At 36.9% G+C, this 124,225-nt stretch overlaps 1 protein-coding gene across 2 annotated transcripts; it reads right to left on the reverse strand.

Annotated features, from left to right (window-relative positions):
* Positions 1-51,295: 51,295 nt before the first annotated feature.
* CNOT6L (CCR4-NOT transcription complex, subunit 6-like) lies at positions 51,296-112,309 on the reverse strand. 2 transcript variants are annotated; one of them, XM_011966220.1, is made up of 13 exons: positions 112,290-112,309; positions 110,221-110,342; positions 108,476-108,662; positions 107,034-107,119; positions 93,539-93,634; positions 92,826-92,834; positions 85,244-85,312; positions 81,717-81,874; positions 79,163-79,317; positions 69,206-69,368; positions 66,669-66,888; positions 63,998-64,200; positions 51,296-58,505 (listed from the first exon to the last, which is right to left on the reverse strand). In XM_011966220.1, exons 2-13 carry the CDS (start codon positions 110,330-110,332, stop codon positions 58,293-58,295), a joined length of 1,671 nt encoding a protein of 556 aa, XP_011821610.1. In that variant the 5' UTR covers positions 110,333-110,342; positions 112,290-112,309; the 3' UTR covers positions 51,296-58,292. The 2 variants fall into 2 exon arrangements, with proteins under 2 accessions (XP_011821610.1, XP_011821609.1); XM_011966219.1 differs by lacking the exons at positions 92,826-92,834; positions 112,290-112,309 and having other exon boundaries at positions 66,669-66,896; positions 69,217-69,368; positions 93,545-93,634; positions 110,221-110,344.
* Between the last annotated feature and the right edge of the window lie 11,916 nt (positions 112,310-124,225).

A 124,225-nucleotide genomic window follows, 5' to 3' on the forward strand; every position in this document is an offset into this window, starting at 1 on the left:
AGCAAAAGAAAGTATCATCAGAGTGAACAGGCAACCTACAGAATGGGAGAAAATTTTTGCAATCTATGCATCTGACAAAGGGCTGATATCCAGTATCTACAAGGAACTTAAACAAATTTACAAGAAAAAATCAACCCCATCAAAAAGTGGGCAAAGGATATGAACAGACACTTTTCAAAAGAAGACATTTATGCAGCCAACAAACTTATGAAAAAAAAAAAAGCTCATCATCACTGGTCATTAGAGAAATGCAAATCAAAACCACAATGAGATACTATCTCACACCAGTTAGAATGGCGATCATTAAAAAGTCAGGAAACAACAGATGCTGGAGAGATGTGGAGAAATAGAAACGCTTTTACGCTGTTGGTGGGAGTGTAAATTAGTTCAACCATTGTGGAAGACAGTGTGGCAATTCCTCAAGGATCTAGAACTAGAAATACCATTTGAGCCAGTGATCCCATTACTGGGTATATACCCAAAGGATTATGAATCATGCTACTATAAAGACACATGCACACGTATGTTTATTGCAGCACTATTCACAATAGCAAAGACTTAGAACCAACCCAAATGTCCATCAATGATAGACTGGATTAAGAAAATGTGGCACGTATACACCATGGAATTCTATGCAGCCATAAAAAAGGATGAGTTCATGTCTTTTGCAGGGACATGGATGAAGCTGGAACCATCATTCTCAGCAAACTAACACAGGAACAGAAAACCAAACACCACTTGTTCTCACTCATAAGTGGGAGTTGAACAATGAGAACACATGGACACAGGGAGGGGAACATCACACATCAGGGCCTGTCCAGGGGTGGGGGTCTAGGGGAGGGGTAGCATTAGGAGGAATACCTAATGTAGATGACGGGTTGATGGGTACAGTAAACTACCATGGCACGTGTATACCTATGTAACCTGCACATTCTGCACAGGTATCCCAGAACTTAAAGTATAATAAAATTTCAAAACAAAAATTAGAGACAATATAGAGCAAGTTAAATATTTCAGACACTACAATGAGTGCACTCATTGCTAGGAGGCAGGGAAGTTAAGCAATTTTTTTTGCATCCCATTTCACAGATTAGAATTAAGTCTCTAAAAAGTTAAACCCCACAGAATATTCTTGGCACAGTCAAAAGAAAGACCCCAGCCCTCTGACTACAAGTTATGCCATCTTAGGCAAGTCTCTTAACCTCTCTGTACCTCAGCTTTCCAATCTGTAAAATGAGTGTGATAAGATACTACCTCATAAAAACTAAAAGAGTGGATCATGCATCCAAAAATAGGTGGGGCATGGTGGTTCACATCTGTCATCCTAACACTTTGGGGAGCTGAGGCAGGAGGATCACTTGAGGCCAGGAGTTTGAGTCCAGCCTGGAAAATAAAGCAACACTCCATCTCTAAAAGATTAAAAAAAAAAAAAAAAGGAAGTCACTGTCAGAATAGAAATGAGGATTGAGAGAATAGTATTTCCTTGGTGCTCATTATTTCAGTAAAAAAAAAAAAAAAAAAAAAAAAAAAAGCCAGACAAGTGTGTGTCTGTAGTTCCATCTACTTGGGAGGCTAAGGCAGGAGGATCACTCCAGGAATCGGAGGCTACAGTGAGCTATGATCATGCCACTGGACTCCTGCCTGAGTAACCAAGTGAGACCTTGTCTCAAAAAACAAAAACAGCGTGTGGCCCACAGTGAGATTAAATAGTTGTTTGCTCTCTTCTTGTTAATGTGTCCAAAAAGGTCTCATCGAACTTTATTTGGGGAATGAAAGCATGAAGGGGAAGTTTGAATTACTAGCTAGATGGAATTAGGAAAAAAATTTCCCCTGTGGTACAGAATTGCACAATTGAGTGAGTCTGAGAGTAGAAAGCAGTTAAGGGGGAAAGAATGGAGTGTGGTTGCAGAGAGGTTGAGGACACAAACTTTGTCTCCCTAGATCACCCATCCCAGACACTAATACTTCCAATTGTGACACTACCACCATTTGTCACAATGTTGGTCAAGCTGCAACTGAAATTCCTGGGGCCATTTCCATAGAGGGTAAATGAATATATTGAGCAAGATGCAATATGAAGTCTCCTTCTTATCTGAATTCTGTGTAACTCTGAGACTTGACTGAGGCCACACAGCGGATTAGTGACAGAATCAGGGTTAAAACTCATGTTTCCTGACTCTTGGTCTCCTTTTCACATCTTCCCCATTCTTGCTCCTATTACACAACTGTTTTTCATTTCTACTGGGTCACTCTTTGCTCTTTTTAAAATTGCATTTTATTAGATTGGATCATTGTTTTAGACTAGTTAAAAAAAAACCCATGCATTCAATTTCAGTCATTTACCTCATCAGTATTTGAGAGGCAACAGGCACTGAATTAAGGGTTAGACCTAGTTCAAATTCTAGTTCTGTCATTTAAGAGCCAAGTGACCTTGGGCCAGCCACTTACCTTGCCAATCCGGGTTCTTCATCTAGAAAATGGAATAAATAATACCTACTTCTGGGATTTGGAGGTCTCAGATACAATTTTTAGTGGACCTGACACTGCATCTTTTCCCTTGTGCTAGTTAATACTCTTAGTTATAAGTAATAAAACTTTCTTTGCTTAAAGAGGGAATTTTATTTGTGTCATGTAACTTAAGAGTGGAAGGCAAAAGGTGTGTGGTACAAGTGGAAACAAGGCACTGCGAGATGGCTCCTATGTGAGGTCAGTTGGAGGTCTAGCAGAACCAGAACCAAGCAGACAGGTGAGATTGAGAGGCTCTGAAGTGGTGCTTAAGAGGTGTGTGATCCAGGTGGTTCCCCAGACAGAGAGATGTTGTATAAACAACATGTGTTCACTCTTTCCTTATTGCAGACAGGCATCATGAGCTCTGAGCTGACTTGCGTCACAGGCAGCTTATTGTTAATATTTATCTTAGATCAGGCATGCAGTATCCAGACTAATCCCAGTTCACTAAAGTAATGTATATTCCCAATATTCTGCTATACAACATCGATGGTTATCATCCTAGACTTCTTCTTGACTAGATATAGGCTGCTTCACTCATCTCCAACTGTTTTTCCCTTGTTCAGTCTTTTCTGTGTTTCTTCATTGATATGGAGTTCCATTTTGGCGATATAAACTATTTGATCTTGCCTCCAAAGTTTCATTGGCATAGAAAATGTAATTTATCAGAGTTTTCACACATATATTTTTCACATACAGTTTTCACAGTTATATTTATACATAAACCTTTCAGTAAGTAAATATTAATACATGCTCAGAAACACATCGCATCAGTTGACTGAAGCACATAAAAGTAGTTACAAAAGATGTATTGTTTCTGAGCACCTATTTACTTAAAGCTCAGGGTAGAAGGCACATGTCCCATTTAAGACCTGCCTGGTAGCCAAACCTCAGGCAACACACTTGAACCTAGCTCCACCTGCTCTCTGCTTCTGACTCACTTTACTCTTCCCTTTATTCTTAGAACAATTTAAAAAAAAATCTCGCCTGGTCCTGCACTGGGAAGCTGTGCTTGCACTTGAGCCTTCTTCAAATCTGTTTCTATCCCAAGTGGCTTATCAAAAAAAAAACTTCTGACCCAAATAAAGTGCTCTTGATGAAAGATTCTGTGTAATTTGTTCCACTTCATTCCAAAGCACTTTCAAATTAACAGAAAAATATCAAGTGTAAAGTTTTATCTTCCAGGTATGAATATTAGTATTTTATTATTAGATAAAAATCTAAAATTTTAGGCCTTGGTAAAAGGTGTAGGAAAGCTTTTTGGGGGTCTCTGAAAGTCACACCACTGAGTAAGTAAACTGTGCCTTGATGCAATTACTATTCGTCCAGAAGTTCCTCTTTATTAGTCTTTTCCTCAATGCAATGACTTAGCTTTATCTTGAGTTTCAGATGATGACATTGTTAGAAAGTAAAATATATCTAATACTGAAGAGGTATAATAATATATAACTATATAAATTTAATTTTATAAGTTTATAAAATATAAACTCTTTTAGGGTTTCATAGTTCCACCAGGGCCAGGATTGAAAATTGCGGAATTTGATATAATAGGGATGTATGGTTTAAGAAGCCTTAGCTTCTCCTCTACTTCTTCCAGCCTTCAACATCTGCTTCCTCCAAGATTTTGAAGGCATTATGCCCATGTGTTTGAAGGTACCCAGCCCATTTTTTCTGCCATCTTTCCCCATTAAGGTATAGGGAGAAAATCTGACTCACCTATATTGAGGCAGCTGAGAGCACATCCATGGGAGATTGAGAAAGACAGCAAGTCACACTCAGGTATAACTCAGAGTTTCCTCAGCACAATCATAGTTTCATCTGAAATCAACGACCTTGGAAATCATATCCAAGCATTACTGAGCTCCTACTTAAAGAACCATAGGGAAGCCATAAATTAATAAAAACACAGTCCCTATTCTTAAGTTGATTATCATCTCACTGGGAAGTAACTACAATGCCAGGCAAAATGTAATAAGAACTGTGACAGTAGGATCAAGAGAGGAGGGGTGGATGTAGGGAGACCCCCTGAAACTATTGCTATGGACCACGATAGGTGGACAGGGGAAAACCTGCTGTGATTTAAAGATTACGTAATGCCCATACCTGCAAATATAAGGGAAAATAACATTTCAAATAGAGGAAAGAACTTGAGGAAAAGCTTGGAGACATGAAAGTGTGTTGTGTAGAGATAAAGCACAGAGATGAGAAAAGCTTGGGATAGAATGGCAACTCTCACTCATAACATGTGTATTGCAGAGTCACAAAATAGGCTTGGTCCCTGTTCATTTCTTCCCTGCACCTATTACAATTGGTAACAACATATTTATTTATTTGTTATCTAATTCTGTAGAAGTTTATGGATTTCTAACATAATTTAAGTATGTTCTTATGGAAATACATACATACATAAACACAAGAACAAACTGTGTGCTGTTGCCATCCCAGCTATCTGCTGTTCACATTGTCATTTCTAGAAAGCATCCTTATGTTCAGTATCATAGGAGACAAGTACTTTAACTGTCATTACTAAATTTTAGTTGCACATTATCTTTCCAATTTTTCTATTTTAATACTTGAAACGATTGTCTTGAATATCATTGTTCCTGTTGAATCACTTCCCTCCAGCTCCCATCTTATACCTCTCAGAGTTTTTCAGCTAGTGAGCAGAAGACCTCTTTTCATTGATTTCACTTGTGCCGGGCGAATATGGAGGCCACTCTTATCTTTGCTCATAAGAAACAGGAAGCTGTACTTTTTTTTTTTTTTTTTTATCTCTGTCACCCAGGCTGGAGTACAGTAGCACTATCCCTGCTAACTGCAACCTCCAACTCCCAGGTTCAAGTGATTCTCATGCCTCAGCCATCCAAGTAGCTGGGATTACAAGTGTGTGCCACCACGCCTGGCAAATGTTTTGTATTTTTAGTAGAGACAGGGTTTTGCCATATTGGCCAAGCTGGCCTCAAACTCCTGACTTAGGCTATCCACCCAACTTGGCCTCCCAAAGTGCTGGGATTACAGGTGTGAGCCATCACGCCCAGTCAAAGTTGTGTTTTTGCTGTGAATTCCTTAGAGGTGAAGTGACAGAGCAGGAATGATTCAATCTAGGACCATATGAGGCATTTAGAAATTTAGATAAAAAGAAATTTCTTTCAAGTTCTTTTTAAAATTTCAAAAGAATTTTTTTTATTTTTTTTGTCCTCAGAGGCGTATGACTCTGGTTTAGTGACTGTACAATAACATTGCATTTGGCCTTTTCTGCCTTGATTTAAACCTCTAAAATCGGAGTCTTTTGTCCCTGTCTCTTTATCTGTGAGATGAGGGCCATAATGTTGACCTCACGGAAAAATGGTTTAATGACTTGACTGAAATAGTGGCACAGAGAAAACATTTTGTACTCTGTCTCCTGAACTGAAGAAATATACTAACCATAGTAAAAATAGGAAATTCTCTAAAAGACCACTTTCCTAAGAAAACATAGAATTATCACCACAGGTGCCTATTATTCATCTGTCCTGAACTATTTTGAACTTCCCAGTATTTGGAAAATCATATCATCTTTGAATAACGTATGCATATTGAATAAATGTGTGATTAATTATGTAATACAAACAATCATTTTTGTATTGCTTCTAAGTATTCAGTTAAGAGTAAAGTTCTTCATCATACACTGGGGCCTGTTGGGTGGGAGGGTAGGGGGCCGGGGGAGGGATAGCATTAGGAGAAATACCTAACGTAAATGACGAGTTGATGGGTGCAGCAAACCACCATGGCACATGTTTACCTATGTAACAAACCTGCACATTGTGCACATGTACCCTAGAACTTAAAGTATAATAAAATAAATAATAAAATATAAATAAATAATAAAATAATAAAATATAAATAAATAATAAAATAAGAAAATATAAATAATGAAAATAAATGTTTTTAGAAAGAATCAAGTTCTTTAAGGAAAGAACTGATCGTGCCTATCCGTGTGTGGCTTTTCAAAGTTGGGTAGAGGTATGCAAGACCTGAAAGCGTCCACTTTTAAGAGAAAGAATGAACAAATAAGTTGTATCATGAAAACATTTTCTACAATGTTAAGTAGGACGGGGGTAGTTACTTAGTATCGAGAAAGTCTGATATTTCCAGATTTGAGCAGCAAATAGCCCAGGCAGTCTGAAGGAAATGCAGATGAAGAATTCAGGCTAGTGGACCCCTCTGGCTAAGAGGATAAAAAGCCACATCTGGAGAGGTGAGCTCATGCAGAGAGTTGACAGGCAGAGAGGCAAGACAAGATCAGCAGAGGCCCAGGGATCCAGACCAGGAAACTCAGAACAAAGAGATCCAGGCCCAAACAAAGGGTCTTAGTTACTAGGAGTCAAGAGTCAGCCCAAGGTTTGGGTTAATAGGCATAGAGTCCTGCCAACTGGATACTGAAATATCTTGTCAACTATAGTGCCAGTTCTCCAGCTTTGCCTAAAACTTGACATCTTCCAAGTTTTCTTGGTCAAACAGCAAACCCCTAACTGTATGTAGTATCGATATTCCAGTAAGTGCCTTTCTTGCTTTAACTATGGGATGTGATGTAGAAAATCCTTCCAGTCTCCACTCCTGCAGCCATGGATCATGAGCACTGAATTCAGTATTAGGCAACTGGATACTCTGCCGAGGACTATGAATCTGATGAAAGACATAAAGATGAAGAGATGTTGACAACTGAGTGTTGGCATAGTCCTGTAGCAGCAATGGTGACCTCCTGGGCAGTCTTCTTAATACAATATCTCATACTTCCTACTTCCTGTACCTCTACAGTTTCTTTGGCTGCTGCCTGTCCTCCAACTCTTGTTCCCCACCCTCCTATAGATTCTGCAAACCACCAAGGTTATTTTAGTAAATTCCTTATTGGTTTAAGAAAGACCCTGCATCTACCGCTTACAGCAAAGAACTCTATCTGTTATTCCTGGTCAAAGCCTATTCCAGATCTCAGAGTCTTGCACTGACTTTTCAGAGCCAATTAGTCCTCAGGTCTTATAGGATCCACTTCCCAGTTTCTCATATCTGTACCTGTTCTTCCATTTCTACCACAACTGCCATATCACTTCTCACTGAAATGACTGCAAGATGACAGGAGACAAATGACACATCCATAATCTCTTCCAGACAAGCTCTTCTCTACATTGGGCTTCTGCTGAGAAGGCTGTGGAAGACAACATTCCAAACTTTCCTGAGGCCATATTATTTGAGATCTGTGAAATGCATCCTTCCTCTCTTTAAAGGGCTCTTTGTAGACTAAATAATCTTCTAGTCCTCTGATCTTTCTGAGGTCTTAACAAAATGTTGTGCAATAGCATCCTTGGCTTTTTTCTAGACCACCTATTCTTTTTTTTTTTTTTTTTTTTTTTTTTTTTTCAGGGTCTCCTCACTCTGTCACCCAGGCTAGAGTGCAGTGTCACGACCTCGGCTCACTGCAACCTCCACCCCCTGAGTTCAAGCAATTCTCCTGCCTCAACCCCCCGAGTAGTTGGGACCACAGGCACCTGCCACCACACCCTGCTAATTTTTGTATTTTTAGTAGAGACAGCATTTCACCATGTTGACCAGGCTAGTCTCGAACTTCTGGCCTCAAGTGATCCACCCACCTCAGCCTCCCAAAGTGCTGGGATCATAGGCATGAGCCGCCACGCCCGGCCTGGATCTCCTATTCTTGAAAGTACATGAAAACCATTTCTTTAGCATTTTTTTTGCTGTCTGGAGAGGATAAGAATTTTACAACTATCAAGTTCTGGCTCCTTTTTGTTTAACAATTATTCCTTCAATTCATGTCTATTGTGTTTTTATAAGAAGGAAAAATAATCTAGGCAGCTCCTTCAACACTCTTCTTAGAGATCATCTTAGCTAGATTGCCAGATTCATTAGGCACATTTTTCTGCTTTCCACACAGGTGCAGATGACAGTAGTCTGTTGATACATAACAAGGATTCCCTTTTCCTCCCATTTTCAGTAACATATTTTTTCACTTCCTTTGTCTAAAAATTGTGGTGAAATACACATAGCATGTATCATCTTAATCATTTTTTGGTATTAAATACATTTTTTTTTTTTTTTTGAGATGGAGTCTCACTCTGTCACACAGGCTGGAGTGCAGTGACGTGATCTCAGCTCACTGCAACCTCTACCTCCCAGGTTCAAGCCATTCTCCTGCCTCAGCCTCTTGAGTAGCTGGGCCTATAAGGGCATGCCACCACGCCCGGCTAATATTTTATATTTTTAGTAGAGATGGGGTTTCACCATGTTAGCCAGGATGGTCTTGATCTCCTTGACCTCGTGATCCACCTGCCTCGCCTCCCAAAGTACTGGGATCACAGACATGAGCCACCCCACCCGGCCCAATACATTCTTAATGTTGTGCAACCATTATCACCATCCATCTCCATAACACTTTTCATCTTGTAAAACTAGAACTCTGTATCAGTTTATAAATAATAACTCCTCACTGTCCCCATCCCCAACCCGTGGTATCCATTATGCTACTTTCCATCTCTGATTTTGACAATTCTAAGTACCTCATATAGATGGAATCATATAGTATTTGTCTTTTTGTGACCAACTTACTTCCCTTAGCATTATGTCTTCAAGGTTTATCCATGTTTTAGCATATGTCAAAATTGCCTTTCTTTTTATGGCTGAATAACATTTCATTGTATGCATCTGTTTTGCTTATCTATTCATCTCTTGATGGACACTGGGTTGCTTCCATGTTTTAGCTATTGTGAATAATGCTGCTATGAATGTGGGTGTACAAATATTTCTTTAAGACCCCGCTTTTAGTTATTTTGCACATATACCCAGTCTCACTTCCTTTTGAGCTCTCAGAGGCAGCATTCTCAAGGTCCAGAATTATACTAACAGTTTGTTTGTTTGTTTGTTTGTTTGAGACGGAGTCTCGCTCTGTTGCCCAGGCTGGATGGACTGCAGTGGCATGATCTTGGCTTGCTGCAAGCTCCGCCTCCCGGGTTCACGCCATTCTCCTGCCTCAGCCTTCCGAGTAGCTGGGACTACAGGCGCCCACCACCATGGCCAGCTAATTTTTTGTATTTTTAGTAGAGACGGGGTTTCACCATCTTAGCCAGGATGGTCTCAATCTTCTGACCTCGTGATCCGCCCGCCTTGGCCTCCCAAAGTGCTGGGATTACAGGCGTGAGCCACCATGCCCAGCCTGTACTAACAGTTTTTTGAGGCAATTTAGGCTTGCTTTATCATGCTCCTTAAATTTTTTACAGCCTTATTCCATGTCCTAAAGGAGCTCCAACATTTTTAGGTATTTTTAACAATAGCACTCAACCACTGGCACCAAAATATGTATTAGTTATATATTACTGCGTAACAAATTTTTCAAAATGTAGTCAATTAAAATAACAAACATGTCACAGTTTCTGTGGAGCAGAAATCCACATGTGACTTAGCTGGATTCTCTGGCTTAGGGGCTCTCACAAGCTCTAATTAAGGTGTCAGAAGGGGCTGCAATCATCTCAGTGCTTGAAAGGGAAAGTCCTCTTTCAAGCTCACTTACATGATTGTTGGCAGGGTTCCATTACTTGCAGGCTGTTGGACTGGAGGCACAGACTGGAGGCCAGAGAACACCCATTGTTTCTTGCCATTGATAACAGGAGATAGAAAGTATTCAGGCAGACAGTAAGAGCAACAGAGTCATTGGCAAAAATTTCTCTCATAATAAAAAGCAGCCCCCAAATCATTTCTTTTCTAACAAAGATGAGCCTGAAAAATTGAGCTGCAAACATAGATAAGCAAGTTGGAAGCTTTCATGGGTGAATGCCAACATCTGTGTCAATAGAAAAGGGCTACCTGGGAGCCAGGCGTGTTCAACGTGAAGGCTCCATCTTCCCTTTTCTTTGTCACCACGAATACAGTAAAGAAGTAGGCAACATGGCGCCAGCCAGGTAGATAAACTATTTGCATAATAAAAATAGGGTGGAGCCACCTACGTTTTTGCACGTTATGCAAATTGGACACCTGGTCCGACCAATCTCTTATGCCCTATGTAAATCAAACACTGCCTCCTCAAGCTAACCTATAAAATCTTCTGCATTTTACTGGGGAAGTGGCAAATCATTTCTCTGGGACCCCTCTGTGTAGCAAAAGAGCTTTCTCTTCCTTTTGCCTATTAAACCTCTGCTCTTAACCTCACTCTGGTGTGTCCACATCCTAGTTTTTCCATGGCTATGAGACAACGAATCTCGGGTATTTACCCAGACAACAACACTGCCTCACCATGGCAAGGAACCCTCTCCAGGGGGCCCTCTTCATGGCAGCTCACAATATGGCAGGTTGATTTATCAGACAGCAAGAAAAAAGAGAGAGTACAAGCAAGATGGAAGTCGCCATTTTTCATAACCCAATCTCAGAAGTGACATCCTATCATTTTTTGCATAAGCTATTAATTATAAGCAAGTGTAGGTCCAGCTTACACTAAGGAAACAGGATTAGACAAAGATGTGCATACAAAAAGGAGGAATCACTGGGTCCCATTTTAGAAGCTGCTTACCCCAGTAAGTAATCACTAGAATTTCATGAAGATGCATGAGTGTGCACCTATTCTTTTCAAGTTAATGTTTATTCAAAGCTTAACAACGTGCCACTCTATTCTAAGTGCTTTGCATACATCAACTCGTTTGATTTCCATAACAATGCAAAGAGGAAAGTACTATTATCACCCGTATTTTACATATGAGTAAGATTACAGGTGTGAGCCACTGCACCCGGCCTAGAGCCTGAACTCTTTATCCAAATATATACCTTCTTATAAAAAGATAGAATGCTAGAAAGTGTGGTGGCATCTGGACATTCTGGAGTGCCCATTAAGTAAAAAATTGTATAGCAGCTTTCTTCCTTCTGAACTTTTCATGATGATGTTATAAAAGAGGATAAATATCTCTATTCTAACTTTAAATTTTCATAGACATTCTTTTTCATGGGAAAAGTTATGACTGAAGAGATTTAAGAGACTTGACCCTAGACTGTATGCTACTTTTTTCATATTATATCATAAATATTTTCTCATATCATTCATCATTCTTTAAAAATAAAATTAATGTCTGTACTTGAGCACTAATTCAATACTCACATCACATTGCTTCATTGACTGAGGTACTTTAAAAGCTAATTATTTTTATTTTTTCAAGATCAGAAGGCCACAGAGCCATTCTGAGTACTTGAAACATCAGGGTTATATCCACTAAAGTAACAGCGTGTTGCTATGTGGAATTAGAAATTCTGGAAGAAAAATAACATTTTAAAGCACACTGTCAGGCAATATGGCAGCTAGACACTCTTCTCTCCCACTTTCTTTGAAATCTCCACTGAAATGGAAGAAGGACTTCCTATAAAATTAGAGGAACATAGCAAAAGCTCTGCAACTACTGTTGACATATGAATCTTTGAAGAATTGTTATTAGATACAATAAGATTAAAGTGGATTTTTATAGCATTGATTATCTTTTTAAAATAATTATGCAATAACATCGAAAGCTTACCAGAAAAAGTACTTACTACCAGAATAATCTTTTAAAGATTTACCCGTATTTTGGCATAGATTCATAGTTCATTTTTTGTTGACTACTATTTAATGTATGAATCACAATTTGTTTAGGCACACTGTAGATAGACATGTGTTTCTAGTTCTTGGCTATTAGAAATAATGCTGCTATGAACATGAGTATATAAATCATTTTGTGGACATAGTTTTTATTGCTGCTGGATTAATAGAAACCCAGGAATGGATTCCTAGGTCATATGGTAAATGTATATTCAATATTATAGGACACTGCCAAGTTGTTTTTTCAGTTTTTATACCATTTACATTTCAACCAGGCATATTTTGAGAGTTCCAATTGTTCCACATGCCAAATCCCTGCCCTCACTCCTTGCTTTACCAGTCTTCTTAGGTTTAGCCATTCGAGTGAGTTTGAAATAGTATCCCAATGTGGTTTTAACTTGCATTTCTCTGACAAATAATACTAAGTGGTTTTTTTACATGAAAATTAGCCATTGTACATCTTTTTTTGTGAAGTGTCTTTTTGAGAACTTTCTAAATAATGTGAAGACATCAGTACACTTTCTACTAAATACTTAGCATGCATAAAATTGAGCTATTATTTAACTTTTTTCATTTGTTTTGGGTATTGATAGATGCTTGATATGTGGTAAAGCAAGTATAGTCAAATATTAACAGTAGCATATACATGGTGAGTATACACATATATATTCACTGAAAATTTATTTAACTTCTTAGATGTCCAGAGAGAGACAGTCACTGCTTATGTAACAGCTTAATGTTAATCAAAGATTCAGGCTCCTTCCAGTTTCTTCTTTGCCATTTCTAAGCTATTGCTCTCATTCTCATATTCAGATATAGGGACAAATCTGCAGCCAATATATCCATGTTTCCAACATGAGGAAGGACGAAGGGCAAAAAAGCATTTGAACACCTTCTGGTGACTTACCAGAAATTCCATACAACATTTGCATATATATATATATATATATCATTGGCCAGATTTTAGTCGTTTCATCACACCTAGCTACAGATGAATGTTTCAGGTAAGTGGCTAGGTGATCAACTAAAAGTTGGGGCTCTATTGAGAAGGAAGGGTGAATGTATATGGGAAGTACTTAGTAGTCTCCTTGATGATACACAACACTGTGCTACTTTTGGAAAAGTGTCCTAACGCATCATATCATTTCAACCAGAAATACTTCAATATATGCCACCAACAAATAAGGGTATCTTTAACATAACCACAAGACCCAAAAGATCACACCAAATGAAATTAACAACTCCATAATATACATACAGGTCATGTTCAGTTTTCCTAGATTGTCTCCTAAAATGTTTTCTTACATTTTTTTTACATTTTACATTTGTAAAAATCGATATCCAACAAAAATTCAAACATTGTATTTAGTTGATAGGCCTAAGAGCACTTTCAGTGACAGAGCAATCAACCCTCACACACTGGAGATTGCCATTCCCAGTGTGTTCCTTAATAAATTAATCAAAATATGTTCCTATTGGAAGAGTAGACTAAGACAAAGGAGACATAACAACCGAAGTGTGAACATAGTTTAGTTCCGAGTCCCAATAGAGCAGATGTAAAAAGACGTTTTTGAGACAATTATGGAAATTTGAGTAGGGTCTAAATACCAAAGACTTGTTCATTTTGTTGAGTGTGATGGTGATGATGCTGCTGGGGCATCATCCTGTAAGACGTCCCCACTGTTTAGAACTATAGAGTGAAATAGAGTACAATGACTTGATGACTGGGATTTGTTTAAAAATACTTCAGCGAAGGAAAAAGAAAAATAGATGAAACAAATGTGACAAAATATTGGTAACTGTTAAATCTGGGTGATAACTTTTGGGAGGTTTGTTTCGGGGAGGTTTAAACCTTTTTAAAAAATGTTTAAAATTTTTTACAATAAAACTTTTGTATTAGAAGAAGTGCCCAACTTCATTTTGTGTTGTTTTTGTTTTTAAGGCAGAGTTTAGCTCTTGTTGCCCAGGCTGGAGTGCAATGGCACAATCTTGGCTGACTGCAACCTCTACCTCCTGGGTTCAAGCAATTCTCCTGCCTCAGCCTCCCGAGTAGCTGGGATTACAGATATGTGCTACCATGCCTGGCTAATTTCGTATTTTTAGTAGAGATGGGGTTTCTCTATGTTGGTCAGGCTGGGTTCGAACTCTCGACCTCAGGTGATCCACCTGCCTCGGCCTCCCAAAGTGCTGGGATTACAGGTGTGAGCCACCATGCCCGGCCAGAAGTGCCTAACTATAAATGAAACCACCCATAAACTTTTCTTCCTGGAAAAGAAATCACATTTGTTTTTCTTTAATTTTCAATTAATATTTTCTACTATGTAAAGTCAATTAGAACAAAAGCTCATTTTCCTTATTTGGACATTACTTCTGTCTTTCCTCAGCCAATTAGAAGAAGCTTTAGAAAAAGTCTGACAACTAAACAGCCCTGTGTGGTGAGATGCTATTTATTTAACACACAAAAAGAAATGACCCCAGTAAGAACTGCATCTAGGAAAGAAGGCATCTGAGATCATTTCCTATTCTCAATTTTCCCTAAAACAGCTTCACAAAATCTTGGAGGGATTAGTACCCTGAAGCTACATCATACTCTAAAGAACCTTGTGATATATAAATATTCCTTGTGTCACTTTGTTGGTTTTTTTTTTTCCTTGGACCCTTGAAAACTCTTTTAGAATCTTAGCTGCTACTTAAATCTGTTGTCAAAAATGATCATAAAAACAGCCTGTGGCAGGCCAGGTGCAGTGGCTCATGCCTGTAATCCCAGCACTTTGGGAGGCTGAGGCGAGTGGATGGCCTGCTCAGGAGTTCGAGACCAGCCTCTGAGCAACATGGCGAAACCCCATCTCTACTAAAATACAAAAAAATTAGCCAGGCATGGTGGTGGGCGCTTGTACTCCCAGTTACTCAGGAGGCTGAGGCAGGAGAATCGCTTGAACCTGGGAGGCAGAAGTTGCAATGAGCCAAGGTCGTATCACTGCACTCCAGCCTGGGAGACAGAGCAAGACTCTGTCTCCAAAAAGAAACAACAACAACAACAAAACACTTGTGTCAGAGACAGTAGTGCTTAATAAATAATACATTTGCTCCTTCCATGCTGAGTCCTCTAGTTCTTGGTTCATTCCATGCTTGGCCTCAAGCCTATTCACTCCCTCTGTGCTTAGTCCCTTGCAGTTAGAGAGGGACAAAGCCTGGTTTGGACCAACAGCCTGTGAAGAAAGTAAATGTGTGTTATTTCTAGGATACGGCATTGAAAGCCCATGTGAATTTTATAGCCCTTTTCCCCTACCTCTGTGATTATAGAGGAGATGGCTTATTCAGAGAAAAAAAAACAAATACACAGGATCAGAGCAGCCTAGATAGCTGAGCCATTGCAGAGAGGACAGGTGCCCTGCAGAGTCATACAGATCTACAGATGACTTTGCACAAGCAGGAAATAAACCTTTGTCTCCTTAGCAACTTATATTTTGCAATTGTTTGTTGCTGCAGCATAACTAAGCCTATCCTAACACATGACTGAATAGAACAATATGAATAATAACAGGGGAATGATGAATTATTACAAAAACTATGTAACTACATAGGAATGATTATAATATACTATCAGTTGAAAACAAGTAGAAAATGAAAATATGATTAGAAAGCTAGGTGATAATTAAAGGCAGGGCTTCCTCACTAAAATTTACATAGTGGATAAAATTGAATGCAAAAGTCTCAAAATGTCTTTGGAAAAAAAAAAATCAGCCAATCAGAATTTCATATTTACTAGACTCTCAGCTGCTAAGATTGAGATGGGGAGTGGAGCTCAGTGGAGCTTAGACCCATGTTCAGGTTTATTCAGATATAAAAAATGTTATTACAAATTAGTAGTATCCTGGAGACTCTCAGAAGGCAGGGCAAGAGATTTGCAATATGTCAGAGAGATTGCTGAGGAGGGCAAGATATATAAACATTGGGGACCAAGGAAACATTGTTTATTGCTGTTGTGACTCCCATTCTCTCCCCAGACTGTGCAGGTTAGGACATGTATTTTTCCAGAATGATGGATGATTTAACAGAAAAAAAAAAGGGATCAACCTAGAAACAGACAAATGAAAATCAGGAAGGTCCAATTCCCAGAGCTTATTCCTCCAACGCTGCCCACAGGAGATAAACTGAATCTGGGGGAGAGATAGCTTTAGGTCACTGGAGAAGTGTTAATAAGGCCTCTGTGAAACCTGCCTCTACAAAGCTTCCCTTTGCTCTGACTCTGAACTCAACAAGCAACCCTCTGATGCCCATTTAGATATCCTAGATTCCTTAATATTTGAAAGATGCTGTTCAAGATAGTAAACATGACTATTTCTCTCTCTGTAAACTAATCCACTGATATGAGGAATGAATGGTCAATGATAGTACATAGTACGTGGTCTCCTTCACAATTATCAGAAAATAGATATTCTGGTTATTAGGTCAGTCTCTTGTTTAGAAAGGACCTGTCATGAAGAGGCTGATTGCTCTTGGGTGACATTAAATCATTTTTGGACCTACAAAGCTAAGGATCATAGTCTGGACTCTGGTGATGCCAAAGTATTGACACCATGAGAAATCTGATCACAGCTGCTGACTACATTACTGACATCATACTGGTATACCTGCCACCTGCAACAAAAATTATATAAAGCAGGCAAAATTGTCAAAATATTACTGAGTTATTAAAACTCTTATAATAAAATTTAAATCCACAAATATATATACAAATATATGACAACAAAGGAAAACAAGGACAAGAAGTATGCTGGATATTCTCTAATCTTCACCCTTCACCGCCCTGTTTAATGCCCTTGGTGGATGACTTCCACTGATGACATCAGCCATGCTCCCTAGTCCCCAGCTTCTGGTTGGGCACAGTCAGTAAGGGGCAATCCAGAAGATGGGAGGACAGGAGGAGAGAAAGATCAAGACATCCTATCCTGTCACTCTCCCTTTGCTGGGCCATGGTTGGGCTCCACGTATATTCCCCAACTATGGTAGCAAACCCTGTCAGCCATTTCTCTTCCCTAGCTACAAGCTTTCACAGGGTTTTCATAATAGCTCCACCACTTTTCTGCTTTAGGCCCAGAGGAACAACAGCTTGGCTTTCTGCTGTCAATGGTCCCTTTATTACACCCTCTTTAATTACACCTTTGAAAATGCCATCTGTTTCCAACCAGAACCCTGTCTTGTACAAGAAGAGAGGATAACAATAAGGTTACTTTGCCCATATTATTTCAAGTATAAGGAATTCAGATATCACAATTATCAGTTTTAGGGGAGTACATCTAGGAGACAATGAAAGCAACACAAGAGTTGAGCTTCTGAGAGCAAGCCTGTGCCTTGTTTCTTTCCATTCCCAAGAGTCAGCAGAGAGTAAAGTCAATAGCATAGATTCTGGAACCAAGTAGATCAGGTTCAAGTCTTGGCTCTGCCACTGACCTTAGGCATGTTATTTAACCTAGTTTCCATGTCTGTAAAATGGAGATAATAATAGAATTGAAAGAGTTAATACATAATGCACTTTGAATAATGCTGTGGGTATGTTTGCTGTTGTTTTCCCTAGTACCAATACAGTATCTAGTTATAGGTGCTCCACAAATTCTTAGTTATTACTAAATTCTATTGGACATAAGGCACATTAAATAAAGATAATTAATTTCTTTTTTATGCTTATCCCCAGAAACTCCCGAAAATAGTAAATATAGGAATAAAAGAAGCAATTGCTCTTTGGTTAGGACCAGTAGACTTTTGGACTTGCAGAATGCAAGTCACATTGGTATTAGAAGAAAAATTTTTAAAGGAGAAAGTATGTCTTGCCATGAAAAATCTCTGTTTAATAGGAGTCTCTGGAGCATCTTAGCCGATTATGAGTTTTATACTGAAAAAACAGACGTTTCCTTCCTTCCTGATCTATCTCCATAGCCCTACTGTGTCTTTGTTTTAGTTCACAGAAGTTAAAAGGAATTATCATCAGTTGTCATTGTGTTTTTTAAAACTCGTGCAAATAGACTCCAGTCTTCTCCCCCTCTATGCCCTTATCTTCTCAGCTTTCCCCATCTGTGTAGGCTAAGGTAACTCTAATTTCCAGTTTATCTTTCCCAGGGGAATTGAACATAGCACCTTTATAATTCTAATATCAAACAGAAAAAAACCGTAATATTATCTATATGGAACCCCAATTCCATGTGAATCAAATATTTGCTTCAATTTATAACACAGAAATACTATATGAAAATATTGGGGGAGGAGGGGTTTTAAAGCAAGTACAGAATGTCAGTTTATTTTTGGAATGGAAAAATGTACCTGAAATTCTATTAAAAATGGTCATCAAGTTTTAAAGCTTTACTTTTCTTTATTCGAGTACTCAAAATAATGAGAAAGATATAGGGGGTTCTTAAGTGGAAATCATATACAAATAAAAATTACATAGAATTTGGCAGTGTAGGATATTTGTGTTGTATATAATCTCTATACACAAACTCTATAATCAAACTATTTATTCTTTATTCTTTTGTACTCCATGAAGTGAATCCTTCTCCAGGTAAAGTACAGTCATCCAAGTGTGGACAATATCCAGGCTGTAACTCTGCTAACAACCTTTCATGAAAATTGGCAAGATTTATACCCATCTAGTTCAGTATTATCATTGACCTAATTCTTGCAGCCAGTAACAATCATTCTTTAAATGTCGTAATCTTATTTATATATATGTATATATATATATGTGTGTGTGTGTGTGTGTATGTATCCATAGAGCAACTTTTATTCCATTTGCTGTTTGTCTATTAGTGCTATTTACATGGTTTTATCAGTCATTTCCACTGTAGCTGCTGCTTATTATAATAACTTTGATCTTTTTTGGATCTCAGTGCACAGTTGAGTGATTATACTTCTGAGTCATGGTACGCAATCGTTATGATTCCCTGAAAGGAGTGTCTCTTGTTTTATTTTATAGATCATTTTTCTCCTTGAAAACAAAAAATTTGCCCCATTCCAATTTTTTTCCTCATAAGCACACTCTCTATTTTTAAAATATATCTTATAATGAGACATTTGTATAAAAGAACATATGCTGATATTCTGTATGTTTATGTGTTTTAAACTTGCATAAATGGTGTTGGATTATAGGTCTCACTCAGCTACATTCTTTGTTTTTCCCTCCTTTGAGACAGAGTCTTGCTGTGTTGCCCAGACTGGAGTGCAGGGGCATGACCACAGCTCACTGCAGCCTCAACCTCCCAGGCTCAAGTGATCTTCCCACTTCAGCCTCCCGAACAGATGGGACCACAGGTGTGTGCCACCATGCCTGATTAATTTTTTAATTTTTTTGTAGAGATGGGGTCCTACTATGTTGTTGGGGCTAGTCTTGAACTCCTGGGCTCAAGCAGTCCTCCCACCTCAGCCTCCCAAAGTGCTGGGATTATGGGTGTGAGCCACCATACCTGGCCCTTCTGTTCTTTTTTCACTCAATTTGGTTTTTAAGATCTACCTATGTAGCTATATATATATATTATCATTTTTAACTGCTACCTCATATTTTTAGTATACATCCACCCTATTTTACCTCTCCATTCTTCATCCATTCTACAAAATGGAAATGTACGTTGACTCTATTTCGCTGTATCATGGACAATTTTGTAATAAACATTCTATATATATCCCCTTATGTACCTATGCAAGAGTTTCTCTTGGGTATATCCAAGACCAGAATTTAGGATCACTATGCATATTTAATCTCACCAAGAAGTGCCAGAATGTTCTGTACTACTTTATATTCTCACAGGGAGTGAGTACCTGAAAGTTTCTGTTTCTCCACATTCTCATTAACATTTGATGTTATCCTGCTTTCTACTTTTTGCAAATTTAATGAGTATAAAGTGATATCTCATTGTTTAATTTGCATTTCTCTGATCACTAGTGAGGTTGTCTCTTCATTTACTTTTAGGGGACTTCAGAAAAGGAAAAAAACCAAATGATTATTCAAACCCTTTTCCTATTTTCTCTTTGGGTTTCTTGTCTCTGTTTTGTTAATTTTCAGTTCTTATATGTTTAGATATTAACTCCTTGAGAGTTTTGGATATTACAAATATCTTCACCCAGTCAGTTGTCTATTAACTTTGTGATATCCTTCATGGAACAGTTGATAAGTTCAATTCTATCAACATTTACCCTACAGTTTGTTTTTGAGCTCTTGTTTTAAAAGACTTATATTCCAAAAAATGCAAAAATATTATCCTATGCTTTCAACTATTAGCTCTGTACCAGGACTCAGCTACCTTTATTATTCTATCTCAATTTCTCAGCTTCATTGACTTCCCTTCTACTTCTGTGGCTTTTCAGGGGATAGATTTAAGTAAGGAGGCAACTCTTCCAGTTATTTTGCTATCTTTATTGAAATGGAAAGGGGAAATCTTTTGTAAGTTTAAATGCAGAATAAAAGCTATTTTATAGATTGGAATCTAGTAAAATTTTGTCTGCATTCCTTGAGAATGAGCTGGTTATCAGACACAAGTTCAGCCACAAAGAATCCTGTTAATACTATTTGCAAAAATAAAGCTACCTTCAGGGACATTCAGTATAATTAGGAATGCTGCCATTAATAGATATAGCAAACCCATTATTAAAAATGCCCTACTATAAAGTCTCGTAAGAAAACCTTTGAGAATAAACATGAGAAGAGGCTCCCCCTATAACCCTCCGTGAAGAGCAAGAGAAACAAGGGAACTGGAGCTCCTGGGTTACACAGTTTTCCCACATGGTGTAGTGTAGGTAGCAGGTGGGAGCTGAATTCTTGTTAGTCATTAGCTGGAAGGTGGGTCAAAAAAGAGTGAGAGTGAAGAAGAAATTGAACAGACCCCACCAGCAAGATGGTGAGCAAAACATGGATATAAAATAGAGCAGGAGAGAGATTTTAGTGGCTGTGCAGATGTAGACTTTCAGAGAATGGAAAGAATATTTAGAGAGGCAAACTAAGAAGGCGTGTATTTGGTATGCTGCTTTAAATCCCACATTCAAGGCCTATATTATTCTTCAAGACACCTGGAGTCCTATTTGTGTTTTCATTTCCTATGACTCTGTGCAGAGGCTAGGCCACCGGGCCTTGGCTTTTATTCAGAACATGGGTAAATAAATCCTCTGTCCAGGTGCAAATGAGTTTTATTCTCTCTGCTTTTCTTACTCATTGAGTCCTGAGTATCTCATGTGTATCCTTTAACATAGCATTTGTCAAAGTGGGGTTAGCAATTGTAAGGGTGTTCTATAGTCAAATAAGTTTGGGATATGCAGGATTGTACAGTTTTAACATGAGTTCTTTGCAGGATTTCTCGGAGCCTTTAATATGCAAATATGTGCTATGATTCCTCAAGAGACAGACATGGTATTGTCACCAGTGTCAAATCTGAATGGGCTGCAACAACTGGATTCTTGCCTCCTTGAAGGAAAGAATTTGGCCGAGGGGCAGAAGTTGGTTTAAGGCAGAGGGAGAGACTGAGGCAAGTTTTAGAGCAGGAGTCAATGTTTATTAAGTTTTAGAACAGGAATGAAAGGAAATAAAGTACACTTGGAAGAAGACCAAGTGGGCAACTTGAGAGATCCATGTGCCCTGTTCAGCCCTTGACTTGGGTTTTTTTTATACATTGGCATGGTTTCCAGGTTTCCGTTTCTTCTCCCTTGATTTTTCCCTTGGGGAGGGTTGTGTTCATGTGCAGTGGCCTGCCAGCGCTTGGGAGGGGCCGCATGCACAGTGTGTTTACTGAAGCTGTGCACCTGCTCACTTGAGGCATTCTTCCCTTACCAGCGGGGCATTCCTAGAGGAAAGTCATATACTGGTTAAACTCGCCATTTTGCCTCTTAGTGCGCATGCTTGAACCTGCTCGCGCAACTCCTGAGAACTGATTATGAAGCTGCTGATCACCAGCTTCAGGTGTTTTCTATCTGTTGGAAGACTGCCTTTCCCTAGAGCCGGCTGCAACCAATTATTATTTTAGAGAGACTGTTAACCGCCTGACCATCACCTGACGATGGCCTGACATTCCTGATGGGGGCCCTCTTCTGCTCTGCTCTTGTCTGCCTAGCTACCTACTCTGACAGTATGCTACACTTCTCAAATTTGACCACAAAATTCTTTTACTTGGGGCATCTCAGGATACTAATGTTCCATGGAGCAAATTCTAGGAAATATCCTGATGGATTGCCTAGCTTTGTTTGAGTTAGAATGGGGACTTAACAAATATGGTCAAGGACAATATTTTTTGCAGTTTTTCTGAAACAGCATCTTGCAACACACATTCTTTATACTATAACAGCAGTTGCTTTAACCATGATTGTGTTATCTGTGTCATTTCTGTCAATATGCATGAGTAAATCCAACTAAGTAGTTTATTCTAAAGCCTCTTGTATTGTTTGTTCTCCCTTTGTGACACTTCATGTGATTAGTCTTGTTTTCCTAAGAGCATGTATCCTCCATAGGGTAAGAATCATGTCTATACCTTTCCTGAATAATGCCACAACACATGGTACAGATCCAATAAGTGCCACTTGATTGGAAACACACAGCAGAAGCAGACTTTTATAAACTTTCCTTTGTATTTGATAACATGACATCTAAGTATTTTTATGCTTTAATTATCACCCTTTATTCCTTTTTTCTCTTTCCTTTTTTAGCACTAATTATTCCCTAAAAGGAAAATGGAGCAAATAAATCCAAGCAAAGCAGCCCTGAAAACTCACTTTTATTTATTCCAATTTTAAGGATATATCATTGACTAATGACTAAAAGCTATGTCAACTGGTCTTTTGCTTGATTTTCACCCAGTTTATTCATTAGTTGACCAACATTTTGACTCTACTCTTTCATGGCTGTGTTTTTCTTAAATGCAAAACGCAGTATTTTTTTGGAACTTTTCTTTGCTTTTCAAGTCAGGAAAAATTTCCCTACCATGTCATTCCAAGAGCACTTGGCAGGTAAACTCTGTTATATCCTTATGTATGAAGGTCCTTAGCTTAGTATAATGGTATTTTGCCAAGTAAACAATTTACAGTCTATTATTTCTACTGGAAAGCCCCTTTTCAAATTGAAGAATTTCACAATTTAAAAAAAAGGCCACTGGTCAGAGAACCCCCAAGTTGTTCTTAGCACTGGTATTTGGGGTTTACAACTTAATGGGGTGGCATTCATATGGTCAGGTTGATACCAACACATCAAATTTACAATAGAAACTTTAGGGCAAAGTAGTTCTGTCAACAGTGCCATTGTTCTCCCTTCCCTTGTCTGCCTGCTCCCTCCCCATCTCCTTCATCTTTAAAATTATTGGCCCCTCTGCATGGACCTCTCCAGACTCCACCCTTGCTATCCTCTGGGCTTTATCCACACCCCTGAACTTTTCTTTTATCATTGCTTCTTCTTATCAACACAGCTTGCTGGCTTCTTTCAAGATTTCTTTCCAAACTCCATTAACTGCCACATACTTCTTCTTTCTTCTCAAATGTCTCCATTAGTGGATTTCCCTTCTCGCACTGCAACCTAAAACCAAGCCAAGAGATGTGGTTGGCATACTTTTCACTGAAGCTTCCAGACCTTAGCTCCAATACATCTTATCAAGAATTCCATTTTCTCTGCCCATACAGGATTCTCTCAACATTCCTACAGTTGCCATCCATTAGCCTCCAGGGCTGTTCCTCTCCCTCCTAAGTGTCAAGCTCACTGTTTTCATTTCTAACACATTCCCTTCCATCCTGTTGATAGAGCACAATATCAAAGCTGGCCATCCATCTAACATCCTGGCTTCCCAGCTTAAGACCTTCCCTCTTCTCTGACTTTCTAATGCACTTCCCCTGGATGTCTTCCCGCCACACACACACACACACAAACATACACATACATACTCTGTCTCACACAGTCATGCCGTACAAGATCTTAGACTTATTCAACACTCAGTATAAAGCAGTATGTTTGTGTTTTTGATTTGCCTTACCCTCAATGATATTTATGTTGAGCATATTGAATGCTTATCCTATATTGAGTGTTGACTAGGTCTAAGATCTTGTAATGATCAAACAAACTGGAGTGAGTAGGAGTGACACTATAAACTGGCTTAATGTTTAATTTCATACAACTGCCTTTGATACCATTGAACTTGTTCAGTCTTCCCCATCCATGAATGAAATTTCAGGCAGTTCTCATGGTTTTTCTAATTACTCTCAGGTGTTAATAAGTATTTAACTTTGATTTTGTAAACAGTTCACTTACATTGAATCAAAACTTTACTATCTCAGTCCATTCAAGCATTCCCTCCCCCCACAGTTTGGGCTACTTCTCTCTACCTCCTCCTCCTGCTCCTGGCTAATTAGTCACTCATTCTGGCCCCCAGAGAAGGTGAAGGGGGTTGAAAGGAGAAGATTAACTGAAAAGTAGAAGTCTCATAACACTAGTGCCAGTGAAATCTCTTTGTTGGGTGCCCAAATTCTGGCTTTTCTTCTCTTTAGTGCTTCTGTGGGTTTGTAGGGGTTCTGTCAACATTCCTTTTGTGACGTCTCCTTCTGATGGCTATGAATGACACAGCTCTCAGTCCCTGGCATCTGGTGGTCTCTGTCTGACCTTCTAACCCTTCCCAGCAGACCTGTTTTGCAAAGTCCCTTTAAGACAACAAAGAACAGCTACTATAAGTCAATAATAAAAAGATAACCCAATTTAAAAACAAAGGGATTTGAATAAATTTCTCCAAAGAATATATACAAATGGCCAATAAGCACATGAAAGGATGTTCAACATAAATATCATTGGGGTAATGCAAATCAAAAACACAGACACCACTTTATATCCACTAGGATGGCTATCATTAAAAAAAGGCAGTAACAAGTGTTGTCAAAGATATGGAGAACTTAGAACTTAGCTGCAATCCATTGTTGGTGGAAGTGTGTAATAGTATGGCAGCTTTGGAAACCATCTGGCAGTTCCTCAAAAGGATAGAGTTAGATATGACTATGTTTCATTCATCCCCAGCAATTTCACTCCCAGGTATATGCCCAAGAGAAATGAAACAGATGTTCAAACAAAAATTTGTGACACATATGTTCATAGCAGCATTATTGATAATAGCCAGAAAGTAGAAACAACCCAAATGTCCCCCAGCTGGGTAAACAAAATGTGGTATAGGCAAGCAATGGTATATCCAATACAATGGAATGTTATTCAGCTACAAAAAGTAGAGACACTGATTTGTAACATGCACAAACTTTGGAAACATTATGCTGTGTGAAAGAAGCCAGACCAAAAAAGGCAATATATTTTCTAATTCCATTTATATGAAATGCTCAGAATAGGCAAATCTGTTGAGATAGAAAGTAGATTAGTGGTTACATAGGGTTGAGGAGTAAAAGAAGCAGGAAATGACTAATGGATACAGGGTCCCTTTGGAGGAGATGGAAAGCTCTACAATTAGATAATGGTGATAGTCACACAACTCTGAGTCTACTAAAATCCACTGAGGTATACATTTCAAAGGGTGAATATCATGGCACATAAGTTATATCCCAATAAGTCTGTGAAGAATGAGGAGAGGAAGGAAGGCAAGGAGGAAAAGAACAGTTACTACATCAGGTCCATGTCACTGCTACTAGTGGCCCTCTTTTCCTACTCTAACCAGCCACCACTAATGAGGCTTTATTTTTTTCAGGAACCAGTTCTTGTGTTATCCAAATTTCAGTAAAGCATGCAATATAAACTCAAAGTGATTCTTTTCAAGTCTTCCTCACTTGACTTCAGTTTGGGGATGGAGAATACATCTCCCCACATTCCCCCATGGAGATGTACCACACTAATTCTACAAAGGAATCCTTACTGTGTCTGAGAAATCATTTATTCTTAGCCTCCTCTTAAAAAGCTGATGAATTAGTGGAAGAACTGGATTGGAACCACCCTCTTTACAAATCCTTCATAGATGGTGTAAAGCTTGGCTAACCCAGGGCTCAGTAAACTTTTTGTATAAAAAAGCAGATGGTAAAGATTTTAGTCTTTGTAGTCTATATAGTATCTGCTGCAACTACTCAATTCTGCCATTGTAGTATGAAAGCAATCAGAAAAACAAATGAATAAGCTCAGCTGTAATCCAATAAAAGTTTAATTACTAAAATATGATAACTGAATTGGGTCCACGGGCCTCTTTAGTTTGCTCTAGAGTCACGTGGAGGAGTTTAGGCAGTGAAGGGGAGGGCACTTGACACTTTTTATTTTAACTGGAAGAGCCCCTTTTAACATTCTATTAGAGTATCAGGTAATGAAAATCCTCTTTCCAATCAAAGTCTCCCGTCCAGCATTCCCAAAGTTCTCAACAACCCTGAGCTGCTCCTTACTCTCATTATACCCTCCTGTTCACCTGATTAAGTAACTGCTTTAATTTCAGTCATTTCCTCACACCTTGGACCACAGCTCAGCTTGGCCATGCCTTTTTCCTAGATTCACTTACCTCCTGACCCTCTCCAGGCTTCCCAACAATCAGAAAATCTAGGTATGTGGGACTTTTTCTGCTCCTGGACTGCCAGGAGGTACCATGGCAATCTCACAACCATAGTAAGTTGTTTGACCACACAGTTAACCCTCAGCAGGCTTTACTCATCCAGCATTGACTTCTTAGCCAACTTTGGCCAATTGAAAGCTTTTCATATCCAATCAAACCTCTAATTATTTTTCTGTAACTCTCAACCGGTACTCTTAACCTCTGTTTTGCAGAGATGGTAGAGACCACTTGTACAAACTCTCCAACTTAAAAGTGCTCTACATCTTAATCTATACTTGTACCATCATTACAGTAGCCACCAGCTACACGTGGCTATTAAGAACTTACAAAATGTCTAGTGTTAACTGAGGAACTAAATTTTTACAATTTTACTTAATTTTAGTTCATTTAAATGTAAAAACTTAAGCAGAATAAAACACTTTCTGCTAAACACAACTTTTTTGTTTTTATTCAACTGCTTCAGCTTAATCATTAAAAATTTAGTATCCAAATTAAGATATGCTTTAGATATAAAATATGCACTGAATTTCAAAGACTTAGAGAAAAATAAAATATTTCATTAGTATTTTTATATTGATTACCTGTCAAAATAATATTTTCAATATATTAACTTATACATATTAAAATTAGTTTCACCTGTTTCCTCTTTTTCATGTGGCTACTAGAAAATTTAAAATTAAGTATATGGCTCACATCATATTTCTGTTGGATAGTACTGGTCTATACTCTCCTCAATTCTTCCTGTATCAGAATAAGGAACCACATTTTTTTTTTCTTCTGTGCCATCTCATACAGAATTTATGAATCCCAAGTTCATTTATCCTTTAGAATGCCAGATAACATTTCTTTCTTTCCCCAATTATCCCAAACCATTCTCTTTCTAGTTCATTTTTATTAACCAAATATCAGGGAAGAACAAAGGATGTATGGTAGCAAGTCCTCCTAAGACTTCCAGGAGGCATGAAGAAAATGACTCAAAGTCAGTTTAGGTATCTCAAATCTAAGGGGTGAAACCTCAAAAGGAATTTCTTCCTTACCCAGGCAATTAGAGACCAAGAATAGAATAGCCCATTCCCAGAGAAAAAATAGAGGAGACTCAATAGATTTGCATTAGCACCACTGATAGTTATATAAGTAATATAAGGAGTTTGATCTGAAATTTAATACAGACTAGGTTCCTAAAAACAGACTAAGAAAGTCTGCTAAGTTGGAATTTTGGAAATGAGGCTATATGAAATTTCAGTGAAGACAAACAACCATTCATGTTTTGGAGAGGAGGGGATTTTGCTTTTAGTTGTTGTTAATACTATTTTTTTGATTCTGCATAATTGCTAACAATAAAAAGGAAAGGAGGAATTATAAGTATGTCTCCTCCTTTAAAGAGTTAGGGTGAAAGGAAATTATGTTTCTCTCTTCCTGAGCCTCACTGGGAGCTAAAGCCAGCTTCCAAGTGGAAGTAGAGGCCAACAGTTCAAATCCCCGGAACTTCCAGGAAAAACAAAAACAAAAAAACGCCAACCATTTCAGAGGCCCAGCTTGCTAACTGCAAGTTCTTTATTCCTTGACAAAGAAAGAATAGGCATGAGGAATCCATATTTTATGATCATTGTCTCCATGTTTTTTCAAAGCAAGCACCAGCAACTTATTTCACCTCTGAGTTTCATCTTTGAGTTTCATCTTTGAATATACTTGAGTGGGGAAAAGTTCTTGTTTGGATCTATGGTTTCAACCTATAGTTACTGATAAACTTTTGGTATGGAGAAAGCTTGTTGGTAGCCTGTGTTTCAAATTTGAGATCTCTCTGTGTAGACCTTTTTTGGTATTTCTGAGTAGAGATGAGGGAGAAAGAAAGAGTTTGTGTGTGAACACTTGTGTATGTGTGCATACCTCTGTATGACTGGTGCAGAAAGTAATGTCGGAATAAAATTAAAATGAAACTGGAATTTCAGAGTAATTTGAGTTCCTCTCCAAAATGGGTGAATCTGACTTTCTTCCAGTATGGAAAAGGAGGAAAAGGGTAACTTTACAGTGGAAAAATCTGATAAGAACTATTTGAGGCAGGTAGTCAAGGTCAATATCAATAGTGGTAACTCATGTTCAGTTATGTACCCATGATGTGATGTGATGAAAACTGCCCTTTTCTTGTGTGATCTTCCTTCCCAAAACCCATAATCCCAGGATAATGATGAGAAAACCCCCAAATGAGGCACATTCTAAACATGCCTAATTTTATTCCTCAAAACCGTAAAGATCAAAAACAAAGCTTAATAAATTGTCCCAGCCAAAAGGAGCCTAAGCAGATATGACAACTACATATAATGTGGTGTCATGAATGGGATCCTAGACCAGAAAAAAAGGCTTAGGGTTTTTTTTGTTTTTTGTTTTTTGGTTTTTTTTAAGGAAAGCTGAATACATTATGGATTTCAGCTAATAATAATGTGTCAATTTTGGTTTATTAATTATAATGAATATATCATGCTAATATAAGATGTTTATAATAGGGAAACTGGTTATGGGGTATATGGGAACTCTCTGTACTAACATTTTCCTAAAATAAAAGTTTACAAAAAATAAGAATATTGCCTGCTGCTCTAGTGCAGGCTCTTAATATTTTATTAGATAAAATGAGGATAAAGGACTTGTTATTAACCTTGTAATAATATCCTTGAGTCCATGCCATGGAAGTACCTTATAAGTAAGATCATTTTAGGATAAGTTTCTCTTAGTGCATTACATTTCTCTTAGTAAGTAAAGGCCCCAGATAGTATCCCTTTCCCCAGGGTTTCACAATTAAGTGTGAAACCCTGGGACACACTGAACTGTAACAGATAATAGCTTCATCCTGGTCCACTGTATTGCCTGCCCACTGTGGCATTGGCTGAACTCACTGTTATTTAATGCTGCTAACACTTGGATTTTCCTGGAAAAAAAGTCTTTCTCAACATAATGAAAATACCACAAAACTTCAAACCCTGAGTAGCAATAGTCAACTCAATAACCCAATCTGTTCCCAGTTGCAAAGTGAACCCATTTGAAGAGAAACTTCTAGACATATAAAGTGCCGCTTAATATGCTAACCACATTTTTATGTTCATTTTTTTCCCTTCAATGTAGGTAATAAAGTTATAAGTTGATTAATACTGGTTTCCAGTTTGAAAGTAAAATCTCTAACTTGCTTCCATTACTACTTTGATTTGAAAGCTAGCTGTTTCAAAAGATGTTGCAAATTGAATAATACGTTAATATGCTTTCACAGATGATTGCCTTCAGGGAGAGCTTAATTATCATTAGGAGTGTGTGCCATGTTTTAGTTAGAACACAAAAATGTGGTAACAAGAAAAACAGATCATTCATGCTACCCATTTAATAAATATGGAACTAACATTTGTCATGTTCCAGGCCTTATGCTGAACACTGGGAATATAGTAGGCGACAAAATAGATACAGGGTCTGTCCTCTTGGTACAGGATTACATTAATTGAGTGAATTTATGTCAGATTATGTAACCGACTTGACTGAGCAGTCTCAACAACTTGGGAATAAACATAGAACTGTTTTATTTTTCCAGTAAATGTTTTCAACTCTGCTCTGTTAATCCTCCATCTCATTGGATAGCAGGATCCCTAATGTGATCTCAGTCCTAGTCTATAACTTGCTGTCCCTTTCAGTTATTAAAACATAATGTCTGTGCTTATTAAGACTCAGGTCTGTTTATTTTAAAACTTGAATCACTTACTTGATCAAGGTTCCCCTTTCCTACAGACGGAGTGTGGTTGGCTCTTTAACACCACACCCTCCTTTCCTGCAGTTTTCCTCCTTCTAATTCCAACTCAGAAGGGTGAGAGAAAAGGTTGTCTGGTTATGGGACAGTCCAGGCAATGCTGCTGTTCCCTTTCTCATGGTAATCGCCACTGATGAAGCCGTGATAGACACAGTAATAGACATGGTGTGGGGAGCCAGTGCCCTAACTGACTCATTAATGAGGTATTTATCCCAAGTAGCTTCCCTAGGATTTGGCAGTCTCTTGAGAGACTCAGCTACATATTCCAACTTGGTTCCTTGTACCATATTCCTCTGATATGCATACCCTTTTCCCCTACACTGGAACAGCAAACCTATGACCCCAAATCTCAACTATGCTCTGTGGTTCCAATTCTGGAGTGTATGTATGAGCATAGGCTAGATCCATCTTTTGTACCTATTTGGAAACACACATTTCCTACCTGGCCTGGCATTGCCACACACTGTCTCAGACCTCTTTCCTGATCTTTCCCCTTCTCAGGTAAAAGCGAATCATCAAGCCCGGTGGCAGCAGGTATATCCCACTAGGAAAGGAGATACTAGTCTCTAGACACATTCTTATTTACCAGTACTTATCTTGCTCACCATGCCCCACTTTTTGGGCTTACCCCTTCTCTATAAAGAAATGAGAGGAGAGAACGTGATGCTGCCCTCAATGGCCACATGGTATATTAGACAATTATGCAGTGGCCCATTCCCCAGCCTGTGAGATGCCTGAAACTAGCAGGCCTCCATATAGGAAACCTGAGAAATTACAGGTGAAATGCATGTGGGAAATAGACCTGGAGCAATTCAGATGCCTAGTGTCTGTTTTGTAGGACCCATTAAATTTGAACATAGGCCTACTCTATGACTCAGCAATTCTTTTTTCTAACTGTAAATTGACAATTTATAATTGTATAAATGTATGTAATTTGTATAATATAACCAATGGGACACAAAATGATGCTATGATTTATGAAAACAACATAGAATAATTAATATAGTTAAATATTTATCACCTCAAATTCTTAATATTTTTTGTGGTGAGAACATTTCAAATTTACTCTTAGCAATTTCAAAATGTAAAATATATTCATCATGCTGTGCAATAGATCTCAGAAAAGTAATTCCTCTTGTCTGAGATATTGTACCCTTTGACCAACATCTCCCCATTCTCCCCATGCCCCAGCCTTTGTACCACACAAGTATATTATCATATTCTACTCTCTGCTTCTATCAGTTCAATTATTTTAGATTCTACCTACAAGTGAGATCATGCAGTATGTATATGTCTTTCTGTGCCTGGATTATTTCACTTAGCAAAATGGCCTCCAATTACATTCATGTTGTCACAAATGGTAGCATTATTTTTCTTTTTTAAGACTGAATCATATTCCACTGTGTGTACAGAAGACAGTTTCTTTTTTATTTTTTTCTGAGATAAAGTCTCACTCTGTTGCCCAGACTGGAGAGCAGTGGCATGATTATAGCTCACTGCAGCGTCGAACTGCTGGGTTCAAGCAATTCTCTCGCCTTGGCCTCCTGAGTAGCTGGGACTTCAGATACATGCCATGATGCTGAGCTAATTTTTTGTATTTTATATTTTATGTAGACTGGGTCTCGCTTTGTTGCCCAGTCTGGTCTCAAACACCTGGCTTCAAGTGATTCCCCCACCTTGGCCTCCCAAAATGCTGATTACAGGAATGAGCTGCCTTGCCCAGCCTACCATGTTTTCTTTATTCATTCATCTGTTGGTAGACGTTTAGGTTGATTCCAAACTTGGCTATTGTTAATAGTACTATAATGAATATGAGAGTACAGATGTCTCTTTGGCAAACTGATTTCAAACTTTTGAAGCAAATACCCAGAAATGGGATTGCTGGATTATATGGTAATTTTGTTTTTAAATTTTTTAGGAACCTCCATACTTTTTTCCAAAATGGCTGTACTAATTTACATTCCCAAGAACAGGGTACAAGGGTTCCCTTTCTCCAAGTCCTTGACAACACTTATCTTTCATGTTTTTGATGATAGCCATTCTAGCAGAAGTGAGATCATCTTATTGTGGTTTTAATTTCTATTTCTCTAATAATTAATAATGTAGAGCACTTTTTCATAAAAGTCATTCCCAGATATACTCAGGCTATTGGTTCCAGGACCTCCTTTAATACCAAAATGTGAGCATACTCAAGTCCCACAGTCGGCCCTGTGGAACCCACAAAATTCACATATAAATAGAACTGCATAGTTCAAACCAGTATTGTTCAAGGGTCAACTGTATCCTGTTGGCTATTTGTATGTCTTCTTTTGAGAAATGTATGACCCAATAATTCCACTTCTAGGCATATACTCAACAAAAATGAGTACATATGCACCCACAAATGGTACAACAGTATTAACAACAGCATTTTTTCATAATAGTCCAGAACTGGAAATAAATAGTAGAAATGTAGTAGAATGGCTACATAAACTGTGGCATTGACACAAAGGAATACTTTGTAGCAAAGAAAAGAAACAAACTCCACCATATGCAACATGGGTGAATTTCACAAACATAATATTAAGGGAAAGGAGCCAGAAGCAAGAAAAATACATAATGTATGATTCCATTTATATGAAGTTCAAAAGTAGGCAGCACTACACGATGGTGCCTGGTGCCAGGATAACAATTCCCCTTGGGGAGGAGGTGCATATAACCGTGGGTGCTATCAATGTTCTATTTTTTGATCCAAGGTTGTTCATTGAGCTCTATACTTATAATTTATGCAGTTTTATGAGAAGTTGGTGAATCACACTTCAATAGGGTGTTTACTAAGAAAAAAGACAATGTACTTTCTTTAATAAAAAAAAAGTTAGTAGTTATTATATATATAAATACTACACCCAAAGAAGCCAATTTAAGATGTGCAGCTTCAGAAGTCAGGGCTAACATATCCCCCAGTGAAACATGACTTATCCCCCAGTGAAACATGACTTTTCATTTAGAGCAAACTTCTAAATTACTTCACTTACTTTCAATTCCAAGTGCTCTTTGCATGTACAAAAATGTAGTGAGAACTGTCGACGTGTTGGCTCCATTAGCAGAAGAACTTTTCAAAGTGTTAAATGATGCCAGTTTTATATCTAAGTCTTCAGATGCTTCAAAGAGAAAGTCAGTTAGGTTAAGTCCAATAATAGCTCATTGTTTTCATCTGCTGCAGCAAATCGAGGTTGGAAGTTCACTTTGACAAAAGTGAAATAGTTCTCATTATTGTGAATCCTATTGTAACTTCAGTTTAAAATGTCAATATTAAAGATAAATTGACTTGGTTTTTATAGCTATAATATTTTGAACTAATGTATGTAAGTATATGATACTTTATTGCAAAGAGTTTTAAAATAGAACTATATGATAGTTCTATTACAGACCAATGTAACAATGCCAATATGTTACAGTTAATACATTCAAAAAATTATATATAATTTTTATTATTTCAACCTTCCTCTTTCAAAGGTGTCCCAGTTAAGTTAAATGTTAAATATAAGTTAAGTTATATGGTCTCCCTATCCATGACAAATAGCTGAATCACCCTTCCTTTCTCTAGCAAGCCATCCCGACACGCCTCCCTTCCCTACTCTAGACAGAATGAATCACTCAAAGCCGTATGATGTGGTAAATCGGCCTGAGGTAAGGGTGATGGAAAGAACATTCAAACTTCCACAGCTTTGCTTATGCTTTTTTCAATTTGAAATGTACACAGCCTATGTGGGGAACTAGTCCATCAGTTGTGCAGGTTAATGAAGGGTAAAAGAGTAGGAAGGATGTGAGGTTGGAGAGCAAAATCTTTCAAAATCTGGCCCCAACCAAAAAGTTGGAAGTTTATCCTCTAGTCAATGGAAAATGTCTAAAAAGTTTCCACCACAGGGAGTGACAAGATCCCATTTATGCCTTTAGGAAGATTGCTCTGACACCTGCAAGGGAGAGATTGGCAAGGACAAAGACTAGAAGCAAGATCAGCTGGTTTAGCTCAGCAGGTGTCATCTGTGTTCCTGCAAAAAGTTAAATTCTTAAGGAAAGAGTAAAAGGGAGAAGAAGAGATTTTTTCGAGGTAGAATTAAGAGGATTTGGTGACAGATAGTTAATGGGATTAATCAAAAAGCAAATGTAAATCACTTAGCTTAGGTGATGTAAATCACCAGCCCATAGTAGACATCCAATAAATATTCATTTCCCTGCCTCTTAAAAGTGCATATACTTTACAATGAGTGTGTTTTTCTGTTCTTTGGTTGCTGGAATAACTATGGTCCATATTCTTTTTTTAACTAAATAATATATTTTCATCTGGGGAACAAAAAAACTTAAATGCAATGAAAATTGGAACAACCACTTTGGAGAATTTTTGGTAATATTTGGCAAAAAGTGGCAGTTTGAGTAAAGTCAACGATACTCATACTTCAAGACCCTGCAAGTCCACTTGTGGCTATAACCCATACTGAAACTCTTACACGTATGAGAGTCTTATGCATAAGGATGCTCATTGCAGCATAATTCATAATTACAGAAAACTGGAACCAATGAAAACATCTATGAAAATGAAAATGAATAAATGAGCTGCAGAATATTCATATGTCATAGTATACCACATTTACCAGCATGGATAAATCTCAACATATTAAGCAACACACACACGCACAAAAAAAAGCTGCAGAGGGATATAGTATGATACCATTTAAATTAAGTTTAAAAACCTGTTAAAATACTATCTAATAAGGGAAAAGTGTATACAAGAGGGGTACATAGGAGGTCTTAATTGTATGTGACATTTAATTTCTATTTTTCCTTATTGAAACATTTTTATTGTATTCTCTTGTTGGAAGGGGAAGATAGGAACAGGTAAGACGAATAGGATATGACATTGACATTTAATTTCTTTGAAGAAAAGTATGGAGTAATGTTAGGATTAATAGGGGTGCATTTTCTAGTGTTCATTACAAGATTATTCTTATTCATACATAAAACATTTTACAATAAAATAAAAAGAATAATGCAGTAGAATAGTCAGATGTCTAGTCTCCTCTATGCTTCAGAATAATACTGTGCCCAGTATTTGCTAAAGGCTTCAGGGATAGACATTGGGTCACATCTTTAACCCTGAATTATCTCCATAGAAACAGCAACCACCTTGGTGCACTAGACAGAGAGTTCTGAGAAACGGGTGTGGGTGCTCTTTTTGGCTCTAACCTTGAGCAATTCAATAATTGTTTTTGTAACCCTGTGCAATTCGTTTCACTCTTGCCCTCAACTCCCTCAAATCCAGAAATCCAATCAATACAGCTAAGGTGACAGCCTGAATCTTACAGCAAATCTTAAAAATAATACTAGGGGTAGCAACCATGTATCACTGCCCCAGAGACTCATGTAAGCATTTTCACTAGGAGGATTAAATGAGACAGTGTATTCATGTTCTGCTGTTCCTCATCTATACATCAGGAAACAGGCTTAAAGAAGTTAACTAACTTGCCAATGACACACAGATAGAGCAGCGATTTTAACCCAGATGTCACTTTCTGATTCCAAAGCCCATGCACGGTCTTAACCGGACCAGAGGACTCTTGCTGGGTCAGATCCTTACCGTTAGTGAGTATCCCTTTTAATGTTCTGAGTAGGATGGCCATGTAACTTATCCTGAAAACTGAGATACTTTGAGTGTAAAAGAGGGATCTAATAATTACTCCGGGACCACAGGCATAAACCAGGACTGTCCCAGGCTAACTAGAATACGTAGTCACCATAGTAATGAGACTCTGGCAAACACATTCCAGCAGTCTTTTCAGATATATCACACCAGCACAATGGTTTTCTAGCAGTAAACAAGCCGATTGATTTAGATTCCCAATCTAAGGTTCTGTTAGCAACAGAAGTCCTCTTAACCCAACTGGCAGAAATAGTCGGCCAAAGGAGTGCCTTCCAATGGCATCTGCACATAGCTGTTGCCTGCAGAGGAACACAGCAGCTGCTCCAAAGTCTTTCCAGGGCTTAGCCCTTATCGCCCTATTCACATTCAGGAGCATGGAGCTTCTATTTCCTCCCTTGCTGAAGCATTTTTAAAAATCTGTCTGCAAAGAAGCATTCACTTCTGAAAAACTTTGATATAAGAATGGGACGATGTTGCCCTCTGGTGTTACCAAGAAGTGGCAAGCAGCTACACAGACTCGGTCAGGGCAAGGGTGAAGGCAAGGGAAAGCAGAACACTAGCCCTTACCAAGCAAGTGTATGAACACGTCTTCCTCCTTAATCCTTACAACAGCTTTGCAAAGTCCATCCTTATATTCCTCATTTTTATAGATAAGGAAACGGCTCAGAGAATGAGTGCTGCATTCAAGTTCACACAGCGAGAAAATGTACTGAAATTTGAACCCATATCTATCAAGCATTAAAGTCCATGGTCTTTCCTTGTATCATTCTATAGGCCAATATAAAAACTGGGGGTCTTCAAATATTCAAAATATACTTATTGAACACCCATTAACGCCAGAAATTGAATATGAGGAAAAACTGACTTATTCCATAAAGAAATTTCAGGGTAGGCCAGGTGCGGTGGCTCACGCCTGTAATCCCAGCTCTTTGGGAGGCCGAGGCAGGCGGATCACTTGAGGTCGGGAGTTCGAGACCAGCCCAGCCAACATGGCAAAATGCTGTCTCTACTAAAAATACAAAAATTAGCCAGGCATGGTGGCACACACTTGTAATCCCAGCTTCCTGGGAGGCTGAGACATGAGAATCGCTTGAACCCTGGAGGCAGAGGTTGCACTGAGCAGAGATCATGCCACTGTACTCCAGCCTGGGCGACTCTGTCAAAAAAAAAAAAAAAAAAGAAGAAGAAGGAAACCTCAGAGTATTTTAACATGAATGCGTATGAGGGATAGACTAGTCACTCAGTGCTTGTGATTATGTGATCACTTTCACTTGCAATGCCCTCCTACATCTTTCTAATATTTTCCTACATCCTCTGGAAACATTCACTGTTTTCTTCACCAGTCCTGGTCTCTCTCTTGTTTTTGATTCTCCCGTCACTTTCTCGGTAGCAGTTTTCTTAGTCACCTTGTATTAGAGTCATGGGTTTATCTAATTCCTCTGTTCATCACCCTTGTATTATATAATAAACTACCTGAGAGCTGAGACTGTGTCTCATGTTTTTAAATTTCAAACCTCCATAATACCCTCTCACAGTACTTCACTGAGAATAGACCCTCAAGGTGTTCGCAGAATTTGGACTGTATTAGATATCAGCCACTTGATGATATTTTAATTCCAAGAGGTTAATGATTTTTTTTTTTCCAACTTGGTAACATCCCATTGTGTCCTCTTATAGGGCCAATTAGCCATGTTAAACGTCTAATAGCCTGGCAGGATCAGAGCTCTCCCAGCTCACATCCCTATACTGGTGAAAGCATAAGACAACAAGCCCTGGAGCTGGGAAATGGGCTAGTGGTACAGTCTTTCTCTGCATCTCAAGAGTGGGGGCTGGAGGGGCAGTGTTCTGCTATGCTTGTTTCTGTCTCCTTTCATTCCCCTATTCCCCTCTATATTTGGTAGTTATTCTGTTCTACCCTAGCACTTTCTACCCTCTCATTCAACTGCTCCCTTAAATAGAACCTTTCTGCATTTTTCCTTTCCCTAAATGGCTTTCACTGATCCTGACTCTGGCGAGTCCTCTGTTTTCAGGGAAATGTGGCTAACCTCCTGACCTCTAATTCTGCTACAGAACAGCTGTCTTCCCACAGGCCATATATTAACCCTGTTTAAGCAACTCTTTAAATTCCTGACATGCTCAGTCAGCAGCAGCATTAGCAGCAGCACCATCTGCTAGGAGTTTAACCCTCTGGTTCCCTGGACTTGAATGGCGGAGGTAGATTAGAAACTCAAGCTTCCACATGTAGCTTGGCTTAAGTCACATGATACCTAAATGCTCCTCTATAATTCCACTAATTCCAAACATTAGCAAAGTAAGTTTTTATATTAAAAAGGAAAAATTCTAATACATTTATGTTTCAGTGATATATAACAGGAAAATATTAGAAACAAATATCCAATAAATACAAAATTAAGCCATATAATAGCACAACCAAATCATTTTGAATGGCTTCATAATATTCTGTGATTTTGACATATATGTGTTAACCTGGAAAAATACTTAAGTGAGAAAAAACAGAATATAAGAATGAATTTACAAGTAGTAACCATCTTAATGTACTTTTATCCAACCATTTTTTTCCTACATATATATTTTTTTAAATGTAGGAAAACAACTGCTATTAGTTTAGAAAGCATTTTCAGATATTCATAGTAGTAACAAGTCAATGCCAATATAATACTCTGCTCCAGGTACAGAATGTTAACAACATAAACCCACAGCCAACGGGTAGCATAAACCATTTTATTGCTTCCACCAGCTCCTGTAACTCTTTCTTCTATTAGCAATTCTTCAACACCACCCCCACAAAAAATAAACCCTTTTATTTCCCTCTCTTCTGCCCTCTCTTTCTTCCCAAAGTCATCTCAGACTCTCTTCTTGGCACCTGTTTAAGTCACAAATAAGGGGAATAGAACAGCAGAATAGAGTAAATACTTCTCCAATTTTATCTTTTTACCAGGACTCTCCTCCTTATGTCCCTGAAAGGACACAGGTCACTGTCACTAAAGAAAAACTGGTGGCCCATGAGTACGCAATTCCATTGGGAGGTGACAGTCCCACCACTGTAGTTTCAGACAGGCAAGATCATAACTTTGTATAATAATTGCCTAATTCCAGAAAGTGGGCACAAAAATATTGTTTGCTTCCCAAAACCATAATGGAAGGTACTCTCAGGCCTTTGCCATATATGCTAAAAAATTTTCTCATTTCTTTTTCTGGCATTTATTTTCAGGATATGGTGATAGTTGCTGAGAGCCCACGTGACCTAACACTTGTCCCACCAGACAGCTGAGTATTTTTACTGATAGACAGTGGCATCTACTTGGAGGAGCCTCTTTAATATGTATTTAGGCAGCAGTTGTTCAAAACACAGTTCAGTCCTGTTATACAAAGAGCCATTTCCAGTCATTCCATTTGTATTCAGAATGCAATCAGATCAAGGAATAACTCTAGTTAATATTAGAGAAAACGGGAGGACAATTATAGGTTCATAACTCAGCCCATCCACTGTAGCTTGGAATTTGGGGAGGAAGAGTACAGAGGAGAGGTACAGATTCAATTAATTCCTTGATAAGTTTTCCATTTTTATGAGTTCCCACACTTGATTATATAGCAATACCCTATTCCCTTATAGCACAAACACACACGTATACCACCATCTCACCATGGATTAAGTTCCTGAATATCTACAAGATGAAAGCAGTTGAATTTGGGAACCTTAAAAGCCTAACACATAAACAGGAATGAGAGACTGAGTTTAGTGGTGAACTTAGGTAAGTTCTATAAAATTAATAAAACTATAAAAGAGCACAGTAAATAGACTGTTGATAGCCTTTTGTACAACTTAAATTAGTAATAATGGGTCTGTACTGAATACAATGGAGAGTAGAAAGATAGTTCTCAAGTCCTAGTGGTCTTGACTGATCTTTCGTTCCCTGGCTCCTCAAACTTTAAACTAGTCTTGACCGGAATCTGTTACTCACCCTACCTAAGAAACACAAGAGGAGGAACAAGACTAATGATGAACGATTCATTGAGTTTCAAAGATAGTGAAATTAGGTGTGCCCAAGAATTTCCCAAGAGGCAGTTAGAAATAGATAACCAAAAGAGATTAGGAGTGAAGACAGACATTAGGGAGTCATCTAAATAGGAATAATGGATGGAAAAAATGAAAAGGAAAGAAAGCAAGTAGGGCTGATGCTTGAAATAATTCAAGACCAGTGGACAGAGAAAATGAACAAGAAATAAATTATTTTTCCTTCATTATCTTCAAAGCTTCTGAAGTTTCACAGAAGCCAAGAGAACAGAGACTTTTCAAAAGAAATGGATGCTTATCAGGGCTGAGTACTAAAGAAAGGTAGAGGAAAATAAGGACCAAGATCATTAATTTGATATCTGGGAATTGACAGTCCATCTCTGGTTTCTGGATTCATTACCCCACTAAAATGCTTCTCTCCAGGTCAAGAGGGTTTAAAGACTAAGTGTATGCTGAGGGAAACAAAGGACAAGGGTAGACTCCTCCCTTTCCTTCACTATCAAACCATTTTCCTTATTTCAAGGTGAGAGGGTAATGGAATCAAACTTTCTGCAGAATAAAAGAGGCTAAATTACGTTAAGAGTTGAGCTGTTGTTCAGTTATGCCAAATAAGTAAATTGGTCCAGATAAGAAAATTAGAAGTTACATTCCTTCTAGTCCCAGTTTATTTATACATATCCTAGACATATTTGATAAAAACATTTTTTAAACATTAAAGCTTCAAAATAGAATTTCACAAACCTTCTGTCCATTAGTTTTAAACCATCACTGGTCTAACTTTTTATTTTCCTTAATGCTATATTATGACCATTTTTCTTTGTCCATAAACACACATTATGCCTGCTTAGGTTTTCCAACATACAGGTGTGCCTTAACTTACTAAAACAGCCCTGGAGACAGGTCTGTCTCCAAATACCTTGAGTTATATTTTAACTCTTTGATACTCTGAAAACATTTTTGATTAATGAATACGAACATAAATATCTGGATGAAAATGAAAACTGAAGATTCTATAATTCTGAATGGCAGAGTTGGGAGGCGAATTAGTGGTCATCTAGCCTGATCATCGACAAAAAGCATATTTTCTTTTATGGTTGTCCAGAAGTAATAGCAAAAAAATCTCTATGTGGTCAATTTTTAAACAATTCCAATAATTTAGAAACTCTCCCATTTATTATTCTGTGTGACTTTAAGGGAATAAAAGTAAGAACAAAAAGCGGCTATTACAGAAAGACTTATTAATGCCTCTCCCATATAACAATTTTAAGTATTTGAAGGGCTGTCGTATTTGTCTCCTTTAATTAATTTAATAAACTTCTATTGAGCATTCTGTGCAAAGATGAACCAAAAAACTGCTCCACCCTCCAAAAATGGGTAGTTGCAAAAATCTTAAGTATCCTCTCACCTCCCTAACTTACCCGGTGAATTTCCCAATAGCTCTATGTCTTTTTTTTTTTTTTGTACCCCCTTCTCCCCCAACAAAAAGTATGCCTAGAGACTGGCCTCCTGTATTAGGATAGTAGATGAAAAATTCATCTTTTGCCTTATTCACATTTAATCTAGTATTCAGTGTCATATAGTTTGTAAGGGGTGAGTTTGCAGACTCCCATGTTTGCAGTAATTAACCGAAGACATCCCCTTAGTACCAATGGAAGACATCATCATGTAAGATGGAGAAACTGGTCATGTGGATATCATTCAAGACTCTTCAAAAACAACTGCTTGGTCACTTATGTTGGGGAGAAACCCAATCTGGAAGGTTAAAAGTAGCAGCACATTCTCATGCTGTCAGCCCCTCTAGCAAATCTTTCTTCCTTCCACTGGGAAAACAGTGGAAGATGTTCCAGGGATCATTGGATCAATGCCTGAATCTAACTTCCTGACCACAGGGTAGAGAATTCACATATTCAAAATATGAAGTCCTTTTTTTCCCCTTTAAGCATGGTTATAGGATGTAAAATATCTAAACTCAAGCTTTCTGAATTTACCTGACTTTCCATAGGCACAGTTCAAAACTATTAAGGGGATAAATAAAAAGTTGGGCAAGTGCATTTTTGGTTTAAAATGGGACTCTTAAAGCAGAAGGGAGTTTCCTTCCCCCTCCCCCACAAAGAATATTTTATAGATGTGAAATACTAAGAGATTAAAGTTTCAGCAGAAACAAATATCTCAAAGGAGGTGCCATACTATTTCCTTTCCATATGTTTAGTACCTCATTTTCACACATCGTTTGTAGTCTCCTAAGTTTAGACAAATCATCTTGGCTATGTAGCTGCAAATCACTAAAGAGAGCCAAGCTCATAGAAGAGAAAATGTATGTTGTTCTTTGGGTTTCTGAATAAGGAAGGTACTTAGGTAGAATCTTATTTAAAAGCTTGCCGTTTTAAGTAATTTCATGCCTCGCATAAGATGGTACGTATAATAATTTCACCTATATACTGTGTAAAAAAATAGGTACTAGCCCTAATCAGAACTAATGCTAGAATTACACAAGATTTATCTGGCATTCATGCTGTTACAACATACATAATATATATGATATAGCCATATATTTGCAAGCTTCTCTGAAGCACCATATCATCTCTAGGACTCTATCCACAGCACATAGTGTGTACATAACTCAGAATGAGATGTGCTTCTTGTGCTGGTCATTTGCCTGCTTGTTCTCAGATTCATTCTCATCCTTGCTTAGTTCTCCTGTAGCTCAAGGTCTACATTTCTCAGGTTCCTTTGACAAGTGGCTTCTGATAGGTTTGGCAAATGGGAAGCTTTACTAGATTACTTGAAGACATACCCTGGAGAAGAGAAGCAGCCAGGGTATTTCTCCCTTTCTCTCTCTGCTTAGTGGCATCTCTGGCTGTAAGTGGTGGTGGTGGTGGTGGTTGTTGTTGTTTTGTTTTGTTTTGTTTTTTGAGACAGAGTCTCACTCTGTCGCCCAGGCTGGAGTGCAGTGGTGTGATGTGGTGTGATCTCGGCTCACTGCAAGCTTTGCCTCCCGGGTTCATGCCATTCGCCTGCCTCAGCCTCCCAAATAGCCGGGACTACAGGTGCCTACCACCAAGCCCGGCTAATTTTTTGCATTTTTAGTAAAGACGGGGTTTCACCGTGTTAGCCAGGATGGTCTCAATCTTCTGACCTCGTGATCTGCCTGCCTCGGCCTCCCAAAGTGTTGGGATTACAGGCGTGAGCCACTGTGCCCGGCCTAGTGACTTTTTTCCGTAACACCAACTCCTTTAGGATAATTCTAAGTATTTCCAGATCTCACAAGACAGCCACTGAGAAGTTCTGGCTCCTACTAGATGGTTCAGTTTCTGAGCTCTGAGAACACTATGTCCTCCCTTCTACCCCATCAGCCAAAATGGTGGTAGCACTTTCCTGCTTTTCCTAATTTCAGGATTCCTCAGTATCTTCTCATTTGGCTTCACAACTCTTCTATTACCTGTGCAACAAGTCCCCTGTACTAAAAGTCTTCTGTCTGCTATACGCAGAGTGATTTCTGGTTTTCTGAGGGGCTTCTTACTGATACTCCACATAGAAGTCTAAGATTGTGTTGTCATTTTTGATCATGAATGCAGTGATGACCTCCTTATAGGCAAGAAATGGGACACTAGTAATTTGTGGTATGCGGTGATATCATACTTAAACTATAAGCTGTGGTTTCTCAAGGCATAGAACAAGTTGAAGGCAAGACTTTGGTCAAGTAACTATTGCATTTAACCATTATGATAGTAATAATAATTAACAAGAATTATTACATAGGATGGATGTTTCTGACTGCCCTGAAGAGTGTGCACAAAGAAAAAAGATAAGCCTAAGGCCTTAAATTTTTAACCCAAAAATCAAACTATATAGCCACATTCCATACCTCCATTACCATAAGGCAGAAGACTGAGTATCAGGCCCAACACTTGATAATGCATCATCAGTTACATGTATAGTCCTATCAGGTATTTTATGCTGAGGTAAAGGACCTGGTTGGGAAGGAGTGGTACCTGAGACTCAATGGGCAGACAGGGATGAGGTTCTGAATGCTGAATTGCCCTGAGCCTTCCTCTCCAGCAAAAGCAGCTCTCCTTTTGTCAGTTTTTCAATTTAACACCCAAACTGAGGCAAATAATCTTCACTTGCATAAAACCACTGCATGAGTTCACTAGTGGCAGATGCCCTAGAAGAGGATGCTTATTCTCCCAGAGCCCATTCAAACCACCTATCATTATTTCTAATCTCATAACAAGAGTTTGATCCAACATAGCCCAGATGAAAGTATATGATTCGCTGCCATATGAAATAGCAAATACACCAAAGGAACTGCAAATGTTAATTTATGTTAAAAGAAATGTAGGGGACATGTATGAAAATATATTCTAAAGGACTATTCAAAAGGATGAAACAAAGGTTGGATCAGGGTGCATTTATTGAGATAGATACATATACCTGGATTCAGGATTTCCTGTGGTGGCTCAAGCATCAGCGGTGGTATCAATCACCTGCTAGTTTAGTAGAATAAGGCCAGTAAGATATGAAGTAGAGATGGCAGAACTTGCTTGACATACTGAAGAACAATGCTTTCAGACAAATAAAACACAAACCAGAAATGTAATTTTAAATTTTCTAGTACCCACATTTTAATGTTTTTAACAAATTATCTCAAGTGCTCAATAGCCATTAACCATGAGACTAGTGGCTATAATATTAGATAGCACAGTACAGGCAAAGGAGTTTGGAGAATCAGAAATTTGGAAGGGACTCACAGCGTGCAAACTGCTTAACCACTGCCAACCGTACCCTTGCTTTGAAGGATCCATAGGACTCTCCTTTAACCAAATTGTTAAGAAATGCATTGGTGAGGGAAGCATGCTCATATAGAGGACAGTTGCATCCCGTTATATAGCAGCATTAGCTTGTGGTTGTATCACAGTTTAAAATGGCTACAAGTGTGAGAATGGATGCTGAGTAGTAAAAACAGTGTATGTACTAATCATTTGCTTGCTTTGTCTTGCATGCATTCCCCACTGGTCCTCTCTTCTGAATGTGTGAAAGAAACAACATTTTCCAGGCTTCTTTACCCATCACTTATGGTTAAGTTCAGCCAGTGGGAGACCAGGTGGGAAACTGGAGGAAAGAGTGGAGGGAAAGCCAGGGAATTTCTTCTTCCCTTACTTCAGGTAGCATTTTCAGCAGAGCCTGAGCCTCCTCTGATGCCAGCCCTCAAAAGCCAGCCCCTCCTTCTGTGATACCACCTCCTATGGACAGCCCTTGCCATGATTCTAACTCCTGACAGGCAAACCACTTTTTTGTATCTGTTAGTTTATTCAACCGAACTCTGTTTAATGCAATCTGTTATTATAGACACCTCTAATCCAGGGGAAGAGATCACAAATCCCCACAAATGGATCTACATTGATCTCTTAAATAAAGCCTATCTGTTTTCCCCTGATATGTTTTACAGTTTTAAGTATTCATTATATCCTTATGATACACACACAAACATACAACGTATATGCCAAGTATTACAGTTTTCCATGGCAAGATTTTCTATAATCTGGGAGCACTAATATTACCTGCCATGTGAAACCTGTTACTCCTTGCCACAGGATAGATGCTCCAGGAAACAGATTTTGAAGTAGAAACTAGCATTCAAGAAGTTCTTATGACAGTTGTCAGGATCAAACTTGGGAAGTGGAAAAAGCAATGTAGTCACAACAAAGGCCTTACACATGTGCATAAGGAGTTCTGGAGCTGCCATGTCCCTACAGAATAGCCAAATATTGATGTAAAGGGGCTAAGCTTTAAGAACCCCACCTTCACCAGTCATTGGCTGCAGACAGGAACCCTCCTCCCTGATGGGGCATGACCTTGGGCAAGACAGGGCTCCCTCCTCAGGGAAGACCTCAGCAGAAAGCCCCCACCTTCCTATATTGTTGAAAAAATATGAATATTTGAGTCCTGAAGATGGCAATCAGAGCAGTCACCATAGCTTCACCTTGGGCCACTCAGAGCCACTTGTTTTGTGTAATACATTTCTTTCTTTCTTTCTTTCTTTTTTTTTTTTGAGATGGAGTCTCACTCTTGCTGCCCAGGCTGGAGTGCAATGGTGTGATCTCGGCTCACTGCAACCTCTGCCTCCTGGGTTCAAGCGAGTCTCCTCCTACCTCAGCCTCCCAAGTAGCTAGGATTGCAGGCCCCCGCCATTATGCCTGGCTAATTTTTGTGTTTTTGCAGAGATGGGGTTTCACCATCTTGGCCAGGCTGGTCATGAACTCCTGACCTCAAGTGATCTGCCTGCCTCGGGTTCCTAAAGTGCTAGGATTACAGGTGTGAGCCACCACACCCAGCCTGTATAATTTCTGAAAGCACCTTTTCCCTCTTCCTGTGCCCCTACATCCCCTAGGGATATGTAGAAGGGAAAGACTAGTGAGGTAACCTACAGCCTCTTCTGTTGTAGCTCTTCTGGGGCTAAAACTGATATTCATCATCTCCTTCTTCCATGACCGATTCACCTACGGCTTCTCTTCATCAATTAGCATCTCTGCTGGTCTTTTTGGTTGACCTAGTGGGCTAACCCAGAACCCAGTTACTGTGTTCTTTTCAAGCCATGATTCTTGTCCTTGTCAATTTAACAACAAAATGGGACAAAAGAGTACCAAGAGTTGCCCACGGATACTCCTGGGTGCCAGATTTATTCCTCCCTGTCGCTGCTGTATAACAGCAGCTCAACCTCTAACGCCATAGGTCTGTAAGGTTCCATGGCCCAGTGGGAAGGGCTACTTTTCACTATAGTCTGGACATGCTGCAGAGCCCTTTCCCATACCAACTCATGCCCAAGATTACATAGCTATTGAGTTACCAATCTTTCTGGGCCTCAGCTTCATCTGGAAAATTAAGAGAATTATAGTATATATTTTATTATGTTGTTGTGAGGACTAAATGAGTTTATATGAAGCGTATAAATGGTGCCCGACACATAAAAAACCTCACAACAGTAAATTCTACGTTTTATATTAATTTGCCATGGTCTACAAATAAGGAATACAAGTATATACAATATGCTTAGAAAACACAGAACTATGCATACATTTTTCTTCTTTTTTTTGAGACAGAGTCTCGCTCTGTCACCCAGGCTGGAGTGCAATGGTGTGATCTTGACTCACTGCAACCTCCACCTCCCACGTTCAAAAAATTTTCCTGCCTCAGCCTCCCAGTTAGCTGGAACTACAGGCATGCACCACCACGCCTGGCTCATTTTTGTATTTTTAGTAGACGGGGTTTCGCCATGTTGGCCAGGCTAGTCTCGAACTCCTGACCTCAGGTGATCCATGCTCCTTGGCCTCCCAAAGTACTGGGATTATAGGTGTGAGCCATCATGCCCAGGCATTTAAATTTATTTCAATAAGAACTGTATCATTTGCAGTTAATTTTATGTCTATTCCCTGGATTTGCTTCAAATGAAGTTCAGAATCCTTCACCATTGTCATAAGAAAAGCTAAACTTGGATATGGGAGAGAGTTAACACCTAGGTAAGTGAACTTTGGCCAGTGGGGTATAGGAGCCACTGGATATTCTCCTCTTTTACTCCTCCAGTGGATATTCTGAGGTGCATTTTACATAGCTCCTCAGAAGGATCCTGCTAGGATCAAGCCTCAGTTGCCCACAGAGGTGATCAGCTCAATAACTCACTACTAAATTGGCCTTCCTTTCCTATTTGCCTCCTTGCAATCCATATTCTTGTTTCTGAAGATCACATCCCAAAATAAATTACCTACAGGGAAGATCTCTCAGGCTCTGTCCTCCAGAGGAACTTAGTCTAGAACAATTAGTACCAGAAGTAGCCCAAAGAAGCAAAGGCTGTAGATGAATTCTGGACCTGCATCACTCTCTAGTCATTGCTGGTTGGTGAAGTGACTAGAGAGTACACTAGTAAACTTTCCTTAGTAGTGGGTTTGAAGTGCACGTGGAAAGGCAACTGGCACTTAAGCTGTTGCGGGCAATGGTAAGTCTAAGGACTGTAAGGTTAACTGGTTTTCAAAATGGACTTTTAGACACCTTGAAAAAAAGGAAAATGACAGGCTCAAATTAGCTAACTATAACTCAAGGCACACTGTGAAAGTCACAATGCATCCACGGCCGTGTTTATAGACTATCATTTCAGCAGCCATGGGGCAAACAGTGCCAAAGATCAGGCTCAGGATTTGCACAGTAGCAGAGCCACAAAGAATACATGCATCATCTTTGAGGTTGTGCATTCAAAGTGAGCCCTAAACCCTGGGCTGGGGACATTTGGGTAGAAAAGCTAGAGAAGATTGAATCCCCAGATATTCTTAGTCCTCAGACCCCCCTTTCTTGCTAGAGGAAAGAAACCTCCCTTTGGCTGCATAACTAACAAAGTTCTCACATGTAGCAGGTGTCTCACAAGATGATGCTCAACCTCCATTAGATCCATTCCTGCCTCCTCTCCTTGACTGTGACCAGTAACTATCATCACATTACAGTCTGAGCAAGGAATACACCAGAAGAATATAGTGTACACACCCAAAGAATTCTAAGGTCTGGGCTAACATGACTAGGAACTGAAGAAACATGTAAAAGTAGATATTCAAAGTGCAAACCAGGGCACCAGAATAAGATTGCATTTTATTGACATGGTGGCACTCTTCAGTGGATCAAGCAAGGAGTCCTGGAGGCAGTCCTAATATACTGCTGGCATGCCTCCTTGGAGCTCAGTGTTGCAGGTGGACTTCTCTGGGAAGAGACTCAGATGGAGATTAGCATGCAGGAAACTTATCAGTGAGTGCTCTCAGAATCAAACCCTGTAAAAACGGAAGGAAAGGAATTATGATTTGACTGAGAAGAGCTCAGGGGAACCATGCAGAAAGGAGCCTTGGGAACTTTGAAGATGGGAAGGCCCTTCAGAGTTGCTGAGGTGGGCTAAGACCCAGACTTTATATCCACCCACACCCAGGCACGGGAAATATATTGGCTGCCCCCAGAAAGGGGTCATTTTGGGCTCACAGTGCTGGCATACACAGACTCATATTGACGAGAAGGTGGGGTTGCTCCCACAATGGGAGGCAGAAAGAACCATGTCTGAAACCCAAGATTCACTGGGCATCTCTTGGTTCCTTTATGTCTATGAAAGCAATTGTCACCCAGCAAGTGTAACTGTATCTTGTTGGGATGAAGGTCTGGGCACACCACCTCAGAGAAGCAACCTAGATCCACTAACAGGCTGCTGCAAAGCTGTGTAAAATCTGAAATGTGTAATAGAAGAAGGAAGATAAATATTAATCACAACCTCAGAACCAGCTGCAGCAGGGGACTATATTCTTTGTCCCACTACTCCTCATCTATTTCTTTTTATTGAGATTACAGCCTGCCACAATGTAGGCTATGATGAAATGGACTTGACCCTGGGCCCAAACAGATCTCAGTGATACAGTTACACTGTAGTGGACCCCTCTTATGCTTCACCTCACACCTCTCAGCTCACTTCCTTATTCTATTACCTTGGCAACCAGATGCACACCAGTGTAACTTGATACACTTTGCTGAGCCACACCAATTATTTCTCGCTTTCTGCACCCACCCTCCTCATCCCATTTCTCCATTATCACTATATGGGACACCTGCAGGAACTTGCTAAGTGAATTTGATACATGCACAAACATGGATGGGAAAAGGAATTAACACCCACGGAGTAACCTTTGCCTCATCCCATTCCTCATGAAGATAATTTTCAGGTGCCTTCTATTCAGCTCCACAGAGGGTCCTTGGCATGTTTATGCCCCAGTTGCCCAGAGAGGTAATCAATCAGCTCTCTGACGCATCCTTGACTTTCCAAACTCCTTCCCTACTTCATTCTTCCTTGTCTCCCATTCATTCTTGAGATCAATTACCCAAAGAAACTACCTCCATGCAAACCCTTGTCTTGGTTTCTGCTTTTGGGAGAGCCACTTCATGAGATTTAGTTCATCTCCCCTTTACCATTGAGCCTACATTTTGCCCAAGGTCACATGGTGAAATGAAAGGACACTTGGTGAATGTCTTCAATGCCTCATCACAAAGGTATCTTAACAAGGCACTTATCTTGAAAATCTGGACAACTTCAAGATTCACTTCATGTGAGAGTGATTCCACTTTTGGAGGACTTCCTAAAGGCTGGTGAACACAAAGGCTTCTGTGAAGACAAGGTCCTCAGGGTCAGTGACAGCCTCACATTGGATCCTTGGTAAAAACAAGTCAACAGGCCCTGAGCTGTCAATGTTGACAATCTGTTCCAAAATAATCTACCATTATCTTTTCCAAGTACTAAGCTGCACAGCAGTTTTCTGTTTCACTAAAAATAACGTTCTCCATTACACCTTAAAGTCATTTTTCAGCTGAATGGCTGTAAACATAGTTTGCAGAATTCCTATTTCACTATGTGCCTTCTCTTTTTTCCCAAGATTCTACGATTTAAGATATCTTTACTTTGACTAAAACACTGGAATATCTTCTGTGTCATAGAGTATTTGGAATATGAATTCTCGGAGGACAGGCATTATAAAGATGTCTTTCATCTTAATATACCCACAGCACCTTGTTAATAGAAGACACCTGAATATTTGTTGAATGAAATTTATTTGAGATCTTAGCAGGTCCAGCTGTTGAGTTTCTTCAATATTGATAACTCAGCAATATTTGTCTGGTGGTTGTCAGTCAGGATGGACTAAATTAAGCCCTAATAACACAACTTTATTGTATTAACACACTGAGATTTAGCAGTTTTTTCTTACATGTCCAAAGGACAGCAGGGGAGTTCTGTTCATCAAAGTCACTTAAGGATCTGGAATGAGAGATTTCATCTCAACATATGCTTCTATGATCACACAGGCAAGAAAAGGAAATACGGCAAATTAAAGACTGGCTCTTAAAGTTCCACTCCGAAGTGACATATACCCCTTTGCTCTGGTTTCTTCAGGCAAAGCAAGTCATATAACTAGCTTCAGATTTTATTTTAAACAATGTACTTAGTAGTTTTCACTAGAAAAAAAAATGTAGCATGAATTCGTAATTACGTATTTTGCCCTGAATTATATCGGCTCTCTACTTCACTTTAGAAGAGACATATCAACCTAAAAGCAGAGGTTTATACTGCACAAATAAAGAGTCAAAAACCAAGACAAAGGTATGCAGTTGCAAAATGGCCATTTATTGCCTACAGGGGAAGGAAAGGGAGGGAGAGAAGGGAAGTACACAGGTGCAAGGAAACAAGCATATATTTAGCCCTATACATCATGTGTGAGCAGTAACCAATCTCCAAAATGGAAAAAAATATTTTGTTATCTGACATAGTAGTTAAGGTTCTTAAGCACCTCCCTTCTGAGCTGCCACAAGATTTAAAAGGCAGGACTGCTTTTTTTTAAGTCAATGTTCACATTAATGAAAAAATACTACCAACCGTGTCCTTTTGCACGCACACTTTGTACAGTGTCTATTGTGAAAAACATCTCAGCTGAGCAGTTTTGGTCAAGATTCAGACCTCATCAACTGTTTAACTGTAATAAATAGAAAAATAAAGCAGCTGGTGATTTTGTCAAAGAGAATGTGTTCAGTAAGAGTAGAACCACTTTCTCCAGGGATGGCAGAGAGTGTTAAATGGTTAAAACACCTACAGAACCAGTCTATTAAACATGAAACACTAGCAAGCTACAATTACATGGCACTTCATTAAATATTCTAATTTTTAAAAAATCTTAGATTTTTAAACTGATTACTGAAACACAATAACAAGTTGATTTAGTCCTTGGCTTTTTCTTAGAACAAAAGCAAAGTAAATATACAACCTAGAACAGCAGAATTTGTTTTGGAATAGTATCAGTGGAAACTACCAAGTATTCAGGGAAAAAGTTACTAAAACACCTTGCTTGGTTTTATAGTCATGTGCTTTGCTTTCCAACCATTAGAATTAGATAGTTACAAAAACACTTTATAGGCCACAGAATGACTCAAATGTATGCAAAATAATGAATTCTTTAACTTAATGCCAGGTAATGAAAATAAGTGAACCTTTCCCTACTCAAACGATAAATTGAGTGGAAAAGTAGATTGTCCCATGGACAATTAGTTGGCACTTGTTATATAGTTGAAAAAAATCACAACAGAAGACATAAATTAATCTATGGTGAATTTGACCAACACACCCTGGCCCTTATAGAGAGAAAAAGTACATACACACTCTCTTTAAAAAAAAAAAGTCCTCCATACTTCCCCACTCCAGAGACAACAAAGCCAAAGATGAAACATTCAACCTTCTCAAAATATTCTAAGTATTTCTATTGAACTCTGTATCTCAGCTTCTCCAAGATGAAAAAGTTGTTTGCATTTGGACAACTGTACGAATGCCCATAGTGCACATCTCAGTGCTGCTGGTGTTTAAGAAATGTGTCACCCATAACCCTGAACAATTCCAGATCCAGTGTGCAGTAACACAGCCATCCAAATCCCTTCCCCTGAAAAGTTGGCAGAGCACCGCTCAGGAATTTCACAGGTAAGGGAATATACTTTTAGCAAGTTAAGCACAGAGAAAGGACAGTACAGTTTCTAAGTAAATACAAACCCAGATACTGCATCACTTACTGCCTCAAGATTGAAACAAGCAGCAGGATACTAAGTCTGTTTGGTAAGAAGCAAAGCCATTGTTTGATATCAATGCTGAACCAATTTTGTGACTTCAGATAACTACAAACTAAATAAAATGTGGTACATATAACAATTGATAGCTTGAAAGAAAATACATCGGTAATTTGAAATTAATACGGAACTGAAATGAGCAAGAAAGGACCACTTCTGAGAGGGTTACCATGATTCTTATGCCTTAGAGTTAAAAGTGACAGACATACAACTGGAAAATTATCTAAATTTTGAGATTGTCCTAACAAAAATAACTAGTAATAGGCACCAAACTAGAGCCTCCAAAAGATTCTGAAAGCTGAATGGACCATGCTACCACCATGCCAAAAGAGTCATATCACTTGGCATTTGTATATCATTTTCATAATGTGATTTGTTTCTGATGACATACTTCTAAATGCAGTTCAATGCTACCCAGTTTATACAATGTACCATAAAAATTAACATTTAATAAGCACAAATGTCCTTATTTCATATGCTTTGAAAGTGAAAGCTATTTTGCTTAAAAAATATTCCATTACTTCAATGTTCATGTCTGTTGAAAGAAGAACTCAACATGTTTATTTTCCTTTGGTTCCAAGAATAACCCAAGTCTAACCAAACGTATGCCACAAGAAATTGCCAACTGGGTTCATAAAGCTTGGTTATTTTCCTGGTATCACCCTATTTCCTGGTGTAGGACCTGTGGTTTAATAGAGACATTTACATAAAAAAGGTATTTGGTTAAAACAAGAAATATGCATGCTCTTCCTTACCACCTTCCCGGAAAGAACTGCTTAGTTTCTTTCTGTGAATCTTGTTCAAGACATCTTGTAGTATAGATATAAGGGCTGCTTCTTTTTTACCCTCAAGCTTTAAGGTGACACTTATAAAATAAAGGTGAGCATATTACTCTATAAAATGAAAGACGGTCTTGGCATCCTGTTCTTAAACAGATTAGAACTTTGGTAAATAAGACAGGTTAAAGATGTACTAAAATGTTTGAATTTAATTTTGGTGATTACGATGCTATTACAAAATTAGAATCGCCCAAAGCAACCATAGTATAAAAGTTCTCATCTGTCTACAAATTCAAAACTTTAGTTCAAGTTTCTGGCTTCCCTAGTTAATCTGTCTACCTACAATTCACACAGTTCTCCAAACATGATATGACTCAAAGGGAAAGGCGTAAATGAATCTGCTACACATTACAAAAGTGACCTTTTTTAAAGGGTAGGGCAGGTGGCAAAAAGAATATCTTACCAATGTGAGAATTCACATTTCTGTCAAAATGTAAGTATGTATGAGTGCTATTTTGAAAATGTGCCGTAAAGTCTTTGCTTGCTATAAAAACCATTATTTTCCAAAAACTGGTCAGCATATTTTGCAAAGCTATTAAAATACCTCAGAAACAGAATTTAAAAGGTTAGAATCAAATAAGCATTGGGACACAGTTTTGTCATTAGAAAATCTAGCCATGTATTATGAATGACATAATGATATGGTTATATGCCTCTGGTTCTTCAAAGAACATATTTAGCCTATTCTTCCCTGTGCTTTCTATACTCTGCTGTTTCATACTAAAAGTATAGATGGCATTAGTGATTTTTAGAAACGCTTGGAAATGCAAATACAAACTTAAATTTTCACCCATTTAACAATATAAACTTAGAATTTTAAAATGGAACACTATATTTGCCCATGTTCCAGTTTCAATGTGCCACATCCTCAATGCTAATATAATCTACCATAGAATCAAGTGATATGAGCCTTAGATATCTTTCAACTTTCTCCCTTGCTTCTCTGTGATTTAATATATAACTTTAAGACACCAAAAAATACGGGCAAATAAGAAACGGAGCTTTTATATTTTTGCCAACTACACTAAAACACAGTGGCTTCTTTAATACATTCACACAGGATGCTAATTAGTAAAATTAAGTATCTGCCTATGAATATCAGAAAAGTAATTTGAAAAGAAAGAGCTTGGAACAAGGCAAATGGGAGGGGAGGAAAAGCTGGTCTCAGAACCCATTGTGCCATACCTGACTTCAACATGTGATATTCAAACGAATGTTCACACGCCTTACATCAAAGAAATGAAACAAAAATATTCAGCTATGTTATTATACAAAATTTTTTTTTTACATAAAACATCATAAATCTGGAACAGATTTACTATATCTGAATTCTAAAAAGTTGCCTATAGAATGGTGCTGGGATTCTGTTCTCTGCTTGCTTTTAGGCAGTGCTGTTGCTTAAAAGTTGACACCAGGCACAATATTTTAAAACAAAATCAACAAGCAAGGAGCAGTAGGTGGATCTGAGCCTTTCCCAGATGTCAGGCCTGAGGATGCTGCAATATTCCTCATCAAAATGTGTAAAGCTATGAGGCGGATACTGATGCCTGAGAGAGTGGGTGACTTGACATGCACTTGTATGACTGTAATAATGGCAAACAGTACAGTTTTCTCTTCCTCAAACAATACTGTTTTAGTAAATTTAGAGAACATTCCAGTTCTTAGACAAATATCGAAATATTTAAGTTTTAGAAAAACATGTATCACATTCTGAAAATGCCCAGATTTTTTTATCTTCTGATTAAAATATGCAGCAGCCCAATGGCATAAAGCTTAACTCATTCTGATAACTAGAAAGTATATGAGAATATGTATTTTACTTTCATTGAATATATATATGTCATTCACCTCTTCCTTTTGGCTTCTCACTGCCAAAGTTCCAAATGGCATGCGTTTTAACAAGACAATGCTGAGGAAAGCAGCATTTCTGATCATCTGAATTGGCAGCTCAAAACAGATACCACTCCTTTTACAAAGGGAACAGAGGGTGAAGGGTATGTGAAATTTGGGCAGTGGGCTAAAGGGAAACCGTGCACATGAAATTTGGGTTACCATGCCCCAAGTGTGTACCACCCAAAACATAACACAATTACCTATTTCAACAGAGCTACTACCAACATTTACTAAAACCACATTAAAAATACACAGGATAATGAATGGTTTGAAAGAGCGCATTTGAAGCAGAGAGAACCCAATTACACACCTTCCTGCAACAGAGTGCCTCGATCATACACAAAATAAACTTAAGCTGTTTACAACGTTTCCCATTTTTTTTATTTTTTCCCTCTACATTTAACTATTAAAAAAGTTTTTTATTAATAAATGGGCTCCTCTGTGGTTCATATACAATCATAAGTGAACTTTAAATTCCATTTTATACAAACATCTCAAAAAATATTGGGAGTGAAGTATGGTAGGAAATATTGCTCACATTGCTAATTAACATGCGTATATGAAAGGAGGAAAATGTTTTGTTAGTGCATATACCTCCAGAGCAGAAAACCCACCCAAAACAAAAGATCTAAAATAAAACATACAGTAGCTGATTACAAAAAAAGGTAATGTCCACAAAATTAAGTTTTTCATGCTATTCTACTTTCCAGTACTATGCTTCAGGTAATCAATTTGCATGGCTAGATGTTGGATACTTGAGGTATATAAGAAGGGAAACCTGCATGTTGAGGAAAATCTGTCATCTTAAGGGTTGTTTCTTTTTGTTTATTCTGGTACTTTAACATTTTTAAAAGAATATTTTATTTACATCAAAATTCACTGAACTACAATGACATTCCAATTATAACAGATGACAAACAACGCCTCTATCACTAGGCACTTTTAAAAGGGAGTTTAGGCTTTACAGAACCCTTCTGATGCAATCCCATGTATGATATGACATCATCCCACCACCCTCGTCCCACTAAAATTACCCTTCTGGGGAAATATTATCTTATATAGCCTGATTAATTTACTATGGAAGAAATTAGCATAAAATGACCAAAGTAAATGTATCATTTAAGACCAATAAAACAGTCTAAGATGTCAGGTTTGAAAGAGGAGACAAATTGTGTACATTTAAAACTAATTAAATAATTTAAATTTGACCTGTACTTTATATATTAGTGAGACACAAATATAGGCTATTGTCTTTTAAAATTTCATTCGCATAATGGAAAATTTCTTGTTTAATAAAAATATCACATTTTGAGACTAGAAACAGTAAAGTGCATGAAAAGTTTAAAATATAAATTTCAGAAAACTCTTATAGCAGCAAAAAAGCAGAATAAAGAAAAACTTAAAAACACAGACACAACCTTTTCCTGTTACTGTGCCATAATTAACATCAAGTAGCCAACCAATTATTCCCCAGAAAACAGTATTCTGTTCACTGCCTCTTGAGTCACAGATTTTCAACTGGCCCCTCCTAGGCAAAAAAAGATTCCAACATACCTAAAGGCATCAACAATTGGGAATAAACCAGTAGCTTCTTAATTCAACCCTGACAGACAAAGGAAACAAAGATTAAAAGCATATGATGGCCATTTGGCAGCTAGAGTCAGGACAATGGCCCAAGGTTTTCAACTACTGCCCCAAATGTGTTCCCTCTCTCCCAAATCCTTTGCACTGTCATCTCAAAAAAACCAACAGCCCCATAATCTATGTTGGAAACACATAAAGTATCTGTATGATTTTCCCTATCTGAAACTTTGATCAAGGTCCTTTTATTCAGATTTTCTTTAACGTTTGACTATAATGGCAAAAATGATATAGGTCATATAACATCTGTTTTCCTGGCACAACCGAACAGAAAGAAGGTTGAATTGGAATAAGGAAAAATTCATTCTGTGGGCATCCTAAATGTACCGCATTCTATTTTCAAGGTATGTGGCAATATAGATTACTTACTCTTTCTCTATAAATAAACTTGAGAGACAGGCTTAGAATTAATACTTCCAACAAGGTTATATAGAGAGGACAAAAAAACCAAATTGATTCCTCAAAAAAACCCCAAACTAGCATTTGGCCAACAAATTGTCCTGTGGTGTTTGTTACATGCTTGATTATGAAAGCATATTGTACAACCATCTTTAATTTTTCAAATTTTCTTATGTCTAGAGGCTGTATCATAGTTTATGTACAGAACGAGCAAATTTAAGTACTCTGTTAATGTGCAAATGACTTGGGAATCCAAAAATCAGTTATAAAGGAAAAATTCAAGGTTTTCCCTGGAAGGCATATCATCATTCAGTTTAAAATACTGTATTTATAGTTTTTAAAAATTGCCTTTTATAAAATGGTTGGCTCACTGAAACCACTCAAAAGAAAGTATTTGTTTTGGAAAAACAAATACACTGTTGTTGGGCCTCAAATTGGTAATTTATCAATTTTGAATGCTGGCTCTTAATACAATATAAAGGAGGAGGTCCAATTTAAAAACATGTTAAATTAAAATTTTGGAAAGAGTAATACTTTGGTTCCAGCCCTACTGCCAAATGATACCAATATGCACAAAAATGTACAAAGTCTTACAGCAAACACATAATGAAAGAAACCTGAAGAAGCAGCTTAAGGATGGCCATACTTCACTCCTACATACTTTGATTTACAACTGTACAGGTCCATAGCAACAGATCCCCGTCTTGGCGGGGCAGTACTCCACTACCTCCGATTAGGCAAGTGAACACCATTGACAAGAGGCAGGAGTGGAGGGTGGAGTTCAAGTTGTGTTAACAGTGAGAAGTGGTCTGAAGGGATGTGAGGGTGTGGACACCCAGTGATGTTGTTCTCAACCAGCCATTGAGGATCTAAAGGCCCCAGGACACCAAGCACGTTCATATGAGTCTTGGAATAGAAAATGTAGTCAATCACGCCCTGGAAAGAGATTGGGGATAGGGAGAAAAGAAAAATTCAGGATATATAAAGAACAATCCATAACTTATAAAAAACAAAAAACTGAGTATCTTTTGGTACCTGTTGTCTTGATAGTGGGTCAAGTAAGACTCAAATCTTCAATGGGTATTACATGAAATAAAGGTGGCTCAATAGGGAAACACAGCATGCTACTGGAATTATAAATCCTTCCACTTGTGTGTAAGTGATAATTTGAGAAGCTAAACACATTAAATTATGTCCAGTTATCTTTAGAATTGGCCTGCTTGGTTTAGTGAAATCTAACATATCAGTATAAATATAATGGAACCTGTACTAATCCTATTGGCTATAATAAGTAGAAAATAAGAATATTTATATAAGCACATACATAGTTAATGGTATTATTTTCAATTATTTGCATATCGAGATATCCAAACACACCTGGCTGAAGGTGTAGTAAACCATGTTTATGAATTTGCTAATCCTAGTTTAGCTTTCCCAGATTTGCTACATACATACAAAACACTACACAGTTAACTGTCCTATTCCTAATTTAAAATACTCATTTTCACAAATACTAGAATATGTGTAAATTCTGGATTTCCTTCCTGCATAAGGATAACTCAGCAAAAATCATTCAGCAGGAAGCCATACATAGCAATTTTATCTCTCAGAGCTAAATGACTTGATTAGTCTGATCAGTAAGTCTCAAAACCAGGGGGCTTTTATTATCCCAGGTTGTGTATGCAAGAGAGCAAAATCAAATTTCTTCCTATCTAGTTCCTATTCATATCAGGACAGCCTGAGCCCAAGGAGGGAGAAATATTTCTACACCTGTAAAAACCTATTTACGAATACTATACATGAGTTCCAGCCAATACTTTAAAAAGTATTATAATGAAACGGGCTACTTAAAACACAAAAACTTTTAATGAAAACAAATTTTTATATTGTGAGATTTTGGACACAATCATTTCAGTTTGTTGATTTTCATTTGACCAATATCAAAACACCAAAACTGCTCCTCTCCTAAGAGAGAAGATTCAGGTGCAGTGTCTCATGCCTATAATCCAACCCTTTGGGAGGCGGGGGCAAGAGGATGGCTTAAGCCCAGGACTTCAAGACCAGCCTGGTTAAACATAACGAGACCCGGGTTTTTACGAAAAATTCAAACATTAGCCAGGTGTGGCGGCATGCACCTATAGTCCCAGCTACTTGGGAGGCTGAGGCAGGAGGCTCACTTGAGTCCAGGAGTTTGAGGCTACTTATAATTGTCCCACTGCTTTCCAACCTGGCTGACAACAAGACTCTGTCTCTTAAAAAATAATAATAATAAAAGAAAAGAAGCCCTTATCCAACCCTACTTTACCACAAATTAAGGAACTTACATGAGTCCAGGGGACTCCAAGTTTAAATGGTCAAAAAATGATAGGATCATAAGGTATTATCCCTTCATTTTGGTTATATGCCTAGTTTTACAGTTTTACAGTGATATTTCAGAAAATGAGTTAACAAGGATCAGGGTAATTTTATTTCTCCTTATGAGACAACTTTTTGCTTCAATTCTAAAATAAAACACATGAAATAATCTCAATTACTTATGTGGAATAAAACCTCCTATAAGGCCCGGCACAGTGGCTCATGCCTGATTCCTGTAATCCCAGCACTTTCAGAGGCCGAGGCGGGCAGCTCACTTGAGGCCAGGAGTTCATTACCAGCCTGGCCAACATGGTGAAACCCCATCTCTACTAAAAATACAAAAAAAATAGCTGGGTCTGGGGGCATGCACCTGTAGTCCCAGCTCCTAGGGAGGTCAAGGCAAAAGAATTGCTTGAACCTGGGAGGCAGAGGTTGCAGTTAACTGAGAATACGCCACTGCACTCCAGCCTGGGCAACAAACCCTCCTATATCTTACAACCTTATTAGAGTGCCATCATGCACATCAACTGCTAGAATTCTTTGCAAAGGTAGGCCCCAAGAAAAAAATGTTAAACACTCCAGGAAGTAAGACGTTTTTAACTGAACGCATCACTTGTAACCATTCTCTTGGTTTGAAATATCCGGAGTAAAAACTCTTAGCCAGGTTATGTCTGAATTCACCCAACGTATTTGTACATACACACCTATGAGGAGGATCCCTAACTTTGATCATAGGCACAAAGGAGGTTACAGACTAATGATTTTTAACCCTTTTGAGTCAGTTTCTTTTTTAAAAGATATAATACTAATAATGTGGGAAAATGCACTCTTTATATTAGTAAGGACTATTATTGTATAAGTCTATAGAACTGTATTTGGAAAAAAGTCAAAACACAACGAAAATATTAATAGTCTGAGTTACCATTATGCTAAGCTTTGTTTTTTAAAAGAATGCCAGAAAATTACAATACCAATTTCATAATGTAACAGAAAAGTTTACTATTTGCTATAAAATAAAAGCTGCCCTTCCTTTTATTAAATGATTCAGGCACACCCTCAGATTAGAGGATAAGCGTGGGGTGAGGATCAGCAGCAGGTTTGAATTAAGCTGTTTATTAAACTTACCTGGTCTGAAAGTAATGTTGAAAAAGGAGTAATTCTTCTAATTGTTTACTCTTCAGTTCATTCCAAATCAGTTTGCAATTAAATGAATCTGAGCTCTAAATACCTCTTTTCTACATTTCTATTTTGTTCAAGGACCAAGAAAGTAAACAAATACTAAGCCAAGAAACAAAATTTAACACCTCTCTGATACAATGGCTCCTCACTAATACAAATGGATCCGTATTCGATGCTGATCACAAGGTATTTCACATTTGATGTTACCTATCTTCTTTTACTGATAGATTTCAATATTGGGATAGCATTACAAAATATATGTATAAAACTGAAAAGTTCATTTTCTGTTGGACTAAGAGCTCAATTCTCTCTACTCATGTGTGCCCTTAGTTTAGTCTCTAGCCATCTTTCCTTCAAATACTATTCTATCCTCTCATCCCATCTATCTATCCAGCCAGCCTATTTATCTTCCCATATACTACTCTCTCCCACCAACTTATACCTTTATCCTTCTCTCTGATTCTATCTTATACATCCAAACATCAAACACTCTCTGAGCCAGACATTTCTAGTTCTTTAGCTGTACTTATTTGAACAACGTAAATGGCTCAATACGATTTTTTATTCAATTATTAACACAAGATATTTTGAAGGACTGTCAATAAATAATTTAAACCAATTCAGATGACTAAGGAAGGTAGATTAATGTCCCAAATTGTGTTTCTCTGATTTTTTTATTTACAGACAAGGAAGAAATAAGCTTTTCAAAAGTCTAGGCTGGGCACAGTGGCTCACACCTGTAATTCCAGTACTTTGGGAAGCTGAGGTGGACAGATTGCTTGAGGCTAGGAGTTCAAGACCAGCCTGGGCAACATGGTGAAACCCTGTCTCTATCAAAACCAAAAAACCCTCAAATTACAAAAATTACCCCAAGACCAGCCTGGGCAACATGGCGAAACCCTGTCTCTACCAAAATAAAAAGCCCTCAAAAATACAAAACTTAGCCAGGCATGGTGGCACATACCTGTAGTCCCAGCTACTCAAGAGGCTGAGGTGGGAGGATTGCCTAAGCCCAGGAGGGTGAAGCTGCAGTGAGTCATGATTGTGCCACTCCAGGTGACAGAGCGAGATCCTGTCTCAAAAAAAAAAAAAAGTCTAGGCTGGGTGCGGTGGCTCACACCTGTAATCCCAGCACTTTGGGAGGCTGAGGTAGGCAGATGGCTTGAACCCAAGAGTTTGAGACCAGCATGGGCAACATTGCAAAACCTTGTCTCTACTAAAAATACAAAAAATTAGCCGGGCATGGTGGTGTGTACCTGTAGTCCCAGCTACCTGGGAGGCAGAGGTAGGAGGATGTCTTGAGCACAGAAGTTTGAGGCTGCAGTGAGCAAAGATCCTGCCACTGCACTCCAGCCTGGGCGACAAACTGAGACCCTATCTCAAAAAAAAAAAAAGTCTATGTGAAAAAGAAAAAAAATTTTTTCTTTTTACCTACACACATACCTAAATAATAATGATAGTTGCAGAATTACTAAACACTTATTTTCAGGAACTTTATCACATGTTTTCTGGGTTACGCTGGCAGATATATATCACTATAGTTACAAGGATAGGATTTAAGCTGCGGTAAACTGTGTACCATTAAAAGGTGTTCCTTTAAGCTTACATAAAAGCAATGATGTGCTAGAGTCAGCTAGTACTAGCTTTTCTAGCACCTCTTCCCAACTCTGTGTTCAATGGTATCGTGTTGGGAGACTGGATTCTGCTACAGTAGAAGTACTTAAACCACAGAAATCGGCAAACACCACAAATCAGAGCTTTTTCGCAAAAAGCTCATTATTAAATACTTACCAGCACATAACTACATATGAGTGGCTGGACCAAAATGAACTATCACCGGATTGAATTATCTTTTCTAATAGCAAAAATACTAAATTAGATTCAATTTCTAAGCACTTTTTTTTCCACTTCATGATTATGAAAGCTGATTAGTAACAACACATGAATTCCTTTTCTTCCTCCTCCTATTTGTTTCTTGGAAAGGAGCTAACCCACACAAAAACAGAAAAAGGTTATTGGAGATGTAAGGGAGGCCATTTGTAAATTTCCTTTGGCATTTTATTAAATTCCTGCTAGGCTTCTTATACCAAACTGCTTTCTAACACTTGGATTTTTCCAGATAGTGTAAGATTCTACTATAGATGCCTGAAATGCCAGAAAGTCAAAGAGAGGTACAATAGCAGAGTTACAGGTACACAGAGTGATCAGAAAACTAGCACTGGAAAAGAGATTACATAAAGCCACCACAATCTGTCTTTCTAAAGAAGAGCTGGTCCTGTACAATCGGCCTTTCCTTTTTTTTTTGTATTTGTCAAAAAATGTCTTTTTCTTTCAGAGTGTTCCACTGCCTAGGAATATATTAGTACAAATACATGGATATAAAATAGAACCAAAGTACAACCTTCTCTAACCCCATTCCCAAAAGAAACCTGAAAAATTTAAAGATACTAAGACATCAATGGAAGGTAGAAAGAAAATCTTGAGAAAATACTACATAAATTCATTCAAAGTGAGTTTTGCTATATTCAGTGCTTTTCTGTCGGGGGCAGGAGGGAGGTTACTGCTGAAAGTTAGGGATGGTTTGAGCAGGTGAGGGTTAACTATATTGACATATACAAAGTGCTTTGACAAGTGCCTCGTACCTAGTGAGCATTTCAAAGTTTTTGTTATTATATTATTTAAAATCTAAACAAACGAGAGAGCAAAAAGAATTTAAGACAATAGCCACAAAACCCAATGAACCTACTTATATCTAGGTGCATACTTAGCCTAGACATTTTAAGAATCTAAAAATTCCTGAAGATTATACAATTAATCATAAAGAATTTACACCTTTCTTGTTACATGCTTGTATCTGAAATAATTTCTACACCTGCCCAAAGGCTGCCACTCACTTTGAAATCAAAGGTGTAATTGGTGTAAGGCATCAAGTTATTTTCATAGGCGCTCTTAAGTTGGAAGCCATGTGTGATTCTCCCTTCTGAGCTTCCATTCTTTCCATTGCAGCTGAAGTTCATAAGACACTCATTGTACCTTAGTTCCTTGAAGTCTTTATGGTTGTCAGCTACTCCTCCATTGCTTAAGTATTCCACAACACCTGGTAGAATAAAGAAGAGAGAGACACTCCCATTTAGCATTTAGACCTTACACAAGGCTTCACAGCCAAGACTTGTTACCAGGTTAATCCACCAGGCTCAGAATGGTTTTCTTAGATTGAACCATATAAAACTGCCTTTTGTCATTATTTAAAAATAAAAAATCAAATACCAGCCATTTCATACGATTCAATCAATTGAATCAAAGGATGTTAGCCTATTTCAGAACAAAATATATCAGGAACACTCAAAGATATCCTTAGTTTTCTTGGTGGTTCTTCAGGCCAAAAATTTCCAGGACCTAGGATGGCATTCACCAGGAAGGCATTAACCCTAAATGTTTTCGGAAAATTAGTCCAAACCACTATCTCTTTAGCATTTTCCCATTCTAAGCAACAACTCTGCAAATATATAAGTAGAACATATTAATAAAAAACGTTTACAACGAAAACAGATTTTGCATCTTTAACATTTCAATGTCTAGTGTCAGCTAGACAATATCATTCTTTATTTTGAGCTACAGTGAGTTTTCTCAGTCTGACACTATAAAGAATATTATATGCCAGAAATATACCACTTGGCTAAAAATACAAGGCTGAAGAGAAGAATAGCATTCAGAAAAGTGCACTGCTTCCACTGAATTAGCAAACATGAAAACAGTATCAAAACCCTTATGATGATTAGTGCATTATTAGAGTCATCTTTCTATTTGTAATAAGGATTGATAGTAAGATATAATGAATGTGTGATAAGCACAATTATCAGTATTGTAAATAGCTCAGAAGGCACTATTATTTACCTAGTATTTGCTACATGCCAGGCACTGTTCTAAGTGCTTTATTCATGTAAATCTCACAAACAATTCTATGAAGTAGATAACATGATTCCCCCCTTGTTAAAAATGAAGAACTAGGCTGGGTGCGGTGGCTCACGCCTGTAAACTCCCAACACTTTCAGAGGCCGAGGTGGACGGATCATCTGAGGTCAGGAGTTCGAGACCAGCCTGGCCAACATGGTTAAAGCCTATCTCTACTAAAAATACAAAAATTAGCTGGGCGTGGTGGCATGCATCAGTAATCCCAGCTACTGGGAGGCTGAGGCAGGAGAATCGCTTGAACCCGGGAGGCAGAGGTCGCCGTGAGTCGAGACTGCACCATTGCACTCCAACCTAGGCAACAAGAGCGCAACTCTGTCTCAAAACAAAAAAATAAAAGGAAAAATGAGGAACTTAGTCACAGATTGCATAGTTCATAAGTAGCAGAATCAGGATCCAACCATGACAGTCTGGCACCAAAGACATTTCACTGCGTTGTGTTGCCAAATGCCAGCTAACTGGCTTTAACAAATCAAATACAATGGGAGAAAAACTTGCACTTGAGAGTAATTCAACTTAAGAAAGGATTAAGAAAGGAGCATGTGGTTAAAGTGCCAATCAGGCTAGAGGTTAAAGACAGATATTTATTAACAATGATTTCAGCATTATTTGCTAAGAAGAAAAAGATGTTTTCACGTTCAGTGACTTTTTTAATATTCCAAGTGGAGGCATTTAGGTTATCTTATAGTAACCTTATTGTTACTTACTTAAATAACTTAAAATAGCCTAGTAGTGATAATAAACAAAATTTAACACATGCTTTGGTATTAGCAAAAGAGTAATAGTTTAATGTTTTCTATTTGCAGAAATTATTTTTATAAAAAGTAAAATGATATAAGTTCAGACATAAAGTAGTTTAGAGGAGCTCAAGAAGTAATATGAAGTCCTACGATAATTTTAATCATTCTTCTGTACCTACTAACAGTATCCAAATATCACTTAATGAATTCACTTAAAAGTTGCTAACATTATTAAACTAGATAGCTACCTGTAATGAATATTTTCTGGCTGCCCCTTCAGATCACCCTTCTGCAGTACACTCTGTGCCCCAGGAAGCTGATCTTTACTGCATCAACTGCAAATCCCTCCCCCCTCTAGCTTCTGGTTGGATTTGATCAATGGGCAGCCTGGCAGGAGATCAGAGGACAGAAGCAGAGTGAGGTAAGAATATATATTCCCCTGGTACCCTTCTTGTTGGTTTGCCAGGGATTGACTGCTTCATGCAATTCAAAGCCATCACTCCTATTATGTGGCCCTTTCCTACAACTGTATTTTTTCCAAGTTCTGATGACAGACAGCTCCCACTACTTTCCCTTTTAGGTACAGGAGTGGTAAAGAGATCTATTACTAAATCCCCTAATGGCAGAGTACTGCATCATTTATTGCTTTGTTTCCCTTAAACCAGCCAACACCTTTGGAAATAGCTTCTTTATTAAACTCTTTTCTATTACCCTGTGTCCCATCCATGGGATTCTTACTGATACATTCCCTAATTTAGAAGAGAAATTATCTATTCAAAATTTAGGAGCTAGCTGGCCTCTGAACCCAAGAGTAAAAGTGAAATTGAAAGCAGTGAGGAAATGATGTTATAAATACCTGAATCTGGCAATGAGTTAAGATCTGCACATAGCACCAGCGGGATGGAATTAGGATCTGCAGTTGGGCTGCCAGGCCTACTAGAGGCTTTCTCCAGAATGTTTTTAACCTCTGAGACAAACATCATGGTCTGGATAAGCTTCACATCAGAATACTCTGGGTCCCAATGCATGTGGGCATTTGCCACTATAAGCAGCTGTTTGTCTGCAGCATGAATAGGCTTCATACCTAAATTTAAACATTACAAAAAGAAGACACAGTTATGCTTTATGTCTGAAGAAATGTGGCATCCTCAGGTTTTCTCAGTATGATCCACAGCTACTTCTTTACTCTTTTGCACGAATTTATAATTTCCCTTTTATCTGATAAAGTAATTCTTAGAAGCTAAAGGGCTGAGATTCTGGTAATCCTACTACGGGAGTTACTCTCCTAGATCAAGTTGGCAAACTGTAGTCCATGGGCTAAATCTGGCCCACAAATTTGGTACAGCCCTTTAAATATCTGTCATTTAAATAGCACAATAATGTAGTAAGGCAGGTTTTCAGTTGAGTTACCTAAACCTCAATCTAAATTCTTACTACTGTCTAGTACTCATTCACCTTGCATTTCCCAAGCACAACACAGCACAACTGTGATAGGTCAGTAGTAAAAGGCAGTAAATTATATTAACCTATATAAGATAAAATAAGCAAGTGATTTGCTACCTGAACAAATTCACACCATATACCCAAATAACATTATTTTAAAAACCAGAATTATAGAGTAGTGTGCTATAGAAGTCTGGACACCTGGGTTTTAGACTTGGCTTTCTTACTAATTGTTTTATGTAGTCTTGGGTCAGTAATTTAACCAGATTCTTTCAGGAAATGAAATATTCCACTAGAATATCTCTAAGGTTTTTTCTTTTATTCCTATAATTTTATGTTTTTTAATTCTGTTAAAATAAACATTAACATCGTACTTTCCAAAATGGTGGATGGAATACATTAAGATTTTTGAAAATTAAACATAGTTAACATTTACTGACAGATGTCCATAAAATATTCAAGATATAAAACTATTAATATACATACTCACATTCTGTATGTTAGTACCTCTATAGAGAAATCAACAAGAGCTATTTCTAGAGTATGAATGACAGGAGGGATCTTTCACTTTTTACTTTACATACCTTTAAACCACTGGACTATCCGTAAACATACAAATTTAATTTTTCTTTTATAATTTCTATAAAAGTATCTCAAATTTTTCTATTGGAATATAAGCTATGGGGAAAAAGACCTAATTTTCTAAGTCTACTAGTTTGGTAAAGTTTCTTTCCAGTCTTTCCAAGCTATAATTATCTTCAGTGTTGAGAAAACAAGGAATTGAAGTATCTGTTATATCTGACATAGTCACATTTAAAGCAATTTGATCATAAGATAAATACCTGTAGCCAAATCTTCTAAGCTATCTTCTTTTCCTAGAAGTTTTATAATGTCACTTTTAGCTATAGATTAAGTATTCACAATATTAAAAATTTTCCCCTTCAAGGGAGCCATAAGCACTGTATTACTAAATTCCCCTTCTAGGAGCATAACAGGTATGTATTTCAGAACGTGAAAGTGTCTACTATTTAAAATTACTCATCTGCAAATTAAAAGGGGAGTAAAACTACAAAAGAAATTCTCCACAATATCAGAAAAAAAAAAGTACCAAACTTTGGGAAGAATAAGATTGCAAAGGACATAAAAGTAGATAAAAACGGAGGGGCTAAGAAAAGTTAAAAGTTCAAAATTTCACGATCAAAGATTATCTTTGATAATGAATAAATTGAAGTATGGTGAGAAAAGAAGGTCTGACATATATGCATGGTCTGAACAATTCAAATCAACACTAAAGGCAGAAATAATCTTTTCCTCTACAAAAAGTACAAGGGAAAAAAAGCCCTGACGTGGTCTCACTCCTTTCTTGCTTAAAATGTACTAGTAAACAATGAAATGCTCAAAGGCAGGCAGTAGGAAGAATAAAAAAGGTCTGTTGTGTGTAAAGTACATAATGAGATTCTGACTCTGAAGGAAGCTATAAATAATCTAAAATGCTAAAGTACCATGTAGATAAAAGATCCTGCTCTTACCCTGAAAATGACTGAGATATAGCAAAGAAATTAGAGAAAATGTGCCAAGTCCTTAACCTTAAAGACAAAAGAATCACTCAAGAAGCTAAAAATATGAATCAAAAAGAGGACTAAGTCATTATAATTTCTAAATTCAGTCTAATCAAAATACTCCCTATTTCAAAGAACTGCTTGGGATTAATGGCATATTTAAAAAGATTTTATCACATATATTATCTGGTAAGTAAAAAAGACTGTGATAGAGAGCACAATATCCCAACAAATATAAGATGCTTTACACAATGGTGCTATTTTCCTGCCCATCTCCCTTAACTTTCCTCAAAAGAAAATAACTTTGCAATAAATAACAGCAAAATTCTATTCACTTGTTTTGAGATGGAAAAACTTGGGATGGTGTTTATTTTTAGTAAGAATATTTTACATTGCACTCACCTGCTCCAAATAGTTCTTTGTGGACCTCTAATACCACAGCAACACCAATATTATCTTTTGTCATCACTCTGTTCAGCATAGCTTCGGATCCATCTGAATTAGCCATCGCCACTTGGTTAAATTCCACTGTATGCTTCTGCACCAATGTAAATCTAAAAGGTACATTATTATAATAATTTTAGGTACTTAGACTATCATGCTGAAAGACATTAAATGAAAGAAACATGACATTATGCATTGTCTCCCTTGTCATTTTCTAGCTGCAAGTGGCCATGTGATACAGTTCTGGCCACTAAGACACAAGAAGTCTGACTATTGTGAAAAGTTTCTCAGAGGCCCCACCTAACAAAGATGGCATATATATCCCTTCATGCTTTTATATCTTGCCCCTTACAGCTAGTGCTCGGAGAAATAATAACCATCTTGTGACCATGAAGTAAGAAGCAGGAAGGCAAAAGCCAACCTTCTAAAAATGGGGAAGCAGCTGAACCAGTTCTGGACTGCCTATTTCTGGAGTTCTTGTGTTAGAAAACCACCCTTCCCTCATTTAAGCCACTGCTAGAATTTTCTGGTATTTAAAAGTGCACACAATCTCAACTAAGTTAATGATAAAAACATAAAAAGAATACAATCCACCTACTCTGTTTGTAGTTTTATTTCTACCACATCAAGGTATCTGTCAACAAAATGCAGGGGCATACCTTTATCTCAGCTAAGGAGTAACTGATTTTTCCATCTGGCTTTTACTAGAAAACTGCAATGGGGTATAAGTATTCTGAGAAACAGATTCTGCAAGATGAAGAAATGACCCTCTCTGTGATTACAGCTTCTACACTAATAATATTTTCTTTCCTTCATTAATGTCAAGTTATTAAGTATTGTAGAGTTGTAGGATTTAATATAATTAGTTTAGTGCTGCCATTTAATCGCAGTGGGATCTTGGTCAAGTCCTTTAACCGTTTTTAGCCTAATCGTATTAATTTGTGAAATATTTATGAGTAATCAAACCCTACTAAATACATTACTTGCACTAGGTGTTCAGTGGTGAGAAGACATACTTAGTCTCATAACAGATCCCCTCCCCACTTTCAAGCTTTGAAAACAGAAACTAGTTTCTGTTTCTTCAAAAATATTGACTTACAATGCCACAGGATGCTGTACTAAATGAAGCAATATCCCCTTCCCTGCTCCAATTCTGAATGCGTCAGATGGGCTGACAAGTGTAAAGGGTCAGTTTATGTGCCTATTTCTAACCCACAGTGCTTAAAGTGACTATAGTTTCTACCCTCTAAAGAGGTAATCTATAAGCTTAAATATGAAAGATGAAAGTTACTAAGGTGAGGAATGGGGTTAAAAGCATCCCAGGTAGAAGATGTGAAAGGTCCTGAGACAGCAAAAAGCTTTGCAAGTTCATGTGTTAGAAAAGAAAGGAAGGGTATGAAATGATGCTGAAGAGGAGAGATAAAAGTTCTAAGCCAGGACATGATATCATTTGATTTACATTTTTTAAGATCACTTTAGCTGCTCAATTAAAGAACTGTTAACTAGGAGGCAGATTAGAAAGTTTGTAAGGTTATCTGAAAGAGAAATGATGGTGGCTTGAACAAAGGCAAGAGAAATCAAGAGGAGTGAGCAGATCCAAAATGTGTCCTATAGACAGGATTGACCATTGTCCATATCAGATTTCTTCAAACAATTTTAAGCTGTGAAATACCTTTTACAGTTTCTGGTGAGATTCCCACAGATAAAACAGATAAAAGCAGCATTATGTTAGAATAAATCAACCACTGAAAACAAGCAACCTATTTTGATGAATACAAAAATTTGAAATCAGAGGACAGAGATGATATAGTTTTACATTAGTCTCAGTGTCCAATTAATTTTTGTATTTTGTTTTGATTACAGAGTATTATTAAAAATCCTGATTCACACAGCTATAAATGGTAAATAACTGGCCCTATTACTCAGAAAAAAGAAGCAGGCATGAAGAAATTTGATTCAGAGGTCTGCATCAAAAACAAGTTAACTAAGCAGCACTTTATGAACATGTTAATGATTTCCAAAATGTTAAAACTTGTATTTGAAACATGTGAGTGAACATGTTATTGTCAAATTACGGTTCAATTATTCATATTTAATTTTTGAGATACCTTCTAAATATTCACAGAACTTCTATGGTATACTTACAGGAACCTAGGATTCTGTATAAAAGTCTTAAAATTCTGTTAATTATAACATTTTTAGAACTGGAATAATTTTACTTCTACCAAAGCCAGGTCATTCTTTGCGGGGTGGGGGTAGGGGAACACAGGACTCTAATTAAAAGAACTATCTTAACTAAAATTTGCTTTCCTGTATTCTTCTCCCATTTTTTCCATTAAACCTAGATCTAGATCTTTTCTTTAAAAGAATATACATTAAATCTAATTTATCTTCCAAATGACACCACTTTAAATATCTGACAATAGATGTCAATGCTCTCCCACCCTCCATGTCTTCTCCGGAAAAGAAATGATCAGTTATTTATAAGATATGTGATGTTGTTCATCTGAACAATTTGTTTAAATTTGCTCAACAAATTTAAATTGAACTGACAACTAGGTCTGTCTTTTTGAAAAGTTCATTTGAACAACTCAAGTTTACCCAAAGGTGCAGTACCTATAACTGGGCATAAATGAACTACAGCCTTCTTCATTTTTTAACTGTATTTTTGTTAATAAAGACTAAAACTTCACTTTGGGGACAGCCATATTAATTATAGGCCAAACAGGAACTGATACATATCTGAAACATTTTGATCTTTTTGTTTTTAAAACAGGTCTTGTCAGTCCTGCATTTATAGGTATTTCAGAACAAAAACGTGGAAAAAATGATTACATTAAATATGTTTATTGTAGAGATATGAGAACGAAGAAAACTAAGTCACTTATAACTCAATACCTCCATTTAAAAGTTAATATACTTCCCCAGACTTTTCTCTACACACATACACACACACACATATTTTTACGCAATTAGAACAATACTATTCTATCAGGGACATTTCCTATAACATTTAACATTCTTCCAAATCAATTTTGATGACTGAATTATAGTCCACTATACAGATTCGTCATAATTTATTTAACCTGTGTTGAACATTTAAGTTAACTTCTCACATATTTTAACTAATGCCGTAATGAACATTGCTACATATATTTTTCTGCAGTCTCAGCTGATTCTTGTCCCTCCCTCTTTTTATTCCTTCCATGAATAATCTAAGAGCAGCAATCATTACCTCAGTTAAGTACGACTTCATGAACTTCCGCTCATTAGCTCACCTATTTGGATATTAAGTGCTCTGAAACTTCATCCTATTTAATTTTAAATTTTTTACAGATATGTAAGATAGTTGTACAAATTTATGGGATATAATTCTATTTTTCTATTGGACGTAATTCTATTTTTCTAACAGATTAAATATCCCTGCCAGCTTTTGAACATTTAGAAATGTTATGAGCATGTATTCTCTTCTCTCAAAATAATTAAATTTCTCAATAGGACATTATAATAAAAATAACAATAAAAAAGCTACCATTATTGAGGATCTATCCAGTCTCAAGATTTGTGTTAAGCACCTCATATATGTTAGTCCTAAAATGTGCACATGGAGATATACTGCTCAGATTCCTCATCAGTCCTTCAGGGATTGCTTCAGTTGCAGAAAGCTGCCTACTCATGGTCACATACTTCTAGAAGCATCACCATCCAATTAGAAATCAAAAGCAAAAGGTCCAGGGATTTGGGCCCCTGGTGATTTAACTCTCACAGGCCACATAAGCTCTAAAGCTCCCTGCTGAGTCACCTGAGGCAGTCAGGCCTGCAACACTTCACTTTTCTCCTCAAGTCCAATTCTGCTTCCTCCCCTTTCTTTCCACAAGTGTTGATTTCTAACAACCTCCTGAACACTGAACTATCTCCGAGTCTTCTTTCTGGAGAACCCAAATTGCAGTAGGAGGTATTACTACTGCCATTACAAAGATGAAGAAAACTGAGGCTGGGCAAGTCTGTCTTTTTGAAAAGTTTGATAGTTCATCCATCCCCCAAATCCTAGAATTTCTCTACTCCAATATTTGTAACAGATTACCTTTGCCAGTTCTCTAACCACACTTCTGTAAGATCTTTAATACCATAAGATATAATTATCTTCATTTGAAAACCTAACTAGTTAGTGCAGTTTAGTGACTCTCCTGGCTTACCAATCTCACCTTCGTGGTTTGCCATTCTCCTTTTTACCTGGTCTTAGTGTTTCTAGTTTGAGGAAAATTCTTCTCAATAGAAATCATGAAAGCAAAACATAAACTGTATATAGCTGTTTTTTGTTGATCATCAATTACTGATTATACAGTCTGCAGTGGGTCCATTCCTTCCTTGTTATTTACAGTGCATAATATTAGTTAAAATATCCTCCTCATTGCCTTAGCACTTTCACCCAGCCTTTTCTTTTCCTTAAGTTTCTTGGTAATGATCATAGGTTCATAAAACTTTTTAAAAAATACATGACTGATTTTTTTCATTTAAATAACAATTCTTTAAACATAAATCTTGAGCAACTGCTGGGTTATTAGACGCTTGCAACTACCCTTCCAACCTTCTTTCTCATTGGTATATACTGCCATACTTTTGACTTTTAAAACTTCTCAACCTTTTAAAGGTATCTTCTTTTTAGTGTCTTTGCTTTCAAAAGTCGAGAAAAGCAAAACTAGTCTTCCTAAACAGGATGCATCTGTCATTATAATACTCCCGTCCACTGACACTGAGAAACTTTAGCGCACACATTCTCACTCAAGTTTTATCACTACAGCTTCACCAAGGGTTGAAAAACCAAAGAGAGAGTTGAAAACTAGTTGAAGCAAATAAAGTTCCTTCTTTCTAGTAAATAAAGAGTATTGATATGTTTCTTGAACTTTAAGACTTTCTCAGGTATTCTGCTTTTAAAAGAATGAGATTTCTAGCATTAGTGCTGATGGCTGTAATCGTCTACAATTTATCTTGTTTACTTGTTTATAATTGTAACAAATTTATAATATAGTAAGATATAATTACCCATATTCTATCCCTACTACCTTAACAATGCTACTTCTTACATTCCCTTCCCATACAAACCAAATGTACTCTACTCTGCATGTACTGTCTGTCTCACAGATTCCCACACAGGTAACATTTTGAAATATAGAGGTTTTCTGCCATTCTTTCTATTATTAGATGTTTCTTTTTAATTAGACATATTGGTTTACAGTTACTTTCCAGTCATTGTTCCAAGTCATACAGCCTTGGTAATACGGAAAATCTTAAATTTGTCTCTCTTGATACATTAGTTTACTACTCATACTCTGTGACTGGTACACAGATGCTAAAAGCATTACTCCTGGTGATATTTTATTCTAAGAATTCTTCTGTATATTCACATTTTTGGGAAAAAAAACTAGACAAAAGGTCAAACGGAAAAAGAAAGAACATATATTAATTTAATAAAGACTACTATGACCAAAAAAATCCCCTTATATGATTTGAGAAGTATTATTAGGTTGGATGTTTCATGTGCAAAAAGAACACGTCCAGAGCAGTCCTTCAAATAAAGACATAACTCAATTTCTTACCAACTTGTAGTCTAAAAATAACTTTGTGGGCTGTGATGTAATTAATTCATGCTAGAGAGAGGACAGTGACTGCCAACTATAAGAAACTAAAGCAATCTATGGGATTTAAGTAACATTCCCTCCCTGAATTCAATTACAGGTAAAAAGGGACAATGTAATACACAGTCAAGACAATAGTATAATCACAAAAAGTTAACTCTGACCCCTTCTGGATCACATCCCAACACTGTTAAAACCAAACCAAATAGAAGTTCTTACTATAATCAGTATAAAATGCTATAAGATGTGTTCTTGGTCCCTTTAAGTAATCATGGGAGTGTCGGAAGGTAACTAACTGGAAAAGGTAAGCTGAGAGACTAGGTTAAATAAGGAAGTAGATAAACAACATCCTATATTTGTACAGCCTTTTTTTTTTTTTTTTGAGATGGAGTCTTGCTCTGTCACCCAGGCTGGAGTGCAACGGCACGATCTTGGCTTACTGCAACCTCTGCCTCCCGGGTTCAAGCAATTCTCTGCTAATTTTTCTATTTTTCAGTTGCTTTTTCAGGAATGTTTCTAATACAAAGGGTAAGTCCACTGGATTCAATAGTAAATTATTCGCCTGGCGCGGTTGCTCACTCCTGTAATCCCAGCGCTTTGGGTGGCTGAGGTGGGTGGATAACCTGAGGTCGGGAGTTCGAGACCAGCCTGACCAACATGGAGAAACCCCGCCTCTACTAAAAATACAAAATTAGCCGGGCGTGGTGACGCATGCCTGTAATCCCAGCTACTCAGGAGGCTGAGGCAGGAGAATTGCTTGAACCCGGGAGGCGGACGTTGCAGTAAGCCAAGATCATGCCATTGCACTCCAGCCTGGGCAACAAGAGCGAAACTCCGTCTCAAAAAAAAAAAAAAAAATGTATTTACAACTCAGTTTCTACATATACATTATATACATATAAAAAACATATGCATATGTATGAATGTATTTTATAAAATGCTTTGGAATGTAAATAATATTTGTTAAAAGACAAAGCAAAAGCTGAGATCTGGCATTTTATAACTCAAAGTTCTATTTTCTAGTATTTTATGCATGTAACTCCCAAAAAATATTCGTAATGATGACCAAACAGGTGCTGCCAAATCCAGAAGTAGATTCTGAATCCCCCAAAACTAAACTAGAATAATACGATTTAAAGAATATTGTATTACATTCTAATTATCTGAATATTGGTAACTTGTGTCCTAGCCTTTACTAAACAATACTCTATCCTTTCATCATGATGGATTAGAGATTTTTATTATAGTATTTTGCTATAAATGGTAATTATGATAGTTTCCATTTATTGTTGTGTATTCTGTAACAGTTTTTCATGTATGATTAAACAGTCATCAATGAAGATGAGGAATTATCAGATAATCTGATTACAGAAGAAAGAGACTGAGAATAAGTACAGTGTCGAACTACTCTCCCCGCAGTTATCCTTGTTAGTTTTGTAACCTCTACAAAAATGATCTTACAAGAATACACAAATGAAGAAACAGGTCCAGACATGGTAAGTCTTTCAAAATTATACAGCTAAATAAATAGAAGAAGCACCTGACTTCAAAACTCAGTCTTTTTTTGCTCTATGTTATATTTCCAATCTGAAGAAAGAATACAGGCAGGGTAGAATACTTTAAATTCCAAATAGTTGGCACTGAATAGATAGCTAATAAGACATGGATAAATATTTGGTACTGGGACAGAAGGTGGTTTTGTTCTACTATAGGAGGTATATAGTCCTGTCATTCCAGGAAAGAAGTTGAAAAGAGGTACAATGCACTGATGTATCACACTCAAAGTCTTAATCTGTTGCCAGATCCATGTTACCATTCAGGAAAAAAGAGTTGAGGAAGAAAAGAAAAACAGGTGATGCATGCATCTAAGTATTTCCTGTGTGCTCATTACTTAACTAGTTCACAGCATTTTTAATAATTCAAGAACCGATTTGTAAATACCCAGATAACAGTTCTAATTGTTATTTCAAAGCCTTAACTACCTCTAGTAAATTGTTAAGGAATTTTAGATTTTTCCTCTCAAAACTGTGAGAGTAACAAGAAAAACCTTCCATATCATCTTGAAAGAAACTATAGCAAATAGAAAAATAGCCTGATGTTAGATGTGTCAAGTTTACTGGTGCATTTTTTTTAAGTTACGGTGTTTCAAGGAAATTTGTGTATGAACATAGGTAACAAATACTGTCAAGCACGGTGGCTTACGCCTGTAATCCCAGCACTGTAGGAGGCTGAGGCAGGTGGATTGCTTGGGCCCAGGAGTTCAAGACCAGCCTAGGGCAACACAGCAAGACCCCATCGCTACAAAAAATACAAAAATTAGTCAGCCGTGGTGGCATGCACATGTAGTCTGAGCTACTCAGGGTGCTGAGGTGACAGAATCACCCGAGCTTGGGGAGGTTGAGGCTGCAGTGACCCATGACTGCCACTGCACTCCAGCCTGGGTGACAAAGTAAGACCCTGAGACCCTGTCTAAAAAACAAAAACAAATGTCAAATTCAGGGCAATTTTTCTAAATGAGTTAATCTTATAAGAGATATTACTGATATCAAAAGCTCAAACAAGAAGCCTCAAGAATACAGTAGTTGTAAGTATGGACTATGAAATCAGACTACTGTGTAACTTGAGCAAGTTATTGAACTTGTTTGTACCTTGGTCTCCTCATCTATAAAAACAAGGAAACAGCTGTATAGCTGCCTGTAAGGGCTGCTTTAAAATTTGAACAAGACAATTAATATAAACAATTAGAAAAGGCCTGACAGATGGCAAACACTCTGAAGTATGGTCATATAACATATAACAAGATTTCAGTCTGCGAGGGACTACATGCCGACGGTAGTCCCATAAGACTATAATGGAGCTGAAAAATTCCTATTACCTAGTGATGCTGTAGCTGTCTTAACATCACAGCACATTACCTTTTTTATGTCTAGATATGTTTAGACTCAAACGTCATTGTGTTACAATTGTCTATTTACTACAGTAACATGCTGTACAGGTTTCTAGCCTGGGAACAACAGGCTATACCTTATAGCCTAGGTGTAAAGTAGGCTGTACCATCTAGGTTTGTGTAAGTACACTCTACGATGTTCCCACAACAAAAAAATCAGCTAATGATGCATTTCTCAGAACATATTCCCGTAGTTAAGATACGTAATTTTAATAGAATTATTCTAAAATACAAAAAAAATTACCAAACCATTAGAAGAATTTAGTATATTCTGACCTCAAATACTACAAGGTTTTTTACTAATCATTAACCAAAATAAGAATATCTCTACTACAAATTCATGGAAAAGACAGGAAAGTAGGCATAGATAATGGGAAGTGAACCAAATATCTTTCAAATTCACTGAGTTTGTTTACTTAAAATAGCATGTCATGCTGATAATGTGCCTGAATCAATAAAAATAGATTGGCTTTGATAAAATAGATGTAAAACGGGCAAATACTGGAAAATAGCTGTAAGCATGTATATGCTTATCCTGTAAGTAGATGATTCCCTAACGTATCAAATCCAAATTATTAACCATGGGATTCAACCTCTATCAGATGTCACGTTTCATTTTCAATTGCCCTGACTCAGTCAACCCTTTAAACTCTCTACCTCCATACGCTCTGTGCCTGCCTCTCTTATCTATCCATGCATATCTCTATCTTATATATACACCATATGATATTGTAATTGTCTTACATGCCTAGCTTTCCCTACTGGATTTGAGCTTTCAGTGAGATTAGGAACTATGTCTTGACTATCTTTGTGTCTGTTGTGTCTAGCACAGGACTTATCACAAAGCAAATGTTCAGTACACATTTAGTGAATAAATGATTAAACAATTGTATGAAATGTTAATTGTAAAAGATAAAAGATTGGTAAAATGAATGATTCTCAAAAATCAACTATTAAAAAAATCACAGAAAAGAATCCCAGACCACTTAGGGCTAACCTTAAAAGGTACCACTTCCTTTTTTTTACAAAAAAACTAATATTTTACTTCATGAAAATATGTTCTGAAATATGAGACCATTCGAGTCTGTATCTCTTAAAATGTTTAGTGTTATTTGATAATAAAAGCATAAGAAGTAATACAATAAATATCCTTATTCCAAATATACAGCCTGAGAAATGAAACATTAACAACACTTTTAAGTTGTGTAGTACTTTTTTCTAGCTTTCTGTTTATTTTACAGGGCCAAACTAAAGACAATTTTAAAGTGTAAGAATTTAAATAAATAAAAGTACACCATTGTGCTTTGTTCCCTTAACTTACTTTTCTGTTTTGAAGAATATTGCACAACCATCTACATGCTTTCTCTCCTGCTCAGACATGATTTTGGCACGTGACTTTGGAGAAAAAAATCCATCATATCCACGCTCCTTCAATGCTGGCAGAAAGAGAGTGAAGTATTGCTCTGTTTCCACTTCCTGAGATGAAAGAAAAGTTATCATCTATATGACAGAGGGAAAATGCTAATTAAGATATAAAAATGTTCAGCATTATAAGTAAGATGTAACTTAATAAAAATAATTCACATAGCAAATATTATCTTACTATCTTACCTGATTGCTAGCAGCTGCTACTTGACAATGGTAGCTTTTTAAACATGAAAGAACCAGAAAGGTGACATGATTTTCTCATGCTCACACAGATAGTAACAGGAGTAGGACTACATCCCAAGGTCTCTTGATGCCCAATTTACAGTTCATTCCATTATACTTTACTTCCTCAAGACTGGCAACTAAACAAAGCAAGTTGGGTATATGATAGATTCTGTGATAGGGAATAGTATATTTTATATAAAAAAAGGTAATTTTAAAAATTGCTTATCCTTCTGAACTATGGTGGAAAGAAATGATACCCAAGAGTGAGAAACATAAAATCTATTCACAAAAAATTCTACTTTAAGAAATTTTTAAGTACCTAAAATCACAATCATCCAATGGCCTCTATTAATTTGATAATTATTAGCCTATTTTATTCTTTGACTCACAAAATATTTTAACAGGTCTTTCTAAATGAAATAAATATGAAGATAATTTATGTATGCAGATGTTGCTAACAGCATGAGTTTACGACAGCAAAAACCCATAAACAACTAAATGTACAATGGTACGGGAAAAGCTTAATCAATATACGTTCATATAACTAATTAGTTTTGAAGAACTTTAGTAACATGGAAAATCTATTAAGTATAATAAATAAGAAACAAAATGTATCTGTAAATATATTTTATTTAATGTGTAGAAGAAAAATACTCCAGAAGTTTTAACACAACAACTATCTTATGACATGAAATTAGGTATTTCCCTCCATCATGCTTTGCATTTTTTCAAAATTTCCAACTTCTTTAGAATGATCTCTTTTTAATACAGTATAGTATTATAGCATCACTTTTATAGACAATTTTCTTGATTTATGATGTTTTATCCTTCAAACTGCTACATTTAAGAGGGTGTGAGGCTGTTATCACTACAAATACTAAACCAAGAGGTAGACAAGAAACTAAAATAGCCAATTTTGTTTACCTCCTCCTCTCCCCAATTCTCTGTTAGTCTCAGGGTTTAGAAGAAATTTTATTTTAATTTTAAAAGATTTTTATATTTTCCCAAGCAACATAAAAATAAATTATCAAGCTACTCTGTTACATAAAAAATTTTTAAATAATTTTCCCTCTCAGGCTATAATGAAAAGAATGTGTGAAATTATAACACACTTTTTTTTTCTTTTTGAGACAGAGTCTCGCTCTGCCATCCAGACTGGAGTGCAGTGGTGTGATCTCTGCTCACTGCAACCTCTGCCTCCTGGGTTCAAGAGATTCTCATGCCTCAGCCTCCCAAGTAGTTGGGATTACAGGTGCACGCCACCTCGCCTGGCTAATTTTTGCATTTTTAGTAGATACGGGGTTTCACCACGTTGGCCAGGCTGGTCTCAAACTCCTGACCTCAAGTGATCCACCTGCATTGGCCTCCCAAAGTGCTGGGATTATAGGCGTGAGCCACCACGCCTGGCCTGTAACACATTTTTAAACACCTTTAAGAAATAGTAAGTTTTTGAGTTGATGAACATGTTAATTAGCCTCATTTGATCATTTTAAAAAAATATATGTATCAAAACATTACAGTGTACCCCATAAACGTATACATTTGTCAATTAAAAATTTTTAAACCTTTAAGCACTTAACATGTTTTGAAAGTTGCTAAGAAAAAAGTTACTAAAAAATATTCAAACATCTTTTTGGCTAATCATTAGCTAAATTTTGAAGCAATAAAACACATTTCATGAAAAGATTCTGCTTCTTCAGTAAAGTTCAATTAATAAAGTGCTATAAAACAGAAGAATCTAAATTTCAGAGATGGTTTATAAAGTAAGGTAAGGCAAATAACGCATGATTTATAGTATAATATTTTAAAATATGTCTGTTTAAGAAATAACTGTGGGCAAGCTTTTTTTTTTTTTTTTAAACAGACCCCAATATAAATTAAATTTATATTCCTAAAAGACTGGCAATCTTCTGTGGTTTTCTCTTTCAGCAATACCAATGATCATGAGGTGAATATTAACATGAATAATGGGTAAGATTATTTCCACTTAAGTGAATAGTAAATAAATGTAAGTAGATGGTTGTATTCAGTCAGCAAAATAGTTTCACTATGGAAATGTCTTAAGTGCTTATTTAAATTGTCCATTTTTTTTAAGAGGAGGAGAGAAAACAATTCTTTTTGAGCTTTGGCTCTAAACACAGGATCTCTCCCAGTGGTCAGATCTTCTCTTATGTTTAAGTTCACCTTTTAAGTTAAAGACAGTTTAATTTCTATGGTGTTACCTGAAGACTAATGATATCTGCGTCACAGTTAACAATTTCTTCCATAATTCCCTTTTTCCTGTATTCCCAGTTTAATGCCCAGGATGGGCAATAGCCATATAGCTGCCGGGTAGCGTATTTATCACATAACACATTGTAACACATAACCGTGAATGATGCTAAGAAGTGGGAGAAAAAACAACAGACAAACGGGAGAAAATTAGGCAACTTTTTCTAAAGCAATATCATGTGTACACCTGCACAAGCACACAGCACACACACATACGCCACATATCATCATTGTAAAATGCCTAGGCAAGATTAAGATTGCTAATCTGCTAAAACATCACTGGAGTCCATCATACAAAATTTATTTTACTAAATCTAGAATTAGACTAACAGCTCATATTTGAGAGTTTTGAGGAAATTTAATAAAAATTTAAAATTTTAAATCTGCTAATTTTTTGCTTATAACGTGCTGAAGAAAGCTTCTTTAAATGAGTGGGACAAAATTAAACTGTAGTTGCATTTTAATTAAAGAGCTCTAATCTCATTACTTCTTATTAACAAAATATCTATAGTTAGCATTTTTTTGGGGCCTCCTACTGCTATCATTACTTTGAGGCAGAAGAGTACGGACTAACAAAATTTAGTTGTAAGAGAATCCTTTTTGTCAATCAAAGGTGAGTTTCTGAAATAAAATGCTCATTTTTAAATGTCCTTTAACTATAAAAAGACTGTGAGCAAACTAATAGGAGAAGATGGTTTGCATCCTTGCTACTGTGTGCATACTTGCTAAGTGTGCTGTGAAGACCAGCAGCATCAGTAATCAATCACCTGGGAATTTAGAAATACAGCATCTGTGGCCCCATAAACACCTCTTTTGGACAGGATGTGCAGTTCAACAAAATCCTCAGGTAATTCATATGCAATTGCATGTTAAAGTCTCAAAAGCCCTGATTTTTATCAGTAATTCTCCATCTTGGCTGCCTAGTAGAATCACTTTGTAGATCTTTAAAAGAAAAATGCTGAAGTAAGGATCTGACTCCAGACTAATTAAGTTGGAATATTAAGAGTCTAGCTATTCGTATTTTTAAAAAGCATCCCAGCATCCCAGGTGATTATAATGAACAGACATGGCTGAGAATCACTTATTTAAATAAGACATGAGGAATTCAAAGTGAAGTGACACTTGATTGAAGTTGGTTCTGCTTCAGATGATGGAAAAAGTATTAAGAGAAACTCAGTTCAGTCCCCTGAGGGTCTGACTGGTGACCATTTTGTATACTGGGAGCAAAATTTCAATTTGAGTTGACTTGTATTTTCTGAGTATTTATCTTGGAAATGACCCAGCATCATTTCCAAACCACTACACTGTGAAGTAAGCACCCTGAATTTACCTTACTATGCTTCTCAGGATTTGAAATGTCATTTGGAAGTAAGGTGAAAGAGGTAGACTGCCATTTGCTTCATTCAGTTTTTTCCTAAGACTTTGTAAAATGAGATTTCATTAAAAAGATCAGAGATTGCAATTTTTATAATATAGCCAAAACTCTTTATATCCCTGCCAGTGCCTGAGAATGAACCAGCAATTTTTAAACAGAAGTAAAAACTACCTAAGTGTTATTATCACTCATCTCTCATACTCTGTTTCTATTTGGGACCTTTTTCATTATCTAGGCTTGATTCCCATATAGTTTATCATTATTATTATTATTTTTTTTAGCAATAAATCACCCTTAGCCACCACAAGGTATTATATACATCCCTCTATGCATCAGAAGTAAAATGCATTTTTAACAGTAACTTTTTTTTAGCACTCAGCTCCTACTCAGGGAAGCACCATATCTCAAAAGAAAAGTCCACACTAGTTTTTCAATGAAGAAAACTCAAGAACAGATTACTTTGAGAATTCAGCAATTAATGAAAATTTGTTTCTATTATTCCTTTTCTTAATGGAAATGTAGCTATGCAATATTAGAAAATCTTTTCTTCAAGATTATGTTCACTCATATTCAAAAGAATTAGAAAATGGTGTTTTTAACATCAGAAGGGAATAATTAATTATACACCAGGAAAGGCCAACTATAAAATAAATCTATCTAGCTTTAAGTTTTGTAGAAAACATTAGGTACTCCTTTCACTTAAACCACCAATATGCAACCTTATAGTAAAAATGTTATTCATAACATTGACACAGTGCCTCTTAAAACAAGCTGATATTGCAGCTCTAGAGTGTGGTGGTTTTAAAATTATTACCTCTGAAAGACACAAAAATGTACTGCATATTATAATATTTTGTAGTGTTATTAAAATGCAAATAGAACCATGAAGAGGCTATATATCCCACATTTCCAAATACTTAAAAAAAGACTTGTTCTGAATTCTCTTAACTTAAAAAAGCCCAAAACTCACCAACAAAAGGCCTTTACATTGCTCAAAAAATATATAAAGTCTAATTGTGATTTACCCTTTAACAATTAATTATCTTGTTTTTTTGAGACAGGGTCTTGCTCTGTCTCCTAGGCTAGAGTGCGATGGCACAATCTTGGCTCACTGTATGTGAACTCAGCATCCCAGGTTCAAGCGATTCTCATGCCTCAGCCTCCTGAGAAACTGGGATTACAGGAGTGCGCTACCACGACCTGGCTAATTTTTGTGTTTTTAGTAGAGACAGGGTTTCACCATGTTGGCCAAACTAATCTTGAACTCCTGGCCTCAAGTGATCTGCCCGCCTTGGCCTCCCATTGTGCTGGGATTACAGGTAAGAGCCACAGTGCCCAGCCAAAATTTATTAATGTAGTACTATTCTGTAACTGGTTTAATCTTCATACTGAAACGCTTGCAATTTTCATTTAATTTTAAAATGAAATTAGATATCATGAAAATTATTACTTTTGTGATTAAAAAAAAAAGACATTTGGAAAAACAGTAATTCGTAACTTATTTTAAGTAGAATTCCCAAGCCTAAAATACCAAATATGAAGAAGAATTTATAAACGTCAAACCATTATCGGTCCCTGCAAAAAGATAAATGCTTATGTTTTCTACATTACTTCAGTTCTAGAAATGCTAGATTGTATACCTATATTGCTCAAATACCATGTATTATTTCTACACCCCTGGGCTGGTATTATACTTCGTTGCCAATACAGTAAATATATGCCCAGTCTACGTTATTCTTCCATAAATGTTATCTACCTCTCAAGAAAGATCAAGTACTTCTCAGTAGTTTAAAATTTTTCACAAGAAAAACCACTGTTATTCATTTTTCTTACATCACCCAATACTCTCTGTGAAGATGTCATGTGGAAAGCTGTATTATAGAAATAATTTTAAAACCAAGGGCTGCATTACTGTGAAACATATAAGACACTTATTGACAGGTCTATCTTAATGTGGACTTTTTAAAAGTTTATTCATCAGTATTTTTAAACGCATCTACCCATGAGAGGTAAAAATGAAGTCTTATTTATTACGGATCATGAAGCCCAAATAACATTTTAAGTATTTCTGGGAAAAAAGGAAGAATGAGAAAAACTATTTACCTGATGGCAGAATTTGGTCTCGTTCTTTTAATGTAATCCATGGCCTCGGAGGAAGCTGCTCTGGATGAACTGGAAAAAAAATTTTTGTAAATATAGGTTAATTTCATGTGTTTCTGAATTCTGACGTGTTTATAATGTCAAAACCACCTCTGTTTTCCATTCTGCTGTAACGGCCTGCAAACTGGCTTAATCTAATGCTGAAATTTAATGAAGATTTAGTAGCCAAAGGAAATTTAAGAAAAGCTATGCAGAGAACACAGAACTAATACAAGAAAATAACATTAGGAAACTCATTAATGGCATTTTCACTTACATGGTATTTACGAAAAGTGCCTATTTAAAACCCTACGTAAAATCTTAGGTCTTTAATTATATATGTAAAGTGTATTGACTTAGCCTTGTGGGAAATCAAAGCCATCTGAAATTCCAACCCTGATGAATTAAAAGAGTCAAACATCTTTAAAATAGAAAAAAGTACCTATGAATGTATTAAAGTTAGTGAATTTTCTAGTGCGGCCTTCATTTCCTGATTATACTCTCTCTCTTTTATAATGTCAACACAAAACAAGAGATAAGGATAGAACTACATTATGCAGAAAAAAGGAAGGCACTTGTTAAACACTAATTGCTCAGATATGGTTATCAATACTATGGAACCAAATGCTACCTAACTACCAGATGAGTTAAGATTTAACTACCCCCTTTTCTTTTCCTTTCAAAATCTTTGAAATTACAGGACAACTTGATTCAAGTTTGCAGATTTGCCCATGGTAGTAATGGCTGAGAAATGTATTGCTTTAAAACAAAAAACTCTCCATCTTTATCTAGCCACTTTGGTCAAAACCAAAGTAGCCCAGATATTTAAAACTGTCACTTTACTAACAGTTTTGGTGTTCTGAAAGTCTACCTATATAGTACTGTGTTTTAGCAGCCATACTCTTCACAGAGTAGAATGAACACCATTTCATATATTCCATATCTTCCCAGGAAAGAAAAGAAGGTTATAAGGTAATAGACAAATCATCCAGCTTGTTCAACATACTGAATCCCAGAAAACAATCTTCTGGCTATGTGAGTGCCATAGAATCACAGCAGTGTCTCAAAAATGAAAAATCTAATATAGAAACAGAAAAAGTAAACAAAAAAATTTCTAGCTATTGGGATCCTTATCAGCAAAATCTACCTAAGTTGGCTTGCTTAAAAATTCAGAAATCCAGAAACTTCTAGAATAAAACAGGTAATATAATATCAACATTCTAGTGCTTCCAAATCTTAACTAGTGTATGACAATGTAGCAGTTTAAGTATAATGCACAGTAATCAGCAATATCCAAAGAGCCAAAAACAATATGAGCGAATACTCTATCTCACTACTAACCAGGAAAATTAAAAAGATGAGATAGCATATTTGTTACCCAAGTTCATGCAAAATTTTTAAGTGCAATAACATCCAGGACTGGTGATGGCGACAAACAGCATGTACAGCTGGTAGGAATATAAATTAGTACAGCTATCTTGAGAATAAACTGGCATCTTTTAAAATTTAAAACATCCATGTCCCTATGACAGAGCAAAATTCTATGTCCTGGGATCAGCCCTATCTTCTTTAAGCAGCATTCAAAAAGATATCCATTACACCATTGTTTATATTAACAAAAGCAATAGTAAATGGCTAAATAATATCCTAAATTTTAAGAAAGACTATGCTATAGTTTAAAAAGAAAAAAGATAAATATGTGTTCAAGTGGAAACATACCCATGGAATACTGTTGAGTAAAAAGAAGTAGGAAAAAAAAACCAGAATAATAAAATGTGATATATTTTATTTAAAAATGTTTAAACCACACATTAAAAGTAATAGTATAAAATTTCTGCTGGTATAATTTTTCTATGTAAATGCTCACCAGAAAGTAAAAGGATATACACCCAACTTACAAGTGTGATTACCTGCATGGAAGGGACTGTGATTAAAAGTAATGATTAAAAGAAATTTTAATCATAACAGGAATTTTAACTTTTTTTACAAAAGGATAATATATTCATATGAGACAAGCATTTAAAATCAGTTTTTTTTTAAGATGAAACTACATGGCCAATGATATGACAAAACAAAGAAATAAAGAGTTATATGGGCTACTATCACATAAAATAAATAAATATATTGGTGACTCAATCTTCAACAGAGCTCAAGAGAGCCATCCTTCCTCCCCACACCTAACATTGACTGGCAGCACTAGGCCTGATCTGCCGGCAGTGCAGGTGTCAGCTGAACCTGAAGAGACAACCAAATCTACATGCTAAACCTAAACAGGGTAACTGCCTGCTGAAATCAGAGATTTAAAAAGCATCAGAAGTCTCCTAACATAATATCCAAAATGTTCAGGGTACAAATAAAAATCACTGGTCACACCAAGAACCAGGAAAATCACAACTTAAGTGTTAAAAGACCAACAGACACCAACACTGAGCTCAATCAGATGTTGAAATTACCTGACAGATTTTAGAAGAGCCATCATAAAACTGCTTGAACAAGTAATTACAAATATTCTTGAAAAGAATAGAAAAATCCAGCAAATACAGAGAAATTATTATTTTAAAAGTATCAAATAGATATAATCCAACTGAAAAATACAATAACCAAAATTTTAAAACTCATTGGAAAGGCACAATAACAGATGCCAAAAGATAAAAATCAGTGAACTTGAGAATGAATCAGGACAACTTAGTCTGAAAAACAAAAAGAAAACTGACTGAAACAAATGAACAGGGCCTGAAAAAACCTGTGGAACCATAATTTTTTAAAAATCTAGATTTGTATTACCAGAGTTACAGAAGGACAGGAGAAAGGATGTGAAGCTAAAAAAGTATTCTCAGAGAGAACAGGTGAAAATTTCCAAATTTATGTGAAATACTTACACCTAACAAATTTAAGAAGGTGAGCAAACTTCAAATATGAAGAGCCCAAAGAAATCCATGCCAAGACAGATCATAACTAAACTTCTGAAAACTAAAGAAAGAACCTTAAAAACATCATATAGAAATAGCGTATTATCTATAGGACACCAACTCAAATGACACTAGATTTCTTTTAAGAAACCATGAAAGCCTAAGGAAGTGGTACAATATTTTTCAAGGACTGAAAGAAAAGAACTGTCAACTGGAAATTCTGTATCCAGAAAAAGTATCCTTCAGAAATCAAGGGGAAATAAAGATGTTAACAGACGAAGGAAAACACTTCCGTTGCTAGCAGACCTGCCCTCAAAAAATAGCTAAATGGGGGCGGGATGCAGTGGCTTACACATATAATCCCAGCACCTTGGAAGGCTGAGATGGGAGGATCACTTGAGGCCAGGAGTTCAAGACCAACTTGGCCAACACAGTGAGATACCATCTCTACAAAAATTTTTAAAAATTAGCTAGACACGGTGACATGGGCCTGTAGTCCCTAGCTACTTGGGAGGCTGAGATAGAAGGATCACTTCAGCCCAGGAGTTGGAGGCTGCAGTGAGCTAAGGAAATTCTAAATATCAAGGAAAATAGAAATGGAACATCAAAAAAGGAAAGAACAAGGAATCAGTAAAGTAAATGTGCAGCAAGACAGAAAGTTGAATAGCTATGAATATAAAACACATGAAAATATACCCTAAGTATATGTAACAGAAAGGCTGAAATAACTACAAGAAGACAGACAAACCTACCATTTTGACATGGATTTATTGGTAATGAACAAAACCAAAGTAATCATTGAGTACATCTAACACATTCAAACAATATAATTAACAAACAAACTAATATATAGGATACTGCATCTAATGAGAAGAGACATTATTTTCAAGTGTGTACTTAATTACAAAAATTAATCATCTGCAGAGGTAATAAATAACATATTTTTAAAATTTAAATTAATCAGGATATGTTCTCTAATCACCATGGAATTAAGCTAGGAACCTAAGACAAAGAAAACTAGAAGAACTCTGAAAACAAAGAAACAAGTTTCTAAATGACTCACAGGCCAAGGAAGAAATAAAGGCTATTAGAAAACATGCTGAACTGAATGATAATGAAAATAATACAAACTAAAGCTTGTGAGATACACCTAAAAGCCACTTTAGAGGAATATTTATACATAAATAAATATATAAAAATATTTGAGGAAAAAAAGACTGGAAATTAAGGCATGTGTACCTTAAGCTAGAAAAAGAATAGCAAATGAAACCAGAAGAAAGGAAGAGATAAATAAATTAATAATATTGAAAACATACAATAAAGAAGACCAATGAAGCTAAAAGTTGGTTCTTCTTTTCAAAGAAAATATTAATAAATGCCTGGGCAAGACTTTGCATAAACTAATATCCGAAATGCAAAAAAGACATCACTATACAACCTACGGATACTAAGACATCATAAAATATTCTGAACAACTTACGGCTCATAAATTTGAAGATTTAGATAAAATGGGCTAATTTCCAGAAAACACAACTTTCAGAAACTCATAGAAAGAGAAATGGAAATCAGAATAGTACTATAGTTATTAAAGAAATTAAATCAGTAATGTAAAACTTCCTACCAGAAAAAAAAAAACCCAGAAAGAAAAAAAAAAAAAATCAACCTTAAACAAATTCTTCCAAACAACAGAAAATAAGGGAATACTTAAACAAATTTTCAAAGCCAGTATAACTTCAATATCACAAGTTGACAAGGACATTGAAGGAAAAGAAGTACTGACCAATCTTATGCATAAACACAGACGCAAAAAATCCTATATAGGCTGAGCATGCTGGCTCACACCTGTAATCCGAACACTTTGGGAAGCCAAGGCAGGCAGACTGCTCAAGGTCAGGAGTTCGACCAGCCTGGCCAACATGACGAAACCCTGTTTCTACTAAAAATATAAAAATCAGCTAGGCGTGGTGGTGGCATGCCTGTAATTCCAGCTACACAGGAGGCTGAGGCAGGAGAAGCACTTGAACCTGGCAGGTGGAAATTGCAGTGAGTTGAGATTGCGCCACTGCACTCCAGCCTGGGCGACAGAGTGTAACTCTGTCTCATAAAAATAAATAAATAAATAAATAAATAAATAAATAAACAAACAAACAAACAAACACTAAATAAAATATTAGCAAACTGAATCTAAGGTATAAAAGGATAATAATTTATCATAACCTTGTTGGCTTTATTCTAGGAATACCAAAGGTGGCATAACATACAAAAAAAACCATCAATATAAATACCATATTAAAGAATAAAAATAATCTACTCATCTTAATAAAGAAGCATTTGATAAAATTCAAAATCTAGTCATATTTAAAAAAAAAAACTTGCCTAGCAAATTAGGAATAGAAAAAAACTTCCTTCATCTGATGTTTATCTATATAAAAACTACAGTGAATATGATACTTAATCAAAAATTATGAAATTAGACAAGGATGCCCATTATCACCACTTTTAGCTAACTAGCGCAATAAGTGTAGGTTGGCAAGAAAATTAAAAGGATTAGAAATGGAGTAACACAACTCTCATTACTTGCAAATGACATAATTGTATACATTAAAATTAAAAATGCATTAGCATTAAAAACTATTTAGCAAAGTGGCTGAATATGTTCTTTAGCAAGGCATTTAGTAACTGTTTAGGAAGATGATCAAATACCAAAAAATATACAAAACTCAATTGTATTCCATTAATCAGTAACAACCATTAAGAGAGTAAGACATATCTTTAAAATGATTATTTTTAAGAGAATTAAGAAGTTAATATTTAGAATAAATGTAATACAGTATGGGCAAGCCCACTACACAGAAACCTAAAACTCAATATTGAGAGAAATTATAAAAAGCATAACAAATACAAGGATCCACTGTTGTAAACATATCAATTATTTCCAAAGCCATCTACATAGATTCAATATAATCCCAAATAAAATCTCTACATTTTGGAGAGGGGAGAGATTTTAAAACCTCATTCTAAAAATTTTAATTAAAATACAAGATAAAAGAACACAGAGGCCAGAACTAGCCAAGATTCTTCACAATAGGTCAAGGGGAAAGACTTACTCTCCTGGATCACTCTACTGGATCTCAAGACTTTTTATAAAGCTGTCCATAATTAAACACTGTTACACTGCTATAAAGATGCACGGAAGAGAATAAAGAATCCAGAAACAGACCTACACATACCTTGACACCTGATTTATGACAAAGATGACATTAAAAAACAATAGTGAAAGGACAATCTAATCAATAAAAGGCTCAGAGTTAATATAAAATACATACGGAAAAGTCATAAAACCTAATTCTAAACATTAGAAGTAAAAAAACAAAAAAAAAAAAAACGGTTTCTAGATAATGTCATAGGAGAATATATTCATGATCCTGTGGTATGAAAAAATTCTTAAAAAGGATAAAAGCAGTACTGTAACAGAAAATATCAACAAATTGGACGGGAGTACATTAAAATTTTTCTGTATGTCAAAAAACAAATTAAGAGAATGAAAAAGTTAATAATAGCATGGGAGCAGATATTTGCAACATATTACCAACAAAAGGCTTACATCTAAAACATACAAGAACTCCTTACAAATGACACACACACAGCACACACATATGGCTGGATTGACTGGCTACATCTGCAGAAAGAAGAGTTTTTTTTTTTTTTTTTTTTGAGACAGAGTCTCACTCTGTCACCCAGGCTGGAGTGCAGTGGCGCGATCTCGGCTCACTGCAACCTTCACATCCCAGGTTCAAGCGATTCTCTTGCCTCAGCCTCCCGATTGGCTGGGACTACGGGCACGTACCACCACACCCGGCTGCTTTTTTGTATTTTTAGTAGAGATGGGGTTTCACCGTGTAAGGCAGGATGGTCTCGATCTCCTGACCTTGTGATCCGCCCACCTTGGCCTCCCAAAGTGCTGGGATTACAGACGTGAGCCACCAAGCCCGGCCAAGATATTTAATTTTAAAGTAAGTTAGAAACAGCATACGTATGCTATGTATACAGCTTAAATTGTCACATATTCCTAATTATTTACTAAGAAGGCTTCTATAATAAATTTGCTCATTTGTACTGATCAACTTTTAGTCTTTTTAGCCATAAACTTTTCAGATAATATTTAGTTTTACCATATTATAAACCTTACTTTATGTGAAGGAGTGGGGAAGAAGGGCGTCTTACGATGAAGAGAATTTTAAAAGAATATAGCGAACATGTGACGGTGGCCACTATGCTGGAACTTATGATTTCTCTAGCTGTTTCAGAATTCTGTATTTTATAGAAAGACATCATGCTAAGAAAAATATTTGTATACAGTAGTATCTCCATACTTTTACCCATATTTTCAGAGATTAAGCAAAAAAAAAAAAAAAAAACAAAAAAACAAAAAAACCACACAACAGTTTTAAATCAAATACCTAATAGTCTTCTTCTTTTGTTTTTAATATATATATATTTTGAGACAGAGCCTCGCTCTGTCACCAAGGCTGGAGTGCAGTGGCGTGATCTCAGCTCACTGCAGCCTCTGCTTCCCCGGTTCAAGCGATTCTCCTGTCTCAGCCTCCGGAGTAGCTTGAGTTACAGGTACACACCACCACGCCTGGCTAATTTTTGTATTTTTAGTAGAGACGTTTCACCATGGTTTCACCATGTTGGCGGTTGGTCTCCAACTCCTGACCTCAGGTGATCCGCCTTCCTTGGCCACACAAAGTGCTGGGATTACAGGTGTGAGCCACCACGTCCAGCGTGGTCTTCTTACAGAAGAAAATTTCCATTTGGAATACAACGACTTTAAATTGTATTTAAATAAATCTGGTGTTCTTAATTTAAAACCTGGTTGCAAAATTTTCACAAATGTGTGGTGAATCAAACTAGTCATTTCATTCATTAAAAATGTGTAACATGTGAGAGTTCCAAGTAATTTGCACCAAATTCAAACAACTAATAAACTGTGTATCTTTGTGATTAAGAGCAAGATAATCTTAGATTCACAGCTCTGGCACTGATTAGCTATGTATAAATAAATTAGTCTCTGAATCACAAAATTTACATCTCTAAACTGTGAGTTAAAGTTCCTATGTCCTAGGTTCTTAAACAAAATAATGCAACTAATCTAACATATTGCTTGGTAAATAGGAAACATTCAGTATACGAAAAGAAGAATGTTCCACTAACATAGGATACATAATGGAAGGAACTCCAAACCCACAAGCAATTATAAAAAACAGTCAGATGCTCTTGAGCAACATATGATATATTAGCTGGTTAATAATATCTGTAGAATTTATTTTACAGCTCTGTCACTAACAGTTACCTGCGAGATTGTCAAGCATGAAGTTCAGTAGCTTTCGGGTTCCATCTGGGTCCTGGTATAAGTTGAGAATATCCTGTGATAAAGGATTGCCTAAAGCAGAAGACAAAAATAAAACCTATAAAACATAACTGCAAGGCAAGACAGAAATGTATACTACAAAATAAAATACTAATTTCTTAAATTGAATTCTACTGTATTTAATCTATTATATACATTTTAAAAATACATGTGTAAATAAATATTCTCTTTAAAACAGTCATAAAGAAAAACTTCAGAATCTTTAAACTCTAAAATTTGGGCTTGTCCAAAACATATATACACAGATACATAAAAGCATATATATTAATCTTAGTTCTGAAGTAATATCACAACCTGGCACCTTGAAGTAATCCTACAGGTTCTATGTTAATCTTCGAACACCTGCATTTATCTTTTAAGACCACAGACAAACTCAAAGACAGCCCTATAGAAGAAAGAATGAGTGATATCTTAAAGAAGAAGGGGTCTTCTTAGAATATTTATATCACATATAGGAAAAACAAATATATTTCAAGTAAGAAGAAAATGTGTTACCAAGATATGTTAGTGACATGTGACAAGAGAACAATTTTGTTATAATAGTAATTAGGAACGTGTGAGTACCAAGAGTACAGATTCATCATATATCAAAGAACACACTATTGGTAACAGACTATAGTCCCTTAAGAAATAAAGGAGGTATTCATTAAGACAAGCAAGCAACAACAGTCTAGCTTTCAAATTTGAATAAAAACCACAGAACTTCCAAAACTGAAGGTTCTGTTAATAACAAATCAACCAAACCTTCAATGCAACACATACCCACCAGCACAGCTACAAATTTTTTTGAGACAGTCTCACTCTGTTGCCCAGGCTGGAGTGCACTGGCACAATCTGGGCTCACTGCAACCTCCAGCTTCTAGGTTCAAGGGATTCTCATGCCTCAGCCTCCCAGGCAGCTGGGGACTACAAGCGCCCACCATCACGCCACTAGTTTTTGTATTTTTAGTAGAGACAGGGTTTCATCATGTTGGCCAGGCTGCTCGTGAATTCCTGGCCTCAACTGATCCGCCCGCCTTGGCCTCCCCAAAGAGCTGGGATTACAGGTATGAGCCACTGTGTCTGGCCTAAACAAATTTTTTTAATGACCAACCAAATGTTACAAAGAATGCAGAATACCTTGAACTCTTCTACTTCAATTCAATTACTGGTAAATGGTATGAATACTTTGGAAGTCTGGTTGGTAGTTCCTAATTGACTTGCAAGTGGGAAAAGGGAACTTCCTAGGGTGATGGAAATACTCCACATCTTGATTTAGGTGCTGGCTATTAAGGTGTATACCTTTGTCAAAATTAGTGAAGCTGGATTTTACATATGTGGATATTTTACTGAATGTAATCATAACTCCAAGTACTCTTGATGAATGAGTTAGGCAGTAGATTAGACACAGCTGAAAAGAAAATCAGTCATCAAGAAAAACAGATTCAAAGAACATTATCCAAAATGCATCACTAAGAGTCACAAAGATAGAAAACATAAGACAGTAAAAGATATGGAAGTTAGAATAAGATATGAAATTGGAGTTCTAGAAAGAAGAACAAGACTTAAGTTCTGATCCAACATATAAAGATTTTAAAAGCTGTCATTCCTGTCCTCACAATTGAGGTTATAGGACAAACTGCTGTCCCAAACACAAAAAAGCAAATACAGAGAATCACAACTTATTGGCAGCAGAAGTCCACAGCTAGAACTAGAACACTTTAAACTGTAACTGACAAATTGCTGGAGGCTCCATGTAGATTAGCTTGAGAGTTAAAAACTCCAGCCTAGTCTTAGGGCATTCCCACACTTTCCTAAATTTTACTTCCAGGAGTCTTACCAGGCTCTCACTATAAAGACTGGACAAAAATCTCCTCATTCTTCCAAAAGGGGACAGGAGAAACTAATGTTCTCCTTAATAAGTACTATATTCAAAGGAAACTATTTTACCAGAATCTAAGTTTTCCCAAAGCTTAACAGACCAAGAGTAAGAAAAATGCCCTCTCTAGTCTTTGACATCAAGTAGGAAAATAGTCAACTCTGGCTCACTAAAGCAGACCCAATTACAGGACTATAGGGCACTTCCTCTCCCTCCACACCTTACCACTGCATCAACACCTGCAGCAAACAGTAAACAGTTAACTCCTAGCCAGAAAGAGAGATTACAGAGAGAAGTGAGAAAAGGCAGTATCTGAAGAAGAAAGGCTGCAAATTTTCAAAAACCAGTTTTTTAAATAAATGAACTGATACAGGATGCACAATATATACACAGAAGTTTATGAAAGGATTTCATTTAAAAATAGATTATCGTGCAAACTAGAAAATGACAAACAGAAGACTTTAAAACGAGATGGGCTGTGGCTGGGCGCGGTGGTGCACGCCTGTAATCCCAGCACTTTGGGAGGCTGAGGCGGGCGGATCATGAGGTCAGGAGATCGAAACCAACCTGGTTAACACAGTGAAACCCCATCTCTACTAAAAACACAAAAAATTAGCCGGGCATGGTGGCAGGCGCCTGTAGTCCCAGCTACTCAGGAGGCTGAGGCAGGAGAGTGGTATGAACCCAGGAGGCAGAGCTTGCAGTAAGCCGAGATTGCATCACTGCACTCCAGCCTGGGCAACAGAGTGAGACTCCACCTCAAAAAAAGAAAACAAAAAACAAAAAACAAAACAACGAGATTTGTTGAAAGAACCAATCCTATCAAAAGAATAAACAGGAGAATGACAAGTGTCAACAGCGACTACAGGAGCTAGAATACAATAAAATAATATCTCCAAAGAGTTACACGAATTGTAATTGAGACTTCAAACACTCCCATGGTTATTGACAGAAAAAAGCACACAAAAAAATTAGCAAGGATGAAGAACAGAACACTATCAACCAACTTGGCCTATTATTTACACAATACTCCACTCACAAACCGAAAATAAGCATTCTTTCCAAGTGCACATGAACATTCACCAAGTGAGACCATATTCTGGGCCAGAAAATAAACTGTAACAGATTAAAAAGGAAATAAAATCATACAAAACATACAGTCATGGTCGAACAAAATAAAACTAGATACCAACAGACAAACACCCAGAAAGTTCCCAAATATTCTGAAATTAAACATCACACTTCTAAATAATCCATGAGCCAAAAAGGATGTCACAAGGAGATTTTTTTAACGTTTTAATTGGTCTGGGCATGGTGTTTCACACCTGTAATCCCAGTGCTTTGGGAGGCCAAAGTGGGAGAACTCCATGAGACCAAGAGTTCAAGACCGGCCTGGGCAACATGGCGAGACCCCATCTCTACAAAAAAAAAAAATTATTTAACTGGGCATGGTGGTGTGCACCTGTAGTCTCAGCTACTCACGAGGCTGAACAGGATTGCTTGGGTGCAGGAGTTAGAGGCTACAGTGAGCTATGATAAGACCACTGCACTCTAGCCTGCATGACAGACTGAGACCCGGTCTCAAAAAATAAAAGTATAATTAAATGTTTTGAGTTAAAATGAAAACATGACATTATCAACATTTGTAGGATATGGAAAAATCATTTTTTAGAGGGAAACTTACAGCTTGAAATGCTGACATTAGAAACAAAAAGTTCTAAATTCAATGGTAAGAACAAATGAAACCCAAAGCAGGCAAAAACTAAGAGCAGAAATCAATAAAATTTTTTTTAAAAATTGCCAAATTCAAAAGGTGGCACACTCTAAAAAAGAGGCAATAAAATTGATAAACTTCTCTTTGACAGAATGAAAAGACACAAATTATAAATATTAACAATGAAGGGACAGCCATAAAGACAGTAAAAGGAAAGAAATTTTTTTTTTTTTTTAATGAGATGGAGTCTTGCTCTGTCTCCCAGACTGGAGTGCAGTGGCGCAATCTAGGCTCACTGCAAGCTCTGCCTCCTGAGTTCATGCCATCCTCCTGCCTCAGTCTCCCGAGTAGCTGGGACTACAGGTGCCCGCCACCACGTCTGGCTTTTTTTTTTATTTTTGTATTTACTATTTAGTAGAGACAGGGTTTCATCGTGTTAGCCAGGATGGTCTCAATCTCCTGACCTTGTGATCCACCCACCTTGGCCTTCCAAAGTGCTGGGATTACAGGCATGAGCCACTGCACCCAGCCAGAAGGAAAGATTATTTATCCTGAAAGGATATCTACCAGAAACCTACAGTTAATATTAATGGTGAAAGATAACGCATTTTCCCTAAAATCAAGAACAAGGTAAGGATATGCACCATTGTCACGTCTAGTCAATATAGTACTAGAGGTCCTAGCCAATGTGATAAAGCAAGAAAAATGAAATTAAAATATGTATCAGAAAGGAAGAAATGAAATTCTGTGTTCACAGATCAAGAGTTGGTAAAAAGCTCCAAGAAAAAGTAAATTTACAAACTTCACAAGAGATAAGGCCAATACAACTAAAAATCAATTGTATTTAATTCTATACAATGAATAACTGAAAATTTAAAAAGCAGTACCATTTGCAATAGCATAAAAAATCAAGTAAGTAGATATAAATCTAGCAAAATATTTACAAGATCTATACCCTGAAAACTGCAAAACTTTATAAGAAACTAAAGCAAAGATCTGTGTAAATGAAGAGCTATACTGGAGTGAAAGACTCAATATTAAGTCTCAAGATTAAGGTATTGATTATCCACAAACTGATCTGTATATTCAACATAATCCCCTGACAAATTCCAGCAGGATATTTTGCACAAATCATTTAAGTTCATTCTAAAATGTATATGAAAATGCAAAGCATCTACAAATATCAATGCAACTTTGAAAACTATGAACAAAGTTTGGAAACTCATAATCCCTGTATCATAGCTGATCACAGAGCTACAATTAAACATTTTGGTATTAGCACAGAACAATGGGACAGAATAGTGTGTTTAGCAGTAGATCCACACATATTTGGACAACTTAATTTTGACAAAGTTGCAAGGAAAATTCCCTGTAGAAAGTATAATCTTTTCAACAAATAATACTACAATAACTAGATATGTATACGCAAAAGAATAAACTTTGTGCCATACATAAAAATTAAAACAAACCATCAACCTAAAGGTAAAATCCAAAACTATAAAATTTCAAAAAAGCACATTTTCCTTCATTTCTACTGTTAAGTAATATTCCATTATATGGATGTGCCACAGGTTTTATACACACAACATGAATGAACCTCAAACACGTTATGCTAAACCAAAGAATCCAGACTTAAAAGGCGACATACTGTATTTTCCAATATATGACATTCTGGAAAAGTAGTTGTCAAGGGCTGAGAGAAGAAGGCATTGACTTCAGTAGGCATAAATGAATTTTGGAGAGTGATGGAACTGTTCTTGACTGTGGTGCTGGTTATGCAACTACATGTCTGTCAACATTCACTGAACTAGACACCAATTCTTACTAAAGAGGTAAGAATTTCACTATATATAAATAGCAGGTCAATTTTTAAAGTTACTTTAAAATTAATCTTTTAAAAACTATATTCAAGGTACCATCTCAAGAATAAACACAAGGAGTCTAGAAACAGAACAGAGCAATTTCAAAAGAGAAAGTAAACAGAAAGAAAAATATGGAAAAAAAACCCTACTTTTAGAAGGGCAAGAAAGCAGAAAAAAATTACACACAGTGGAATCAAAAGGTAGGACAGCAATAACAAAAATATCAATAATTTTACGTGAGGCAACTGGTCTGAACCCACATTAAAAACAAAGAGTAGAATGGATTAAAAACAAAGTCCAGCTATATACTACTTATAAGAGCTATACCTAAATGTAAGCACACAAAAGGTTGAAAGTAAATGGATAAGATATACTAGACAAACATTAACGAAAAGAAAATTGGCATAGCTATATTAGAAATACAGACTATAAGACAAAATCCTAATAAGGAAGAAGCTCAGTACCTAGTATTGGGTTCAATTCACCAAAAGACATTATCATCATAAGATTATAATAGTATTAAGTGGGTACTATTTAATAAAATAAACCCAAGATATGTAAAGCAAAAACTGACTGAAGTACATAATAAACAATTTCATTTTAATGGAAATTTTAACAAAAATACTGAAAAAGCCAACAGTCAAAAATTTCTAAAGACATAGGAAATCTGAGAAATACAACTAACAAACTGAAATAATGGACAAATAAATAAATCCTGTGCCCAAGACGATTAAAGAATCCTCTACTCTTAGAGAAAGTAGAGAAAAAAAATTCTTTTCAGATACAGGTTAAACATTTACAAAAACCAATCATATACTATGCTATAGGGCAAGAATCAACAAATGTCACAGAACTGGTTCATTAGCCTATAATGCAATTAAGTTTTAAAGCTAACAATAAAAATAACTAAATTTAAAATCAGATACATGGAAATTTTAAATAATATTTTAAACAACCGACAAGTCAAGAAAGATATTATAACTCATATTAAAAATACTTAGACCAAAACAGTAATGTAACACTTCCTATCAAAACAGTGTATGCAACAAAAAAGTAGCCAAACAGGCAAAGCGGTAGCCTTAAATGCTTATATTTGAAAGTACAATCCAGTATAGGTACACATTTATCTCAACTTCCAGAACCAAACAATGCATAGTCGCCACCAACATATACTGAAGCATTCCCTTTAAAACTGGAAACAACAGAAGTACGCCCAGTATTAATGCTTCTACTCAACATCATATGAATTATCCTAGAGTCAGTGCATTAAAATAAGAAAAAAGAAATTAAATATGTAAGAATTGGGAAAAAAAAAAAAAAACAAAGCATTATTTCAGATGAAATGATTACTGAACGTAAAACTCCAAAAAATTTGCAGGTAAGTTTTTAGAAGAATGAGATTTTAGCCAAGAAGGCTTACTGTAAGATTAATTTTAAAACAAATAGAAAGCCAATTGTATTTCTATGTCCAACAGCAAATAGGAAATGGGTGAGAAAAGAAAAAAAGAGAAAGAAAAACCTTAAAAAATAAAAACAGTTGGCCAGGTACGGTGGCTCATACCTGTAATCCCAGCACTTTGGTAGGCAATGGAGGATAGATCACTTGACGTCAGGAATGTGAGACCAGTCTGGCCAACATGGTGAAACTCTGTCTCTACTAAAAACACAAAAATTACCTGGGTGTAGTGGCAGGAGCCTATAATCCCAGCTACTCAGGAAGCTGAGGCAGGAGAATCGTTTGAACCCGGGAGGCAGTGGTTGCAGTGAGCCAAGACTGCGCCACTGCACTCCAGCCTGGGTAACAGAGTGAAACTCCGTCGCAAAAAAAAAAAAAAAAAGTAAAAAAGACAGTTGTGGTTTACAATAAAAACAAAAAAAGTATAAAGTACCTAGAAATAAGTTTAACAGATGTACTTGATTGGTGTAGAAAGCTATAAAATTTTACTAGAAGATATTAAATAAATGGACAAAGAGCCCAAATTCATGAATAGGATGATTCAATACAATTAAGATGTCAATTCTTCCTAAATAGATCCAGAGAGTCAATGCAATTCCAGAGTTCAAACAGAGTTTTTCATGAAACTTAACAAGCTGTTTCTTATGTATGAGGAAGAGCCATGGTGCCCAAATTGTCAAGACACTGCTAAAGAAAAATGTGAGGGGACTTTCAAAACCAAATACCAAGTTTTAATATAAAGCCATAATAAGTAAGATAATATACTAATTGGTACAAGGTTAGACAAATTGACTACTGGAAAGAAATAGAAATTCCCAAAATAGACCTAGACATAGTTAATATATAAGAAAAGTGACTTTACTGGTCAATGAGAAAAGGAAAAACTATTCACTAATGATGTTGAGACAACTGGTTACTCAAAGGGAAAAAAACAAAATTAAATTCCTCCCTAAATTAGACCCCTCAATACTATATTTAAAAATCAATTACAAGAGCCACGCACAGTGGCTCACATCTGTAATTCCAACACTTTGGGAGGCTGAGGCAGGTAGATCACCTAAGGTCAGGAGTTCGAGACCAGCCTGACCAAGATGGTGAAACCCCGTCTCTACTAAAAATACAAAAACTAGCTGGGCGTGGTGGTGGGAGCCTGTAATCCCAGCTTCTCAGGAGGCTGAGGCAGGAGAATTGCTTGAACCCAGGAGGCAGAGGTTGTAGTGAGCAGAGATCGCACCATTGTACTCCAGCCCGGGCAACAGAGTGAGACTTTGTCCCCCCTCTCCAAAAAAAATCAATTACAAATGAATTAAAGAATTAACTGCAAAGAGCAAAACCTCAAAACTTTTAAAAGATGATACAAGAAAATATATTTCTGATTTAGGAAGGGTAAGATTTCTGTTATTAACAAGACACAAATGTACTAAAAACAAGAGAAAAGATTTCAAAACTCAACTACATTAAAAATACCAGATCTGGCTGGGCATGGTGGCTCACACCTGTAATCCCAGCACTTTGGGAGGCTGAGGTGGGAGGATCACCTGAGGTTAGGAGTTCGAGACTAGCCTGGCCAGCATGGTGAAACCCCGTCTCTACTAAAAATACAAAAATTAGCCAGGCATAGTGATGCACGCCTGTAAATCCCAGCTACTTGGGAAGCTGAGGTAGGAGAATCGCTTGAACCCAGGGGGTAGAGGTTGCAGTGGCCGAGATTGTGCCACTGCACCCCAGCCTGGGTAACAGAGCGAGACTCTGTCTAATATATATATATATATATATACACACACACACACCTGTCTCTTATACACATCTAGATGTGTATAAGAGACAGATTGCACTCCAGCCTGGGCAACAAAAGTGAAACTCTGTCTAATATATATATATATATATATTAGAAATCTATTCATTAAAAAGATACAAGAAAACAAAAGGAAAAGCCATGGAGTGGGAGAAGACACTTATAATGCAAAATAGAAAAAAGAACTCCCCCAATTCAATAAGAAACCATCGAATAGAAAATAGGCAAAAACATCATTAGTAATTTCAAAGAAATATAATGGCCAACAGACACATGAAAAAATGCAAAATCTTATCAGCAATTAGGAAAATGTCAATTAAGAGTACAGTTAGAAACTATTTCATATTCAATAACTGGCAAAACTTAAAAATCTGACAATATCAAGTATTGGAGAAAAGACTGAAAATGAAAACTGTATTAATTTTAAGTAGTATCTTTTAGTACAACTACTTTGTAAAACATTATGGCATTGCCTAAAAAACCTAAGGATGTACAGACCTCTACATCCCAATTCCACTCCTATGAAGTATATCAGAAGACATGTTTGAGAATGTTCATGGCTGTACTGCTGATAGTAGCCAAGAAGAAAAATGGAAGCAACCTAAATATCTACAGCAGAATGAATGAATTATAGTATATTCACATATCAGAATACAATACAGCAGTAAAACAATGAATTGTCATTAGACGTACGCATCAACATGGCTGAATCATAAAAACATAATGCTGAATAAAAACCAAGTCATAGGCCGGGTGCGGTGGCTCACGCCTGTAATCCCAGCACTTTGGGAGGCTGAGACGGGTGGATCATGAGGTCAGGAGATCGAGACCATCCTGGTTAACATGGTGAAACTCCCTCTCTACTAAAAATACAAAAAAATTAGCCGGGTGTGGTGACAGGTGCCTGTTGTCTCAGCTACTCAGGAGGCTGAGGCAGGAGAACGGTGTGAAACCGGGAGGCGGAGCTTGTAGTGAGCCGAGGTCACACCACTGCACTCTAGCCTGGGCAACAGAGTGAGACTCCATCTCAAAAAAAAACAAAAAAAAAAACAAAACAAAAAAAAACAAAACAAGTCATGGAAAATTACATTCAGTAGGATTCCATTCATAAAAAGGTTAAAACACCTTTAACGGATGCATACACAACCCCAATACCTAAATTCAGGATAGTAGTAACATCTGGGAGAAAGACGTAATCGTGAAAGAAAACGCAGGAAACATAAAAGTTATAGGGTATCTATAATGACAAGGTATGACTGTGGCTATTTCCCCATAATCTCACCAACAGGGCTATTTTGTCAAATTTTTCAAATTCTCCCAATCTGATAGGTGAAAAATGATAATTGAATATAATTTCAATTTGTACTATTATTATGCGTAAGGCTGATCAGGTCCAATTTTAGACCTCTTTGTATATCATCTGGTATGAACTATTAATATGTTCTCTACTAGACTGTTCTTTTTCTTATTGATTTTTAGAAGCTCACATACAACACAATAAATAAAATAAGTATTTTGTCTCCTATATAAATGACAATTATATTTTCCCAGTGCATTTTTTTTTAAAAAGGTATTTAAAATATTGGCTAATAGGAGAACAGCTATTCATTTAATTATTTTCTTTAAAAAGTATGCTAATTACTCTTTTATATTATACTCCAAGAATAAAACAGATTTACAAAGTAAGTCTTCCACTGACATGGTCCATAAACAGACCAAATAATTCTTGGAAGAAAGCTAGAAATTTTCAAAATTAGTGAGGTCCTACATATTTTTATGACCTGGGACATCAATTTTTATTGCTCAAGGACAACTTGTTGGCCCACAGGTAGGATAAACTATTGCCTTACACCTTAGGACATGAATTCTAAATTCTTTTACAATAACTGTATGAGAATAGGTTTTACTTATGCCTTTTCTTCATAAAATTAATACATTTTTATTTTTCTAAGTGACTTCACAGAACACTTCCAACTTACTAGATTGGCCATGTCCGTGTCTATAGTTTTAAAATTGGCCTTCTTATCCTAATTCCTCAAATAACCTACTCTCCACACTCTCCTCAAATCTCAAAATAAAATTTCTAAAAATTAGCTTGTTGAGCCAGCATGACCCAAATCATTACTAAAATTTCAGTATCTGAGTTTCAAAGGAAGAAAAGGAAATAGAGAAAAAAAAATCTTCCAGTTTCAAGACAAAATGTCTCAGAAGCAGTTCATTCTCATTGTTTCTTTTAACCATATCACAGTGCTATTTCAAATGTTCCATTCCATTTTTTTTTTGACATAAAGTGCCATAATATGGTAAGTCTGACTTTGAAATTATTTCAAATTTTACCTTCCTAAGAATATAAAACTACCGTTCATTAGCAACACTGTATCCCTTCAATTGCTTCAAAAGCTACTCCTGCTATTACCATCTTAAACTTTTTAAAAGGAAGACATCTGGCTTTCTGGATCATCTTGGAAAGTGGCACTGACAAAAAACTAAATAGACTCTCAAAGAAGTTTAGAAAAGCGCTATGTATAGGTACTTACCATATAACAAATTGAAATTTAATAAAAAAGAATTTATCCACAGGCATAAACAAAGCTAAGTTACAGTTGGTGAAGCAGAGCTGGTGTCTGACTTGATAGATTTCAAAGAATGTAAATCAGTAGACAAAAGGCCACTAGAATCGAAGGCCAGTCAAAGACAATTGTTTGGAAAACTATCATTTTAACTAGAAAAACTGAATGAAGGACTAAGAAGATAATATTCAAAATTACTCATTCAGTTGATACTTAGTACAAATTTTCTGGAAACATGCTTGTACTTGAGATAATATGAAACAGAGTCATGAAAGAGTAAGAAATACTAACAGTTGCTTTTTCAGGAATGTTTCTAATACAAAGGGTAAGTCCACTGGATTCAACAGCAAATTACTTGCCTGGCGTGGTGGCTCACGCCTGTAATCCCAGCACTTTGGGAGACCGAGGTGGGCGGACCACCTGAGGTCGGGAGTTGGAGATCAGCCTGACCAACATGGAGAAAGCCCCGTCTCTACTGAAAAACACAAAAAATTAGCCGGGCATGGTAGCGCATGCCTGTAATCCCAGTTACTTGGGAGGCTGGGGCAGGAGAATCATTTGAACGTGGGAGACAGAGGTTGCGGGGAGGTGGAGGTTGCGGTGAGCCGAGATCGTGCCATTGCACTCCAGCCTGAGCAACAAAGCGAAACTCCATCTCAAAAAAAAAAAAAAGTAAACTATTCATTTGTCATTGATATGCTTTCTATCAATATCAGGAAGAAGAAAATAGCTACTAGTGAGGAACAGACTTGCCCCTACTCCAACTCTAGCTGAATGGCTATCTCAACTATATAATGAGATTGAGCATAAAGAAAATGAGGCGAAATGTCTCAACAGTACAATTTCAAATGCCTTGGATTAATCCTCAATCCTCAGGAAAATATTTTAGATATAAGTATTCTCCCTCTCTACTTTATATGTGATTTTAAAAAATCAATAAAATCTTACAGAGAAACTATAAACACAAGATTCAAACCATTCATATAATTGTCTAATTTATGAAACTGAATAAGGAAACCTAATTGTCATATGATATTTCAACCAATAATATCATCATTCTTTCTATTCTTATTCAAACTTCATTCTTAATGATCCATTATATGACATAAGCAAATGCAGGCAGAACATTATCATGGAAACTAAAATAGTCTTTTAAGAAGGAAAATAAAATCTATGAAAGTGTATATTTTACAAGGCTTTGACTGATGTTTATTCCTCATGAGCACAGAAGAAAATGTTTAATACAGAATATTTGTACTTGGTCCTATTAATTCATAAACTCTCATATGCTATGCCATAAGAGAAAACTATACAAATTTCAATGTTTCTATGAATTGAGTGTGCCTTTCATCCCAAATTGACTGAGAAAGATAGAGAAGTATGTATTTTGGACTAACACACGTTACTTAGAATAATTTACTTAACAGGTATAGCTAATTTTACTATTATAACGTTTTCTCTCCTATAATCACATCAATGCTATTTTATTTAGTCAAAAGCTAAACATGAGGCATTCTGGCTGAGGTTTAGACTATTATTATGTAAAGTAATTCCTTTTTTTTTTTTTTTTTTTGAGACAAAGTTTTGCTCTTGTTGCCCAGGCTGGAACGCAATGGCGCGATCTTGGCTCCCCGCAACCTCCGCCTCCTGGGTTCAAGTGATTTTCCTGACTCCCAAGTAGCTGGGATTATAGGCATGCACCACTACACCCGGCTAATTTTGTATTTTTAGTACAGACTTTAGTAGGTTTCTCCATGTTGGTCAGGCTGGTCTCAAATTCCCGACCTCAGATGATTCGCCCGCCTCGGCCTCCCAAAGTGTTGGGATTACAGGCATGAGCCATCACACCCGGCCTAGCATTCACTTTTTTTTTTTTAAAGTGTTAATTTAAATTATCTCTTCTAAGAAAATTCAGTTTTACAGAAAATTAAAGGTAAGATATAAAAACCAAAAAATTTTCCCCTTACAAGTTTGTTAAAATGATGGCACATATTGAAATCCTCAAGTTCAATTTGATACATAAAGAACTACTTTTCTTTCAAGAGAAAGTACACGTAGTCACATTCTCAAAATCATACTAAAACTTAACCTTTTTAAAGACCAAAATGCTCTTTCAAAGGATCAGAATACCTGAAAACTGTTTAAAAGTCACTTACCTTTCAAACCTAGAGTTTGTAGCTGGAAGAGCCGACCAAGTTCATAAGGCAAAACCCGTAACAGATTGTTATTTAAAAGCAATTCCCTGTTTAAAAAAAAAAAAAAAAAAAAATTTAGTTTAATATACTAAGTTTTATTAACATCTGTATTTGCCATTAACGCTCCTTCTAACATACTATAAGTGATTGTTTATATTCAAGGCACATCTCTATGTGCTCATCCAAAAACACTGTACAATATAAAAGTACTATGAAATGTGTAATTGCCACTACTATTAACAATGTTTCTATTTCTATGATTTACTCATTCTCTAGCTCACATTAAAGTTGGAGGTGTAGGAACTGCATATCATTCTCAGGCTAAATCTACCCCCTTTTTTCTCACCAAAAATGCCTGTCAAATGCAAATGTGACAGATATCCTTACTATCTAACCAACAGATATCCTTGAACCCCATCTAATCAATAGAAAAAAGTACAAATTTTTACACAAACTTCAGGAATAAACTGTAATTAGTAGCCAATCACCTATACCTTAAGTAACTGAATACTAATCATATCAAAATACTAAGAAAACAAACCAAAAAATTAATAACAAGATTAATAAGAAACAGGTGAAGTATATTAAAGAAGACAAAAGAAAATGTGAAAAGATGAAAAAAACACTATGATCGACAATTACTGACATGAAACATAAATATTAAAATAAAGCATAGATAGTACAGACAAGAATAGGACAGCATAAGTAAGATCTAACTTTATGACTGTGAAATTTTGAGCAGACTATAGCAAAAAAATAGCACCCTCATTAGTGGATGACCAAAAGTAAAAAAAGCAAGTAAAGGAAAGTGAAGAACAAGATTTTAAAACAATGTTGAAGTTTAAACATGTGACGGCAATTTTTAAAAATTATTACTCAACAGATAATCACTGGAAACATTTAGATAAGATCTTAAGATTTCCTACAAAGTTTTTTTAGGATTTCTTTACGGAATTTTTAAAGAATCCCTAAAAATTAGAAATAAATCCATTTCATCAGGTTTTAAGGTTTCCTTAAGGAGTTGTATTATGAAATATAAATATACTTTGACTCAAATAATAGAGCTATGTTCTTATCAGTTGTATTCATCAGCAAAACTTCATTTTTCAAGTATTTCTGATCAGTCTTATCACATTGGATAATGAGACTTACTATTTTAGCCTCACCCCACCTCAAGTTTGTCAAGGAAACTGGTAATATAAGCACACTCTAATTCAGGACCCTCCAAATTTAAAGAAAGGAAAAGAAATGAGTAACGGAGGCCAACTCAAGCACTATGCTTAGACAGTTTATATAATTTGATAGTTACAACACACAAAAATCCTACTATAATTGAGTAACATCCCTAATTTTCTTAAATTTAGAATTTTATATAATGAGTCATGTCTGTATTACTTCCTCACCTGAGAGACACCATGTTTCCTAGTTCTGCTGGTAAACTTCTGAGTTTATTGGATGACAGATCCAGGTAAACCAGATTATGAAGCTTGGCAATATCAGGTGGAATGCGACTAAGGTAATTGTCATTTAGGTGCAGCGCTGTCAAGTGTGTCAATGACCAAAGTGATGTACTTAGGCTCCGCACTCTACCTAAAAGGCAAAATACTGAAGGGTAAAACCCCAGGCCCAAGATGACACCTAAACTACAAGGACTAAAAAGTGGTAAGAGAGGCTGCAAATACACATGGATATTGTATCTCTGACATTTTAGTTTTTCATTTAATGCATTTGATTGCTTCCAAACATGCCTGGCCCTCCTTTACGTTCATGCCACTTTCACATGACAACCACTCTTTCTCATGAACCTTCCATGTATTAAATGAGAAGTGGCAAAATGTGGAAACCCTTGGAGTTTAACTGAGTAGTTCTCAATCAGAGGCAATTTGGTTTCCTCAAAGGATTTGGAATGCCTGGAGACATTTTTGGTTGCCACAACTGAAGGGGTACTACTGCTATCTAGTGAGTAGAAGCCAGGAATGCTACTAAGTATCCTACAATGCACACAACAGCCCTCCACTATTATTCAGCTCAGTGTCAGTAGTGCCAAGGTTAAGAAACCCTGGATTAACTTAGTAAGATCGGCTCATATTCATTCTTTTGACTACCAATCATCCATCCACCCAGTTACCTTTTAGCTAAATGTGCAAGTAATTCTTGCTATTGACATTACAATGTAGGGTTTAACTCTTCCAAATGAATGCCTATTGGGGAAAAAATGGCATTTTATATATAATCTGTATTATACCAATTCATAAAAGAAAAATAATACTTATATTTTTAATAAACTTTAAATTTTGTAGTAATTTTAGATTCACAGAAAAGTTACCAAGATAACACAGAGAGTTCCTATATATCCCTCCTTCAGCTTCCCTAACATTAGAATCTGCATCATCACCATGGTACATTTGTCGAAACTAGGAAACCAACACTGGTGCATTACTACTAACTAAACTCTAGACTTTATTTGGATTTCACCAGTTTTTATACCTTTTTATTCCAGATTCAATGCAGGCTACCATTTTGCATTTAGTTACATCTCCTTAGTATCCTCTGGTCTATGACAGTTTCAGCCTTTACTTGTTTTACACGACAATGACAATTTTGAGTATTAATCAAGCTAGGTATTTTGCACAAGGTCCTTTAGCTTGAGTTTGTCTGATGTTTTTCTCATTATTAGACTGGAATTATGAGTTTTTAGGAATCACATTTTATTTTACCCAATCCCAAACAGGTAGTAAGGTCCTGGTAACATAGTTATTATAATTTATTAGAATAAATAGATAGCTTCCAGGTTTTCTCCTTTGCCGACACTGAGATAGGAGGATGGCAAAGATTTCAATTTGCAAAAATAATTACTCTGAAATAGCCGAAATGAAATCTATTATATCAAAGAACCTGGTTTTACTTAGAAACTAAACTCCCAATATCCTCAATTCCAGATGCCTGCTCAATGTAATTAATCTCAAAGAATGGAAACAAAGATATTCAGTCACATATAAAACAGATATATTAAACACCAGTATCTCAACATCTTGTAGCTTTTCAACTAGTCTGTCTAATTAAAAATGTACAACAAAAAATATAGCAATACTCAACTTTTTTATTACCACTATTACATGCCAGATTAAATGCTTCAGATTCCACTCACCCGAGATTTCTAATTCTGCCCAGTGAGATTTTTTCCCATTGGCTACCTCCTCTGCTGACATGATGGTATAAATTCTGCGAGGATCTGGAGGATCATATTTTTCCTTTGGCATCCCTATTAGTCTGTTTAAAAAAAGAAAAAAAAAAGGAGATCAACAATTATTACAGTCTTACTTTAAAAAAAGAGAAAATAAGATAGGGTGAACTCCTTTTCTCTCCCCATTACCAGTCTAGTAAGTCATTTTATACCACAAATTCTCACTTGCAGAAAAAGAAAACACACACATTATCTGCAGTATGCTAGGATCTTGCAGGAACTTATTATCAGATGCCTCAGGGAAAATGCAAATAAGCAACAGCACTGGACTTTGCAATGAACATCATGGTTGCTTCCTAACCCCTTCCCTTCATTTAGCTGTACTGCTTTCCCAAGTAGTAGTTTCCAGAATGGACTCTGACTAGTCTAATACAATCAGTAATTCTATTCTCCTTTCCTCAGTGATATTCAGATATCCCATGCCTAAGACAATCAGCACATGACATTCCCCTTGCCACAGAGATTTAGTTCAGGAGTATCTAATAATCACAAAACCGCAGAACTCTTTCTATGTTTATAGGAAAAGCAGGCTTCTCTCTCCTGCTGGTCATAAACAAAGAAGAATATAGCCCAAATTGCTGTTGGCAGCCATGCAACAACAATAAGGAAAGTCAGCCATGGAAGGCAGAGTCTGGAAAACAGAAAAACAAAGGCAGAGTCCTCACTGAATCACACCTGTAGCACACCCAAATGCTGGCCTTTTCTGATTCACAAGCCAATATAGTTCCCTTACTGTTTAAGCTAGTTTGAATTGTGTTTTCTGTTACTACTAATCAAAAGTGTCCTAATTATAATTAGTATGAGTACATATCTTAGTTTGCCTGGGTCAGTCTTGGTTTATATCTGTTGTTCTGAAGCAATTATTATTATCATCCCTTTTCATGCTCAAAAGAGTCCAATTTGGATGAGTTACATGGTCACCCTAATCAAAACTAGTATACTCATGTGTCGTTTAACAAAGATATGTTCTGAGAAATGCATTATTAGGCAATTCAAACATTGTTATGCAGCACAGGACTATACTGTGCCATCTTCCTGCTGTAACTGCCAAAATAATCACTGAACAATTATCAATGATGACCAGATAGACATAAAACTCACCAAATGTGCTATGTATGAAGTAGATGACAAATGGCTCTAAAAGTAACCTTATTCAACATAAGAAGTACTGCTTGGTAGTAGGCAGAAAATAAAATCCAGTTCATATCTAACAAGAATAGCAAATGACACAACGTCCTGAGCCTAAATTAAACTCCTGCATGCTTTCAATAAATTGCCACATAGTATTTATATTGGGTTCTTTGCTCATATTTTAACATATATACATACACCCCAAAACCAAGCGTCTGAATCGGGAACTGTTTGCAAGTAAAGTTTAGACCTTATATCCCAAATTGAAGAGTTGCTTTCAGGTCATCTGAAATTTGTTACATGTAGAGATTAATGAAATTTGTTACATATAGAGATTAAAGAAAAAAGAGATATTCTATCATGTAACAAGAAATCAAAACGCTAGTTTATAAGACTGCAATCAAAGTTTCCCATATTATCATTTTCTCTCACATTTCTAAAGGGAAAATAGTCATTCCTTTCCACTTACTTAAAGGAGCAGAGAGAAAGTTTTCCGTATCTGTTCATATGTTAACAGTAATTAGTTTCCAACTTTCCAGGTTAAGCTCTTCAACTCTAATCTTATCATACAATTTGGGCGATGCTAAGCCGTATTTTATTTTCCATAAATGTCTCAGAACTCCATATAGCACAAAGAATATGATCATTTTCTGCAGGAGAAGAAATTTGATTTCTACCATATTCAGCCTATATATAATACTTCTGAAAATAAAGTTTTTAGGTAACAAGGTTTTCAGAATTTCTGCTGTACACCATAAGGCACATGTGTCTCTTTGGGTACTTTTGTGTAATAATGTAAGAGTCTACAAAAAAATACAAGATTAAGCAAAGCCAAATCAAACAGTTCTAGATCCAAAGACGCACTACGTATTCCTTTACCTACAATGAAAATGGGTAAAACACCCTAAATTTGCAAAAATATATAGGTTTCACTAATTTTAGATCTTTTTTTTTTTTTTTTTTTTTTTTTTTGAGACTGAGTTTTGCTATGTCGCCCCAGGCTGGAGTGCAATGGCGCGATCTCGACTCACTGCAAACTCCGCCTCCCAGGTTCACGCGATTCTCCTGCCTCAGCCTCCTGAGTAGCTGGGGTTACAGGCGTGTGTCACCACGCCTAGCTAATTTTTGTATTTTTAATAGAGATGGGGATTTCACCATGTTGGTCAAACTGCTCTCGAACTCCTGACCTCGTGATCCACCCACCTTGGCCTCCCAAAGTGCTGGGATTACAGGTGTGAGCCACCACACCCGGCCCAATTTTAGATCATTTTTATAAAACACAGGGCATAGGATTAGAAGGCAATTTAATCTGTTTTAATCACAGCTCCCACTAGATGGGATGTTCCTTAAGGGGACTATGTTTCTGTGTGGAGACATATCCTTTTTATATCTCTATACAGTTTCCGCCACATAGGAAGCACTTAACATGTATTTGTGGAATGATCAATGATCATATGCTTTATAATCCTAAAATCTGCCGCCTTCCTCCCTCCCTACTCATCTCACAGCCAATTAACACCCAATGCTTTTCTAAAAATTGATACAAAGAAATGGTAATTCATCCACATGTTCAATTTTCCCAGATATTTTAAAAATCTAGATAGAAGATTAATAATTACCATCTTTTCTGGTGCTCCAATTCTAATCTCTAAAACAGATACTATATGGAACTACATTTCTGTTTTTTAATTCTGCATGTTTCAATCTTTGTAAGTCCATTAAAATGACAAAATCTCTTTAAAAAAAAAAAAAGCACTATAAAATGTTTACCAGTATCTATAATATGTAAAAACCAAAGTAAGATCAATACTGTCATATTAGGGGTCAGAGGTCTCTTTTGGATTTGATTAGGACGTCAATAAAAATGACTGAAGCTAAAACATTTCTCATTTGAGTTTACTAAATAATTTAGTATAGTTCTGGTCACGATTGCCCCCAAAATCAGGTTTTCATTGTGCTATTAAAAACACGCAACTTGGCCTGGCAAGGTGGCTCCCGCTGGTAATTCCAGCACTTTGGGAGGCCAAGGTGGGCGGATCACTTGAGGTCAGTAGTGAGGTCAGGAGTTTCAGACCACTCTAGCCAAAATGGTGAAACCCTGTTTCTACTAAAACTACAAAAATTAGCCGAGTGTGGTGGCCCATGTCTGTAAATCACAACTACATGGGAGGCTGAGGCATAGGAATCACTTAAACCCGGGTGTCGCAGGCTGCAGTGAGCCGAGACTACCCCACTGCACTACAGCCTGGGCAACAGAGTGAAATCCTGTATCAATCAATCAATAACAGAGAACTCAATTTCAGGAAATTAACATTATTAAATCCTTCCGTTCAGCTTTATTTTCCCCTCGCAGGTCTCGGCATCAACTTTCCACCTTGTAGGCATACCACAAAAATCTATTTCAAAATATCTTCAAATTATGAAATAAATTATTCAAATGTAACTTCAATCTCTAAATGTGACACTGATCATGTGGCTTCAAATAGTCTCATATACAGCTCAGTGCAAGACTTAAATACTGAGTGATTAACATTTTTCATCCAAGAAAGAGAAATCTTTTATTTGGGAAAACGTACTGCAATTAATTTCTTTCTTTTTTTTTTTTTTTTTTTTGAGACAGAGTCTTGCTCTGTCGCCCAGGCTGGAGTGCAGTGGCCGGATCTCAGCTCACTGCAAGCTCCGCCTCCCGGGTTTACGCCATTCTCCTGCCTCAGCCTCCAAGTAGCTGGGATTACAGGCACCCGCCACCTCGCCCGGCTAGTTTTTTGTATTTTTTAGTAGAGACGGGGTTTCACCGGGTTAGCCAGGATGGTCTCGATCTCCTGACCTTGTGATCCACCCATCTCGGCCTCCCAAAGTGCTGGGATTACAGGCTTGAGTCACCACGCTCGGCCAGCAGTGCAATTAATTTCTTATCTTTAATTTCAAACTAATGAAGAGGCAGGTTTTTTAATTAGTTTTTCCAAGAGTTTCTAATTTCTACAACAATTTACATAGATTCTCAAAAGATCTTCCCATTACATCAACCAAATTTATACTGGGAATCCCGATTACATAACAAAGCCTGTTAGCAACACCTTTCCAACTTTGCCATCTAACTTCATTTCAACACTATGTAAAACACTCCACTTAGTTCCCCAAATACTACACAAGCTGTTTTTGAGTCTGCCATTCATTCACTCTTTATTTCTTCATTTCTTAGCGTGTCTCCTACAAAGGCCTCAGAAACTCTGAGTAAAATTTCTGAGAGTAACCATCAGTCCTAGATAAGGAACCTGATTTTCTCCTACGTCTTATATACTCCTTACATTAAAAAGTTTTAATCTCCATCACCAAAGGCTGATTAAACACTACCACAGAGTGAAGACTTGAATACATTTGTCTTTGGTTCTATTAAACAAAAACTTCAGATAACTCTGTAAAATACTGACTTCATAGAAAATGTATTTCAAAGCTGGGCACAGCAGTACACTCCTCCGGTCCCACCTAGTTGGGTGGCTGAGGTGGAGGGATCGCTTGCAGCTAGGAGTTCAAGGCCATTGTGCACTATAACCACACCTCTGAATAGCCACTGCACTCTAGCCTGGGCAACATAGCATTAAAAAACATTAAAAAATATGCAGCCTTAAAAAAAGAGTGAGTTCACGTCCTTTGCAGGGACATGGATGAAGCTGGAAGCCATCATTCCCAGCAAACTAACACAGGAACAGAAAACCAAACACTGCATGTTCTCACTCCTAAGTGGGAGGTGAACAATGAGAACACATGGGCACAGGGAGGGGAACATCACACACAGGGGCCTGTCGGGGGGTGGGTGGCAAGGGGAGGGAGAGCATTAGGACAAATACCTAATGGATGCAGGGGTTAAAACCTAGATGAGGGGTTGATAGGTACAGCAAACCACCATGGTACATGCATACCTATGTAACAAACCTGCATGTTCTGTACATGTATCCCAGAACTTAAAGTAAAATTTTAAAAAACATTAAAAATAAAAAAATGTTTAATGTATTTTAGGGGGGGGTTGTATTTTAGTTTTTAAATTTATAAGCAATATTATATGTAACGCTAGGTCTGCTTTGCACAGAAAAATTTAAATTTAGAGTTTCCAAAACTGCAAATAAATCTACATAACATGCTATTTCAATGAAAGGTATATTTTAAAAATACATATGAAATACATCCAAATACACTACCCCAAATCTCAAGTTTTATATGTAGCACTAGGAAAATAAACCAGCATAACTCTCCTTGAAAAAAACAAGCTGGCCAAATCAAGGCAAACTGGTAAAAGCTAGAACTAAGCTTCTGTAAATACTGGTCATCTAGAGTAGCTTACAAAAAAACAGAAACCTCTATAGTGTATGTAAAGATGTAAGTCCTACAGCGTTACATTACAGTTTCTCTCTTACCACCCTAAGTGTAAGGTCATTTTATCTCAGTCTATAGTTTGGCACAATTAGTGTTATTTCATTTAGGATTCAGACTGAAAATCCTACAAGCACCGGAGTGCTTCATAATGAATCAGACTGCTAACTCAATGAAATTTAACCCAAAATACAAATCACTAATCATCTCAACAATAGTTTGCAAAATCAGTCATACGCAGAGATACAGATGCTGGCAGAGTTCCTAAAATTGAAAGAACACAAAAATAAGCCCATATGAGGCTTAATTTACAGCTCAGAGTAAATATCAATAACTTATTCCATTTTACACATTCTCAGATAAATCTGTCTTATATTGGCATTTATTCCCAAAAGTTACAGACGGGAAAACATGTTTTTTTGTGCGTGTGATTTACTACATACTCATCTTAATAAATAACTATCTTTCCCATTTGGTCTTAACCACTATAAGCTCCCTTCCTGAGAAAATGTGTCTGTGTTTATCTTGCTTAACAAAGCAAATAACTCTTGCACTGTGCCATTTTTTAAGTTTCTATTTCCTTATCAATATCTTTTTTGTTGTTGTTGTTGTTTTTAGACAGGGTCTCACTCTGTCACCTAGGCTGGAGGACAGTGGTACAATCATAGCTCATTGCAAGCTTGAAATCCTATGATCAAGTGATCTTCCCTCCTCAGTCTCCCCAGTAGCTGGGACTACAGGCACATGTTATGACACCCAACTAATTTTATTTTATTTTATTTTTATTAGAGACGAGGTTTCACTATGTTGCCCAAGCTGGTCTTGAACTCCTGTCCTCAAGAGATCCTCCTGCCTTGGCCTCCTAGTGCTAGCAGGATTACAGGCATGAGCCACAGGGCCTAGCCTTTTTTTTTTTTTTAAGAGACAGTGTCTACCTATGTTGCCCAGCCTGACCTCAAACTCCTGGGGTCAAGCAATCCTCCTGCCTCAGCCTTCCAAGTAGCTAGGACTACTGGTGTCCCCACTACACCCAACTATAATATTTACTTTTAACGATACGCAACTATTAATCATTACAACTGTCATACTAAATTTGTACTTCACCTGAATGAGATAAGCAGCTGACACTACAAAAACTGCCCCTAGCAAACTACACTGCATATAGTAAGATCATATTGACAAAATTGAAGATTGATGGCAATCCCAAGAGCTTAAATGACGTCCTGGGATAAAGAACAATTTCATTAGCAATCCCATTCCATTTCCATACCAAGGGCCTGTGGATGGCATTTGTCTTTCTTTAATTATATATTCAACTAAAGTTCACAGATTATAAAATAATGCAAACATGTTTAAAAAAAAAGACTTAATTCCAAGTGTTCATGACATCTCCAGCTCTGTGACCACTCAAAAAAAAAAAACTTACGTTTTATAATGGCAAAGTCACTCATCATTATTGAAAAAAATAACCTTCAAACTTTTGAGGTCTAATGTTTCTGACCAGTTTAACATTTATTCAAGAAATATTTACTGCATGCCTATTGCTCACTACTGACACTTACTGTACCAAGCACTAGGGTGCTTCAATAGTGAACAAGATGTACATTGTCCTCACCCTCATGGAGCATATACTGTTTCCACAGCACTACTTGAAAAAGAAAAGGTATACAGTATTTTGCTTTTCAATAATTCTGCAAGGAATTTGGCATTTCTTGTTACTACTTTCTTTTTCTCCCTCATCGGGTAGCTGCATTGTTCTCTATTGTCACTACTCTAAAATAAGCAGAACAACTAAAGGGAAAATAAAACATTCTTATCACAAAGGAGGAGGGTGATGAATAATTGATAACCTCTGGCATGGTCAAGAATAGGTGGAGAGAACAGAGTTCCCAGGATAAGAATGGGAAGTTTTAAATGGCCTAATATTGGGGAATGTGACTGAAGACAACGGGTTAAACACATACTAGTACATTTAACTTAAGATGATAGCAACTGGTTTCCTGAATCAGTGATATTATTTTCTACAACTGTTGCTAGCAAACCAAATAATTAGACAACCCAAGGAACAAGGAAATACTTGGACTCAATATGTCTTATTTCTAGTCAGTTTATTCTTGGGGCTCTATTTATTAAATATATCTCAAGTCAAACATTAGTTATCTATGCAAATAAAATGCATAGGCATATGTGGCAATAAAGCCCCTAGATGAATATGAGAAAATGTTATTGGTTGTTATACATCTTTCCAAAGGTAATTCAAAGATAACTTTACGGCAATCCAGAGATAACTTACAGGAAGCTTCTGGCTCTGGAAAGCGATGAGGGCATAGTCTACTTGTCAGTTATAGTAATACCAGGAGGAAATAAAGGAGAAAGAATTAGAATACAATTCCTTTTCCGCATATTTAGAAACTTTCTCCCATATTTGAGATACAAGACAACAGCAGCAGCAACAACATGAAACATAAATAAATACTAAAATAAAAAAACAGAGACCAGACTTGGGGTTATAAATCTATCAATCACTTCAAATTTTCAAAAATAATGCTACTATAGACATGTTTCATTTTATTTCATTATCAATATGGACAATTTAAGCTTATGATTTTCCTCCCAGAATTCCAAATTAAGTCTTAGTCTCCACCTAACTTAACAATTACAATGCTTTAATGCCTTGCATTTAATGCCTCCCACTCATCTAAAGATACTGAATATAATCTAATTTTTTTTTTTTTTTTGAGACTAGGTCTCACTTTATCACCCAGGCTGGAGTGTAGTGTGGTGCAACCTCAGCTCACTGCAGCCTCAACCTCCTGGGTTCAAGTGATCCTCTCACCCCAGTCTCCTGAGTACCAAGGACTACAGGTGCACGCCACCACCATCTAGCTAATCTTCGTATTTTTTTGTAGAGATGGGTTTCACCATGTTGCCCAGGCTGGTCTTGAACTACTGGGCCCAAGTGATCTGCCCACCTCAGCCTCCCAAAGTGCTGGAATTACAGGTATGAGCCACTGCACCCAAACTTCTTTTCACTTTTTTGATTTAGTTTGTGTTTTCTATCCCCTCTGATATGTACATTTGCCTCTTTTTTTAATGGGTATCAACTTTCTTCTCATCATTCTTGGCTTAAGTCATCTTTCACTTCTTCTTCTGTATATTTCCCCATGCAGAAATCAAGTTACTTCTAAAATTTATATGGAAAGACAATCTAAAATAGCCAGTACACTTCTGAAAAAGATATAAACATAGATGTGCATGGTATCTGATTTTTCAAGACTTACTAAAACTACAGTAATCCAGAGAGTTTGGTATTTATGAAAGAATAGACATACACAGTTCAATGGAACAGAACTGAGAAACTAGAAATAGACCCATATACATGATCAATAGATTTACAACAAAAAGATAACCATAGAGAAAGCACAGATTTTTCAACAAATGGTGCTAGAACAATGGTATATCCATATGGAAAAATAAATTAATAAACATCAATCCATACCTTGCATTACAAAGTAAACTTACAAGGACCATGAGCTTAAATATAAAACCAATAACTATAAAACATTAGAAGAAAACATGAGAGAAAACTCTTTGTGACCTTGAATTAGGCAAAGATTACTTAGACATAACATAAAAAGTATGATCCATAAAAGAAAAAATACTGATAAACTAACTTTCAAGAAAAGTTAAGACTTCTGCTCTTTGAAAGCTGAAGGAAAAGACATGTCAGGGTTTAAGAATAAATATCTGCAAAACATGTATCTGAAAAAAAAAACACTCCAGAATATATAAAGAATGCTCAAAACAAAATAAATAAAGCAATCTTATTTTTTAAATTAACAAAATATTTGAACAGATACTTCAAAGAAGATACACGGACAGCAAATAAGCACATGAAAAGATGCACAACATTAGGCATCAGAGAAATACTAAAAACCACAATGAGATATCACTACACGTTAGAAGGATTAAATTTAATAACTGACAATATCTAGTGCTGACCAAGATTTGGTCTGCATGCACACGCACAAAACAAGTGGGATTAAAAGAAAACTTGTCTCAAAGTGTCACAGTGCTGAAGTAGAAGAGATGATGCAAGACTTCCACGAGCAGGTGACACTAAGCTGAATCTTAAAGAATGAACAGGAATCAGTATTTCCCTCAAGGAAAGGGGTTGTAGGTATGGCAGGGACAGACAAAGCAAAAATAAAAGCATAAGCAAAGACTCATAAATAAGAAATAACATGGCCGGGCGTGGTGGCTCATGCCTGTAATCCCAGCACTTAGGGAGGCCAAGGACAGTGGATCACCTGAAGTCCGGAGTTCAAGACCAGCCTGACCAACATAGTGAAACCCCATCTCTACTAAAAATGCAAAACTTAGCTGGACGTAGTGGCAGGCACCTGTAATTCCAGCTACTGGGGAAGCTGACACAGGGGAATCACTTGAACCCAGGAGGCAGAGGGTGCAGTAAGCTGGCATCACACCATTGCACTCCAGCTGGGGCAACAGAGCGGAAGGGAGGGAGGGAGGAAAGGAAGGAGGGAGGGAGGGAGGGAGGGAAGGAGGGAAGGAAGGAAGGAAAGAAGGAAGGAAGGAGGGAGGGAGGGAGGGAGGGAAGGAGGGAAGGAAGGAAGGAAAGAAGGAAGGAAGGAGGGAGGGAGGGTAGGAAGGAAGGAAGGAGGGAGGGAGGGAGGGAAGGAGGGAGAGAGGGAGGGAAGGAAGGAAGGAAGGGAGGGTAGATAGGAAGGAAGGAAGGGAGGGAGGGAGGGAGGGAAATAACATGAGAACGCTGAGCAGAGTGGCTCACACCTGTAATCCCAGCACTTTGGGAGGCTGAGGTGGAAGGATCATGCTGAAGTCCAAGAGTTCAAGACCAGCCTGGTGACACAGTGAGACCCTGTTTGTATTGCTAAAGAAAATAAAAGTAAATTTTTTTAAAAAATTGTTTTTGAGACAGGGTCTTACTGTGTCACTTGGGCTGGAGTGCAATGGTGTATGATCATGGTTCAGTGGAGTCTTGACCTCCTGGGCGTAAGTGATCCTCCCATCTTAGCCTCCCAAGTAGCTGGGACCACATGTGCATACCACCCCACGCCTGGCTAATTTTTGTATTTTTTGTAGAAGCAGGATTTCACCATGTTCCCCAGGCTGGTCTTGAACTCCTGAGCTCAAGTGATCTGCTCACCTTGGCCTCCTAAAGTGCTGTGATTACAGGTGTGAGCCTAAAAATTTTTGTTAAAAAAGAAACAATATGAGGAGAGAGGCTGTTCACAGGGGTTGCTGAAAAATATCACCAGAGTCATGGAGAGATGGCGTTCTATATGTAAAGATAGAAAGCTTCAAAAATCTGCTTGTTTTAACTGAGTCTTTCCTATAAATCATTTTCCTCACGTAAAGAATTTGCCATCCCTAAGAGTCTAATAATAAATGAGGCCAGGAGCGGTGGCTCACACCTTTAATCCCAGCACTTCGGGAGGCCAAGGCGGGCTGATCCTCTGGTTTAAGACCAGCCTGGCCAACACGGTGAAACCTCGTCTCTACTAAAAATACAAAAAACAGCTGGGTGTGGTGGCGGGTGCCTATAATCCAGCTACTCAGGAGGCTGAGGCAGGAGAATCACCTGAACCTGGGAGGTGGAGACTGCAGTGAGCCAAGATCGTGCCACTGCCCTCCAGTCTGGGCAACAAAGCGAGACTCTGTCTCAAAAAATAATAACAACAATAATAATAATAATAAATGAAACTACCAATCCCAGTTGCCTCTTTCCTTCATTCCCTTTTATTTTCCTGTACTCAACAACATTGCTTCTAGTTACACATCTGAGTGGGCTTATATCCTCTACTGATTTAGCTATCACATTCTTAAAGACATTACAAATGCCCTAAAATCCCTGTACTTAACATTAAATATAAAATACTCTTGTCACTTGCCATCATAAAAGCAAACTATAGCATGGCATTTGACTGTCATTACACTTACCCCCAGTTTCTCAGCATACACAATTATAATCACTAGTGTAGTGAAGAGATTCATTCAGTTAGAAAGAGACTCAAATCTAAAATATGTACTCAAACTCTTCTTTGAAACTCAGAGAATCCACTTAAAGGAGACTACACTATCTATTTGTAAATTTGGGATTCTTTAGGGGCAGCAAATGATGATGACAATAATCACCATCACTGCAACTACCAACTACTAGCTACTACATATAAGTTATTTACCTAACTTTATTTCACTTAATTCATTTCTACCAACAATCTTGTAAGCAGGTATTACTATTTCAATTCTAGCATTCAGAAAACTGTAATCTAAAGAGGTTTAGAAGCTTGCTGGCAAGGAGCAGGACTGGAATTCAAATCCAATTCCACTACATTGATCTGCCTCAGATATATGCCTTCAGTAAATCCTTTATCTTTAAAGTTTGAAAACTCTCAAAATGATCTCCCATACTAGTATCATAAATCTGAAAATCTATTTTCTTTGACCAAACTTCTTTTTTGTTCCAATATTAGTGGGAAATCTATATTCCACAATTTGGCAAAAAATAAGTTAAAATAGCTCCATCACATTCCAAGATTTAATGAATATATTCAGGATTTAATTTTTTTGCATACTAAGGTAAAATGTAAGCGAACAGTTTTTTAAAAACTTGGAGTGGAAAAGATCTCTTCAGGCAGGAATCCAAAAATAGAAACATAAAAAGACGTATTTATATGATTATCTAAAAATTCAAACCTCCTATACATTATGTAAGACAAAATGAAAAGCAAGTAAAATAGGGAAGATATGTATGACATGCATGATAAGGTTAACAGTTTTAAATACACTAAGAGATTGCATAATACCTTTCAAATGAGAAAGAACATATAATAATAATAGGCAATTCGGCTGGGCACGATGGCTCACACCTGTAATCCCAGCACTTTGGGAAGCCAAGGCGGGCAGACTGCCTGAGCTCAGGAGTTCAAGACCAGCTTGAGCAATACAGCGAAACCCCATCTCCGCTAAAATATAAAAAAATAGCCGGGCGTGGTGGCATGTGCCTGCAGTCCCAGCTACTCGGAAGGCTGAGGCAAAAGAATTGCTTGAACCTGGGAGGCAGCTGTTGCAGTGAGCCAAGAACATGCCACTGCACTCCAGCATGGGCAAAAGAGCAAGACTGTGTCTCAAAAAAATAGTAATAATAAATAATAATAATAGGCAATTGATGAAACAAGTACAAATGTATAATACATATACAAAAAATTAACTTCATTCTAAATGGAAAAAACAAACAAACACAAGACAATAAAATATGATGCCACTTTCAGGAATTTAACCTAAGCCTAAAGACAAGAGTTTATGCTCAACAATAAGGTAAAGAAAATACAGCCATATCTATATGACAGTACAAGTCGCCTTTCTCTTTTTTCATAAGTAAACCAATTGATTTAAATTTTCCACTAACTCCCCTTCCACACATCACCAGTATTTCACTACAATGAAGACAATGTTTTCAATTTTTAAATTTTAAGCAGCTAAAATGGGTATGCTTGAATGGGATGGATTTTAGGCCAAAACAGAATAAGGTCAACACAGAATGATTCAATGCAGAGCTGTCTCCCAAACTGTACATTATTTAGCTAATCATATAGCTTTCAGTCAAACCCAAAGTGATAGTAAACCCTCTAACTGCTTGTTTTCAAGGAAAAACTTAAGGTATCCTACAAACTGACTGAGTACACAGCCTATCCCCCTCCGACTCCCCACCCCGCCACCCCGCCCCAATGCAACCATTCAGTCAACTCAATTTTCTCATTAACGAAATATTCAGATACAATGCAAGGAACTTTTAGCCAAAGGGGAAAAAAAAAGTCAGTTTTTTTTTGTTTAGTACGTTGGGACGCCGAGGTGGGAGGACTGTTTGAGGCCAATAGTTCAAGACCACCCTGGGCAACATGGCAAGACCCTGTCTCTACAAAACATAAAATTAGCTGGGGTGGTGGTGCATGCCTATAGTCCCAGCTAATCAGGAAGATTACTTGAGCCCAGGAGGTTAAGGCTGCAGTGAGCCATGATCATGCCACGGCACTCCAGCCTGGGAGAGGGAAGGAAACCCTGTCTCAAAAAAAAAAGCCAAGCATGGTGGCTTATGCCTGTAATCCCAGCACTTTGGGAGGCCAAGGTGGGCAGATGGCATGAGCTCAGGAGTTTGAGACCAGCCTGGGCAACATGGCAAAACCCTGTCTCTACAAAAAATACAAAAATTACCTGGGCATTGTGACATGTGCCTATGTTCTCAGCTACTTGGGAAGCTGAGGTGGGGGGATTGCTTGAGTCCAAGAAGTGGAAGCTGCAGTGAGTGGTGATTGTGCCACTGCAGCCTAAGTGACAAAGCAAGACATTGTCTCAAAAAAAAAAAAAAAAA

This window comes from Mandrillus leucophaeus, unplaced genomic scaffold (assembly GCF_000951045.1).
Source record: "Mandrillus leucophaeus isolate KB7577 unplaced genomic scaffold, Mleu.le_1.0 Scaffold75, whole genome shotgun sequence".
Classification (NCBI taxonomy): Eukaryota; Metazoa; Chordata; class Mammalia; order Primates; family Cercopithecidae; genus Mandrillus; species Mandrillus leucophaeus.

Coding starts and splice junctions, on each gene's coding strand:
- CNOT6L (XM_011966220.1), bottom strand. CDS start 110,332: ATGCCAAAGGAAAAATATGATCCTCCAGATCCTCGCAGAATTTATACC. Junction 66,889..69,205: donor TTGGAGCAGGTGAGTGCAAT/GTAAAATATTCT, acceptor TTAGGTATGAAG/CCTATTCATGCTGCAGACAA. Junction 58,506..63,997: donor ATTACACCTTTGATTTCAAA/GTGAGTGGCAGC, acceptor ATCTCTTTCCAG/GGCGTGATTGACTACATTTT.